This window comes from Sphaerodactylus townsendi, linkage group LG11, assembly GCF_021028975.2.
Source record: "Sphaerodactylus townsendi isolate TG3544 linkage group LG11, MPM_Stown_v2.3, whole genome shotgun sequence".
Classification (NCBI taxonomy): domain Eukaryota; kingdom Metazoa; phylum Chordata; class Lepidosauria; order Squamata; family Sphaerodactylidae; genus Sphaerodactylus; species Sphaerodactylus townsendi.
Genome location: NC_059435.1, coordinates 53,979,745 through 54,123,923, shown reverse-complemented (window position 1 = coordinate 54,123,923; position 144,179 = coordinate 53,979,745). Strand labels below are relative to the sequence as shown.

The following is a 144,179-nucleotide window of genomic DNA, read 5'->3' as shown; positions in this document are numbered from 1 at the left end:
ATACCAGTATTCTATGGTATTATGGGTCCTAGTAGTGTTTTGGGATTCAGATCCAGGTTTTTCTGGGATTCCAGAATTATTCCGATTCTATAGAGGGGAATTCTTTCAGGGAGCTAATGTCTAAAAATTCTGAATGTGAATAACCATTCCAGAATATCATAGTAATGATTTGAAACAGTAATTTCTATGTATGTTTTGGCTCAGGAATTCCAGAATGTGCACACCTATCAGCAATGTCTGATAGTTTAAATGGGTTTATAGGGAACTGGCTACAGTGAAGGAGGATAGGTCCACCAATGGCTACTACTAATGATGGCTAAGTAGAGCTTCCTTATTCTGAAGCTCTATAAACAAAGACTCCCCAGTCAATTCTCTTTGAAGCTGTGGGAACCTTGCCATGCATAATTGGCCAGTTAGTGGATCTGACTTGAAATATACTGAGTATGTGCTGAAAGCAGAAGATATTCAGACAAGGAAACTGCAAGTTTTATTTAGTGGTCAAGTCTGAAGGTGGAATAGTAATGAGACTTTCTACAGGTGACCATAAATACAAGGGAATATATCTTCTGGGTGTAGAAGAAGAATTCCTAAGGCCCCTTCTGCACATGCAGAATAATGCACTTTCAATCTGCTTTCACAATTGTTTAAAAGTGGATTTTGCTATTCTGCACAGTAAAATCCAGCTTCAAAGTGCACTGAAAGTGCATTGAAAGTGCATTATTCTGCATGTATGGAAGGGGCCTAAGTCAGTTAGAATGGGAATTATACAGTCAGGTGGATTCCCAGTCTGGCATAGAAGTGTTCTGCTATAGTTACCTCAGGAGGGAGATTCATATGAAGTGGGTAGCTAACATCGTTAAGCCTGTAGATGTACTGTATGAAAGAGTATTAGCCTGTTAGAACCCAAGGTCATCGTGAATCCATTAGCCAATAACATCTAACTGTACCATCTTAAAGTAAAAAACCTCTCACAATATCTAAACAACTTATAAAGCTTGAATTAAGTGCATGTGCCAAAACTGCTGTTTATATATAGTTAATGCCTGCCTGATTTCCGTCCACGGAAATTTCCCCTGATCTCATCTAGTTTGTTCAATAAATTTTACTTTTGTTCACTTAAGTTGCCTCAGTTCTCTAGTGCCTTGAAAAGGGGGATTTGCCATAAGGAAAAAAGGCTTCCGTCACCTTTCTGGAGTTCCTAAGGCTAAGCAGACAAGCATAAAACACCTCACACGCTACCATCCAAACAGCTTAGTCATAGAAAAGGCAGGAAAACCTACCCAATATAGTTAGAAGTCTGCCTGAGCCTGCCACAAATAGTTAGGAGGGTGAACGCTTGGTAACATCTGCTTATAACATGATGCTGAAAAAAAATAAGGATCTCTTTGAACATGGTGGTTCTGGAATCAGAAACAGACTCTGTTATTTGTATTGTCGAAGACTCTGTTATTGCTTCATTCTCCAATGGTTTGTCATAAATTGTAGACAAGTATTTAAATAACAATAACTCAGTGGGAATTAATAACATGGTGCCACAAAGGAAAGGCAATCCTTCTCAGGTAACAGAACTCAACATTATAATTCCATAACCAACTCTCACCTGCATTGGCTAAATATTTTATCTTTCCTACATAGAACCATTATCTTATATTCCTCAGCAAAACATAACCACAAGAAATTTGATACAACAGTGAGTGACAAGAATTGGAGGTAATTTCACTAACTCAGACAAGGCAGGACCAATAGGAAAAAACCCTCTAACCCCACCCTAGTGTTTATAACAATTCGGTGTTATGGCAATATACCTAGTCTGTTCTAAATGAAAATATGTTGAGGATTGTGGTTGTAAAACAAATAATCACTCTTGGCAGCATGACAACGATATGTGTTAGTTATTTCTTCAGGGTTCTTAACCGAGAAGCAGTTCTTTTTATAAGTTAATTTCAGAAGCTGATAGGTGGAAAAATCACTTCGTGGGCTGTGCCACTAGCAACAATACTGGGAATCTTTTTTTAAAATCTCTTTCTCAGTTGTGCCCATTTGGTCTCTTTTCCTGTACAAACCTGCCTGTCCATTAAGATCTGACAATGAGCTCCTTTTCTGTTAATCCCCACCCCACCCCCATTCTGGAGGTGAGAGATTACCAGAGAAAGGTCTTTTCTCTAGTTTGTGGAAGTTAGTCTTTGGCCTGTGGAATTCCTTCCCCCAACCATCTGTAAGAAACCCATGTTGTTGGTTCCAAGCCCAAATGTTTTTAAAGCTGATTTATGCATTTTGTAATATCAGTATCTGTGTGGCTGATGCTCTTTCTCTCCCACCCCTTTCTTTCTTTCTGTCCTGATTCTGAATCTAAATGAAATATTTTATCCCACTCAGATTTACTTTATCCTGTTAAGCTTTTATTTAGTTATTGCTTGTTGTCGATGTCGTTTTAATCAATTATTTGTTTTCATGGTTCTCATAGTCCTCTTCCTTGTTGTTAGCAGTCACAGAAGTTGAGACGGGATATGCATTTTTAAAAGTAATCTATAATGAATATTAGTTGAAGAAAGTAGAAGATGGCAAGATATGGAAATGGGCTGAAGGCAGGAGAACAGTCCAGCTATGATGGTGAAGAATAGGTTGACAGGGGGGAAAAAGTTGATTTTGCTTTCGGGATGGGAAAACTTATTGGATTATATCTGCAAAATGTTTATGTGCATAATGCCAGCATAACAGTGACTGGGACTATGCACCATTGGCATTGTGGCTGTGAACATTTTGGCCTCCATTTTGACAGGATCAGTCTCTACCTCTTGACCTGTGACCAAGAAACCTTCTCTCCTAAAATTAACTCATGGACTACTACACTACCACTACTACCACTTTTGCTTTGGGCGGACCATATTGCCACCCCACAATGCAGTGGAATTTGACATGGGATTGTGAACGCACCCCACCTACATCATATATCAGTTCTTTCATACCACTATAAGGCTAAAGCTACATCCCAGGAGTTTGAAGCATACAAAGTAGATTTAAGAAGAACTAAACATAACAGAAACTAAACACAACAGAAAGTCCCATAAATACTTCAGTGTTAACGGTGCACATTAGGTTGGCATTCATTCTTCTCCTAATCAGTGTCTCTCCCTTTCATTAGTACTAACAGGATAATAGGAGTCATGCATCTTCATTAGGACGCAGACCCCTGCAACCACAGCATTATTAGCATGAGACTCCTGCCTCAGCAGTTCTGCAGACAAAGCCACTTTGGGGGGCTCCTAAAATGAATTTCGGCTGCAACCTTGGCTACTGAAAGCCAGTAACTGAAGTACACAAAACTGGGAGCAGGGAAGCTGTGAGCCACTCAGCTGCTAACACCTGTCTTTGATCAAGCTCATCACTTTCATTTTTAACACTTCAGGTCTATCAATCTGCGATGCCTGCACTGAGACAAGCCCTGGCTTGCCCGCATTGCTACCTCTCAACCATTGCTACCTCTCTGGGTTGCATGTACTATATGACTACAGAAGAATGGCCTATTCACAGCACTGCTTATAACCAGCAGAAGAGACAGCCACTGCTTTCCTGTCACCTTATTCTAATTTCGGTGGCATTCAAATATTCTGCTTTCCATGGCTCCGGTGGATGACACAGGACAGTATACAAGGAGGCTAGGGACTGTCTGAGTATCCTTGCTCCCAAGTATTAACCAGGGATGACCCTGGTTAGCTTCTGAAATCAGGCTAACCTGGGGTATCCAAATCAGGACCCAGGAGGTGGGAAATCTGGGTTCAGATCTCCCCACACTGGCATGAATCTTGGCTCAAGCCAGAGACGTAGCTCTAAGGGGAAGGGGGTGCAATGCACCGGGCGCGCACCCCTGTGGGGGTGTGGTGAGGGCATTCTGGGGGCATTCCGGGGACGTGGCAGAGGCGTTCTGGGGCGAAACGGGTGCGGAGGACGCACTGGTGCACCGGGCGCTTTTCCCCCTTGCTATGCCTTTGGCTCAAGCACTCACACACTCAGTCTAACTTATGCCACAGGGTGCTTTGAGGATAAAATGAGGAGAGGTGAACCATGGGTACTGCTTTGAGCTTCTTATAGGACATATTATGGGATACAAATGTACCAGACATCAGGATTGGGACTTTAGCTTATCATATAGATTTCTAAAACGTACTGCCACCTTTTCAGGCAATCAAATTGTCTAAATGATGTGTGTCTATATGTGGGGGAGGGGGGGCATTTTGTTCTTTCTATGTCTTCCTGGAGAGATGTATGAAGGGAATGGGTTTCATCTGATGTTTGCTGTTTCATTGCATTCTGGGCCTCAGCATGCCAGTGGTATTTCTAATAAACCTGACCAAGCAGGACACATTATGTGAACAGGTTATAAATCATAGCTCACTCGGAAAACCTGTCAAAAGCAAAGCTTACAAGAAGGAAAGAACTGAAATGAATCTCCCTCTCTCTCTCTCTCTCAAACACACACACACACACACACATACAGATTCGCTCACTCACTCATACACACACATCATATCATGGTATTGAATTCCCTTGATTGTTTCCAAGATTTCGCATGTCTCAACTTGCTGATAACAATAAAAATCATGCCCATAGGTTTGTTTGAGAGACAAATATCCACCCCCATTTGACATCCAGGTGTCTGTTGTTCCACCCCTTGCTTGGGAATACCATGGCTTTTCTTTCAAGCTTTACAAAGTATGGTCACTCGTCTCTACTTTCCTGCTGCTTTTTTCATTCAAGTAGCTAAGAATGGCAGCATCTGAAGCACTGCACCGCTCCCCTTACTTGCTGCCGTACAATGGCCAGAGTAACCTGGGACACATGATGCTGTGTATTTTTTTAAACAGTTATGTGCCAAAAAGCCACAAATTGTGATGAACACAGAGAAAAGTCAGTGAGACAGGAGCCAGAAGACAGATGGGTTCTTAGAGCCAAAAAACAAGGTGCAATGGGAAAAAATGTAAATAAATAACAAAGCACTCAAGAATTCTTCCCAGCTGACTGATGCTGATGGAGATAACAGTAAGGAAGTGATGCCAAAATGTGAAACGGACCCTTTCTGCACAAATCTTTTAAAACATTTTGAGGCAGGATATAAAGCATTTCATCCATGAAGTTCCGCATTGTTTTACCCTCAAATGTTTTATTTCCAGTCTCAAAACGTTTTAAATGAATCTCCTTTTAAAATGATTCTCTGGTTGACACGTTTTCAAAACACCTTCAGTTGCTGCGCAATTTATTTACTACATTTCTCCATGCTTCTCTGCTTCCCTGAACTTCCTTCTTGGTGTCATTTTCTGAGCTCACTCAGCTCCCCTTTACCTGTTTATTTGCAGCATTTCTCTGTTTGTTCTTTTATTTGGGGGGGGGGGCAATCTTTGAAGCATTGAGTGTATGAGAAGAATAGAATACAGCATGAGGCTGTGAAGCACTGAAGTATCGATTCAACGCAGAACTAAAAAAAGGAAAAGGAAAACAAGTAATGGTGGCCAGGAATTGTTTCAAAGGGGTGTAGACATACATTATTGTATGGGGGTATGTTTGAAAATGTTTTAGAACATTTTACCAGATTTGTGCAGAAAGAGCCACAGTCTGGATAAACCATCCACTATACCTGGATACTAATCCCACTTTAGTTTGAACTTTGTTCAAACTCTGAATGGTAGGTTTACATATTCAAGAGATGACTCAAAGAATGAAGCAAGCTGGGGAAGAATCAGCACCCCTAGTTTTTTGGAACAATTTTCCAGAAATTGGCTTATTTATGAAGTAGAGGACATATTTGGTGAAATGTTGGTAAAACCATATGTTTTTTAAAATCCATAATTTGAATATTTTAGATCCAAATATTCTGTTTACCAAGTTGCATTCTCACACAGAGACCTAGGAAATCCTCTAGATGAAGACCAGCCTCTATTTACTCTCCTTTGTATCACAGAAAGAATTTTCACATAGTAGCTATCTTGCAGCAGATTCCTTCAGTACCATAAAGAATAATGCATTTATTCTGGTGTAAGCATGGCCTATACTAGCAATTCTACTATTATGGACATGATCTATAACCCATTTTTGATGCTACAAGACTGATTGATGAGGGTTATTATTATTAATATTATTTATTATTTTTATATGATGCCTTTTGCCTTGTATCCTTCAATTCTTGTAAGGGACCCATGATATCATATTTAAATGCAATTTATTTAGAGGCACGCTTCCATTAACCTCAACAGAAAGTGGACTGTTAGGAGAAATAGGTATCTGTGTGCATTCTGAAAAATGATGTAGTTATGATGGGACTGGGGCATGCTAAAATGCTTTTCTATGGTGGTTCACAAAGGAGGCCTGGCTCTCTTTATTGCTGGTTTGGTTGATGCAAACAGTCCATGGTTCATGCCCACCTCGGTTTGCAAATGCAGTTCCATGATCCATTTTAAAAGGTGAATGAAACAATCACAAGAATGTTAGCTTAAAAGCTGACTGGAACATCTTGTATTGCTTAATTATGGCCCCATGAAACTGAAAAGGTGATAGAACTTCAAACAATATTTCAGTATGAACTGATGCCAGTGCCAATTGCATTCCCAGAACTAAATGAGAAACTCAGAGCAGGAAAAAAATCAGTCATAGAAGTTACCTTGACAACACTATGTTTTGCCCTTCTTAAGTGACACTTGAAGGTACTTTATGTCTCGTAATCAATGGCTAAGCATGCACTAGGGGAACCCTCTGGCTGTAGCATTTTTGGTGATCTGGCTAACAATTATGTGAAATCTTTCACCTTGGGAACCATTTTAACAAGACTGATATTACATTGGACACATACAAGCCAGAATCTGTCAAAGAAGAAGCAGACCACAAATTATCAGAAGGTCTTAAACCTATTCAGAGATCTGTACAAGATGGAACTGTTCACCTTTAAGCAACTGATCAAATTTTTTGGCTTCTCACTGGTTTCCCTTATGGGCAACTGAAACTCCTGGCACATGAGAATAAGACTATCTTTCCAGAGGGATTCACAATGACGTCTTCCAGTCCCACTGTGGATACAAGTACATCAGTTGTCAATCGTGAGGAGACTGGCAAAAGAATTGTACCCCTGATGTTCTTGTGTTGCTAGAGAGTCATTTCAGCCCAATGACTTGGGAAAGGTTGCAGCTGAAATCAGGCAAATCAGCAAAGTCTAAGTATAGATCATGCATACCATCTGTGACATGATGCCCAATTCAATAGAAGCTCTGACTGGCATGATTTCATCCCATGCCATTTCAGCTTGCGATACATTCTCGCACATTGCTAGGAATGGCAATTTTAAAAAAACAGCTTGGAAAGCACTTTTTGATTGTCTTAAAAATGTAGGAAAAGGTGGTCTTTATGCAAACAAAACAAAACCTTGCAAGTCAGCAGAGGCATTTGTCTGAAAGATGTACTGTCTTCCTAATAGCATATGTTTGTGACCAGAACCATTATGTCCTACAAATGATGCACAAAAGTTCCACAAGGAGAGATCATTATCAGTCAATCGTGTGGAGGCAAGGAACTTCTAACGTGTCAAATCTATTTGTCCCAAAGAAAATGGGTTAGACAAAATGCCATTGAAAACTTGTTCCAAGATAACTATTTCCAGTACCTGATGGTTGTGTTGAACAAATGACTACAGGATGCAGATCAAAAGACAAAGAGAAGAGACAGTGATTAGAGTACCAAATGATGATCTGGGAGACCCGGGTTCAAATCCCCACTCCGCAATGAAGCTTGCTGGTCACTCTCTTTCAACCTAAACTATCTCGTCATGTTATTGTTAAGGATAAAATGGAGGAGAGGGAACATTACACAAGCCACCCTGAGCTCCTTAAAGAAAGGGCAGAATAAAAATGTGTTAAATAATTAAATAAACTATGCTCTGTTTCACATAAGGATCAGTCAGTTGACATGCAGCAGTTGAGAAAATTGTATGCTTCCGCATTAGAATGTAGTCCCGAATGAATGTGAGAATTATCATTCATTCTTTTGCACTGCCTTTGTCAAAACCATTATTTTGAGCGTTATTGAGCATGGTACTTTGGCACAAGAGCACTTATGCCAAAATGTATTTTCACTTTCAAATGGATTGGGGGTGGGGGGTGGGGTAGGACCAGGGCTAGGTAGAAGAAGAAGAAGAGTTGGACTTATATTCCCCCTTTCTCTCCTGTAGGAGACTCAAAGGGGCTAACAAACTCCTTTCCCTCCCCCCCCCCACAACAAACACCCTGTGAGGTAGGTGGGGCTGAGAGAGCTCCGTAGAGCTGTGACTAGCCCAAGGTCACCCAGCTGGTGTGTGTTGGAGTGTACAGGCTAATCTGAATTCCCCAGATAAGCCTACACAGCTCAAGCTGCAGAGCGGGGAATCAAACCCGCTTCCTCCAGATTAGAGTACACCTGCTCTTAACCACTGCGCCACTGCTGCTCCTAGATAGGCACTAAGGCCCAGGCAGATCATTCTACAACAAAGAAGATCTGGCATACTCTGTTCTATGGAAAAAGAATATACAATCTACTAATATCTTTCTGTGAAGCATAGTTGTTTGAAAGTAAAAATGCCATGCATCACAGCATGCAAATACAGAACTAATTGAAGTGCTTACATGAACACCTGCATTGTTATCTCCACCATTAGAATGATTTCAAGTTGTCAACGGTGTTTCAGTAGTGAAAATTTTTAAAGTATGAGGCAACAACTTGTGCCACTTGTTACTTTTACTTGAAAACAATTTGACAAGCTATGCAAAAGAATTTTATTACAATCCAGTCAGCAATAGATGTTACTGTCGCAAACTCAGTCCATTAGGAAGAAATATAACAATTTCAGATGCCATTTAGTTCCTCGTTATTGGTTGATGTTGTTTTCCATTTTACAGTAAAAGACTGACAAAAGTGAATTTGAAAAATAGCTTTTTAAAAGTAGTCACATTCAATATAAGCAGAGAAATTGGGTTACCAATTTTTTTACCCCTAAATTCCTCCGATGTTGTCCTTTAAGGAAATTGGTCAGCTCAGGCAGAGCCTCCTATAGTAAAAAATGACAAAACCGAAGATAATAAATAGCACTTTTTCAGGATAGTCCATTCAGATTAGTGAGAAAAAAGGGTTTAGTTGTTTGTCTCCCAAAATGTCTCCCATGTTGTTATTTTAGGGACTTTATCCCAGACTAGCAAACCCTGAAGTTCATTCAACTTGCTTCAGTTCTGAAATGAGTGACCACAGAAACAGACACATCTCTGGAGAAAGAAAATGGATGGTGCAAGAAATCTGTGAATGAAGTCAGAAGCTTAACTTTATAAAGTACAAGTTTCTGTATCAGAAAGTCCTGGTTTTGTCTCACTAGAATTATTAATATAGTAAGTACCATGTTTTCTTTCTGCTGTAAACATTTAGGTAACTTGTTTGTTCCACTTAATGCCCAAGAGGCATTTGGGCTGCTTCCGTATGGGGATGATTTATTGCCAAAGAAATGCAGAGGCATTTGCACTGGCAGCAAAGTATTAACCTAGGGGTATAATTCAAGTATCCCTTGGTATGCCCTTCTGCCTGGCAACCGCCTCCCTCCATAGACAGCAGCTACCATTTTTTTTAAAAAGCTGGCAAAACAAGCCAGCAGTGGTAGGATGAATGGTGAAAAGCCAGATATGATGGGAAACAGAGGGGAAACAATGGGTGGGAAGGTAAAACATCCACACTGTTCTTTCCACGTGGAGGACAAATCTACTTTGTTCAAATAACTTCCTTGCTGGCTTTCTTGGGATCTGTCATTCTCCTGTCTGTGCTAAAAGGTCAAGGTTCACTCCCATTCTCATTGTCCATCTGCACCACCAAAGGCTTAAAAAGGCTGGCCTAAACAGCAAGCAAGTCCCTACACTGTGTCCAGGTTCTTGTGGAAGAATGGACCTTCCCCTGAGAGTTAGAGGACCAACTGCTTCAAAGATCTGGCTGCGTACATCTGTGTTATAACCCCTTCTTTCCCTGTTTTAACCTCATAATTGTCCTTCCTCCTCTGACAGTCAGCTGGGCCCCATTTCTGTTACAGATCTCAAGCACAGTGATTCCTGCCACTTCCTGACCCCGGTCCCCCACTAGCTAAGCCCTGTCTCTCAATGCCTGATAGAAATGTTGCCTCTAGATTAGTTCTATTAAGATGCAAAGTATAAATATTTTACATGAGTAAAAACAGTCAGATTTGTTTTGGTATTTATTTCATGGCAATTGTTGGAGAAATAACTGTGTGAACAAATCTGTAGACACAAAGCCCTGAAATATCTGCGCAGGAAGTAATTAGCCGAGGGCAGAATTCCTGCCCAGATTCCCCGCACCAGTGTCACAGTCCATTTCCCCAATTGCCATGAGTAGTTTCCATTTCCAGAAATACACAATATACTCGGCTTCCCCGTCACCACTGCCCCCTCCCTTCCCCAGCATCATTCTCTTCAACCACAGCAAGTACAGACTTCCTCGGGCTTGGATAAGCAAACAGCGGAATGGCAGCAGCTTGGAGCCACAGATGAAGAAATCTTTGTACTATTTTCATCAGATTTTATACACACTTCACAGTCATCAGGGATTTTTTACGGCAGAGGGAAGGACAGGCTATGAAAGAATGAGATTCCTTAGATTACTCGATCCCTCCCCCCTGCTTTCTTTAGGTCAAATTTCCTTATCAGATGGCTGCAGACATTTAAAAGACCCCTTTCCTTAAAGATGCCAGGAGCCTCTGACAACTGAGCTGCTCATCTCCTAGCACCAAGATCTTGACAGGACGAAATCCTCTTCTAGTAAAATTTTCTGAACCTGCAAGACAGGGCAGTCCTAAACAGAATCCCACCTTTCTAAGTCCATTCGAGTTAATGGGTTTAAAAGTTGTAGTTTTCTTTAAGGTTGCACTGCAAGGCTTTTAATCTGGCCACCAAGATCATGCCCTTTTTAAAAAAAAAAAAGGGACAGAAAGAAGAACTCTTGTCAGGCGATGGCTAAGATTGCAATTGGCACTTCCCCAATAAAGCAAGCAGAGCGATTCATCAAGTTGCCCATACTGCCAATGAGCCATCATGAAAGCATTTCTGGTTGATGCATGCCCGAGAGTCGCAAAGCAGCTCCTCCATCAGTGGGCAGCTTTTTGAAAGCTCTGAATGCTTGCACAAATAAATAAATAAAGAGGCAACAGAGAAAGAGATGCTAATTATCTTGGGTAGAGGTCTTTGCCAGTTTTTTTTTAAATCACAGCATAAAAACGTAATTATTAAAATTAATGCAATTTACCATGTGTTCTACTTCTTGAAAAGCTATTTTTGGTCAGAGTTGCCATCTGTCCCATTCAGAACAATCAGCTTCGGAGTTTTTGCTCCCTGTTCTTCCTCCTACGATTCCCACGTGTAGGTCTGAAAAAGAAAACTCACGGAGTTTGTGGATCAGCACAAATCTTAACATTTTTTTAATTGAAACTGACGATTGAGAGAGAAGGAGGGAGAGAGTCATTGCGACTTCTCAGTGAAGACCAGATCCTTTCCTTTCCAAGGCATGGCGGAGATGACCGTGGCCTCAAAGGTCCTTCACACATTACTAAAGTTCCCATGGGGCACATATTAAAAATCTGTGCATTGTTCAGGGAGGGAAGTTTATCAGGGAGCCAGAAATGTCATCTAAGGCCCATCTAGACTAGGGCTGCCAGTCCCCACTGGCCACCATCAATGGGTGGGAGGTAGGGCTGCCAGTTGGGAAACTGCTGGAGATTTGGGGGAGGAGGCTGGCGAGAACAGGGATCTCAGTGGGATACAACGCCATAGAGGGCACCCTCCAAAGCAGCCCTTACTCCAGGGAAACTGGTATCTGTTAAAGCACAGGTGTCAAACTCACAGCCCTCCAGATGTTCATGAACTACAATTCCCATCAGCCCTTCCCAGTATAGCCAATTCTCATGTTGGGAGGGACTGGTGGGAATTGTAGTTCATGAACATCTGGAGGGCCGCGAGTTTGACACCCCTGTTAGAGTATTTGGAAAGGAGTGAGTATAAAGATTCAAGGAGAAGCGTTAACATATTGTTTGCATCTGTGCAAGATGAGAATGAACATATAATTTTGGATAGTGGTAGCAGTGGGCATTTATTTTCAAATGAAAGGTATTTTGTGGAAAAACACAGTTGACCCAATAACAATAAACGTTGGAAATGGGAGTCATATCATGTGTAATCAGAAGGGCACTGTTTCCCTCAGTACCTGTATAGCCAATGAAAAAGGAAGTTTATGTAACTGAGGTTTGTTTTTCAAATGAATTGAAGGCTAATGTACTGAGCTTGTCCTTGTTTGAGAAAAAGCAATGTAATATTAACATCTTTAAATGAATGTGTAAAGTTTCTCTGAACCAAAAGGTAATGCTAATGGCAAAGAGATGTAACGATGACCTTTACACTGTAATAGAGGACAATGAGGTCAATATGGAGAGTGGTAAGGATTGTAAATCTAAGTATGTGAATGTTGCAACAACTAACTCTACTGAACAAGCATGTTTGTGTATTTGGCATAAATGCCTTCGGCACAGGAATAAGCAATGTATAAGTGACATGGTGAACAAAAGATTGCTTAAAGGGATTAAGATATCAAAATGTGATGGGTGCCCAATGGAGTGTGAATCTTGCATTGTTGCAAAGGCTAAGAATGCTCCTTATCCAAAGGAAGCGGAAAGAAAGAGCAGTAAACCACTCCATAATGATATTTTAATTTCTGTCATTGTAAGCTGTCCTGAGCCCACAAGGAAAAGGGTGGCCAAAAAAAATTCAAAAGTAAATACATTAATACAACACCTTGCCACCACTGACAGGTAGCAACACAGATACAGATATTTAGGAAGGTCATGTTAGCCCAGAGTGGTAATTCCCAATGTTGTAAACAAACATTTGAAGTTTCCTTCAAGGAGAGAGATTTTCAGTGAGTCTTTGTTCAAGTTTCAGAGTTGGATCTAACTGTTAACTAGGCTAGCATGTACTTTTGCTACAAGGGGTAAAACGCCTGTTTCTGATCTGAGAAATGCTGACAGGGCTTCTTCGATAGCACTGGAATCCCCTCGACATGTATTGGACTCTGATGCTCAGTGGCTTGTAGATGAGGGCTGCCTAGCTGCTGCATGAATTAACGGCCCTTTCTGTATCTTGGAAAAGGATTCCCTGGGCTGACACACTCCCCATTTTGTTATTATTTTTGGTTTTACAAATGAATAATTCAAATGATAGCTATTTGCAAAGTAAATTACACCATTAGTGACTCAAGAATTAATAAGGAGGGAACAAAAGGAATAATATATTGAGAGTCTGATGGGGGGAGGGAAGAGAAATAAATCTCCTGGCAATTTGCCACCCTTAGGATTTTAATTTTGAGTCCTCCACTCCCAGCTTTCCATCCTTACTGCACATCCATCAAACCCTTGATGAATACAAAGGACAACAGAACCTCACACCCTGTGTCAGGAGGAACCAAGAGTTACAAGAATCATCTAGCAGGCTGGAAAAAGTTGGAAAAGGGATGATAGGATACAGGAGCCTGTCTTTCCAGGTCAGCATCCATGCTTCACTGCCTTGGCATTCCAATCACCCTTTTAAAGAAGAAGAAGAAGAAGAAGAAGAAGAAGAAGAAGAAGAAGAAGAAGAAGAAGAAGAAGAGGAGGAGGAGGAGGAGGAGGAGGAGGAGGAGGAGTTTGGATTTATATCCCCCCTTTCTCTCCTGTAGGAGACTCAAAGGGGCTTACAATCTCCTTGCCCTTCTCCCCTCACAACAAACACCCTGTGAGGTGGGTGGGGCTGAGAGAGCTCCGAGGAACTGTGACTAGCCCAAGGTCACCCAGCTGGCGTGTGTGGGAGTGTACAGGCTAATCTGAATTCCCCAGATAACCCTCCACAACTCAAGCGGCAGAGCTGGGAATCAAACCCGGTTCCTCCAGATCAGAGTGCACCTGCTCTTAGCCACTGCGCCAGATACACAGGTATCTAAATCCCCATTTCAGGGGGCCTCATCATGACAGACTGTGATAAGTAGCAAAGCACTGTGTTCCCCAGTTTATTCAAACATTTCCAGTTGTCTCATTTCAGCATCTCATGAGGAGCATTCGTCTTCAGGTTTCTTGACATTTACTGTTTTACTTTTTGAAGGGCTCGTTTTCTTTTCACCGGTAGCAATATGTTGATACTTGAACACCCAGCATAAACTTCAGGTGGAACTTTGCATAAAGAGACTGTTTGCCCTCAACTGCTGGGTAATACTAATCCATTTGGCTTCTATTGTGACATCATCAAAAATGAATATCCTGTTAATATGAAAACCATCACATTTTGCTTTTTCTCTTTGCATATGAGGAGACTCATATATTCTAATTAATACTAGAGAGACTGCTTGTTTTTAAATCCCCCCCCCCCCCCAATGACGAGTGTTTTGTTCCTCTGTTCTGGTAGTCTTTGATGCATTGTGAAACTTTAAAATTAAATCGGCAGCTCCTTATATCAGTGGCAGAGAGACAACATAGTGTAATGGTCAGACGGCCAGACAAAGATCTGGAAAACTCAGATTCAAATCCCTCCTCTGCCACAGAAGTTCACTGGGTGACCCTGGGCCAGTCACTTTCTCTCCATCTAACTCATAGGTGTCAAACTCGTGGCCCTCCAGATGTTATGGACTACAGCTCCCATCATCCCCTGCCAGCATCATGCTGGCATGGGATGATGGGAACTGTAGTCCATAACATCTGGAGGGCCACGAGTTTGACATCTGTGGTCTAACTTATTCCACAAGACTATGTTGTGAGGATAAAATGGAGAACAATGTTGTAAGCGGCGTTGGCAAGAACAGCAGGATACAAATATTTAAATAAATATAGTCCAATTAAATCTGCAATACATCCTGCATTCCATTCTAAGAATCAACTATCTGCAGGCATTCCAACTGTGTCCTTAATTATCTTTTTCTCTCCCTCCTTCCTTTTCTTTGTACTGAATGCTGAGCTTGATGGAGAGTTGGAAAGCTTATTTACTATTTAGAGATATTTTCTATAAAAAAATGCAGTATGCTTCTAGAGCTTTTGTGGGGATAGCTTCATATCAATCTTCTCAGGTTTCAGATAAAGCACGACAAAAAAAACTACAGGTGTCAACAATGTGAGATCATCACAGCAGAGGCGTAACTCCAAAGGGACAGGGGGTGACGCACCGGGCGCGCACCCCTGTGGGGGCGTGGCGTTGCATTCCGGGGGTGTTCCAGGGTGGGATGGGGCAGAAGACGCACCAGAGCACCGGGCACTTTCCCCCCTTGCTACGCCTCTGCATCACAGTCAAAAGTTAGTCTAGTTGCTAGCCTCCAGGTGGGGCCTAGAGATTGCCCAGAATTACAGCTTGTTTTTGAGACCATAGAGATCCACTGCACTGGAGAAAATGGTTCCTTTGAGGGTGGACTCTATTGGATAACTCCTTGCAGAGCTTCCTCCACTTCCCCAAATCCTGCTCTCTCTAGGCTGCACTCCCAAATCTTCAGGAATTTCTCAAAATTGGCAACCCTGGACTGAAAAGAAAATAGCTGATAATGAGATGCACACTCTAAATAGTAAATTCTGGATCCAAACAGAAATCAAAATGTGCTTAAATGTTTTTATATGGGTGTGATCTTTTTTAAAATAAATAAATAAAAGAACATTGGAACATTACACTGGTCCTATAACAACTGCATTGGCTGTCGATCGAGTACTGGATCATATTCAAAGTGCTGGTACTGACCTTTAAGACTGTGAGCGATCTTTGACCTGCATACGTGTGGGACCACCTCTCCCTGTATTGCCCCATCAGATCCCTCTGCTTGTCAGAGGGAAACCTGCTGGAGATCTCTGGCCCAAAGGATGTCCGGCTGACTTCCACGAGGGACAAGGCTTTTTCAGCTTCCTAGTGAGATCTGGACCCTGTGGGACTTGAGTGGTTTCCACAGGGCCTGCAAGACGGAGTTTTTCCGCCAGGCATTCCCATCTAGCCAGCCTGCCTGACCTGCTATCATTGTTGGCCTTCCATGGGCGCTGTATGGGGGTGAGTTTGCACCATCTATAGTTTTCTTTTACTGTTTATTGATTGATTATTGTTTTGATTATATTATGAAGTTTGCTGCCCTGAGCCTGTTGGGGAGGGTGGGATATAAATGTGAATATAAAATTTTTAAAAATATTAGTGACTTTTGGATGGAAATAGTAAGGAAAAGAAAAATCTATATAAAGCTGGTCTATTTTTGTTTGTAATTAACTAATATACTGTAGTTGCCATGTGTTCTGATTCCTTTACAGGGCAAATCCTAGATTATTTATATGTTGTTTAGACAATAATTTTACATTTTTCAACTTGGACCATTAAATAGGCCTTTAATTTCAGATTTTAAAAGGTATATTAATAAATAATGTTATACCCTCTGTAATTCATTGATCAAAGCCAGAACTCAAAGGTCTGGAATACAAATGGTTTTCTTGTTTCAGAAAATCTTTCTCTATAACCTAATAAGTCACATTGGATTGGCCACTTTCCCATCAAAGCTGGGGGAAAAAAACAGATCAGGTGCAAATACTTCCTATCAAGCCCTGATTTAGTAAGGAACATTCCTTGAATAACACCTGCCAGTAGTTGGAAATATTTTAGACAGGTTTTTACTATTTTACACATAGGAGTGCTTTACTGAGGTTAATTCACATATGTGCACTGTCACATTGCCTTATGGAAGACATAGTTCCTCCCCCATATCCTTTAATTATCTGAACCAGCAATCTATGATCCTGGGGGAGAACCAATTTCACCTACTGTGCAAAGGCAAAAGCTCCTACAAGGCAAGAAAATGGACTGAACCGTCACAGCTCCTCGGCGATTGCAATGCTGGTTTGACTCTGAAAGTGGCAAGCTGAACAGATACATGGCTCAGCTTCCAAGCACTTCAGCTCCCCACCCACCCCTCCCGCCCCCTGAAAGCACCCGTAGCCACTCCCTGGCACCCTTTTCCTACTTCCTACTCTTCTTCTTGCCCACGTGGGCTCTGGAGATCTTAACTCACAACTGATCTTCAGACCACTGAAACCACTTCCTTTGGAAAAAATGGCTGTTTTGGAGGGTGGACTATATGGTTTGGTTTTTCTTGGGCCCATTGTTGGCCAAACCTGGAGTTCATTTCTCATATTTTTGTTAAAAAAAATTACTCCAAAAGGTCTCAAGCCTCCAGGTGGGGCTTGGAGATCTGAAAATACAACATCTCCAAACCACTGAAAACAGATCCCCTGAAGAAAATGGCTGTTTCGGAAGGTGGACTGGATGCCTTGGTTTTCTTTGGGCACAATGTTGGGCAAAGCTACAGTGACTTGTTTTTTTAAACACCAACAGCTTGACAACCACCAGGTGTGGCATGGAGATCTGACCTTACAACTGATCTCCCGACCAGAGAAACCAGCTCACCCTGGAGAAAATGACTGCTTATGAGGGTGGACTGTCTGACATTATACCCTCCAAAAAACTTTCCTCTCCAGAAACCTGTTATGGCTTACTTCTGCTCAGGCAAATTGTTGGGCAAAGATGGAGTTATTTCTTCATTTACAAACAAACAAAAAACTGTCCCTCAACAGCTTGCCAGAAATCCTAAAGCATTCACTACTGATTTAAACTGCTCCTGCCTCCCTGCTGCTCCTGCCACTGACAGCTGTCTGGAGCCCATTGGACTGTTCAGCACAATGGGCTTTACAGCTAGTCCCCATCTATTAAGCCTCTGCTAAAGGGACGGGACAGCATTCTCCTGATAGCTAGCAACCCTAGGTGATTCATATCTCATTAGTTGGTAAGTACTCACTGTGTTTACTTAAGTCTTTTACTGTTTGCAGAGTTTATGCCAAATGTTTGCCAAAATTAATATATTTTGTCAATTCCACATGGCTCAGTCTTTAATTCAAATTGCGTCATATCCATAGGACAGCGGTAAAAGTCCTAATTGAATATCAAAAAAAGAAACTGGATTTTTCTTTCATTGAATAAATTGCAGTGAGCTAACAGCTGCCCAAGAACAACACAGAAAACATGGGAATATTGGTCTCTTTTCACTGTTACTATGAACATCTTCACTATTTGTTCCTGTGGTCCTCCAAATGTTCAAATATTTCAGGGAGCACAGCATAGTGTAGATGCTCAGTGTTAGATCTCAGTGTTAGATCTACATCTCTAGGTGTAGCCATGATATGAATCATAAAATAGCAATACAAATGTTTACTTCATTTAGGCCCTGCATTTCTCTCCAATGGGGACCCAAAGCTGCTTCCATCAGCCTCCTCTCTTCCATTTTACCCTCCCCACAACCCAGTGATGTAGGTTAAGCTGAGAGTGCGTGACCAACTCATAGTCACCCAGCAAGCTTCCAAGACAGAGTGGGGTTTCGACCCTCGGCTTCCCAGATCCTCGTGTGATATTTTAACCACTCTACCATGCTTGCTCAAAAGCATACAGTCATGAATGCCATGAGATACTACCTTCATTTACTCCAGCATGCTGTAGTGGTTAAGAGCATTGGACTCTAATCTGGTGAATTGGGCTTCTTTCCCTGCTCCTCCACACCAAGCCTGTTGGATGAACTTGGGTGAGTCACAGTTCTCTCCAAATTCTCCCAGTCCCACCTACCTCACAAGGTGTCTGTTGTGGGGAGGAGAAGGGATTGTGATTGTAAGCCACCTGGAGACTCCATAAAGGTAGAAAAAAGCAGGGTATAAAAACCAGCTCTTCTTCTATATTGGATCATAGAGCAAATGGCTATTTTCCACAAAAGTATCAGTAAGCGAGATGTGTGCAGTTTTGTCATCCCTTGCTGCTATGAGAGTTTCTACTGATTAGATTGTCCGGAGTACAGCTTCTGGGAACATTAGTACAGTTCTCTTTTTCTCCTATTGAGTCCACTAGAAGAAGGGGAAAGAGTGAAATTCAACAATACTGGATTCCACTCACAGCTTTTCTGTCTGAAGAAACATAAGCCAAACAGTCGTCCTCAAATGACTTGTTCTGAAGTCTGGCTGGTAAGGGCTGCATCCTCAGTACCTTAATTCCTTATTTACAAAGACTGCAGATGGGGATACAGCAGTGGCGTAGCTACCATGGGGATAAATGCCCCGGGCTCCCCCCGCAAAATCGTCCCCCACACTGCTGCCTGAGAGGCAAGCCTCGGCCTACCCCTCAGGCAGCAGGCGACCCAGTGTCCACTGGGGTCCCATGCTAGGTAGTAGGTTTTCAGAAGGGCTGAGATGACTGCTATTTCTCTTTCTCTTCTTGGATAGGCTTTTTTACACAGTCTCTTACTTGGATAGGCTTTTTCATACATCATGCTAAACAAGCATTCTCTTTTTCTGTGGATGTAATGTAAGACCGGGTGGTTCCATATTAACATTATTCTCAAGAGGGAAGTGATCACACAAGAAACTCAAATACATTTTTAGTACCACATATAAAATGTCCTCACAATTAATAAAAGGGAGATGAGTTCTTTCATTAAAAAAAACTGCCCCCAAAGTTGCATGTTTAAGATTTAGATGTGTCAGGGGTTTTTAGCACATAAACAAATGCTAGGGGTATGCAGTTATAGCCTGTTATTTCTACATGCTGAACAGTAACCCTGTTACACCATTCAAACATCGCTAGAAGCTGCATTCAAGACCTGAGTGATTAGCTTAAAGCAAATATGAAACAGGTTCCTGTCCCCTTTGCTTACCTATCTCTTGGCCTCCCTTCTCAGTTCTCAACCTGTACCACAAAGTTGTTTCTATTTCTAGAAAAGGTGGCTGGTACTATTCCTGACTGGGGGTGGGGGGGTGGGGGGGGGATATACTGTCCCTTCCCTCCCAAAAGTTGCAAGGGACTACAAACATTTTTGTTCTGTGAGCAGCTGCAGCGCTAGTGAACATTCAATGCGGTCACATTCACTGAGTCAGTTTCATTACAAAATAGACAGTGGTAATTACTTAGGTAGATGACTAGCTCCTAGGGAGGGAAGGTAGCATCGTATAGCCCAGTCTTGTCAAATCTCAGAAGCTGATCAGGGTCCGTACTTCAGTGGGAGACTGCCAAGGAAAAATCTGCAGAGGATGGCAATGGCAAACCACTTCTGTTTCTCAGCTTGCATTGAAAGTCCCTTGCTGGGCCACCATAACTGACTTGATTGCTCTTGCATACATATGTAACCAGCACCTAAAACCATTAGAATGCAAAGTAAAACACTGGGAAGGAATAACATACTTGTGAATTTCAGGTAGGAAAGAAAGAAATAAGAATGTGCAAAGGAATTATTTTTAGCAATAGGTTAAAAAGACAAAATTAAAAGAAGTGAAATAAGTAGATGGCAGAGAAGAACCATAAATAAGTAAAATGGATGGGAAATCAAGAAAGAAACAGGCTTCAACAAAGGACTAACTGGATCAGGACTGATATACTCTTCCATATAAATATGTTAGTTTGGTCAGTTGAAGTGCAGCCGTGGACAAAACTGTACACTTCTGCATCAGAATATAGTTCAAACTAATATGGTCAATTCCGCACAGCATAATAATACCAGGTGACATTTGGTATTTTAGAATCTGGGCCTGTTTTATCCCGGTTTTTCCCTTTGCATGGGCGCCTGTTTTCTGGGAAGGAAAAAATCCAGTTTCTTTCTGCCTTTTCACACGAACACACTTTTTTTGTTTACAATGCAAAAGCCCAGGCACAAAGATCCCATTTTTTCCTGCCTTCTGATTGGCTGTTCCATCACCACAGTCCCCCCTCCACCTGTTCCCACCCTCTGCTATGAGAAAGCTTCTGATTGGTGGAGAATATACAGCAACCCCAGGAGCCCAAGCAGGACCTCTCCCTCCCATTTCTACAGCGTGAGGGGGAAAGTTTAGCGCTTTGAAACCACAACACATGCAAACATGAAGAATGCAACCCCCCCCCCCACTTTGTGATATACAAAATAAAATCTGTCCAAAAAGGGAGCAAAGTTATATGTCCCATCCACATTCAAAGGTGTGCATCTGCTCTGAGCACCCAGAACATAAAAAGAAAAGGAAGCAGGGCCATTGCTCATAATGGCCCTGTTTATTGTGAACCCATTGCCGTACACACTTGGGTGAAATGGCACTAGCCACTGCCATGGGCAGAAGATAGGATTGGGGAACGTTTCAGAAAGAGCAGGTTTCTGCACCAGCTGGTGGCTTAGCAGAAATGAAACTGACATGACAGAGAGCAGGGAGAACAGGAGGCAGAGCAGGAAAAATAAACCAGTTGGGTGCCCCCGGTGTTTCCACAAAAGTGGGTTCAACGATGGATTTTTGAAAAAGATCCACATTTTCACAGTTTTTGAAAAAACCAGGATGAGGGGAATATTGCAGGACAATCCCACTTTAGGAATGGGACCCATGGGATGGGATCTTGCCCAAACCGGGATGTTTTCCTTTGTCATCTCAGAATATTTGTATCGTGCAGAATCAACCTATGAGAATTATCATTCATTTTTACGCACTGTCAAAACCTTTACTTTGTGCATTATTGAACATGGTCTTTGATACACGAGCCTTTATGCCAAAATGTATTTTTAAACAAAAATGGTGAAAGCAAGGCTAGGTAGGCACTAGGACCCAGATGGATCATCCTACAACCAAGAAGTTCTGGAGAGCTTTGTTCTGTGGTGGAGGAATATACTATCTACTAACATCTTTATGTGGAGCACAGTATAGTTAGTAGAATGAGAAGGTTGTTTATTGAAAAGTTTAAAAATACTCTTAAAACTCCACAGTTTTTCTCTTGATTTTCTCTTGATCACTTTACAACATGATGTGCAAAGAAACTCTGGTTACAAATGTACTTTTGAATACTGATTTTGATGTGTCCAATGTTGAAAAGACAAAGGTCTTAGAAAGCTGAATCACATTAGAAAACCCCTGGACTGATGCATTGTGTAAAATATTAATTCATGTAGACTTCTGTAAAAGGGTAGGAAGGAAGCCAAGAAGGGACATATCAAAGTGGAAGAGGTCATTATAGAGCCAGGATCAGAGAAGGAAAGATTGCTAGGAGGGTATGATTATAGGGATGAGACAACTTCAAAGGGGCTCTGAATTTAATGGAAATGTTCCCTTAACATTTAAAGAACAATTTTATAGATGATTTTGTGGTTGTATTTACTCTGTGGGGAAAGAGTGGCAAAATGACTTGTGGTGTTTTGGTGCTGGTATTTGTGATTGGTTTATATTCTATCAAAGAGGCAAGAACTAAAACAATGCTGCTCTTCTACATCATGTGTACCCATCGATAGATGGTAATAAATTACTGTGTCTTTGCCTCCATTTGATTAAGGAACCTGAGTATTCCCTTGCATGGGACAGTTGTTGACATACTGGGTGTGAAGCAGTTTACTCCATACCAAGCTGCTCTCTAACATTCCTATTAACCCAGGACTCTCCAGATAATATCCCAGAATGCAACTGTCATCCTCCCAGGTCCAAAAAGGGGTATACATTTCATTACGTTGAACTGCTTCTTGATGGCTAGCTTCTGCTTAGCTAGACAACTACTGAGTTCTAATGGCTAAAGAGTTGAGATTACCAACAAGTAAAAGCAAAATTCAGACAAAGCCTATAAGCGTTTTTGAAATGTTTCCTTTAATTCATTATAATAGCAGAACTGTAGGGGAGCTATTGATCTCAAAAGCTCTATACGGAAACCAGAGTGCATACTAATGTGTATTAAACCTGCAGCTGCTGTACTCTGGAATTGCGTGTGCCACATTTTCCTCAGATGCCTCAGCTATTAGATTAGGTAGGTTTGCCACAGAAACCAGCTGGGCCCAACACTGGCTGGAAAGTGACTTGAAAGTTTGAAATTAAAGAAGATAAAAGTATTGTTATGTGGTCCATGAACCTATGGGAAGCCAATATGGTATAACAGTAAGAGTTTGGACTAAGATATGGGAGACCTAGGCTCCTTCTGCACATGCAGAATTAAGAACATAAGAACATAAGAACAAGCCAGCTGGATCAGACCAAAGTCCATCTAGTCCAGCTCTCTGCTACTCGCAGTGGCCCACCAGGTGCCTTTGGGAGCTCACATGTAGGATGTGAACGCAATGGCCTTCTGCGGCTGTTGCTCCCAATCACCTGGTCTGTTAAGGCATTTGCAATCTCAGATCAAGGAGAATCAAGATTGGTAGCCATAAATCGACTTCATAAATCTGTCCAAGCCCCTTTTAAAGCTATCCAGGTTAGTGGCCAGCACCACCTCCTGTGGCAGCATATTCCAAACACCAATCACACGTTGCGTGAAGAAGTGTTTCCTTTTATTATTTCTAATTCTTCCCCCAGTATTTTCAATGAATGCCCCCTGGTTCTAGTATTGTGAGAAAGAGAGAAAAATTTCTTTCTGTCAACATTTTCTACCCCATGCATAATTTTGTAGACTTCAATCATATTCCCCCCTCAGCCGCCTCCTCTTCAAACTAAAGAGTCCCAAACGCTGCAGCCTCTCCTCATAGGGAAGGTGCTCCAGTCCCTCAATCATCCTTGTTGCCCTTCTCTGCACTTTTTCTATCTCCTCAATATCCTTTTTGAGAATCACGGCAACCAGAGACTGGACCCACCCAGTATTACTCCAAGTGTGGGTCGCACCCACTGGCTTTTATATAAGGGCATGACAATCTTTGCAGTTTTATTATCAATTCCTTTTCTAATGATCCCCAGCATAGAGTTTGCCTTTTTTACAGCTGCCATGCATTGAGTTGACATTCCCATGGAACTATCAACTAAGACGCCTAAATCCCTTTCCTGGTCTGTGACTGATAGCACTGACTCCTGTAGCGTGTAGGTGAAGTTTGGATTTTTTTGCCCCTATGTGCATCACTTTACATTTAGCTACATTGAACTGCATTTGCCATTTCTGAGCCCACTCACCTAATTTATCAAGGTCCGCTTGGAGCTCTTCGCAATCCTTTGTGGTTCTCCCCAGCCTACATAATTTGGTATCATCTGCAAACTTGGCCGCCATGCTACCCACCCCTACTTCCAGGTCATTTATGAATAGGTTAAAGAGCACTGGTCCCAAAACGGATCCTTGGGGGACACCACTCCCGACATCTCTCCATTGTGAGAACTTCCCATTTACACCCACTCTTTGTTTCCTGTTTCTCAACCAGTTTTTAATCCATAGGAGGACTTCCCCTCTTATTCCTTCATTGCTGAGTTTTCTCAACAGTCTCTGGTGAGGAACTTTGTCAAAAGCCTTTTGGAAATCCAAGTAGACAATGTCTACCAGTTCACCCCTGTCCACATGCCTGTTTACACCCTCATGTGCATGTGTTGTGCATGGCTGAGGTCTTGCTTTTCTACATGTTTTATAATTTTATCTTTAATGATAGATTCTACTAATTTACCAGGAACAGATGTCAAACTGACTGGCCTGTAATTTCCCGGGTCCCCCCTAGATCCTTTCTTAAAGATTGATGTGACACTGGCCATCTTCCAGTCTTCAGGAATAGAGCCTGATTTCAGGGATAAGTTGCATATTAAAGTGAGAAGATCAGCAATTTCATGCTTGAGCTCTTTAAGAACTCTTGGGTGAATGCAATCTGGGCCAGGGGATTTGGTAACATTTAGTTTATCAATGGCTGCCAGAACTTCTTTCTTGTCTACCACTATCTTCGTTAGTTCCTCGGATTCGCCTCCTAAGAAGCTTGGTTCAGGTGCAGGAATGTTCCTCACCTCCTCTTGGGTGAAGACAGATGCAAAGAATTCATTCAGCTTCTCTGCAATCTCCCTGCCATCTTTTAGCACACCCTTTGTTCCTTCATCATCTAACTTGGGCTCTACCGCTTCCCTTGCTGGCTTCCCTGCTTTTGATGTACTTGAAGAACTGTTTGTTGCTGGTCTTGATGTTGTTACGCCGAGCCATGCTGTTCCCTCATAATCCTTTTTTGCCTCCCTTTACAGCTAACTTGCTTCTCTTTTGTCACCATTTGTGTTTCCTCTCATATTCTTCATCAGTCAAACTAGACTTCCATTTTCTAAGAGACATTTCTTTTTCTTTTTTTTCTGATAATTTCCTCAACCTCTCTTGTTAACCCTGGTGGCTTTTTTTTTTTGGACTGGGTGCTGCCTTTTCTAACCTGTGGAACACATTTCCAGCTGAGCTTTTATTACTGTGTTTTTTTTTAAATAACCTCCAAGCATCCCTGGACAGTTTTGACTCTCTTGAGGATTTTCCTTTCAGCTTCCTGCGCACTATCCCCTCATCTTTGAGAAATTTCTACCCTTTCTGAAGGCTTAGATGTAACTACATTGAAGTAGTTGCCACTTGTTCTGCAGATGCTAGAGATACTGAATCTGACAACATTGTGGTCGCTGTTCCCTATCGGCTCAACAACACTGACTTCCTGCACCAGGTCCTGGGTCCCACATAGAATTAGATCTAGGATCACCTCTCCCCTGGTTGGTTCCACAACCATCTGCTCTAAGCCACAGTCATTTAGCATATCCAGGAATGCTCTCTCCTTACTATGACCTGAACATGCATTTCTCCAGTTTATATGGGGATAGTTAAAATCACCCATTACCACTACATTTTTGTTTTTGTTGGCCTCTCTAATTTTTTTTTCCATCTCAGAATCCTCTTGTGCACTTTGGTCTGGGGGACGATAATATATTCCTAATATTAAACTGTCCTTCACACCTGGTATTGATATCCACAGTGATTCTGTAGGGGAACCAGCTCCCCTTGCATTGTCTATTTTATGTGATACTATGCTCTCTTTTATGTAAAGGGCAACTCCACCCCCAATGCGCCCTGTCCTATCCTTCCTATAGAGCCTGTAGCCTGGTATAACAGCATCCCACTGGTTCTCCTCATTCCACCATGTCATTCCACCATGTCTCAATTAATTTTCAATCTACTTTGCAGCTGGATTTTACTGTGCGGAACAGCAAAATCTACTTGCAAACAATTGTGAAAGTGGATTGAAAGTGCATTATTCTGCATGTGCGGAAGGGGCCTTAGTTTCAATACTCTACCAAGAAATGTCATGGTAGCCTTTGGCAAGTCACCCTTTTTCAGCCTACCTCACGGGGCTTCAAGTGAAGGTAACACAGTGAAAGGAGAACTACGCATGCCACAGTGACTTTCTCAGGGGAAGGGTGTAATCAAAATATATTTGATCAATATGTACATGGACTGCAGAAAATGGAATGCATGTACATAAAAGGAAATTGTATTTGAGTCTCCTACTGTTCCCTTTGAAGAAGTCAGTATAGGATAAACAAGCCACACTACCTCCAATTCCTTTCATGGGATGCCATGGGAGCTTAAGCCAAGGGAACCTGCCACTGGATTGTGTCTTGGTAAGATATCTTTATTAAAGGTTGAACTCTGACAAAAATCAGGGAGGGGAGGGGGGTATTTACAAGTGCCAGAAGCTGAGACTTTTTATCAGCAGCTCGCTGAACAGATAAGGAGTTGGGCTGGCCCATCTCAGTGGCACAGTCTGGACGCACTCTTTGCTTTTGATTCTCTCCGGGAAAAACGAACAGAGACACTGACATTTCTGCTTAAAAGGAAGAATCAATGGATCTTTGTTTCCCCTGCCGTCTGCCTCTTTGACCTTATTGTGTTGCAGAATAGAAAAGAATGAAAAGGGAGTGTGGGGAGAGAATAAATAAAGGATTCATGCTCCTCAGACCCCAGACATGATTGCAGCATTTTGATCAACACTCATTGGGATTGCTGTTATTGAGACTGTAGCCTGATTCGCTGCATTTGCTCATTTCAGATTCTCGCTCTGCTGTAATAAGTCACACTCTTTCCAGCCATCATCCCTGTATTGACAGGCAAATGTCACCTGCGTTTGATTGACATCCAATTGCTCCTGAATGCAGAAGTATGATTTTGGAATCAATTCTGCCTATTTTGTTTAATGCAGCCTTGTTCTACCTAGTATTGCAAAGAAGCAGCTGATGCTTAAGATCAGCTTCGGAGATCTCTGATAATAGAATGTTTATGTTACGGAAGCTGGGTGGCTCACTCACCGTGGGAAAAAAAATTTCCACCCCCAACTAAATATGTGGGGGCAGGGCAGAGGAGGCAATGTAGGGAAAAAGAAATCAGTAAAACAGTCATTATCCCTGCTTGGGAAAATGCACTCACTCTTGACACAGAAACTTCATCCCTGTCCTTAACTTGCACCCTCTTACAGAAAAGATCTGGGGGTTATGGTGATTCTTCATCTACATTTAAATAGATTTTAAATGTATGTACTTTTAAATATATATATATTGAATATCTCTATTTTTAAATATATATTTTAATATATAATTAAAAGTTGATCACTTTTGCAAAGGAAAAAGAGAATCAGGAAAGAGAGAGATCCCCCCCCCCCCCCCAATGATCTGTCTTTGGAAGACGCAGAACAATTAAAACTGGGGAGAAAGCAAAAAAGAAATCGTGGAATAAATTTTTTGTTCACATTGTTTCCATTGGGTTGTCAGGTGAATTATAACACACTGCCCTTGTATTAAAAGTGATATTTCTCATGACAGACAGAGGCCGCTGGGGGAACCATTAAACAAGAAGTGGGAGTGACCTTTACATTCTGGATCAGTGATCTGAAGGTTATCCTAAAAGTGCTAAGTAGATCCCTAACCCTTCTTGATCCGCTCTGGCAAGAGAGCTGTCATCACTCAGGGCTCAACAAGGGAATTGCTCATGATTCCAGGGCTCTGCCAGGAGAAAAAGCGCGAGGGGGGGAGGGAGAAAGAGGGGAGGAAAACATTTCCCCACACTTGTCAGCGAGATGCCAAACTCTCCGCGAGTGGGATGAGCCGAGCAGATGCCGGGATGAGATGCCAAGGCGGCTCCCCTTTTCCCTGCGCTTTTGGGTGCTTATAAAGGAGCCCGGTGTCTCCGCCTGCCTTCTCTTCTCCTGGCAGGTGGCCGTGCGCGCTCCTCGCCGGTGCAGCTCCAGCCAGACCAGAGCGCTCTTTGGTGGCTCCTCAGCCCTCCCGGCAGGCCAGCGGAAGAGCAGCCCCGGCAGCAGAGCCAGCCTGGTGCCAGCAGGAATTTCCCAGGGATCTCCCTCCGCTTCCAGCTGCCCTGGGAGAGTTTGGTGTCGCTGCAGAAAAGAGATGAATGAGTGAGTGAAAGAAGAGAAGGGGGGTCAAGGCTGCTAGGGGGGAGAACCCGCGGGCAAGCAGCGAGAGGGGCCATCGGGAGGAGCAGAAGGCCAGTTGATTCGAGCTGGCACCGGCGGGGGAAAAAAGTCGATCGCCAGCAGCAGCATAAAAGTGCGAGCGGTTCCTCGGCGGGGGAGCAGCTGCGGCAGCCACAGGTGCCCCGGCCAGCCAGGGCGGCCAAGCCGTGGAGCGCAGCCAGGCGAGGCTGTCGGGGCTTTGGGATCTGGCGAAGGACACTTACCCCGACGCCGCGCCTCCCCGCCGGCGGGAGGTCGAGGGCGAGAAGCCCCCAGGGACGCGGGGAGGCTGCCCCGCGGCGTTTTCGGCTCCAGGAGGTGCCCGTCCGGCCATCAAGATTTTGTCCAAAAGCAGGCAAGAGGATCGCCCTGCGCTGAGCCGCCTGGTGGGCAGCAGGCGCCGGCTGATCGCGGCCGGCGCGCTGGGCGTGGTGATGGTGCTGCTGCTGGTCATCCTGATCCCGGTGCTGGTCAGCTCGGCCGGCACGTCGGCGCACTACGAGATGCTGGGCACCTGCCGCATGGTGTGCGACCCCTACGGCGGCACCAAGGCGCCCAGCACGGCCGCCACGCCGGACCGCGGACTCATGCAGTCCCTGCCCACCTTCATCCAGGGCCCCAAGGGCGAGTCCGGACGGCCGGGGAAGGCCGGGCCGAGGGGGGCCCCGGGGGAGCCCGGCCCGCCGGGGCCCGTCGGCCCGCCGGGAGACAAGGGCGAGCCCGGCCGCCAGGGCCTGCCGGGCCCGCCCGGGGCGCCGGGGCTCAACGCGGCCGGGGCCATCAGCGCCGCCACGTACAGCACCGTGCCCAAGATAGCCTTCTACGCCGGCCTCAAGCGGCAGCACGAGGGCTACGAGGTGCTCAAGTTCGACGACGTGGTCACCAACCTGGGCAACCACTACGACCCCACGACGGGCAAGTTCACTTGCTCCATCCCGGGCATCTACTTCTTCACCTACCACGTGCTCATGCGCGGCGGCGACGGCACCAGCATGTGGGCCGATCTCTGCAAGAACAACCAGGTGGGCGACTGGGCGCCCCACGGAGCGGGCGGGGGAGGGGGTGGGGAGTGACCTGACCTGGCACAGCTTAGTGGGACCTTTGCATTCTGGCGTGGCGGGCGGGAATCCAACAGGGAGGCTTTCCGCTTCTTGCGTGCTTCTTGCGCCAGGAATAAAAAGCGGCACCTGTTGAATCTGTCGGTAACGCAGCTAGAAAAAAGCGGCCAGCAGCTCAGCTGCAAAAATGTTTGCAAAGGAATGAAACAGAACTTAGGAAAGTAGAAAACGATTAGTAGAAAGCGGGGGAAGAGAGGATGCGGGGAAGTGGAGAGTTTCTGGTGCGTGGTTTCCTGTGTTTCAAGAGATTCCTGCACTGAGCCTTTTTGGGGGAAGGTTGAAAGCTGTGAGCATCAGTGGCTGGCGAGGCCTTCGCGCTTTGCACACAGTCCGGAACACTTTCCCTATTCGGCGGCTGAATGTGTAGGTGGGTGGAGGCGGTCGGCAGGAGGGTGGGGAGTTGCGACGATCCAGGAGTCTGGATCAGAAGGGAGTTTGGGAAGGCAGCCGCGAGTCGAGAGTCAGATTAAGATCTGACTTCGGAGTAAACCCATCCGCTGCAGTCGAGCTTCTTTGGTATGTAGTTCCCTCGACAGTAGATTCCTCCTGTTCCAGTTAGTTGCTGCTCCTTGTCATGTGCTGAAGAGCCAGGGGAAATACCCTCCCCCCCCCCAACCCTTTAAGGCCCCCGTGCATGAACTGATGGCTTTATTCCTCAGCATTGTGTTGTGCTTGGCTGAGGGCCTAACCGGGTTTTTTGCACACAGCCCCCTACCCCGCAACATCCAGGCAAGGGGGTGAGTGAAGCGGCGGGGCGAAGAGGCGGCAGAGTTCGGATGTGCACTGGAGAAGCTTCCCGACGGAGCTTTGAAAGTGTGTGTTTGGGCGGGGGCACTCAATAATGGCGGAGTATGAAGGACGCAGGATTCATTTAAGAGTTAGACCAGAGACCCGAGGAGGTCCTCACTGGGTCTGGCTTTATTGCACATGCAGAATAATGCACTTTAATCCATTTGCAAACAATTGTGAAAGTGGATTGAAAGTGCATTATTCTGCATGTGCGGAATGGATCATTAATGAGGCAGCAGGAGCGGGTAAATTGCTAATCCATGCATCGCCGGCACAGGAGAATTCTGGCCTTCCCAGAGGTCAGGGGGCCATTGTGGAAGAACTGGACCCCGTTGGTGGTCTCTATGAGGGAAACACAGGGCCCCTTCCGCCCATGCAAAATAATCTACTTTCAAAATTGTTTGCAAGTGGCTATTCTGCACAGTTAAACCCAGCTTCAAAGTGCACTGAAAGTATTATTCTGCATGGGGTCTAGGCTCCAAGGACCCCGAGCAGAGACACCACCCGAGACCCCTGGCTGACATCCTTGAGAGGCTCCAGCCCAGGTTTTCAACCTGCAGCACTTCTCAGGCGCCTTCCAAGCAAGAGGCGATACTAACTTCATGGGGGGCCTTTCCACCCTCGCCCCTCCCGGTAGTCCCAGGAAGGCGGTCTTTGGGGCTGACCTCGGTGACTCGGGCGAGGAAGCCTCTTAGCTGCCCCATTGGAAAAGGCAAGGCGAGGGCGGACGAGTGCTTACCCTCCCCCTTTAAAGACAGCTTTACTATGGCACTTTTGGGGTGCACAAAGCGAAACTGCGCGGGCGACTCGGCGGCGCGTGGAGGCTCTTCGTGTGCAGCCGGATCCGGAAAGCTAATAGAAAGCGTGGGTTTTCGCTCAGCTGGGGCTCGATGGAGAGAGGGGAAAGGAAAGGAGAGTGTAGTAGGTTAAAGAAGAGCGGTTTATAAACTGAAGGCTTTTCACGCACACATAATTTCCTGGGAAGTAAGTTCCATTTCAAGCATGAGAAAACTTTGTTTGAGATCAACGTCCCTTCTGAACATGCAGGATAATTCACTTTCAATCCACTTTCACAGTCGTTTGCAAGTGGATTTTGCTATTCCACACAGTAAAATCCAGCTGCGAAGTGCATTGAAAGTGCATTATTCTGCATGTGCTCAAGGGGCCTGAGTGCTAAAATAGGATCCATGTAGGCAGCCATCCTTGCAAAATCCCTCAGGGAAGACCTGGTGTGGCTTTCCTACTATCAAAACATCCTCTGTGTTGGGATGAAAGGCAAAGGGAGAATGTTTGCTTCAGCCCACTAAAAAAACCTAAAAATTAACTCTTAGAGTGGGATGTTAGAATAACCAGCATGTAAAGGAAATGGCAGGTGAAAACTTATTTGGGACTGAAGGTCCTCTTAGAGATGCTGTATAGGAAGGAAAATGATTGATGGGAATAGTTGCCAGGAATCTGAGTGCAACCCATGTACATAGTTACACCAGTGCAATAAAGCAGTCATAAAGGACTCTAGAGGAAGTGCCACAGTGGTCAGAGGGGATTACTCCAAAGTAGCTGGGTGCAGAGTCATAACCCAAATTTGATGCAAACCTTACATTGCAAACATATGCAGAGTTACTCCAGTCTAAGCCAGTTGAAATCTGTGGAGCTGGACTAGACCAAATGTATGATAGTTAATGGTGCGTGAAGTTTTGTCGGGAGGTGGGAGTGGGTGGAGGAACTACCCACCATGGTATTATTACGCAGGAGGTTAGTATACTGCTGGTGGGGGGGGGGGGAGTATTGTTTGCCTTTGTTTTCCTTTCAAATAGTTGGCAAAAGCAAAATCAGGCAAATTTGCTCTGTGATTCATCAATTCCTTCCACCCCCATCCCAATCTTTGCTAGGCCAAACATCAGAGATCATGAGAGTCTGTAGTGTGAAAGTCACAGGAACCATCCATTTTAATTAGGCTAAGTGGTGCTGCAATTGCCTGCTTACAGTGGCTCTTAAGTAGCCCCCAGAGATCTGGCCCTTGTAAATTAGTATCTTCATATGGTATACTTAGCACGTGAATATAATTGCTTGAACTGATTATTATCTGAGTAAGTAAGATGGATAAATGCAAGAAAAAGTAGCTGGGAGTTTGTGCCTACGGTGGCTTGCCTGCTACAGTGTCCTGTAAAATGTTTATGAATGAAGTACAAAGAAAATTAGTCACATTCATAATCCGTCATAAAATTTAATTCCACAAACATGACAGCAAACATTTAATTTACTCAAATGGCCACCACAGCTGCTACACAACAAATTTGTAATGCTTACAAAGAATTACAGAAGAATTACAGATTTTATATTCATTAATAAGCATTTATCTCATGCTAATATGCATGCTGGGCCCTGTACTGAGCAATAAATTACATTCTGCCCGGAGTGCTTGTTGGTTACTGTTTTCATGTTCTGAGATTCCTGAAAATCTTAGGCCGCACTGAATTGTTACTCTTTGTAAAGTTAAATAGTAGAATGAGCATGGCTTGCTATATACTGGAGAAGAGTCAACAAAGCTGAAACATTGGATTTCGTTTCCAGTTCTATTTGAGATTGTGAGTATCCTCACACACACACATACCCAGCAAGGTGGAATAATGAAAAAGAAATTGCTGAACATTGTTACTGGGAACACCAGTGTACTGTAACCAGATGAGAGTCTTTCTGATCCCTCCATTGTGTGTTGCAGGCAGGAACACAGATGGAAGCATCAAAGGCTGGTAAATTAATCTAATGTGCCACTTAACCTTTTGTTTATGGTTTCTCACAAGTACTGTAAAAATTAAATTACAGGGACATCAGTAGCAATTAATCAAATTAGCAAAAGCCTACCATAAATAGCACCTCTAAAGACAGACCACACTGGTTCAACAGTAAACAGCAACAGAACAGGCCAAGTCTCACATACTTCAGTTCACAGTGCAACTTTGTAATGTTGCCTATTAGAAAGCATTATTTCCCTTTAACACTTGATGGAAAGAAAAATAACACAACACAGCACATGGCATATCTTTATGAGCATAAATATTAAAATAAGGCTGGAGACAGCCTAAGTACATAATCCCAGACATTTATAAATTGGTTAATTTAGACACTACATAAACAGAGAAGACAAATATTGATTGTGCAGGGCTGAATTCAGATTATATTTATGCAGCCATAAGAAATCCTTAAGCCATCTTTTTATATTAGGCAGCAGTTTTAATGAATTGGATGTATTAGACTGCAATTTGATCTTGACAACTAATGAACTGTGAGAGCAGTTTTCTATACAAAACAAGGATTTTCATTTGGAAACAGAGCACACAGAAGCAGACCTGTATTGTAGGAAAGCATTACCCTGCTACCCCTGTATTTCATTCAACAGCAATGTATATTCAATATCTCAAGGACTCCCATGTAACACATTGCCTTCCTTAATAGTTAGACAGCTTAAATATAGAAGTGCTGAGGCCATAACATAATTGGTTTGCTTGCAGTTTTAATGTCCCTGTATGCCTTTATAACCTAGTGAGGTGTGCAATCATGAAACGTATGCAATGTACACTGCATTAATTGTTTAATTTTGAGATTCCTTTAACACATGTTTAGCAAGAGGCTTGGGGTTCCTCTGAGACTGTCCTCACAGGCTTTAAAAAGAAATTGCCATAGCTGCCACCACCCACAAAAGAAGCAGGAACCATTAAGGTAGCCTACCGTGAATGGGATTGAGGTGAATGCATTTGCAAGGCATTGTAGCTGTACACAAAATGACTGCAATCTGCAAAGTATTTTTAGGAGCTCAATCGATAAATCATTTTTTTAGCGCAGACAGCGTCCATTTCTGTGGAGTGTATGTCTGCTCTCTGTATACAGTGTTTGTTTATAATGATATATGAAGCACATTTAATGCCAGAGTCAATAGAGTCCACATCATTTTGTAATAGGAAAAAACCTCAATCTATCAACTGTGATATAAATTCAAAAAGTAGCAATTAAATGCAGTATTAATAGAACCTGAGTAATAATTTAAGCAGATTTAGTAAAACATATGTATCAGTCTACTCCTGCAACCAGTTCTGTAATAACTGCAATAAAGCCAAGTACATCTTTTCCTTTACTGTTTCCAACCTCAACAATGAACTCAAATCAGGTTAGATTTTTTAGGGGTGAATAATGCTGGGTGATCCATGACACTAGCTGGTTATTAATCCTTGGAAAGTTTGCTGTAATTTGATAAATAGTGCTTAAAGAGTGGTCAAGACAGCTCACTTCAGTAAACAATGTTTTTTTTGAAGCCATGACTACCTTGGATATTACTATACAACATGGCAGCTTAAATTAGGTATTTGTTAAGCAATTACAAATCTTTTAAGCCTTTCTGAACCTTCCTATATGATACAGAAGAACTGAGTTCCTCCTGCTTCTGTGATTTATAATATCCTGTGAGAGCTGGCATGGTGAATAGCCTTATCTGTTGTTAACATTTCTGTATTAATGTGGGATGAAAATTTAATTTGAAAACCTATCAGTTATGGTTTTGAAAGGCAGGCACGGAAATCTTTACTTTTTTTCAGTTCAAAAAGATAAAAAAAGAATCCGGCATATTGCATGCCAAGTCATGCATTATTCCTTAGTTCAGGTTAGCAAAACCTCTAAATCACTAACAGCTCTGTTGAACAGTGACGGAACAGAGACAGGCTACAAAGCAGATGATATGTTGTTGCACTAACATAAATCGTACACAAATAAAAACGGAATGTGTTTTACTAGTGGAAAGGAATCGTGTATAAATAACTAGGATCACATTCTATTCAATGACTATATGCATTTTTTTATTGGTGGACTGTTACTATTACAAACTTTTATTAATATTGTAATCATAATAAGTATTCTTTAAAATACAAACAGAACAATTAGTTAACTTTTAAGCAGGACTCAAGGCTGTCTGAATAATAATCAGAAAAGAGACATGAATTAATTTAATGAATGATTTTTATTAATAAGCCACACAAATGGGCAGCTCAATCTACTGCAGATACGGGGGGACTGAATGCTCACAGGAAGCAGCAGAGGACCACGCTGATGCACCCCCAGCAGTGGAGGGGGCAGAGGCACCAGTGCCCAACCGCCCCTCAGCTCCACAGTGGCAAAACCCAGAAGTCCAAGCTGCTGCAGAGCAACACAGGTTTCCCGAAGGTGGAACGGAATTTAGTTGGCTTCCACCTGGGGTTCAGGGCCATGAACACAGTGGCTTGGGGCTCAAGAGTTATGCCGCCTATTGAGCTCCACAGGTTTAGGGTTGCAAATGCTGTGGCCCAAGGCTCAAAATTATGCCACCTGAGCTCCATTAAGCCCCAAGGAGGGCTTAAGGGTGGTAAGGCATTTTTCTTCTTCTGACTCTCTGAGCCACTTGGAAGTCTTTTGGAGGCTACACAGCAGCACCACTGTCCCCAGGAACTGGATTGGGTTGTTAGTATATGATGGCAGTTGTTTGGGGGAGCTGTGTTGTTTCCATATGCATCAAAATTATACCAATCAGGATGCATTATTAATAGACTCAAAGACAAAGGCATCAAAGAATTGTTCTACATGCTCATTCCTTCTATGCATCCTGATTCTCTTGTAACAGGTCTGATTTTTACCTTGAACAATAGAACTCAGGTACAATGTTAGTTCACTTACCTGTATAAATCTGACCCTCATCTGGATAGTGGCTGTGTCCCAAAGTCCTATTTAATCTAACAAAGTGGGCTTGTAATATTGGGATATGGTTAGCTTCTTCCTGAATTGTTTCATTAATGTCTTATTACAAACTGCTTTTGAAACAGAGCAACCACAAGAAAGAATAATTTAAAGACCCTTTGAGTTGATGGAATCAGCTTCCTGGTTCTTTTTGCCATCTTGATTTAGAGCTAAGACACTGGTGTGGTATGGTAGCTAAAATGATGGACTTTGAGCATGTCCTCGTTTGAACTTCCATTCACCCTAGAAAGCTCCCAGGATACAGCTGAAAGACACATGATATAGAGCATTAGCTGAAACTGCAGGCCAAGGTCTGGTAGTATCTGCATAGCAGGATGTCTCTTCGAGTCCTATGATAGAACAATTTATGATACAAATACTATCAAAGAAATAAGGGCACTGCTTCTACCAAGTTACAGTATCTCAACCTAATATGTGAAGATAAAAAAAATAACATGTGGGCTACCCTGAGCTTCTTAGAAGGAAAAATGGGGGGTCACATTAAAAGGATTTTCCAAGGGATTAGGAAAAAGTTTGCTGTGGTGGGGTAATATAACCAGTCTAAATACATGGCTTGAATTTGCACCCACCTTCAAGTGTCTCTTGCCTTGAAAATCCGGTAGGGTCGTCATAAATTAGCTATGGCTTGATGGCAAACAAGAGTTAATCCAAAGCAGGTCTGCTTAGAAGTAGGTCACATATTATTCAAAGGGGCTTACTCCTAGGAAAGTGTCCTTATGATTGGGACTTTAGTCTGCTACGACATGTCAATGATTATGTCGGTGAAGAAGAAACTCAAAAACGTATGTCCCAAAGAGCACGTGAAGATGTTGCCCTCCCTTTCCCGTACCAAAGTGCTGTTATATGTTGAAGTGGTAAACCATGTTATTCTTTGTATGTCTGTTTCCCTTAGGTCCGAGCAAGCGCGATTGCTCAAGACGCGGACCAAAACTACGATTATGCCAGTAACAGCGTTGTTCTACACCTGGAGCCGGGAGATGAGGTCTACATAAAATTAGATGGAGGAAAAGCACATGGAGGAAACAACAACAAATACAGCACATTTTCTGGATTTATAATTTATGCTGACTGATTTAAAGAATCAAACACTAAATCACATTCTTCTGAGCATAAGTGATGGATTCATGTGGCAAAAGTCAACAAAACAAGAATCCCAGAGGATACTGGCTGTAGACACCTCATTAAAGGGGCAAAATGCTACCTGACTCACATCTGTGCAACCCAGAGAAAATGTTTAAAAAAATAAAGCAAGTTAAGCAGATGTGTGACCCACTGTCGCCAAAGCAAAATACTCCTTGTTGTTAGTGTCCATGTGAATGAAGTCCTATATAGATCCACAACTTTTATAAGAAAAAAAAAACCCTTAAGGCACTGAATTACTTCTCAAGCATATATGATACTTTTGGTGTGCTATGATCTTGCTGCTTTTATCCATCCATCAGCTTTGGTCCTTGTGACTTACCTGCTAACTATGATGCGTGTGGAGCCAGCTCATATTATGTGGTGAGGAATGATTTTACAATAAAAGGAAGATGTAACTGAATTTTGCTTAATCCCGCAAAGGAATTATTTGTGCATCCACCCCCTTCCTACCTAGAAATAGAAGCTTTCCTACTTCCAAGTGTTTAGCTGCAACTTCATTGTTTGTGGGTGCATGTCCAGGTTGTCAGGCGACTATAGTACAATTGTACCTAATCCTGTTTTCCCATGCCACCCGAGATTTCTTAGCCAGCTGCTCTTGTGTGCATGACGGCTGTCCCATTCATTTCAACAGAGGGAGACAATGCATGTGCAGATTCTTGTACCCAGGCAGAGTGGAAATGGATGGGCAGCCTGCACAAAGCAAGAGTTTGCCGTGCACACGGTGCTCTGAAGCTGTGTTTATCATGACAGGAAGTCAAGTGAGGGAAAAGCAAGAGACTGTTCAACTCAGTAAAAAAAATATATAACTTAGACTGAAAAACACTATATACTGACCTCAGCAATTCTACTTAACGCAGCTTGCTATTTTCATCTGGTATAAAATTTAATGTTTTATTATTATGAGCCATCTAGAGAAGCCTACAGAGTCATTACCACCCATCTGCCTCCATTAGTCTTTCTTTGATGACATTACCACTTGTCCCTGGCATCATTATTATTAGAAGGGTTCGGATTTATATCCTATCTTTCTCTACAAACTCCTTTTCCCTTCCTCTTCCATTAGAGTGTTTTCCCTCATCATGCCAGTGTCCCCCTACTGCAGTACTTGTCCCCACACCAGCGAATAAAAGCTGTTGGTTTTTGTGAAACAACACTTGGCAGAACTTGTCTTGCTGCCCACTTTCTTGATGGCAGTGGGGAAGCAACTTTCACCCACCCATCCCCTTGACCAAATTGCAGTCCGTTTGCCTTACACCATAAACTGGCAACTAAATCCATAGTTAGCCATTTTTTAGTTTTTTGGAACTCCTCTGTACACACATGCACAACTGTGGGGAGCTCCTTTCCTATAGTACTGTGGTACCTAAGGAAATACCAGAACTAAGGAAATAGAGAACTGATTCCCCAGGTTTTTCCCACTCTGTCAGCACTTTCCTGGTTTCAGCAGAGTATCACTCATAGAAGGAAACATACCAGTCAGCCCTCGCCTTAGTCATGGTGTTTGCACAGGCTGAAGCTGGATGAGTCCTTCAAGAGCTCACTTGCATGCATCTTGGTGTAAGAGCGCGCGCATGGGTGGGTGAGGGCTTTCATAATTGCATACTGATCAGTAAAGCATTTCTACATTCTAATAATCAAGGGCTGTGCCAGCATTTGTTTAGAACAGGGTTTGCTGATAAACTGGACTACTGTAACATCACAAAGCCAAGACCTTGTACCATTTCCACAACCTGCTATATGATTGTGTTTTTCATGTGCAGACTAATTTCCCATCCTCATCTCTGTAAAAGTCCTGCAAATTAGGCCAGCATTTCCTGTTTTACAGCTTGGGAATTGAGGATGATATCTGATGTACCTCCAAACCACCAGCAGAGTCCACAGTTGGGTTCTGCTTTCTCCAGCGCTGCCATTTCTAAGTCTAATACACCATTCATTACACTATTTACTCTTTTTCATGAAAAATATGTAAATATCCAGACAAGTTTAAAATCCTGTTTATTTTAATCATGCCAAGAGAGAGAGTTGTAAAGCAACTCATCTTGCATATACATTTCTAGTTAGTTTCTATTTTACTTAACATAAATGTTTAGATTTTATACACTAAAAAGCTTCAGTGAGACCATTACATAAAAAGTTATGAAAATATTCGGTGCTGAACTAATGGTACACAAGTAGTCTTTAGTTCAATGCAAAGAGGCCTTGCTAAACTGGGATGATGAAATATATGCATATTATTAAATGTAAAACAAATATGCAAAGGCTGTTTCCGCACGGCCGTGGAGGCGGAGGCCGTTCGCATGCAAGCATGCGGGCGGCCTCCGGAGAGGACGGCAGGCGGCTCCGCATGTCCCACATGTTCCCTGTCCCACTCACCTTGTCCCCGTCGTCGGCCTGCTGTCCGTCAAAGCCCCGCCCATGCTGCCCTCCAACCTCCAGCAGGCCGACGACGGGGACAAGGTGAGTGGGACGGGGAAGGGAAACAGCGTGTTCCCGGCGGTGCTGTTCGCACCGCGCCGCCGGGAACACGCTGTCGGGGGAAAAACAACCCTTTAAAGGGTTGTTTTTCAGGGCGGCCTGACGCCGCCCTGGGGAAGGGGGAGCGACGCCAGGTCGGCGCTGCTGCTTAGCAGCAGCACCGCCTGTGCGAATGGCTCCCTGGGGACGGCGTTTATCCCGTCCCCAGGGCGCCATTAACGGGCTGTGCGGAAATGGCCTGTTTATTCAAGCTTATTTTTCTTATCGAGAGGGGTTCAAACAGAAATTTGTTGGTTATATTTCCATAAATATACTTTGTCACAATGAATGCTATTATAAATAAGGTGCTTGTTTTAAAATTATTAAAAACAAACTGCAGAATTTATAGTAGCACTTTTAGGAGACTCTTAACTGTATTGAGAAATCCATCTCTGAAGAAGTTTCCTACTATAATAAGCTTGTTGCATCCATCTCCTGTGTGTTTTTACACTAAAGTAATTTCCACAGAAGCTTATGTTACCTGCTGATAAAGTTAGGAGCAACTTATTATGGTCTAGGGTGAAAATGGAGCGTTATTAATGTTTATTTAAAATGTTAAACCATAATGATAGCCAGACATCTAGTTTCTCCATTTATTAGATTTTACTATAAACAGAAAAAAACTAAATCTGTTTAAAAATCAGACTTTCCATTTCCTCAAATACCCAAATTAACATTATCTTCTTTCTTAATCCATTCTTGTTTTATAAAATTTGTCAGTCAGCTATTACACATAGAAAAATCCACTCAAACAACCATTGAAGTACATCATTCTTCTCTCCGCCTGCTTTCAAAATGTAATTCAGTTCCTAATGTTTTACCAGTCAATCTATTTTGTAGCAATTTTCATGTGATTCTGGCTAAATTACTCCCAGTTCTGGCATCAATTTACAATGATTATTTTTTGCTTAAATTCAGTGTAAGCATATGGTATCTTTGATAGAACACAAGTCCATTGTGTTTGATAGATTTGATACTTGGTATATATTGGTTGGTAGCGACACTCTTGAAGTTATTCTTGAAAGTGTCCAACAACATGTTTCAAGAATATGCTAGTCATATTACAGAGAGGTAGTGACTACCTGTGTCAAAAAGCTATCATTCAGAACAACTACTCTTGTCTTGTTGCAAACTGCTTTTGACATTCAGGAGATTTCAATTGCTGCTTGTGATGCTGTTGGAAAAGATGAAAAGGCCCCCAAGTAAACGTATGCAATTCCTTAAAAAATGCTCAAAGGTAGTCTAGTCATAGCTAGATATCCAGAACCCATAAAAATAATATAGGAACTTCATTGCAAAAGGATATGTAAAGCTGAATATGTTTGAAAGTATAATAAACCCTTGACATTAGATTGCCATTTTAACAGATATGACCTTTTCTTTAGCTAAGTCAGCATTTCTCCCTGTTTTGGTCCATAAGTCCACTGAAAAGAATAAAGTTTTTTTAAACTAATACCTTGGCAACCTGATTTGTAAATTATGGGCTGTGTTACACTAGCTCATTAAACTGTATTACTTATTTTGGTTTTTGGTATCTTCTCTTCACACTGATTTGTGTTACTATCTAGTTTTAGTCCTCTGATTCTATAAAAAGGTTTTTTAAAAATTAGGGCCATACTGATGTATAGGAGATTTGGTTTATTGAAGCCTATTATCTCTTTCAGAAATAGACATGGGTAAGCCTATTGAAATTGTCTGAAGCACTGTGACCACAAATTTCAGTCAGATGTAATGCTCACAAGTGCATTGTGGGCAATGGATATTAAAAGACCTTCAAATTATGTATTTTCCAGTCCATTCTTTATAATACCATTACAATATTTTTATTCATTAAATTTCCCCCTGTAGTGCTTTTACAGTACAATCAGAACATATTCCTGTGAGTAAGCCCTACTAAATAGACCTGAGTATGATTGCTCTCTTATTTTTCATTTGTCAACTTCCATTTCATACAGATTATTCAAGTATAGCTTTAAACACTGAATACTAAAAATATCTAGCTAATTAGCAATAATGGTAGTATTTCATAGCAAGCCCATTCAAATGAAGTCAGTAAATGCACTGTCACTTAAGTCCCTTCCACACACGCAGAATAATGCATTTTCAATTAGTGGCGTAGTGGTTAAGAGCAGGTGTACTCTAATCTGGAGAAACCAGATTTGATTCCCCACTCTGCCACCTGAACTGTGGAGGCTTATCTGGGGAATTCAGATTAGCCTGTGCACTCCCAACACACGCCAGCTGGGTGACCTTGGGCTAGTCACAGCTTCTTGGAGCTTTCTCAGCCCCACCTACCTCACAGGGTGTTTGTTGTGAGTGGGGAAGGAGTTTGTTTGTAAGGAGTTTGTAAGCCCCTTTGAGTCTCCTATAGGAGAGAAAGGGGGGATATAAATCCAACTCTTCTTCTTCTTCAATCCACTTTCACAATTATTTGCAAGTGGATTTTGCTATTCTGCACAATAAAATCCAGGTTGAAAGTGGATTGAAAGTACATTATTCTGCATGTGCAGAAGTGACCTAAGAGTTGCAATGCTGTGGACATGTACTTCAGCATAAGACCCTTAAGCTAATGGAATTTCTAAATAACCATGCATACAATTGGGCTGCGAGCTTCCTGAAGTAATGCAACTGATGCATATTTAAAAATGAAAGACTTTACATATTTAAGATCACTGTTTGGAAAACCTTTGTTTATATGTGTTTAATTCAGCTGCTCCCAGAGGGAGGGGTCCTTTCAATCTTCCTTCCTATGGTATCCCTTGGCACTCTAAAATCTGTCTCTTTTGAAGACCAGGGAACTGACTGGAATGGTATCTGGTATTTCTCAAGTAAAATTTCTTTGAAAATGAAAAGTTTTAGGGGAAGTTTAAAAAAAAAGAAAAGTCCCATTCATATCCTCAAGTGTTTTCCAGTGCAATCTTAAACAGAGTATGTTTAGGACTGTTCTGTTAGATATATACATAGGGCTTTCTGGATCATAGGCTCATTCCGCACATGCAGAATAATGCACTTTCAAACTGTTTTCACTGCTCTTTGAACCTGTGCGGAATGGCAAAATCCACTTGCAAACAGTTGTGAAAGTGGTTTGAAAACGCATTATTTTGCGTGTGCGGAAGGGGCCATAGAATCATAGAGTTGGAAAAGACTTCAAGGGATCCCAGCAAGGATTATGTGGAGTTCCAACATCATTGCATCCTGCAGCCACAACAGCCCTCATAAGTGCTACACCAATCTTGGCTCGCACAATGTGTTTGTGATGGCTAACAGAGTATCTGCAAGAAGAATGGTACACTCCTTCTATCTTGCTAGGCGACCTCTAACAAAAGTGTCTCATCCATCAGAGGAAAGCTGCAAACATGGTTAAGTAACATGGTAAGATACAAGCTGTAACAGTATATGAGGCAGAGCTAAATGACTTGTCTCTATTTGACAAACAGCTGCTATAGTTAAAAGTTGAATTAAACTAATACTTGAGTCTGCAATCAAAAGGTTGGGCTTGAAATTATATGGAAAGAATGCTAGCTGTACTGTAAAATGAAGTCTGACAAATTTATGGGAACTTGACTACTATTACTGGTTTTTCTGAAGAAGCAGGCCTTCACATTGCCATTTTTGCTGTGACAAATTTTACCTCAGAAACTTCACATGTAGCATACCCCTACTCATTTTCCCTACTTAAAGGTCAGCCACTGTTTGGGGTTCTCTATCAACAGTTTATCGATTTTATTTTGTGATATACCTCTAACTAACATTTTGGGAACTATGTTTTCAAGGATATGGGAATAGCCGTGACCTCCGTATTTCTTCAGTCTATTCTTTGTGTGAATGTCATGAGCAATGACAACTTTGTCTTCATAGCCTTCATCAATCAACATCCGAACTCTGCAAAATACAAATAATGAATATTTGTCAATGTCTAATTCATACTAATCTGATAGTAATGTAGTAATAATTTTTGAATATAGGTTTAAACAGTATTATTAATGAGGGGATGGGGTCTGCTACACTTAAAAGATTATATGTACAATCTGGTAAAAGAGACCTCCCCCTTCCCAAGTTTTTGTTTGCTTAAGCATCAGCTTTTGGCTGAGCAATTGTGATGTAATAATATTCATGAGCATTCTGTACAATCAAAAGAAAATAGCAGGTGACATAATATTTGCAAACAACTTGGCTTCTGAGAGGGAAGTAAACCACCACTTGAGCTGTGAAATTCCTAGACATAGCAGTAGCTCTGTGTAACTGACAATTGAAGGTCAAGCTATCCTGATCAGGCCTTCAGTGCAATGGTCTGAAGTGATCCTGTTCCCTTCCCCCCACTCCTTATCATGTGCCAAAATGGCTATCCCCCCCCCCCCAGCTGTTTCAGCACTTGAAAAGTCATGGGCAGGGGTGAGAGACACTAGTGCTATACTGTGGGCCTGATGAGGATCAGCCCCCACAGAATTTTTCAAATCACCTTAAAATAGCAGCCGCATCCTCGTGGCAGCCATAAGGACACTATCACATCTGGCTTGGTCCTATGTAGGATCGTTGTCTAACCCCGAGAGAAACTCAACAGTACCATCCAAAGCAGAGTTATATACCCTTCTATGTCCACTAAAGGCAGTTCTGCATAGGATGGTGCTATCAGAGTTTTTAAAAAATATTGAAAGTTGCAGTGTTATTTGTCATCTAAGCTCATCTACAGAACGGTCTGAAGAACCTTCTTCTAAGAAGTCCTGCAATGCTTATAGAAGATGCTTGGGCTCTAGCAGTTTACCTTTCACATGATCTCATCAAAAATAAGGTGGCACATAGGATAGCCAGCAGACCTAGATTTAAAAAAAACGTCCTGTCCCTTTAATTGATGTGGATCGGGGAGCTTAAGGTTTTCATGGCATGGAAATGAACAGTATTACCAGGTAAATAATATCTCATTATGCCCCTATAAAATGAACAGGACTTTTTTTCCTCCAGGCAACTGGCAACCTTTGTGTGTGTGTGTGTGTGTGTGTGTGTGTGTGTGTGTGTGTGTGTGTGTGTGTGTGTGTGTGTGTGTGTGTGTGTGTGTGTGTGTGTGTGTGTGTGTGTGTGTGTGTGTGTGTGTGTGTGTGTGTGTGTGTGTGTGTGTGTGTGTGAGAGAGATATATCAACTAAAGTCTAAGCAAGCAAGTACCACTGAACTTTTCTCCATGTAATTTATGTCAAACCCCCCCCCCCCCCACACACACACACACCATTATTGAACTACACCACTAACAAACTGATAAAGATATCTGGACAAAACTATGGGCTTGAGGAACACACTTATAGATGCATGTGCACATTCATATATTTACATATCTTTTTATTCAACATTATCAGACTTGAATGTGAGCAAGCCTGAAAAATATTTCCCCCCTCAAATATTTATACAAAGAGACAGGGGGTCAGTTTAATTTGTATGAGTTTATGTGGAACACAAGTCAAACATGAGCCTACTGAATTTTAAAAGCATCCTGCCATTGTCCTGTGTCCAGCCATTTAATGGCATTTCTAGCATAAATGCATACACAATTCTGGAAGAAAAGCAATATTATATTCCTGTAAGAATCCTCTACCACTTTTGTTCAGTCCCAGTTTAAAGGAGGAATTGCTGCAGCTAGGGAAGAGGAATGCTACACGGCACACCGAACAAAACTTGTTTCAGTCAAAAGCAGAAGCCATTACTTCTAATATCTTTCTACTTGCACAGCTCCAGTCACATCTCTTTTATCTGTCACAACACTGACTCCACGGTCCTAGAAATGGTTTCATGATGTGTTGTAACAGGAAAAGACAACAGGGAGAAGTCAGAACAGGACTGACACCTTTATTTACACCTATTTCAACTTCATGTCTAATGAAGACAGCAACAAGATACAAGGCAGATGTTATCACCACAGAACAGCCATGTCAAATTACTTCACTCTGAAACTGCCTTCATACAGATACAATTCAGAAGTGGGCTTGTGCAAATAGCTTGGTAACGATGGCTATGTGTCATTCGTTTCATACTACCATTTCCTTTTTTAAATGTGATGATTAGGGTTGCCAACTGGCTGGGGAAAAAAAAATCCCTTGTCCCTTTAATAGATGCTTAATAGGATATTATTTACCTCCATGCCATGAAAAGCTTCAGCTGCCCATTTCCCCTCATTGAGCCTCTATAAAATACACATAATGTTTTTCTCCAGGCCTCTTGGTTTATACACTATCCAAAAGTAAGCTGACTTGAAACATGTCCTCTTTTCCACTTAGTCCCTGCTTCATTTCACAGTTGTGAGAAGAAGGGTTGGGAAAGCACAGACCTTTATTGTATAAGATCTGGAGAAGTTTTTGGCCAGACATGGACAACAGAAAAGCATGCCCCCTTCCCTCAGCCCCTCCCTATGTTTGCACAGTTCCTGCGTTTTCATCATCATCAAACAGAATTGAAGATCAGAAATTCATTGGTAGTGGAAACTATCATGACATCATAGCTGACTTAGGGGTTTTCAAGGCCAGAGATTAACAGAGGTGGCTTGCCATTGCCTGCTTCCGTGTAGCAACCCTGGAATTCCTTGGTGGTCTCCCGTCCAAGGATTAACTTGGGGTGATCCCGCTTAATTTTAGAGATCTGGCTAACCCGGGTCATCAAAATCACGGCACACTGACCTCATCCACAGTTAATATTAATGATCATAACTACGATATGAAAATTGCAAATTCTCACTAAGAGGGAACCTAGTTAGTATTACAGAGCTAAACCAGATCTTACAGAGACACACTCTGTTTGTTATACTGTGGCTGTATTAACTATGTACAGGAGGAATGGGAGGAGAAACTGAAGGAGCAGCAAGGACAGGCAGGACAGTGGTGCTAAACCTAGCCACCTTGAGCAGGTCTGGAGAGACTGCATGCAAATCTTCTAAATAAATCAATCCAGCATCCATTCTTTTCCTTCTGAAACTGCTTCTCCTCAACTATTTTTCCCCCAACAAGGACCACTCCTTTGAGTCACACCAGAAAACAAATGGGAAAAGATGCCAGGCAGGAAAGTACACATATGCACGCACTATTCATAGAAAACTTGACAGGATGCGTGCACAGGTCATGCTGGTATAATGTCTACTTCAGACAAGGATTTTATACACACACACACACACACACACAATTCTCAGTAAAATTCTTGAAGCAATGAAAGCCACTGGGAAAAGGGGAGGGGAAATTCTCATGCAATGCCAGAGGAACGTTCTCTTTTTCTCAATAAGATCTGGTATACTCATGGCTAAATCTACACCGGATCTTTGTAACAAAACAGCAAGACTCAGAACTACGAAAAAGACAGCTAGAAACAGGTCTCATGCAATGGTGGTTAGGATTGCAGCCTAAGAGTCAAGGTCAGTTTGTTGTACTTTTAAAATGTAGCTGTGAAACAGGGTTGCTAGCTCCAGTATGCATTTCAGTGACTACCTATTTACAACGTACCTTAAAATCCTCTCATTATCACTTGGCATATCAATATCTGGATTCATCTGGTAGAGAATGAATTCTGTTCCAAAAAGATCATACTCTAAGTAGCATCCAAGTTTTGCAAACTCCAACAGCTTCTTCTCATCAAATATAGTCCTGCAGAAATCACAATATACATATGCATAGTGTAAACATGCTTACCGATTGAAGTATTTAGTTTCATTTAACAACAGCCTTCCAATTTAGCAAAGGTTGGTTTGGAAGTCACTTAATCTTCGGTGTTCAGACAATGCTGTATTTATAAACACTGCACTTCCCTGCACATTTGGTTTATCATTAAACTGAATGTCTATAGTTCACATTTCTTGCTGTAATCTTTTTCAGGTACAATCTGAATTCAGTGAGTGAGGAGCTCATAAATACTCCATTATTTTAAATAAATATTTCCTGAACGTCTCTTGTCTCCCTATATTGTAGTTCTGCTCTATTTCCACATTTTCATTCTGGCTATCATAGTGAGTAAATGTTTAATAACATCCATATGCACTTTATTTACCAATATTCCTCAGTACTCAGTTCAAAGTGCTGGGTCTTACCTTTAAAGCCCTTCACAGCTTGGGGCCACATACCCGAAGGATTGGTTTTCCCCATATTTGCCAACTCCATGTATCACAGCTATTTCTTCACAAGTCAGTAAGAACTGCTATTTTAGAAGCTTATTCTGTATTACTCACAGCCCCTCCTAACTAAATGCCATCTGAAATGCTGCTCCAGGGAGTTAGGAAACCCCCAAAGAGCAGTAACTGGGGGAAGGGGATTTAGGGGTGCAGCAGAAGGGGTAAACTGAAAATGTTGTGCTCTGTGGGCAGAAATTTGCATATTACCCCTGAGAAATGCATGGAGCTTGACACCAAGCTGCAATTTTGCTGAATCAGTGTTGGGATATAAATGTTCCCATTAGTTTTTTCAAAGGAAAACTGATTCAGGGAAACACTGAAAGTGAGAGTGGTCTGTAACGTGATGCAAACAATGAGCTTCACATGAGAACATTTACTTCACCACAGCACAAATATGTACTTAGGGCAGGAAAACAGACCCACAAATCATTATGATTAATAATGACAGGTGTCTGAAACAGGCTTGGAGTGTTGTGAAGAACACTGACTTCCGCCATCACCAAGAGATTGGGGGGAGCATTTTACTACCCCAAGATACACTGGAATTTGGCGTGGCATACTGACTATACCCCTAGTGTAATTTGTCGATGTTTCTTCACACTTATCTTAATAAAGTTTTTGAAAATATGTATGTAAGAAGAGCTTCAGAAATGCTACACTTCCAGCAACCACCATCATTTAGGATGCTTAATAGTAAAATCATGTGTAGGAATACACCAAATAGTGGCTTCCAGTTATACTGGACATTGGGCTATGCCTATGGTAAAAAGTAAAGGTTCCACAGTACTACAAAACAGATAAAAGGCTTAACAATCAAGTAGTGTGAAAAATAAGGTATGCATATTTAATTAAGATAAAACTCCATATTTCCAAATATATTGCTAATGAATAGAGTAGCTACAAAGACCTCAGTTTACTGATCTGCTCCAGAATCTTTCCAGGTATTGAGGTCAGGCTGACTAGGCAGTAATTGTTTGGGTCCTATTTTTTTTTCTCCTCCAGGACTTCTTCTGTTCAGGAATTCTCAAAGATGATTCTGAGATTACTTCTGTCAGTTCTTTTAATACCCTGGGATATAGTTCTACAGGCCCTGGAGATTTGAATTCATTTAAAGTAGCCAGGTATTCCTGTCCTGCCTCTTTATTTATTCTGTACTGAATTTCCCCTACTGCATCTTCTGTTCTATTTCCATATTCTTTATTCACGTTTGTTCATTCCTTGATCTATGATTGTTGTAATCTCATGGAAACCCTACCAGCGCCTCTTGGCCAAGAGCTCAGAAAAAGTGTCTTCACCCAAGGGAAAAAAAATCCCCTGAATACATTCAATAATAAATTAAGCAAATACATTTACTCTGCTTAATAATAGCATTGTGCACCCCCATTAATGTCCCCTTTTGATTACTATTGGTAGGGCTGACTCCATGCCGTTGCCACCTAAGGCTCCTTCTTCCTGTGTCAGCCTACACGTTTCAAGACAGGTTGCAGGTCCACTATGAAGCTCACCTGGGCCCCTGGCAACAGCACAAATTAGGAGGTAATAACTCTGCTGCCTGTCTTGGACTTGGATGGAATGTATCTGACAGGTGATTCCTTCACCTGTCCTTGGCTAATCTGGCATTGCATGCAGCCGGTTAGGTCAACTAAACATTCTGTGAAAGGGTGGTCAAATGGCATGAAAATATTCACCCTGAAAAATTTTGTAGTTTCACTGTATGATCCTAAATCTGACTGGTGGACCTGCATAGCCAGACCAAAGCAAAGAGGGCTTCCTACCTGCTCAAGACATGGTTGTATAAGCAAACATGACTGGGTGCATGGCTTTATAACATTATAGGGACCCTGATTGGTAAGCATTACCTAAAGAAAAAGTCTGTTTCAAAATACTGTAGATAAGAGAACAAGTGTCTACAAGCAGACCTCAAAATAGCAAAAAAGACAATTAAAGCAGGTTTTGTGATACTTGACACTCCGCTGACCTCTCACTTTCTGCCTCACAAAATTGTGGGTGCAATGCAATCCTGATCTGAAATAACAATTCTCACCCAACTATATTTTGGTGCTCCTTCCACTTCATGCAACAAAAGTCATTAGAACTAGTTTAATTGCATCATAAGTCTGTTACCATGGAAATGACTGATGTCACAAATTCAATATTATGACTTAACAGCAGGATCAAGTAGAAAGAACAGATGGGACGAGTGAGAGAAAACTCTTGTTCAAACACAACTGTCACCAGCAGGAGTCTCGTTATTGCCAACTGTAATTAATAAAAGCCTTATTTTAAATATTCTTCACAGTTTACAGACTCTTTATCAAGTGGCCTTTCAAATGATTTTGCAAGAGGGTGTCTTCCAGTGACTGCTTTGACACAGTTCAAGTTATTACCAAAAGCACTACTGTAAAACAGACATGAATACTGCAGCGCTGTGTTGTTTCCAGTGACTTAGATCATAGAGGCAGGACCACAAGAGCTCATCTACATATAGAGAAGGTAAAGAAATATATTTAAATCAGGCTTATTAATAACTACCAGGATGGTCACTAGTGGCAACCAAGAATCACTTGCAAACAGCCAGGCAGGGAAGCGTTTGCAATCTGGAAGACAGCTGGGAGTTTCTTTTAGGCTGCCAGTGCCACAAATGATTAGCATAAGTAGGACTGGGAAGGAACGTTTGCAGCATTTGTAAATTTATTTGCAAAGATGTTTTAAGTTATACCTTAAGTTATATCTGGGGGCTTTTGAACATGCATACAGTTAAACTGCTTTGAAGTAAAGAATTTATGAGTATGATCTTCAGTGACAATCCTTGTGTAAAGACAATGTTGCAACCACAAAAATTCAACCGATAGCAGCCGTATGACCACAAATAGCTTCCAGCCTTCAGCAGTTAATATTGCTAATCAATACTTGGGTATCTGCCAACTAATCAGCCAAACAAGGTCACAAATGCCTGCCTTGGACAAACAGGCCATATTTCTCAACTGAGAGGATGGGAAGATTCATTGTCTATTTTATTTTTTTGCACAGGAAATCATGTTATTCTTTGTGGTAGTAAAAAGAAATCCATTTAATGCAATGTCGCGTTTTTTAAAAAAACTTGTAGTGTGTTGTTTAGCTACAATATGTTTAGTTTTGTTTAGCTGCAGAATTTGAAGACTCTATTATGGAGAAGTAAGATCTAGCCTTTTCCTACATCACAGATTAGCTCTTTTCCTTGAGCTGGTTGAAGACATTTTTTCAGCAGATATGCCTGTGCAACATTATAGAATTGTCAGCTCTGGACTGGAAAACACCTGGAGATTTTGGGGGGTGGAGCCTGGTGAGGGCAAAGTATCATGCCATAAAGACCAACCTTGAAAGCAGTCATTTCCTTCAGGGGAGCTAATCTTGGTTGTCTGGGGACCAATTGTAACAGCAGATCTCCAGAAGCTACCTAAAAGGTAGCAATCATAGCAACATACCTATTCCATGTCTGTTCGAAGGCCAGTCCCGCACAAGCCTCGCAAGCGGGGGGTGCCCCGGCATACTTGACACCAGTGCACACCCCCCCCCCGGGGCCGTTCACGCTGTCCCTGCAAACGGTCCCAGTGCCCCAGCAGCCCGTGGGGTAGCATTCACACGGGCCCATCAGCAAGAACACCTCTTAATTTGTCTCCTGGCCACCGTCACACTGGAGAGGCCAGGGGACACAGGGCCAGAGGCTTGTCCCATGGCCTCTCTAGTCCTCCCCCACAAAGGCTTTTTTACCACCTCCACACCGGTCTTTATGCCCTGTGCGGAACAGGCCCAAGCGTAGCACTGGCTGCCTGAACTTGCTTTTAGAGGCTAGATAAGCTTGCTTTTATATGTAGGAATGGCCCAGCTGATGTGAAATCCCTACCAATTCTACAATAGTATTCCAGTGGTAAGATTCTGCAATGATGTCAGCCTTGATTATTCCACAGCTCTGTGAATGCTTACTTAAAGGTATGCCTTAGTGAACTCAGCAGGACTTGCTTTCAAATAAACTCATAGGCTTGGCCTGCTAGTGACTGTATCGTGAACATCCTGGTGCAAAGATTGCCCCACTTATCCAGTGTCTCATCTAATGCAGAGTTATTTTTGTCCCTAAAGAACAAGGGCATATTACTTTACATAGCATACGAAAACTAATATTTAGAAAGGCTTGAGGAGAAATGATGAAGTTCCAGTAGAAGCTCTCATATGAAACTTTATATTACATTTCTCATATCCAACAGGTGTATGCTAGGACAGCGGCAAGGGTGGTAGTGGTGTAAAAATTTCTTACTGGCAAAGGGCCTATATACAGGCAAAGCTCACTCATTCTACAAATGTGCAGTGTGACCTCTGGGGGGGAAATAGGATCACAATTCTGTGACTGCTGGCAACCCAGCAGGCTACAGATGAAATGGCACAGAGGGAGAAGGCTTTAGGAGTCAGAGGTGAAAAGCAAGTCTCATTGTGCATCTATCTGTGCAGGCGTAGGGCGAGGAAGCAGTAATGGGGCTGTACCAAAACTTGGAAGAAGTAGCACAAGAGAAAAAAAGACCTGAAAAGCATACTAGGTTTAGAATGCATCTTCACAAGATCTGAGAAAATCCTGCTCGCAAGTCTTGCACCACAATGAAGTTTTCTAGCCCTGAGCTGTTCCCTGACATTACAGGATACTGTCAATGTAAAGAAAAAAAGCATGATTATTTTCTAGTTGCTTAAGAAGGAACTCAGGAGTCTTCGAACAAACAATGCGATACATCTGCCATTCAAGTTGGCATACTGGTCTCTTTGCTTTCTGAACTTCATTGGGATTAAACAAGTCATTAGTTCATCAGGTCATCATAAATCAGAAGCTACTTGAGGACACTTAACACAGAAACATTCTTCAGTGCCACTCCATTGATTTCAGGATCTCTACGTGACTTAACCTAAGTAGGATGTAAGAGATGCAGTATTTCTAGAACTGCCACAGTTTTAACATTAAAGTCCCTAAAACTGAAACAGTTTTATGTTAATGACAACTGAAAATGGTGGGATAGTGTGTAACATGTTTCTTGGAATCTTTAATGTCTAAAGAGGCAGTAAAACTTTTTTTTGGAGAGAGACCCAATAACTGCAGAGTAGACAATTTACCTATCCATGTGAGACATGACAATTTTGGAGACATCTGCCCCAGCTTCCTGCATAATCCGAATGATCTGAAAAGGAGAATCACTATGCCTGCCAGGGTGGATTATAACAGGGCAGCCGAGCTGTGACTGGGCGTGTGCAGTGGCTTGAAGTACTTTGTTTTCACTCTCTGTCAGAGGCCAAGAGCATCCAATTTCTCCTATTACGCCACACTTGATGTTGGTTCCATCCGCTCCATTGATAACTTCATTAACAATAACCTCTGTCAGCTGGGGAAAATGAATGTTCTTTTAGTAACGTCTCTTTTCATATAGCACAGTATCAACAGCTTAACAGAATCAATTTCAAACATGAAGAGAAAAGATGAACAAGAGGGCTATTTTCTCATGTCTCCCACCAGTCCAAAAATGCTCTTATTTTCTAAACAAAAAGTAGAGGTATTAAGCTTAATACTACCCCAAACACACATGAAACGGGCTATTCATAAAGCATCCCCCATATCAGGGGAAGCAACAGATGACAAAGATCTGATAAAAGAATCGTATGCCATTTAGAATTGGACTAATATAGGATTGATGGGTGGTTAAACTCAAGTGTTTATATATGATATGCTTTGTGGTCATATCCAAAATATAACTCTAGTTCAATAATGCTAGCCTTATAATATAGCCAGGTAACTGCTTTAAGCAATATCAGTACTCATTGTAGCTTTTTGATGGTGGTAACTCTTTCCCAGGCAGAAAGCTGCACAAAAGTCAGAGAAAAAAAATCTAGAAATCCACCTTAGCTGGCAGATCATTAGCTGGTATAAGCACATTGTCCCATTCAAGCAGTTACGCTGCTGGATGAAATATCTCCAACTGAATAATTATATATTTTGTAAATGGAAAATCACCTACCCGTGTTTCCCCGAATATAAGACAGTGTCTTATATTAATTTTTGCTCCCAAAGATGCGCTATGTCTTATTTTCAGGGGATGTTTTATTTTTCTGTGTTCTGTTCGTCGGGCATGCTTCCAAACAAAAACTTTGCTATGTCTTACTTTCGGGGATGCCTTGTATTTCGCACGTCAGCAAAACCTCTACTATGTCTTATTTTAGGGGATGTCTTATATTCGGGGAAACAGGGTATATATGTTTATCCATGAATGGAAAAACTGTGCTCATTTGGAAATCTGTCTTTCCTCCACAGTGTAACGGTGTTGACATAAATTATCATTATTACAACTGATAGATATCAGAATGCTAAAGGATAGTGTTTTACAAGTTCCAGAAACCTGAATTATCAGGCCAACCTAATGCTATTCAAGTCAATGGGCTTGGAGGGGTATAACTCTGCTTATGATTATATCATGTGCTTGGAGTTTTTCTATAGAAAAACTATTTTTTTAACTGGAAAATCAATTGTTTTCATCTAAATCAAGGGTATACAGTACTGAGCAATTGAAACAGAAAGCATTTCTTACATAGGAGGCACTTCCACATGAACAGAAAGCATGAAAGCAACACACAGATCAACACTCACGTCATTCACACAACATCTGAGGCCAGACAGACACTTCACAGGAATATAATAAACTCTAATAGCTTTTTCTTTGTTAGCCATGGCAGTATATATGATTCATTTGTATTATTGTTATCCATTTGGGGAGGGGTAGAAGGAAATATGTAGCATATATTACACATGCTCTTCATTCCCAATTTTGAGACTTTTTCTAATCATGTTAAAGCTGGTTTAGACAGTTTAGTTTAATCAGAGTTTAGCCAAAGAAGTGCCTAGTTTTCAGTATATTCTAGTACGTACCTGTTCCACTGACTTTGCTCTTGTCTCAGCAGAATGAGTGGCGTCTACATAAAAACCAGCTCCAGCAACAACATGAACTCTGGTTTCTTCTGAAAGCTGCTTTAGGGTCTTCATGTCCCGTTTGATCCCCGTGGTTGTGTTTTCCACTATCGTCCCACCACCTACAGCCTTATAGTGCAATAGCTCCTCCCTCACCGCATCAGTCTCTTGACACAGGAGAAGATTCTCTTTGTGGCTATAAGGATTCTGTTTAAGCCAAAACAAGTTCTTCATCTCAATGGGCCGATCTGACAATGCTTCCTGCCCTGATGGAGGTGGGTAGTAACAGCAACTGTAGTTCATCGTCAAGTGTTCGTGGGTCATGGTGTAACCAAGTTGGCTAGGGTCTATAAGGCCCAGCACAGTCTGAACTTTGCCCTTCAATGAAGGCATTTTCCCCCCTTCTTATCTTTATTCTTAAAAGGTGAATGCTGGGGAAGAAAAGTAAACAGAAGGCATTAAATATTCCATACCACTTTCACTGTACACGCTTGAGAGAAGACTAGCACAGACTAACAAGGATATTTTGGAGGTAAATACCGTGTTTCCCCGAAAATAAGACAGTGTCTTATATTAATTTTTGCTCCCAAAGATGCGCTATGTCTTATTTTCAGGGGATGTCTTATTTTTCCGCTCCATAGCTGCATGCTCTGGTCAACGGGCATGCTTCCAAACAAAAACTTTGCTACGTCTTACTTTCGGGGGATGCTTTATATTTAGCACTTCAGCAAAACCTCCACGACGTCTTATTTTCAGGGGATGTCTTATTTTCGGGGAAACAGGGTAACAATCTGTTGGCAAATCAGTCCCTTTGCCAAATCTGTGCAATGAAGCTAAGAAGATTTGGACAACACTACATCATCTAATCCACACCGAGGGGTTATTATTGTTATTATTCTACAAAATTTATATCCAGCTTTTCTGGCCTTACAAGGATGGCCAGGGGGGATAAAGATTTAAAACATACATGATAAAATTACATTATAAAACCTTTAAAATCAACTCCCTTCCAAACATATAATTTACACAATTTTTTTAAAAAAGTCAAAATATATACAAAGCAGTTAAAATACATACAAAACCTTTCAAAAACTTGGTTAGGAAGGAGGGATCATTGAGGGAATGGCGAATAAAGACTGTAACAGAAGGGGACACATCAATCTCCCAGGGAAGAAAGTTCTAGACCTTTGGTGCCATAACCGAGAAGGCCCTTTCTAGAGCTGCTACCCATCTAATCTCAGAAAGCAGAGGTACCTGAAGCAAGGCCTCCAAAGATGACTGTAATGGTCAGTCTTAGGAGGGTATAACACAAAACCCATGTCCTCATTGAAGGAAAAGAACATACAAGTGGATAACTACATACAATGGCCTCAATTGCCTTAGGCCGTTTCCACACGGCGGCGGAAACGGCTGGGTTGGCGCTTCTCGCGCCGACCCGAAGACGCTGGGACCGTCCACACGGACGGTCCCGGGAAGAGGCGGGCAGCCGGCGCCGCGGAGCGCCGGCGCCCGCACGACCTGGCTTGTCCCTGGGCCTCCGGCGTGTCGCCGAGGCCTGGGGACACGCCCCTGGCCCTTCGCCCTGCTCGAGCAGGGCAGGGGCGTGTCCCCTGGAACCTCAATGCGCGAGGCGCGGAGACAAGGTGAGATTTCGGAGTCGAATCGAGGTCGGCCCGTGAAAGGCCGCTGCCGTTCGCTCAGCAGCGGCTTCACGGCGGCGTATTCCGAAAAGAACGCTTCTTAGCGTTCTCGGAATACGCCGGCTGCGGGGCAGCCGAGGCGCAGAAGCGGCGAAGCGGCGAGCTGCACTGCAGCTTCGCCAGCCTCGGTCGCGAGAATGGCAGCCTGGAGACGGCGTTTTTACCGTCTCCAGGCCGTCATTTTCCGTCCATGAGGAAACGGCCTATGTCTATAGATAGGGTTCTCAACGCATACCTCTAGACTTGTTTTTGTCATGAATAGTCCCAAGCCCATACATGATTACAGAATATTTTGGAGCTAACATTAGAAAAGGAACAAGAACAGCTGCTAATAAACCTAGGGTAGGTTGAACATTCCTTTTACGTCCATACTTATTTTGTGAGCTGCTCCTGCGGTATAAATGGGATGGGGAGAATATTAAGTCTTACAGTCTTTGGAGCACACATGGCATCTGACAATGATACTGAAAAGATACGGGTGAAGCATTTGGAACTCTCCATTGCTTAGGCACAAATGAGCTTTCACTGGATAATCAAAGAAAGGGAAAGTCCTTAAAAGATTCAGTAAGGCCACAGTAGCAGTAGGACTGACTGGAGATGGAACCTCAAGTGAGACTGACCCAAAAAAGCAAAGGGAAGAAATACATGAAGGAACTGTTATGCTAGGCAGGTTGAGAACCCAAAGAGGATTTCTGGAATGTTAGCAAGATCCAGTGTACAAAGATAACCAAGGGATACTGAAGAAATCCCCATAAAATTGCCAATCTCCAGATAGAGATCTCCTCAGATTACAACTGATCTCCAGGAGCCAGAGATCAGTTCACCAGGAGAAAATGGCTGCTTTGGAAGGGGGACTCAATGGCATTATATCCCACAGAAGTCCCTCACCCTCCAAAGGCTCCACCCTAAGGTATTCACAACCCAGAGCTGTAAACCCTAATTTAGCAAGAAAATGTGGGAGGCTCTGCCTTTTTCTGCCACACAGGAGACTCTCCCAGGGCAGATGCCCCACAACTATGTATGCAAATCAGTCTTGGAAGCACAATAAATGACAGAAAATAATGCAAATATCTGACTATGCATATATCGCTAACTTCCTCAGTGCAAGAATTTGGATCTCTTTTCCCGAGAAAAGCAACAAATGACAAAATTAATAATGAATATTATATAAAATATTATTATAGATTGCAATTCTAATCAAATAGGGACAAATACCTTCTTGTTCATTATACACAGTGATCTTGAATGCAGTACTCCATCAGCTATGCAATAAAATGATCCAACACCCTCTCTCAGTAAGCCAGAGTTGTTCTGAGCTTGGGCCTGGCAAAGCTGCCTATATCCTCAGGACGCTCCTGCTTCCACAATATGGGTGAATCAAGTTATAGATTCCCTATTGTTATCTTGCATCTGTAACTTCTTTTCAGACCTGGAATACCCCATGATATTTTAAACTGCACATGCTGTGAATTCTTTTCTTAATCTAGTTCTGACGTAAAGATTTTGTGACTCCTTTTAGGTTCAAACTCTGGCAGATATTAGAGTTTTAACAAAAATCCAAAGTGCTTATTGTCTCCCCTTCCAGCTAGCAAGTATGAACTATGTATGTGTCAGAGGGACAAGTGTACATTTTCCCTCAGAAAATGTTCAGAAGGTAGGCAGGCCACCATGCAGACTAGGGTAAGATGGTGGAATTCAGGCCCTCTATGATAGATAATATGCACAACTATTACAAGTTGTGCATATCACAGTTACAAGTAAGCAACTCTCTAAATGTCTACAATATCCTGTAATAGAAACACCTGTTTCTCCTCATCCAAAATCTTTTTTGTTTAAATTGAACCTAAGGAAAACGTCTGTGAAACTAGAAAACTTGTAGGTTCCTTTCAGACATCATGTGAAACAATATAGCTATGGTTAGAATACCGGTATGGTTAGAATAACTGTCGGGAAATACATATAACCAGTGGTGAGATTAAAATAATTTAACAACTGGTCGTTTACAGGCACCATTTTAACAACTGGTTCTGCCAAAGTGGTGTGAACCTGCTGAATCCCACCATTGCATATAACACTACTTTTTTTTTTTTGTGGCATCAAGTCACAGCAGACTTCAGAGGGGTTTCAAGGCAAGAGATGTTTGAAAGTGGTTTGCCATCGCCTGCCTCCACATTACAACCTTAGAGGCTGCCTATCCAAATGCTACCAGAGGTCAACCCTGCTTAGCTTTTGAAATCTAACAAGATCAGTCTAGCCTGGGGCTATCCAGGATAGAACACAGCTCTCCTGTGGTTAAAGTACATCCAGTCAGAATCTGGTTGATTTATTAACCATAGCTACTCTTAAATATGCTTTTTTTATGAGATGTATGAATGCAGACATCCAGGGTTAATCCTGGCTTGTTGCTTAGCAACACCTTTCCATGCCTCTTGCTACAGACAGAAGACAATGGAACCAATGTATTCCAAGGCAAACCACGATTTGAGTGATCGTCTGCTAGTTGAATCCTGATTTCACAAATAATCTAGTTAAAATAAGCCATCATTTTGTGTGATGTCTGCACTGTATCTTGTCTTAAAGGAGGTATTGTAACACTACTCCCACTATATTGTCTCCAATGGATCTGTATGGCTACCTGCATTGTATAGGACAAAAAGGAACAAATTAATAGCTCAAGGTGGGAACTAAAAAAATTCTTTAGAAGATCCTTGGTTAAAGCAAATTGCGAAACATGGGAGGATCTGGAAGAGCTAAATAAATTCTCAATCTTGAACCTTTTTCCCTTTCGTTTTCTCCTGTCTACATAGTACAATAAAGTATCTAATCATTTAAGGAACGAACCTCAGAACTGAAAGGAAATGACTTTCTATCACCTAATAACAAGTTGAATTATGTATTATAACTTTAGCATGGAAGCCCCCCGCCACCATAGGTCACTGGAAGCCAAATTACATTGCATGACTTTAAGATGGAATGCCCTCCCCTGCCCCCCCCTCCATATTTTTCATTCATCTGGTCATACTATCTGATTTATCTGGTGTTGATTCTATAAATTGTCTAGCCTAAAATTAAACTCCACCTTTGGTAATATAAGGACTGTGGCTGTTCATTCTGTTTATGGGCTCTGTTTTCCAAAGAGACTCATGAGTTTAAATTAATGGTACGGACAGAGTCTAATAACTGCTGGCCTCTTAACCAGAAAGAACAGTGATTGGTCCTTAATCCAATATACCTTGGTATAGAGTCCTACAGTCCTTTGCAATGAGTACGGTTAATTTAGTCAGCCAACAGTACATCACAGTGATGGCGAACCTATGGCATGGGTGCCAGAGGTGGCACTCAGAACCCTTTCTGTGGGCACACGTGCACAGAGTTCATCATGTGGGGGGGCGGAAAATCACCCCCCCATACTCACATCTAGGCTAGCCTGGGCACGATTCTTTACCTGGGAGTAAGCTCGGTTGCTGGCAATGGAGCTTGCTTCTGAGTAAACCATCCTAGGGTCGTGATTCACCCATTTGAAGCGTTACACGGTTGCTTCACCAAGCTTACTCCTGAGTACTGTGCACCTCGGAGCCAACCATTTTTTCTAAACTAAAACCTTAGTATTCAGGTTAAATTGCCGTGTTGGCACTTTGCGATAAATGAGTGGGTTTTGGGCTGCAATTTGGGCACTTGGTCTCAAAAAGGTTTGCCATCACTGGTATATCACAATACCCCATTAAGACTTTAATGAACTATGGACAGGGCTTCTTCAAATGTTTACTCTTCCACTGCTTTTTGAGCATCAAGACTGAAGAAAAGTTTTGCAAAACATTTTTATAGCTTCTTCTCTTATTTTCAGTTGGTCTGAATAAAAGTATTGGTAGCATACCATTGCTTTTTGGATTTTTTTCTTATTTTTATACACCAAATTGTGTGTACTAGAACATAATTTGGAAGGTAAATAGTCAAGCAAAACAATTTGCCATTGTTCAGGCTCTTCCATCAACTTTCATTCTGTGTGTGTGTGCGCGCGCGCGTGTGTGTGTGTGGCTGTATAAAATAAAAAGTTGACAGTACCTTTTTGAAGGTAGGAGATTAGCATCCCCCCTTAGGGGTAACTATTTGTTTTAAAAAACAAACATAATCCTTGAAGTAGAAATGCACCTATATTCTTGTTAATAATTATCCTTATATGTCTTACACAATGCAGTCTTCGGCAGTGTTTTACCTTTCAAACCCTTTAACTTCAACAGACTTTGAAGTGTGCAACTCTACTTTCAGGATTGCTATTCATATTTGTTCCTCACCTATAGCCTAATTAAAAGGTGTTTTTTGTGTAACTTGTAAAAATGCTCTTATTTGCAAGAGCAGCTTTCTTAGGAAATAATGGCAAATGGTTTGGTCTCGTATTTCATCTACTGTTAATTGGGCCAGTTCCTGTCTAATTAATAACCGGTTCGGTCTAATCCCCAAGCACATCACTAGGTCAATGAAGATATGCATCCGTACAATTTAAATAAAATTTATTTTGTGATTTGATACAGAAAGTTTATGTTTAAAATATTAGAGCGGGAAGCTCCTCTCAGTCTTTTTAACAACTAAGGCTATGGTGTCCATAGGCTTGAGGTCAGCTTTTGCAAGGACTAGATCCCTACCATTTACAATTAACTCAGACTCTCATATTTAAGTTTACTTTTCATATTAACACTAAACATAGCTGACTGCCTAGTTCAAGTCAGATCTGCCTGATGGTAGAAGCAAAGGCTTGAGGACATGTAGTTATAAGCTCCAGTCAGCCAAAATCATCAGTTATGAAACAAAATACATGTTTAATGATGTCCAGAGGACAGGACTAACTGGAGCATACATTATTGATTAAACAAAAACCCTCCCTGTCTGCCTTTTAGCGCATAATACCATAAACATTGGTTTGTTACTGGTAAAAGCCCTCAAAGCAGATTTTTCAGAGTTTCCCTTTCCCTCTATTAATGCAACAGATAAGGTGGAGTCAGGAGGGCAACGCGCCAGAGGTCCATTTCTTCCAGAGGCACATTTTTTCAGGGCTGAAGAGTGTAACAAAACATCAAACTGGCACCCTTTCATAGTGCTGGAGGATGACCTACCCAAAACATGCTATTATAAAAATAAAGCGTCCCGCAGAGAAGCAAGTGGGGTCTGTGTCATTGAGCCATCAATGACTGACTGATGTGCTTTGTGAAATCTAAAAGAGACAGAAAGCTTCACAGATGTCACATTTACATCTTTTGTAGAACAGGGCACGAAAATCCAACGTTAAAAAAAATTGATTTGCTATGGAATGAAAAAGGCAACTTTAGATGGATGCAGCTGACCTCTTCTAAAGAAAAACCTAATTGGAGGGTAGAACCATAATGGGATTGTAGTATGCAGGTCAAAGCAACGACTTGTTTATTGAAAGCAAATGTAATCTTCATTTTGCTGGAACAGGTTCCTAGTTTATTAACACTGGTCAAGTCACCAAACAGAGCTATACAATTGCAAAGATTTCTGAAGGGATTTCTCTAGTGCAAATCATTAAAGGCAAATGCAAGCACAGTTCCTTTTGATTAAATTCAGGTTGTCTGACCCAGCTATTAATTGACCACTTTTGATGAAAGCTGGTGCTCTGTTAGAGCAGCCCACAGTTCTGGGAAAGGTACAGTGATTTGACTCATGTGTGTAGTCAAGGCAGAGAGGGAGAGGGAGACAACAACAAGCTAATGCAACTGTATGAAATGGCAGGCTTTTCTCATTTAAAAGAGGTGTTCTCATATTTAAACAAAACCCACTGGATCACTAGTGATGTTAAACCCCATGCATTTTCAAATTAAATTCTTCCACATGGCTTCCTTCCAGCTCCACACAGGCTAGTAAAACAACACTACAAAAATGTTTTAAGTATGTGTTTTTTTTAAAGCCCTTTAATTGCTCATTCTAAGAACACTTTTTATCTTGGCATACAATGTTATACATGCATTAAAAGGAAATAATTCACGAAATCAGCTGTTTTAGCTTGACATTCAAGACTAATTTTTTTATCAACTCCTTTCTGGCAAAGTTAAATTAATCTCATTATCAAGTAATCTTGTCTGTAACGACCTGGGTTGGGTGCATGAGCATGTTTCTGCAAAAATATCTACTTACAGTCTGCAGATTCTGTCTGCTGAACAGTCCACTATGGCGTGTGCGCACCAAGCACTAATTTTTTGTATGGCATGGAAATGTGACATTCAGAACTTCCCAGATCTTTTGCAGTGAAGAACTAAAAGTTGAACATTTGCACTGATATAGATGCTATTGCCTTGACTTGTTCTTTTCCAGATATTAGGCCGGTACCACAGAACCCAAAAGGGTAATACCTCTGACCGGTACAAAGATTCTAGGTTTTGGGGGTGCTGCGAAGTTTCCTTTAAATACCATCAGGGGGTTCCATATAATATGAGGGAGGGTTGACCTCTATCAAATGCATCCACTTCTTAGGTCATGATGAACTGTGCAATCCTAAGCAAAGCTACATCCTTCTAAACTTGAGTGTTGATTCAATTAGGATTGAGCCATAGGATTGAGCCAGCGTGATGTAGTGGTTAACAGCAGGTGCACTCTAATCTGGAGGAACCAGGTTTGATTCCCATTCTGCCACTTGAGCTATGGAGGCTTATCTGGTGAACCAGGTTAGCTTGTGCACTCCAACACATGCCAGCAGGGTGACCTTGGGCTAGCCACAGTTCTTTGGAGCTCTCTCAGCCCCACCTATCTCACAGGGTGTTTGTTGTGGAGGGGAAGAGAAAGGAGATTGTAAGAACCTTTGAGTCTCCTTACAGGAGAGAAAGGGGGGATATAAATCCAAACTCTTCTTCTTCTTCATAAGTATAAAGATGCTGCCTTTCCTTTTCACCAATGCTAGTGATCTGCTCATTCACCTTTCCTCATTTTCTTTTACCATAGGATGGGAATAGCATGCAGCAACTGTGAAAAAAGAATTATGTAGGATTGCCAAGGCCCCAGCCAAAGTTAGCTTGGGCCCTTCCATGCTGTTTGTAAGAGTTTTTTCTCATGCTTTTGGCCTGATAAAGAAAGTTATCAAATCACGAATATTATCTGCCTTTTGGAATGTATGTGTCTGAGTGAAACCACTCTCCTTTCCTCCCCCGATTTTTTCCCACCCTTTCTTTCCTGGTACCTCTATATTTCCTTCAATATATTTGAAACCTTGCTTTGGAAAATATCTGGTTGCTGGTAGCCTATTAGAGGTACTTCGAGCTTGCTTGCCCCCTATCCAGGTAATAACCCCTAAATCACATGTTCGGCTTCCCTAATTGAGGGTTCCTCCAGGCAGAGTGCAGTCTTTCCAGCTAGCCAAACTATGGAAGCAGAAATAGCAGCCCCCCTCCCCCCCCCCAAATAATTGAATTTAATTCCCTCAAACTCATTCTGGATGAGTGTCCCAAACCCAAGTTAGAGAGAACACATGTGGTAACAAGCAACAGAATCCATGAGGTAACAGATGGTCCGCAAATTAATTTAACATAAGTAATATACACTATTGAAACCAACATGAGCCACAAAGAGAAAGTGGGTATGCATCTTATGTTTTACATTCATAAAGGTTTATGTTCTGTATTCACACAGATAAGTGAATCCAATGGACAAAACTTTTGCAGAACTGTCCTTCCAAAAACAACAGCAACACAAGCATCATTTTACTTAATAAATCCGTGCTGGCAGAACAGTTTGGATATCAGACCCTGAGTCACTAATAATGCATTCCTAAGTTATCTGTATATTTTGCTTTCTATGGCAACCTCTTATTGCCACACTATAATAATCACATACACAGCCTGTGTGTGCTTGCATTGCAATCATTTTGACTTGGTAAGCATATTTTAATGCTATTAGCACAGACTTTCTATAGAAATGCATTAAAACACAATTTGTTGTCAATGCAACCCAGAATTATAACAATGCTAGATCCCAACTGCTATGACCCTCAAGTCTGCAACTCAACACTGTCTCAATAGCTGTTTTATTACATTTTAGAAAAATATTATCCTGTCTTGCCTTTTTAAAAAGATGTGTTACCCTCAATTTCGCATCAAGTACTTTCAGAGTTTTATTTATATAGTTATATAAAAACGAGACACTCCAAGTGTTGTATCTTGGTTAAGTATATTTATTCTTGTGAATAGTGGTAAATACTAATGATTAATAGCATCCCCCCCCCCCCCAACACACTGGAACCATCTGTAGATATTTCACACAGAAAAAAAAATATTTTTAAAGAACGATGTGAGAAACGTACTGCACATATTAAAAGTGGTACTGTGGGAAACCACTTTTAATCTTAAAATAATGTCCTCCGTGTGTGTGTATAAAGTGCACCAAGTCACAGTTATCATATGGCAAACCAGCAGGGTTTTTAAGGCAAGAGACTAACAGAGATGGTTTGCCATTACTTTCCTCTGCATAGCAATTCTGGTATTCCTTGGTGTCTCCCACCCAAGTACTAGCCAGGAACAACCCTGCTTAGCTTCTGAAATCTGACAAAATCTGGCTAGTCTGTCCCATCCAGATCATGGCAAGGTCCCCCCTAGATTTTATTTTAAGAAGAAGAAGAAGAGTTTGGATTTATATCCCCCCTTTCTCTCCTGTAGGAGACTCAAAGGGGCTTACAATCGCCTTGCCCTTCCCCCCTCACAACAAACACCCTGTGAAGTGGGTGGGGCTGAGAGAGCTCCAAAAAGCTGTGACTAGCCCAAGGTCACCCAGCTGCCATGTGTGGGAGTGCACAGGCTAATCTGAATTCCCCAGATATGCTTCCACAGCTCAAGTGGCAGAGCGGGAATCAAACCTGGTTCCTCCAGATTAGAATGTACCTTCTCTTAACCACTATGCCACTGCTGCTCTAGGAGACTTGTAGAAATATTAATGTTGAGAGGCAGCTGTAACATTCTTACCACACTAGACCAGATTTTTCAGCAATTGCATAGTAACTGAACACATGATACCACGTTACATTTGTTAATACATTATTTCAAACTAGGGGTGAGTGGAGTAGTGACTGAGTATGCAAGAAAACAAAAAACAAAATTATTCAGGATGCTGAAAACCAAGGCTGACTTTAAAGAGCGCCAGGAAGATCTCCAAAAATTCAGTCAGTGGGCAATAACATGGCGGATGATGTTCATTGTAGGTAAGTACAAGCTGATGAACGCTGGAACAAACAATCCCAACTTAAAGTATAGAATAATGGGGTCTGAACTTGCTGAGACTGAGAGGGAAAGGATCTTGGGGTTGTAGTAGATGGCTCAATGAAAGTGTCAGCCCAGTATGCTGCTGCAATGAAAAAAGCAAACCTTATGAAAGGAATTATTAGGAAAGGGATTGAAAAATGAAATAGCTGATATTATTATGCTCTTGTATAGATCTATGATGTGGCCTCATTTGGAATATTGTGTGCAGTTCTCAGAAAGGACACCACAGAGCTACAAAAAGCACAGAACAGTGTAACCAAAATGATTAGGGAGTTGAAACACCTTTCCTATGCTAAAAGGTTGAAGAGTCTGGGACTTTTCAGTTTAGAAAAGAGATGATTAAAGAAAAATAAGCACAGGTGGAGAGAGTTGACAAAGAAAACATTTTCTTCCTTCCCAGTGGTGTACCGTGCATAAATGGCGCCTAGAGGCATGACCGCCTCCCTGCTCCCCCCGGCTCTCCGTGCCCCCCCTTACAGGAATCAGAAGGGAGGGCAGGGCTCAAGGGAATGCTAGAATGGGCCTGCAGGGAGGTGCTGCCTCCAGATAGGTGCTGCCACCCGCCATGGAGCACCCGCCCCCCTCCCTGCATCCCTGCAGGCCGGTTCCTGCTCTCCCAAGGCTTGCAGGGATCCCGGGAGGGGACGCCACAGCAGGCAGCTCAGGAGCACACCATTTCACCATAGATGGGAGCCCCCCCACATGATGAAACAGAATGCGCACTGGGACATGGGATACCTCATGTCCCCATAAGTTGTATGCCACTGTCTCTTCCCCAAAATACTAGAACTCGAGGACATCCAGTGAAGCTGATGGGAAGCAGACACAGGAAGGACAAAAGGAAAGACCACTTTACAGTAAGTGGTTAAAATGTAGACTTTGCTGCTAAAGGGTGTGGTGATGGCCACAGGTATAGATAGCTTAAAAGGGGGGTTGGATAGATTGATTAAGGGTAGGTCTAGCAGTGACTACTAGCCATGGCAACTAGAGGGAATCTCCATGTTCACGGGCAGTCAACCTCTGAATCCCAGTACTAGGGACAACATCAGGAGAAGGCGTCAACTACTATGCCCTGTTGTTGGACCCGCAGAGGAACTGGATGTCCACTGTGTGAGACAGGATGCTGGACTAAATGAACCACCGGTCTGATTCAGCAAGGCTCTTCTTAGGTTCTTACTGAAATAGACCATTGATACATCAAAGTATGAGTAGACAACATACTGCAGCAGTTCTCCAGAGTTTCAGATCAAGGACTTTCGCATCACCTACTACCTGATTCTTAATTGCATACAGCAGGGATTCAACAAGGGGTCTTCTGCATGGCAAGCACTCCTCTACTAAGCCATGGTCACTCATCAGTGGGAAATGAGACCCAGCACGCATTTGTATTTGACTTTGTATTGTCCTTTGTACTGGAAACTGGGCTCAAACAAGTTCTTTCTTGGCAGCTGTGCTAACACCATTCTTAACACTATCTACAAGCAACGCAGTTTAAATAACAGTAGGCGCCATGTATTTAAGAAATAAAGTTCCTAAAATGTTAGCCAGGTTTCACTGGGTGGGGAGAATTTTCATAAGTAACCTTTATAAACTGTTAGTAACTTTCATTTAACTTCATTATGAGGACTTTCTCAGTTCTCATGAAACATATAATTTAACCCCATTACCCTTTTCAACACAGCTCTTATCCACAATCTCTGGTAGACTGGGGCAGCAACCCTACACTTTCCTGGGAATATGCTCCACTGAATAAAGAAGTTACTTTTGAGTATATCCACTTAGACTTGCTCTCTTTGTAACTTTCTTGGGCAGCAACCCTACAAACACCTTCCTAGGAGTACACTCAACTGAATAAAGAAGTTACTTTGAGTATACCCACTTAGACTTGCTCTCTTTGTAACTTTCTCTACTTTTCCCCTTATTCTAGTAGAGAGAAGTACTCTTGTTAAGCATTACATTAGTCACTAATTATATGTTAGTTCTGGTCACCTTTGCAAAATATAATTAAACATTTGAATGCCACCGTTGCCATCTCCAATTATAACAAAAGGAGTGATTGCGACATGGTGACATTATGGAGCACATTATGCCTGTTAAACCTCTTAATCCAAGAAAAGCGTTAATAATGATAGCTGACATTTATATAGTGTTTAATATAACAATCCCAAAATACACAACAGGGAAAATTCAAAAGCACATATTACAGGGGTCACTTCACCCATCTACTTTACAAGTGAAACACAGCAACTTTAAGACAGATAGTACGGCAGGTGAAGAAAGAAAATGAAACAGAGCATGAGTTTGTGAGAAGTTGCGGGAGAGACTTTGAGTGACCAAGTACAGTAGTTTACTGTTAATTTCTACAAACAGTAACCTACCGGTAAATCCTTTTAGGTAGTAAATGCTTGGGACAGAGATCTGCCTTCTGCTTATATTCTTTGCTAAACACACAGATGGTGCTAAATAAATAGCAATATTTGCCAAAAAAAAAAGCAAGTTTTCAAAACACTGCATGCCTTGACCATGGTGATTTAAGGTACTGCAAGCTTTTCCAGGAACAGAAACATCTATTCAACTGCTAGAATCCTTTCTGGAAGTAAACAAAAACTGTCTAAGGCCCTTTCTGCACGGGATAACACCTGTAAGGAACCCAGGTTAGGAAGGAACTTCGCACGGATCCTGCTCTTAACGCGGATTTGCTCCGCATTTCCATCCCTCCCACCAAGATTCAAATTATGTGCAATTCTTTTGTTTTAAAGTGCCTCGCAATGCGGCCCAGCAAATGGCTGCACTTGTGAGGCACATTCGAACAAGAGAATCTTTAAAAACCCTTCCCCGCTCCCATCTGTGGAACCATGGAGGGGAAACAGGCCGTATCAAGGCCCAGGGGGTCAGTCCTGCCTGCCTACGAAGAAAAAAAAGGCATGCAGGGAAGAAAAAGAAATGAAAAAATGCACCTTCATGTGAAGGTGCACGCCCGGGCCAATGCACTAGGACAGCCATCTGTGCAAAGGGGCCAGGGCGAGGGCAGGTTCATGTAACCCACCTTTCTCCCGTTTTTTTTGGCCCATGTGGAAAGGGCCTAAGATGAGTGACACCTATAATATCTTTGATACTGATTATATTACTAATGTTCGAAACTCCAAATCATGCATAGCATGTTTTAATCCAAAGTCATCTTTCTTCAGCTAAACCCAGTGGTGGGATCCAAAAATAACAGGTTCCGATGGTGGTGGGATTCAAACGGTGGCGCTGCTGCACACACGCACCTCCAGTCCCTATTGGGCAGGGAGGTTGCTTTAGTAACCCCTTCTCGGCACTCAGAAAAAATCAGTAACCACTTCTAGAGAAGTGGTGAGAGCTGGTTGGATCCCACCTCTGGCTAAACCTATTGATAACCACCTAGAGCAAGTAAAATGCCACATCCAAGAGGTCCAATGTTGCCTTTGTTATGAACACCTCAGGTCCTTTACTAACAAAATGTTTTTTAAAACGACTCCCATGGAGAAACACAAGGAAAATATTACAATCATCTACATGGGTTTTCAATTCCAATGTACCACTTTTTAAAACATTAACTTAGGCAGATCATTTTTAAAATGCTCCTAAGGACAAACACATTATATATGGATCAGCTCTTAATCTTACCTCATATTTATTTTATATGCCTATTTTTCTATAGATGTTTACATGGCAATGGCAGGTGCCATAGCCCAGTCGCACCTGTTTTACAATGTTATCTGCAAGGTCAGAAGTCAGTCATAGACTCATGGCTGTACCTTTTCCATTAATCTACATCTCTGACTTTCATGGTGCTTGAAACTGAAGGAGTACAAGCTAGAATAGAAGCATTTGGTCCTGACGCATAACCTGTGGTTGACATATGGATATGTACTTACCAAATCATTAATAATGGCAAGCAGCTTTGCTCATAGTGCTGTAATTCATCTCCTGCTGACTCAGGGATGGACCATAATTCTGCTTCCAAATCTTGCATTCTGTGACAATGCTGCTTATCATACAACATCACTGTGTTCCAGGACAGAGAGGCAGTTACCTAGGCCAGTGCTGGTGCTACAGCTAATGATATCTATAGTTTGTCAACTCCCATCTATTTTGCTGTACTGAGAGAAATGCATCTGTCTTCTAGGAGTCTGCACTAGTTCGTGACTATTCAGCTGTTATATACAACAGGTCCTCTCACACTGGTTAACATGCTGCTGGCTATCCTACTGCAAACTGCATCCACAAACACAAGTATTGCCACAATCACCTGCATTGTGGGAGCAGAAGTAAAAAAGGGAAAGCAAGGAAACTAAATGTACTATTAAATCACAAGACAAACTTGCCCAGATTTGCATCTCAAAGGAAAAAGACAGTGCCCAAGGTAGCCTACTACCAACCTTCACTTATAATATGAGAAGGTGTGACTGGCCCAAAGTCACCCAGTTGGCTCAAATGGCAGACTGGAGATTCTAACCTGGGTCTCCCATACCTTAGTCCAACACTCTAACCATTACACATTACGCCATATTGTTGAAGGCTTTCACGGCCGGAATTACTGGGGTGTTGTGTGGTTTCCGGGCTGTATGGCTGTGCTCTAGTAGCATTTTCTCCTGATGTTTCGCCCGCATCTGTGGCTGGCATCTTCAGAGGATCCTCTGAAGATGCCAGCCACAGATGCGGGCGAAACGTCAGGAGAAAATGCTACTAGAACACAGCCATTCAGCCCGGAAACCACACAACACCCCACTACGCCATACTAGCTCCCAAGTACCTTATTTTAAAGCATGAAAGAAAGGGGTGGTTAATTCCTGGATTCAGAGCAGGCATTTTCATAGACTTGTACAGCAGTCTCTACTTTAGAATCCCAAGAGATTACATGGTGTGACCAAAACTGGGATCATTTAACATCATTTTCAAAACAAAAAAGGGAGATATAAACTAGTCAAATTATTAGGATTGCACTCCCACCTGAATATAGACCCTGCTTAGCTTCTGATTATCTGAAATTGGGCTACGCCATGCCACCTTCTCTCCCCCATGATTACTTGCAGAGTGTGGTAAATTACCACTGAGCAAAAAGATTTCTGTATTCACCCACTATATGTTAACCATAAGTGTGTTAGTGCACCCTCACACACACTTACTTATGTCAAATTGTGAGGCACACAAGGCAAGGTGCTCCCCCACCCCCATGTGACATTCTTTAAACGGTGTTGCAGTTCTTATACTAGCGTGGATGCTAAGCACAACACAGAAGCTTTGCACCAATAACAGTCCAGCTCAAACAAGATGCTGTTTGAGTGCCAAGTCCCATGAGTGATTTCTTTTGCCTAACCATCATCCCAGTTAAACCAAGGATTAACACCCTCATCAAGCCTTAAACAAAAGATTTAAATAAAATTTTACATCGCGTGTGTTTTGTTGCTTATAGTGAAGTTCTGACTGCAGGTACTGAAAAGTACACCTGCAGGTACTAGTGAAGTTCTGACTGCAGGTTCTATAAAGTACTTCTGTGCCACAATTCAAATTCTCATCGGATAAGACGATAAAAATAATACAGAACTCGGGTGGAACTGATTCCATAACCAATTCCTGAAAGCCGACCTTTGTCAAGCAACAAAAACTGATCAAGAACATTACTGGCTCTTGAGGCCATTGCAAGTGTTCCCCTACAATGGAAGACCATAAGCCTTATCGCTTCCTCCGTCGAAACTGGAAGACAAGCCGCACAGTTAAAGGGGGAGGAGGTAAGGGGGCCGCTCCAGCTTGCCTGGGAAAGGGAGGGCGCATTCCTTCCCGCGCTCTCTCCTCGCAAACGGAGCAAAACGGGCAGGACTGCAGCCCAAAGCAAAACAATCTTCGCGCCTCTTGTGGGTCATTGCCCCGAGCCGCCCATGATTGCTACCACGTCCTCCCCTCGTGCTTCCTCGCCCTGGGGCGCGCTCACCCTTCAGTGGGGACTCCCAGAGTGGCCGCCGCTGCTCGTTTTCTTCCTGGCTCTTGCAAACTGGCCTTTGCACCAGAAGGGTCAGGAATAGCACCCTTCCTGGATTAGGTTAATCCCGCCTCCGGCGTGGGCCGAGCCCATGGGCGGGACCCCGCCCTGGAAGGTGGGGGAAAAGCAAAGAGAGCGGGAGGCGGCGCCCGGTGAAATCTTAATGTTTTCTCCTAGCGAAGACGCTTCCAGTTGTGAGCTGTCTGTTGGGAAGCCATCTGAGGAAAGAGAGGCAAAAGGGCAGCCTCTGAATATCCTCAGCTGATCTGGAGACTGAAGCTTGGGCCCCTTTTGCACATGCAGAATAATGCACTTTTAATGCACTTTGCAGCTGGATTTTACTGTGCGGAATAGCAACATCCACTTGCAAACAGTTGTGAAAGTGGATTGAAAGTGCATTATTCTACATGTGCGGAAGGGGACTGAAATTCAGAGTATTTAAGGTTTCAGAAAGGCCTCGTTTGGAAAGGTAAAGCCTTATTCCAAGTTAGAACATTACAGTCTGACAGAAGATGGCTACTTTTCACTCTTCCGTAGAGCGTAATTGGAAGTTTCTGGTTTTTCTAGAATCTAATATAGGGGTGAGAATGCTATCAAAAATAATGGCTGTATTTTCTTGGTATCGATAGTGTGAGAGATTCCGTATGGACTATTTTCCTTTCTGAGCAGTCACATATCTCTTCACCTGACAACGAATCCCTCGCCTCAAGCCCCTTTGACCTGATTGTTGCACATTCTGACAGTGTTTGTTCCTGGTTTTAGAGTCCTAGACTTGATAACTAGAAATATCAGCCTCCCTTTAATTACTTCTGTGCTGCAGCCCAAACTGTTCCCATCATTGTTACACGTGGAGGAGCCTTTAGCAGATTTTGTGACCTCCAGAAAGCATCTGCTCTTTTTCAAATAAAGAACAAATACTCTTGTGGCTCTTACACTCACAGACCCATATGCCCAAATTTCAAGGGCCTAATAAGTAGCTTTCTTTAGCACCTTCAGATCTTATGACATTACATCAGTAATTATCAGAGGGCAAACAGGGAACTGGCAAGGAATTGCATAGATCACTTTGTTTTTCTTGTTCCCCCTTCCCCACATTATTTACTCTTTCTTTGGGCAGCCCCATGTGCCCCCCTCCTTCCTTCTGTCCTTTGCACTCACTAACCAACTTTGCTTTCATCTGCCCCCCTCCCAGTCTTCAGCTTTTCGGATTATTTATTAACTAGCATTAAAGCTCATTGCGCAAAAAAAAAAAATACAACAGGCTATAGAAAACTAATCCTCCCAGGGCAAGAAATGTAGACGGAGCATATCTACAGGAAATGGTGCCCGACATATACACTGAAATTGTGCTCCCACCAAACATCCCAGCTTCACCAAGGAGGGCCGCAGGGTGCTCTGAAGATGGGGAGAGTTAGAAGCTCTCAAAGGGCTGGTTCATTCATGCCAAGTCAACTGTTCTATCAACACACAATGCATTTTCAACTGTCCTTAGAAACAAAATCATGTTACAAAAACATATTTGAGCTTGCATGGGGAAGGGTGGCATACAAATGAATGCATAATTTTAAAAAATGTATACAGCAAGCAGTTCGTAGCAGCAGCAGTTTGTTCAGTTGCAGACAAGACTTTTCCAGAAACTATGTACATAGAAGTCACCACTGGCTATGTTCATAGCCTCTTTTCCATATTAGCATCATACTTGACATGATGGGGTAACTAACTAACTGGTCCTCCACCTGCACTCTGTAGTTGTACTGTACAGCCACTGATATATCATGTAGGCATGAAAATCCCCTGGCATGACTTCAGGACAATGCACATTTTTAGAGCCATCTCCGTGTAATTTTTATTGGCATTTGCTTCATAAAATGTCTTGTGTAAAGATTAAGATCAAAATACAAAAGGATCTGGAAATTGATCCTAATCTTTAAACAAGTTTTATGGGAAAGCAAAAGCTTCCCAGTGTTAGCCATAAATTCAGCTCCAAATACTAAATTAATCTTTTAAAAAACCCTGGCCTTTTGACACACCTATTTCCTAAACCTGTTAAATATTCATTTGATATATTTTCCCAAAGGCACAGCTATCCTCTCCAAGGAAAGTTGCCATCAGAAATCCTTTCAGAAATCAAATATAGATGGTGACATTTAACTTAAGCAATTAATCATTATTAATTGCTTAGGTATTCACAGGAACAATAATAATTAGCTGATCTGAATGTAAAGCATCCTTTCACTGAAAGAGAATGAACTACTGCAGTGAACAGCCAGCTTGGATTGATGACGAAGCAAAGTGAACCTTCTGGTATATAAAACAGTGGATTCTGCACAGGGCAAATGGGTGTAGACAGAAAAACACATAGATTTAGTGGGGGACTTTGAACACGTCCCATCCCCAAAATGAGTTTGTCCCGTTTTATTTTCCTCAACCCAGGATTTTCGAAAATTGTTAAACCAGAAATTCTTTTGCAAAATCCTGGGTTGGAACTCCTCCTGTGAGAATGGCCAGGAAGTAGGCAATTTTTTCCCTCCCTCACACAGTGTCATCCACAGTCAAAGAGAATCCACCTGCCTCAGCAATACATTCATAATTGCCCTGGCATTGCAGGGAGGTCGTTTTTTCTTTTTTTTTCTTTTGCATGTTTTTTTTAACAAGCCAGCTGGATCAGACCAGAGTCCATCTAGTCCAGCTCTCTGCTACTCGCAGTGGCCCACCAGGTGCCTTTCGGAGCTCACGTGCAGGATGTGAAAGCAATGGCCTTCTGCGGCTGTTGCTCCCAAACACCTGGACTGTTAAGGCATTTGCAATCTCAGATCAAAGAGGATCAAGATTGGTAGCCATAAATCGACTTCTCCTCCATAAATCTGTCCAAGCCCCTTTTAAAGCTATCCAGGTTAGCGGCCATCACCCCCTCCTGTGGCAGCATATTCCAAACACCAATCACACGTTGCGTGAAGAAGTGTTTCCTTTTATTAGTCCTAATTCTTCCCCCCAGCATTTTCAATGTATGCCCCCTGGTTCTAGTATTGTGAGAAAGAGAGAAAATTTTCTCTCTGTCAACATTTTCTACCCCATGCATAATTTTATAGACTTCAATCATATCCCCCCTCAGACGTCTCCTCTCCAAACTAAAGAGTCCCAAACGCTGCAGCCTCTCCTCATAAGGAAGGTGCTCTAGTCCCTCAATCATCCTCGTTGCCCTTCTCTGCACTTTTTCTATCTCTTCGATATCCTTTTTGAGATGTGGCGACCAGAACTGAACACAGTACTCCAAGTGCAGTCGCACCACGGCTTTATATAAGGGCATGACAATCTTTGCAGTTTTATTCTCAATTCCTTTCCTAATTATCCCCAGCATAGAGTTTGCCTTTTTCACAGCTGCCATGCATTGAGTTGACATTCCCATGGAACTATCAACTAAGACGCCCAAATCCCTTTCCTGGTCTGTGACTGATAGCACTGACCCCTGTAGCGTGTACTTGAAGTCTGGATTTTTTGCCCCTATGTGCATCACTTTACATTTTGCTACATTGAACTGCATTTGCCATTTCTTAGCCCACTCACCTAATTTATCAAGGTTCGCTTGGAGCTCTTCGCAATCCTTTGCGGTTCTCACCACACTACATAATTTGGTATCATCTGCAAACTTGACCACCACGCTACCCACCCCTACTTCCAGGTCATTTATGAATAGGTTAAAGAGCACTGGTCCCAAAATGGATCCTTGGGGGACACCACTCCTTACATCTCTCCATTGTGAGAATTTCCCATTTACACCCACTCTTTGCTTCCTGTTTCTCAACCAGTTTTTAATCCATAGGAGGACTTCCCCTCTTATTCCTTGATTGCTGAGTTTTCTCAATAGTCTCTGGTGAGGAACTTTGTCAAAAGCCTTTTGGAAATCCAAGTAGACAATGCCCACTGGTTCCCCCTTATCCACATGCCTGTTTACACCCTCAAAGAACTCTAGTAAGTTTGTAAGACAGGATTTGCCTCTGCAAAAGCCATGCTGACTCTTTCTCAGCAGGTCTTGCTTTTCTACATGTTTTATAATTTTATCTTTAATGATAGATTCTACTAATTTGCCAGGAACCGATGTCAAACTGACTGGCCTGTAATTTCCCGGGTCCCCCCTAAATCCTTTCTTAAAAATTGGTGTGACATTGGCCATCTTCCAGTCTTCAGGGATGGAGCCTGATTTCAGGGATAAGTTGCATATTAAAGTGAGAATATGTTGGATATGCGTAACTACACAGGTGCACACGATCGTATTGTGGGATGATCAGAATGGCTGCAGGGGTTCTTTTCTGTATGCCTGCACAGCTACGCAAGTATAGCAGGAAATTAAAGAGAAGCACCTCTGTGTGAAGAAACAAAAGCAACCCATATTTTTTTCATGGGTTCCAATCACCACCTGCACAACACACATGTGAATGGGGAAAAGGAAACAGGTTCCTTTATAACCACTGCAAGCCATTGTACTCTTGCTGTGTGGAATCCACCAATGAGGTGGGGCGCCTCATAGACACATTTTTATTCTAGTGCAAGTTTTGGTTGACCAGGGCCCTCTTTGTCAGTTGCATGAGATGAGTTCTCATTGGGCAGACTTACAAACATGAGGTTATGAAGAAGGAAGTTGCAAAGAAAAAGCCAAGAGATTTTAAAAAGCATGGGGTCTGACTGTATTAGTCAAATCTACATATAATAAAGTATAGAGACCATCTGCAATAGCAACAATAGGTGATCTGACACAACTTGTTTTGTGATGCTGAGCAACATCTGTAGTAGCTGATTGATTGATTGATTGATTGATTGATTGATTGATTGATTGATTGATTGATTGATTGATTGATTTACTTACTACGTAGTCCACTTTTCTCACTGAGACTCAAGCCATGTCTTTGGGAAAAGATGTCAAACGAATACTTAACAGAAGTAAAAACAATGCAGTAAGAACATTACACATGCATCTAACAATTACTCTGTTGTAATAAAAATTAGAAAGTATTGCACTAAAAACACAGTATGATATAGACAGTAAAGAATCCAAGGCCCAGGAGATACTATCAGATTTCTTGACTCTTTTTAATTCAGCAGGGCCATCCTGGAGTTTTCAGGATATATTTACGGGTTGTCCCAGGTGAAGCATATTGCAGTAATTCCACTTCACTAACAAGGCATTCTGGGAGACTAAAATGTCCATTCACATTCAAGACCCAAACAATTGTACAATTTGCTGTACAAGGATACTTCTGGCATTGGGGAGGAAAACACCAAGACCAAACAGTTCAATCTAGGGCAGAATAAGTTCTTCACCCAATAATCTCTCCTGTCTTCTATATTATTTAGCCCAATAGGTAGGGATACCAACTCTAAATTGGGAAATTCTGTACCAGTTTTCTCTTTTCCTCCTGGTCTATTCTGAGAAGATACCGGCTTTGTTCTGAATTCAGTCTTCTGCCAAGCAATTCAGTGAAAAAAGCCCATGGAGATTAAGAACGGAAAATAGGATGCACAGATAAGAATGACTGCCAGTAAGAATAAAAGTTGTAGACAAAAATATAAGTTGTCTTTTAATTTAAAAAATATTATTTTTGGAAGAAACATATAGTTGATTTTGCACTATAATCCTCAGTTATCTCTGTTAGCTCAAGCCCATAAATTTCAGTGGAGCTGCAACCTGTGCATGAATGACCACTGCATTAAAAGTAAATGTTTCTGTGAAATGATAAATTTGTCTTGTGTATCATCAATTTATATTTTGATTCCTACTTGCTATTTACTGTAAAGGCAAATCAATGTAATGGCAATAAAGTTGGTGCTTGCTTCTGTTATACTTGACCCATGGAAAATCATGTTTTTGTACTATGTGTTTAATCTGGGGAGGACCCCTATAGTGCAGAGTGGTAAATTGTAGTACTGCAGTCAAAACTTTGCTCATGATCTGAGTTTGATCCCGACAGAAGTTGATTTTAGGTAACCGGGCCAAAGTTAATTCTGTCTTCCATCCTTCCAAGTTCGGTAAAATGAGTACCCAGTTTGATGGAGATAAAGTATAGGTGACTAGGGAAGGCAATGACAAACCACCCTATAAACAAAGTCTGCTTTATAAACATTGTGATGTGATATCACCCTATGTGTCAGTAATTATCTGGTGCTTGCACAGGGGACTACCTTTGCCTTTTTATCTACTCTGTGTTCGCATACAGGGCTTTTGGGCACTGGGCTTTTACTGCAACTCAGCTTTTTAACAGCATTGTTTCTTCTTCTCTCTCACAGGTCATTTCTGCACGGGTTATCTGCCCTGACTTCAATGCTTTTGGGAAACATTCACCCCACGTGCCACTTTCCCATATTATTGTGGTACATTTGTGCATCTCTGGGGACTGCCCTGGCATTTCTGTGGTCTTTTTCAAACCTGCTTCACTATGAAGTATTGGTACAGATCACATGAAACCCTGAATTGCCTCCACATGGGTGAGGAAATTTGGATTTTCTAGTCCACAGGGCAGCCATTTTCCCTGACCCTGTCCCCACGGGTGTGTTCAGATTTGTGTGTTGGGGCATCTTTTATACTGTCATGGAGACTTTGAGATGACCTGGTGCAAAAAATGTTGTTTGGTCGTGGTGGGGGAGGGTGGCTGCAAATCTCAGATTTGGTCCCGGGCTCCATTTTCCCTAGCTATGCCCCTGCTCTTTCCCCTTCCCTTGCAGAGAAAAAACATATCTTTGCAAGATACTTTTTAAAAAACTGGGAATTCAGAGAAACTGCTACACTTATCATTACAACAGTGTATCAATATTAATGTAATAATATTTTAATGCTGATTCTTTTTTAAAAAAACTGCAAAAGACCTGGTGTCCACAGGAAAGGGGTGGCCACTTCCAGGGATCTGGAGCAGGAAAACTACAGGGAAATCTGCCATATGAAAGCCCAATTGCTACTGTGCTTTATCTGTGACTGCAGTAGTAATGGGGAAACCACCATGTTTTAAAGACACCAGAGTATCATTCCGCAGTTGTTATTCTCCCAGTTTTTTCAAGTATTTTTTTCAGATGTCCTTTGCTGTAATCTGAAAAAAAATCCTGGAAAACTGGTAAAATGGAGCTGCAACAAAGACTTTGTTTGATGAAAAGACTATAGAATTGGAAATGATGATATAGTATGCAGAAATGGTCTTTCTAACTCCCAGTTTCCACATTAGGTAGTTGACACTGTTTGGACCCACTATTATTTGAGAAAGTCAATGAGAATATGGATACAGGTAATGGGAAAGTGACAGTGTATGACTTTTGATAAAGGCAAAAGAATCCTTGGATCAGCAAGTGATGTAAAGCAGGAAGTTTGGAGAGGAAAAAGATTAGGAGGTAAAAAGATCACAGCCTAATAGCATTGTCCACAAATAGTATTGTCCACAATAGTATTGTCTACAAGTAAGAAAGACTACAGTGTATTCATTTTCTTGCGTTCACTTTGGCCCCTTCCACACATGCAGAATAATGCACTTTCAATCCACTTTCAATGCACTTTACAGTTGGATTTTACTGCGCGGAATAGCAAAATCCACCTGCAAACAATTGTGAAAGTGGATTGAAAGTGCATTATTCTGCATGTGCAGAAGGTGCCATAGAATATTTTTTGAATGTTTAACTTTTAATATTGTGTGAAATTTTGATCCGTTTTTGCGAAGGTTCTGGGACAAAAAACAGAATGATCCAATAACATGGGCCTTTTGCTCTTGTTTGGTCACTTCAGATTAAGCATCCATTACCACCAGGTCAGATTCATAATTGTGCACACATTTTCCCTGCTTCTGAATTCACAACACAAGAGATGAGAGAATCCCAGTGGTTTCCAAAAGCAGGGAAAATGCAACTTTTCCCCTGCCTGTGCAGGGAAAGTGGAAGAGATGCCCATGCATTACTCTCTGTTTGAGCTTTCTCGTTCCTCCCCACCTTCCGTCACCAAAGTTACACCTTTTCACATCGATTTGAAGAGTTTTTTTTTTTAAAAAAATGTATGAAGTCTAGGGGTTTATCAGTGCAGCAAATGGCCATGCCAGTAAAGTAACACTGGAAAAAGTCAACAAATAATCAAACAAACGAAAAGATGGCAGGGAATGGAAGCAGGGAAGCAGCGGATGGGCAATAGTTTCACCAGTTCCATCTTTACATTGCACAGTGATTTGAAGGGCTTTAAAAACAAAACAAAACAGTGACAATGAAGATTGACTACTGGAACAATGGATCCTCTTTTGTCCAACAAATTAATGCTAGATCAAAGATGGGAAACCAAAAAAGGCACCAAAGAGTGGGTTGGAAGCAAGCAAGCAAGGCAGCAGTGGTCAGGCAAAACAACAGATCAGATTGGCTTGGTTTGGACCACTTTGCAGCAGGGTAATCAAAATGTCCAAAAAAGAAGCTTTGTGGTATGATTAGTTCTCTGTTTCCATTTACGAAGAGAGAAGAGTGAGCATTTGATGATCCTGTTTATTTCACAATGGAGATGTGTACACGTTTTACAAAGTGTCCATTACAGACAATTATTGTGGACAGAATACTGTGCCAGATAGCCCTACGATGTGAAACAGTACAGCAGTTCATTTGTTCATCTCAGTGTTACATGCAATTGCTACAGTGGTGTGTTAAACACTGACCTGCCACTGGTCATACTGTAGCTGTTTGGTAGATAAATAGAGATAAGTCTCTAGGGCTGTTAATCTGACACTTTTCATGAAAACTAAATTCACACCATAAAGAAGCAAGAAGGGCAAAGAAAGAGACCCAGCTTCGTTTAGTGAAATGATGTTGAGTTGAACAGAGCAGTTATATACTAATAAAACCAGGGAAGCAGCTCTATTTTCAGAGCTGGTGAAAAGATGTTGTCAGAGGCACGCTAAACAAAACTAATTTATTCTGGTAGTGTTTGCAGTATGTAAGTGCAGGTGGACAAAGTCATTCCAAAAGGAACCCCATTTAAATTTAGTGGCACGCTTGCAAAGAGATTTGCATAATTTGAAAACAATGGTAGTGGCACAACTTTTGCAGATAACAGAAGAGATAAGATATATATGTATATGTCTGTGGCACTAGTATCAAAATAATAAAATCCTCCCTACATGTGTGCAATAATTGCCATTTTGTGTCAGTTGCATCCTTAATGGACCGAGTACAAGCACTATTACGTGGTGGTTCTGCTTGTTAGATCAATAAAATTAGAAGAGACAAGCACCACTTTAAGGCAGTTGGTACAATTTACCTTGACATAATAGGGCCTTTCTGTGGGAGTATAGGTAGGACTACACGAATCTCTCATTGTATTCCCATTTGTTTGGTTAGATAGGCCTGCTCTTTTTCATATTGTGGTTTATATAAGTTTTAACTCTGCAGGAGCACATCACACTCCTTTACACCATGTTATCCTGGACATCATTTTATTTAAATGCTTCCAGACTGTTCTCTTATTTCCAGTAGTCGCTATGATCCAGTGTTTTATAAGCTTTGCATTTTTGCTGTTATAAAATCTTGCTTTTCGGGATCTATATGCTCACATGACATCTGCAACTGTTTGCAGATATTCTCACGGTGCTTTATATTCACAGATTAACTGTGATCCTTTTTCTTCAAAAATAAATGGATATGTTAGAGGCAGTCTCCAAGTCCAAGCAATGATTTTGCAGCTCAGATGTGTGCGTGTGTTTTAACTTGCTTAATAAAATGTGATATTACATACTGATGAAATAACATGTTGAACAATGGCCCTTTCTGCACAAACTTTTTAAAATATTTTGAGGCAGAATATACATTTCCTCTATGGAATTCTGCATTATTTTGTCCCCAAAAAGTTTTATTTGCAGCCCAAAAACTTTTAAATGAATCCCCTTTTAAAATGATTCTCTGGTTGAACTGTTTTCAAAAGGTCTTCAGTTGCTGTGTGATCTATTTATTGTGTTTCCCGCCCTTCTCTGTATCCCTGAACTTCCTTCTTGGTGCCATTTTCTGAGTTCACTAAGTTCCCTGTTATTTTTGCAGAATTCCTCTCTTTAAAAAAAAACATGGGGGCAATCTTTAGAGGATTGAGTATACACGGAGTATAGCATGCAGCACAAAACTGTGAAACATTGATACATCAATTCAATGCCGAACTGAAAAAGGAGCAGGGGATCAATTAATGGCAGCCAAGAATCATTTTGAGGGGGTGAGTGCAAACATACATTGCTGTATGAGGAAGTGGGGACTGAAAACATTTTAGAAACATTTTATGGGATTTGTCCGGAAAGGACCACTACAATATCAGCTAGAATATTTAAAATGTTGGGCAGAATCCCCAAATGTTCCTCTTGTGCTGGCCTGTCACTCCTCTCTTCCTTCCCTTTACTATCATATGTAGTAAATTTCCACTAAATCCCACTAATCCAGGTGTTGATAGAATACTTAACCACTACTACTTCCCTTTGACTACCTCTAGCGCTGTTCAAATGAATAACCACTCCTAGGCTATTTCTGCACGGCCAAATAACAGCGCCCTAGGGACGGAAAAAACACTGTCCCTGGGGTGCTGTTCCTTGCTCTCCCCCCAAGCAGTGCGAAGATGCCACTTTCAAACCTTGCTCCCTGAACGAGGTTTTTGAAAAGCGGCGTCTTCCCGCCAGTGCGGTGCGAATCGCACCGGCATGAGGGCACCGCTTTTGGCTCCCCGTCCACTCACCTCTCCTGTCCAGTGCAGCTCTGCAGGGCTGGAGGGACATGCCTACGCTGCCTTCCGACACCAGGGAGAGGTGAGTGAGCTGGATGAACTGGGGGTGGCTCCATGCAGAGCCGCCTCTCTGGTTCATTACATCTTCAGGGCCGCTCGCACGATACTGTGCAAACAGCCTCTGAGCCTCCACCAGCACAATTCATGCCAATGGAGGGGTGTTTCTGCTGCCGTGCAGAAACCACCCTTGTTTAGCTGTTCATTAGCTAACTATTAATATGGCTACAACTGTTAGGGTTTATGTTTCAAGGAATAGGTGGACACCATTAAAAATAGAGGATACAAATATTGGCTTGTATTTATCTTAAGGCTGTCTCTTTCTAAACCAAAACAAATCCCAGAGATTGTAGCCATATTAGCCTCCAAAATTACCTGTTTTCCAGTTTGCTAGAATTAAGAATCCTGTTTTTATTAGGGGTAGTTTTCTGTTTGGCATCCCGCATAGCCTCTGTTTTTAAACTTTATTGTGTATCTCTGACCATTTTTTTAAAAAAGGAAAAAAGTTGGCTTTTATACTCGCTTTTCTCTACATAAGGAGTCTTGAAGTGGGTTGAAATCACCTTCCCTCCCTTCTTTCCTTCCTCCCTCCCTCCAGGAGTCAATCTGCCAATTACTCGCCTCTAGTATTCCAGGGGTCAGAGGGCAGTGTGGGCGGGTCCCTGCAGCCCTCCAGGGCAATGCTGGACATGACAGTGAGTGGAGGTGATGGGGGAAGCAGCATCTTCCCAGTGGTGTGGTTCGCACCACGCCGATAGGAAGGTGCTGCTTTGCAAAAACCTTGCTTGTTTTGTGAGGTTAAAAGCAGCGGCTTCACGCCGCTTTTGGGCGGCCAGGACAGTGCCGCTGTGATGCAGCAGCGCCTCCTGTGTGAACAGCAGCCCAGGGACAGCATTTTTGCCATCCCTGGGCCGCTGTATATTGTCCGTGCAGAAAGGGCCTCAGTGCTGCAGATTTGGGTCCGCCACTCTTAACCATTACACCACACTGGAACTTAGCGTACCCCAGGAAAGGTGTTTGTGGGCAATATGGCTTCAACAGGCACCACTGCCCTAACTCATATATCATATATGAAAACTTCAGTCTGTGAAATATATATCCAGAGTTGTGTTTAATCATGCTATATACCCCTCTCCACCCAGCAAACTTGCTGCGCTGGTAAATTTTTTACTTTGCCTGTCTCTCTGGGTCAGGTTAGATAAGTACAAAGTACAATATTGTACTAGTGTGAATCCATACTGCAATCATTAAGATTAAATTGAGCATAGTCTTAAGGTACCAACTTGAGGTTTGAGTTTCAGTTGATTTAACATTAACTAGAGCTGCAATCCAATATTTACTTACCTGGGAATAAGCCCCACTGAAAACATTAAGACTAGTATCAGTTTTCTAGACCTTTTATGCATAGGATTGGGCTGTAATTTCAGAACCATTTGTTCCACTTTGAACAATATAATATATTGGCTACAGATAACTGCTAAAATATGTGCATAGGGTTGCCAATTCTAGGTTGGGAAATTTGTGGAGATTTGGGCTACAGCTTAGGGAGAGCAGGAGGGGAAGGGCCTCTGTCTACCATCAAAACCATCCCACATATCAAGGAAAACTTAGTTCCACAGTTCGGAGGTTGGTAACCCTATGAACATAAAACCTTTTAATTACATGTTTCAAAAGTTCTACATGTCCAGGTCCAGCCTCTCCGGATGTCCCTCAAAACCCCTGCCTTATCTCCAAGTGACTCCTAGCCAAGCTGGAGGCTTCCAAGGTGAAAAAATAAACATTCATAAAACCAATTAAAATTAATAAAAAGTCATTTAAAAATCATAAAACCTATTTAAAAATTATACTACTAGAAGGAGGAAACCATCTCTTCAATCCAAGGTCAGGGAAAATAGGTACATCCTTACTAGTCTCTAAATGCATATTAAAAAGATGCTTGATGCATCTTGGGGGAGATTGTTCCTCAGTCTCAGGGCCACCACTGAAAAAGCCCTATCTCAGGTTTCTACCTTTTTTACCTCTGAATGTGGTGGTATCACCAGAAGGGCTTCATCTGCTGATCTTAGGGAATGGGCAGGTTGATGGTGGAAGGGATTCCTTTATTTACATGGAGCTCAAGTCTTTTAGGGCTTTATAATTTAAAGATAGCACCTTGAATTGGGCTCAATAGCGAACTGGCAGCCAGTGCAGTCCTTCTAAGACCAGCATGACACGCATCTGGCCAGCAGTATCCGTTAGCAGTCTTGCTGCTGCGTTCTGCACTAGCTGCAGCTTCTGAACCATCTTCAAGGGCAGCCCCATGCAAAGCACATTATAATAGTCCAACCTGGATTACTGTCGCCAGAACATGGATTACTGTAGCCAGAACATGGATTACTGTAGCCAGATTGTCTCTTTCCAGAAAGGGCCACATCTGGTGAACTAGCAGGAGCTGGGAATAGGGACTCCTGGCCACCACCTCCACCTGAGCTTCAAGTGTCATAGCAGAATCCAGGAGCACTCCCAGATTTTGTACCTGTCCCTTCCAGGGCAATACAGCCCCATCATGTACAGGATATCTTTCCATTTCATGAACCCAAGACCCACTGACATAAAGTACCTGTTTTGTCTGGATTCACCCTCAATTTATTGGTTTTCATTCAGTCCCTTGCTGCCTCCAAACACTGGTCAAGGACATCAACTGCCTCTCCTGATTCAAATGGCACAGAGAAATAGAGCTGAGTGTCATCAGTATATTGATGATACCTTACTCCAAATTTCCAGATAACTTCCAGATAACTTCCACCAACAACTTCATATACATGTTAAAAAGCATGGGGGGAAAATATCGACCCCTGAGGGACCCCACGAGAGAGTACCCACAATGTCAAACAAGAGTCTTCCATGACTACTTTCTAGTGCTAGTCTTGGAAGCAGGAGCAAAATCATCGTAAAGCAATGCCCCCATTTCCCAAGCTCCATTGCTTTTCCAGGAGGATACCATGGTCAATAATAACAGAAGCCACCAGGAGATCCAGGAGGACAAACAGGGTCATATTGCCCCTATATTTTTCCCTGAAAAGGTCATCATGCAGGGCAACCAAGGCAGTTTCAGTTCCATGACTGGGCCTGAATCCAGTCTGAAATGGGTCTAGACAATCAGCTTCTTCCAAGCATGCCTGCAGTTGAATGGCCACAACCCTCCCTTGTATCTTGTCTAAAAAAGGTATGTTAGCTACTGGGTGATAGTTGTTCAGATCTTCAAGATCTAAAGAAGATCTCTTAAGAAGCCTCCTTAACAATCAGTGGAACCATTACCTCACTCAAGGATGTATTCACTATCCCCTGTATCCAATCAATCATACCCAGGTGAGTAGCTTTTATAAGCCAAGAGGGTCAAGGATCTAAAAGGCATGTTGCTGGCCAGACCCCAGCAAGCAACTTGTCCACATCATCAAGCCTCATTAATTGAAACTGATCCAAAATAACTAGACCAGACAGTTCTCTGGATGCCTCCTCTAGACCATTCTCAGTTGTGGCATCTAATTCCCTGCGGATCTGAGTGACTTTATCCTTAAAGTGTCTTGCAAAGTTGTCACAGCAGACATTATCTGGTCAGTGCCCTTGTCTCCTCAGGCTTGATCTTGCAAGGCTGTTCACTATATGAAAAAGTTCTGCTGGATGACTGCTTCAGGATGTAATGATGACAGAGAAAAAAACTTTGAGATGTTTAACTTTGAGACATTTCTCACACACCTACACAAAACTGTTATTTTCATATATGAAAAAAGTACAAAGTTTGTACAGCTATCATCTTTGAAAAACACAAGAACCATCACCTTGAGTGCAGAAAGAAAAGAACAAAGAATCCTGGTGAGCAGCCCAACGTCCATGTATTTTCTCTCATCTGAACTGGTTCCTTTCAGTGGCGTAGCACCTAGGGGACGTGGGCATCTTGCACCAGGTGCATGCCGGTATGGGGGGCATGGTGGTGGCATTCTGGGGTGTGGCAGGGGCATGGCAGGGCATGACAGCGGCACAGGGCACACACATGCCCTGGGCGCAGTTCCCCCTCACTACAGCTCTGGTTCCTCCCATTCCTGACCTCCTTCAACTGACTCTAAAGGCTACTTTAAAGAAGCCATCTTACCTGAAGTATAGGACAGTGACGGCATAGCAGCTTGCCACATATTCTGATTTAAGAGAGCAGTCTCAGAAAAGCTGGCAAGAGAATATATTTAAGCCATTCATTACGTTGTGACAAAGTATAGAATGCAGCTACTGAAAAGTGTGTTCATACTTTGTTATATTTTGTTATGCATTGCCTGTTTTCAATAAAGATTTTATTTTTGAGTAAATACATACAAGGTAGTCAATTATCAAATCTTTTCTGCAAATCTTACTGATCTCAAACCTGCACCCCTTTACAGATCTTTTTCATGCATACTTGGACAAGTCTCTAAACATATGATGCTTCCAGCTAAGTTGGGCTTCTGGGCTCATTTCCCTGATTGTTTAAGGCTTTGAGTTTTCCCTTCATACTGTATATCTTTACACCAGAAGTCACTCACTGGAGTATACCAGTCAGGCTTGCCAAATCCAGTTAAGAAAGTACTGGAGATTGGGGGGTTGGAGCCTGAGGAGGGCAGAGTTTGGTGAGGGGAGGGACTACAGTGCAGTATAATTCCATAGACTCCACACTTCAAAGCAGCGGGTCTCTTTTCCTTGTTCTCCAGGGCCTGTTTTTCCAGGTGCTCTTAACTCCGCCCATCAACTCACTTTGAAAGGCACATAGTCACAAAATTGCTGGCTCTGTTAAACCCCTTTACATTACTGTTATATCAATATTGCTGTTATTGCAGTGATTTTGATATTGTAGCCCTTTTCCAAAACTAATCCCCCACCCAAATGAAAGAGGCAAAGCAATTCCCTAGACTACACACTGGTGAAGAAGAGGATTATGTCCTAGAATTGATATTCTCTCCCACCCACACACACACACTTCCTGTTGCTGCTGCTGCCAGTGGATGAGAGGGAGACTTGTTATTTCAGTATTCCTGTAGCACATCTATCAATTCAAACCAAATAGTACATATATCATTATTTTGATAGATCTAATGGTACAAATGCTTGAAGTTGCAATAAAGTTTTTAAAAGCCCTCCCAATTATCGGGGAAGGTGAAAATAGAGCAGAGGAGGTAGGGTAGAGCAAAAAGCCTGAAGCAAAGAATAACACAGGGCCATTGGTTCCATCTTCCATGTGAAGCAGGGGGAAAGGTCACTCTTTGCCCACTCTCACGAACAGCAAAGATTATTGGATTTGCCACTCAGTGAGTGTGAGAGGGAGGAAAATGTGTCCATAATAGAAGCTCTGCCCCAAAGAGGATCTCCCTTCAGTGTAGGGCAGAGCACCAGTGTATAATCAGCCTTTGTCTGCCTGGATACCTATGCTACTGGTTTGTTCCTTTTAAACCAACTTGTAAATAATTTTCCTTAGTTGTTTATATATTAATCCAGCCTCAGTGATCTTGATAATCTCCCTGTGCACCACAAAACTTACCTTACAGCAGAGAACTCAAAGCCTGTAAACTCACTACCTGTAGAAAACCTGGAAAAATTAAGAAAAAGGTTTGTAGTTCAAAATGAACCTACATCCTGATAATCATAGGAGGCTGTGTGTGTCCTCCTCAGTAGGAAAAAAAAGGCCTTTTCACAGATACAGTTCAGTAACTCCTTCCCAGTAGGCAAAACATATTCTGTTTTCATACAGTTTTGTACAAATTATATCAGTGAGCTGAATGAACATCATTTCCCCTGCCTTTTCAGTAATTCATTTCCCAAAAAGTGGTGCATATATTCAAGCAACATATAGTGGCTTTGGAGGAATTTATGTCAGACTGAGGAACAGTCTGCCCTGAGGTTAAAGGAAAGCAGGTGTGGCTGCACTACCAAACCATTAACTCATCTTGGCTATGTGTAGCTGTAGTAAGTATTGATTATGCGGTGCTCATGTTGCCATAGTTTCAGTACAAGAGTTATCCCCACAAGGAATTGGAGTATGTGGCTAATACCTATGCAAATGTAAATGTATGAATCAGTGACACAGGCAAATTGCTTGCCTAGGAACTCTGCACTCCGGTCTGCTCGGCTGTGTGGTTCTGAAGAAAGCAAACCACACAAACATTCTAAACAGATAAATATACACATTATGTTCTTGTAGGTATCTGAACTGGACAGCCTGTATAATGATGTAATTTATATGTAGCGTCATTGAGGTCCATGATTCTTCACAGCTCAAAAAAGGTCCATGCCGCAAGGAGCTTACAGTTGAAATTTCAATAAGGATTGAGGCAATACAGAAAAGGAGAAGCAATGGGAATGCTGAGAGGGGTGTTCTTTGACTTTGCTTTGTTAACAATGAAACCAATGTTTTGGCTTTTTTTTTTTTTTGAGGAAGGCTTTTAAGGAAAGGAAAAGAATGAGGAAGCATCTCAGAGGTGTTTAGGGAAGAAATTCCAAACACAAGTATCTGAGAAATTATAGCTTTTAAAAAACTGAGCCCCATATGTATATCATATGTGTATGAATATACATTCTCTTCACTACAATAACAACTTTGTCCCTGTCTTCAAAAGTGTGGTGGATTCTTTTGATGTTTGGTAGGAATACCTTCCCTGTGGAGGGCTGTTTTTCTCAATCCTACATTTCTCTCTCATTTTTATAGCTCTTCTGATTTCTACTTGTGCAAAACTCTATTAGATAGTCATAAAAACCCCACTCAAAACACATACACTGAAATACAAATACAGTAATAATGTTAATGAGCCGTTATTGAGCAATTTTGCATGACAATATTCTGCTAGCAATTTAACAAAACTTCCATGCTGCCTATGAAATGGGTCCTTATCTTCAAGTTAAAACATAATTAATCAGTTACTAGGGTAACTAGAATAATTGGAGTATCCAAAAGGCCTAGTCAGCAGGAGCAAAAATTAACTGGTTTCCTCATACTCCAGACAGGTTTGGGATCAAATGAAAGAAAAAGAATATTAGGCCTGCTAGTGGTGAATACACTTTCAACCAGTAATTAATGACAGCCATCCAAGCTCTAGTCTCCACTTTCAGTAGCCCAGCTTCCTGTCAAAATACCTCATCAGCAGTTCATTTGGAGGCATTAAACAGAGACCTAAGGAAGCTTGTTTGTATTCTCTCTAATGTCACGTAATTGTTATAGGGACCCAGCTGGGCACCATAAGTAAGCTGTGTGAGAAATTTAGCCAGAAATAATGTAAGGGCAGCTGGAATAAAGCCTCCACCCTTTAGTTCAATAAAATCTTAATATGGCCGCTTCTTTGAGCAGTCTGCTTCTTTGAGCAGAGTCAAGTGCCGATTGAATATGAGCAGTCTGCCTTCGATTGTGTTGGAAGACTACACCAAAATATTTGAAGAATTTCACTTGTTCAATGTTATGCCTGTCAATATATCAAGCGTAATTTTAAAATCTGTTATTAAAATACATTATTTTTGTTTTAGCATAATTGATAGGTGTTCCTCCTGTCAATGTAGGGTTAGGGCGTCTAAGGCTCATTTCAGTTCGATCTTGGTCTATGAAAAGATTACCGTATCATCGGCATGCATAACTTTTGGTCGCTTTTTACCTGCTAACTTTGTGGCATGGATATCTCGATTCTGTAGCTGTTTAATAAGGGAATCCATGTAAATACTAAATTAAAAAGGAGCCAGTACATCTTTCTGTGTGTGAACTGGACGTGACAAGTGTCCCTCTCGGCTAATTCTTACATGAATCTTGCATTTTCATGAAGTTTAACAATTAAAAATAACAGACACTTGTCAATACAAGTGCCACCAAGTTTTGCCCATAAATGGCCCTTGGATATTATGTCAAAGGCAGTTTTAAGGTCAACAAAGGCTGCAAAAAGTGAGCCATTAGAACAGCACACATATTTATCAATTTTTTATTTATTTATCAAATATTTATCGAATATTTATCAAAGTGCAATATTAGGCAGTAATCCATAGTTGAACTGCTGTGCCTAAAACTGGCCTGTTTGTCTTCTAGAAGGCCTTCATGGTTTAACCAACTGCATAAATTTAAGGCAAATATCTGTAGCAGGTTTATTGGTCTATAATTTGACTGCATCCGGTCTGCAATCCCTCTTAAAAATGGAGAGTATAATGGTGAGGAATTCCAATATTTAGCAATTTGAGCTGTACGGTTGATATAAATCTAAATTGGGGCTCACCAGTCCACATTCAATTTTAACAAAATTCAGGGAAATAAAATCACTGCCCTGAGTTTTCCCACTCTTTAGTTGTAATACGTTGAGTAACTTCATTGGGTGTTACTCCAGGGGGACGTTGAGGAGTTGAGAGGAGCAGAATGTCTGGTTGAGTGTTCTTGTGCTGCTCACCATACAGGGAAGAGAAGTGTAATTCCCAGGTGTCAGTAGTAATTGAACTGACCATGTGATCATAGGCAGGTAAAAGTAGTCTCCAAAACTTCTCCGAATCTTTAGTCTTGACCGGCCTAATGAGTGTCTTCCAGTTTTCATGGACTGTAGCTTTCTTTTTACTCTTTAACAGGGCTTTAACTTTCTTGCACTCTGTTTTTGTGGCTGGGGAAGGACTTCAATGGGGTATAATGCCATACAGTGCACCTTCCAAAGTGGCCATTTTCTCCAGATGAACTGATCTCGGTTGCATGGAGATCAGATGTAATGGTGGGAGATCTCTAGCCACCAGCTGGAGGTTGGCAGCCCGATCACTATTGGATATTTGGATTGGATCCAGCCAACTTTTCTGCAGGCAAAAAGGGAAGGAAAGATCCTCTTTGACAAACCCAAACAGTTAGCTATAATAAGAACCATGCGACCTGCCTATACGAAAACGATGTGGGATCAGGTGAGTGGGTAATGTGTGAAATGAGAATGTGGGTGAGAATGAGTGAAGAATCTGGCTGGATCCAATCCCTCTGCTATCCACCACTAACTGCAGCTGGAGCCCTGACTTCTTCTCTTTGTCGTTGTTTCTCTACTTTTCTTTCTCCTTCTGATATGAAACTGTCAGTCCTCTCTGGCAAACAGCCTCTAGAGCCCAGCTGGGCTCCAAGTCCAGGATTAAGTCTAGATGAATGAGAAACACCTTTTGAGTGAAGAATATTTGCCAAGGGAAGGCCTGGGGTGGATCCTTTTTTGCAGACTGTGGCTTTGAATGTCCTCCCCATAGGGATGCCTGCTCCAGGTTATGAAATATCTGGAGCTTTGGGGGATGGAACCTGAAGAGGGCAGGGTTTGGTGAGGGGAAGGGAAGGGAAGGGAAGGGAGGGACTTCAGTTGACTATAATGCCATAGAACTGACTTTCCAAAGTGGCCATTTTCTCCAGGGCAACTGATTTTTGTCTCCTGGAGATCAGTTGAAATAGGGGAAGATCGCCAGCCACCACTTGGAGGTATCCCTATCTTCACATTGTGTTAGCAAACGTGGGTTTGACCTGAGAAACATAGCTATGTGTACTAAGAAGACTTCAGGAAGGAAAAGAACTTCCAGTGTTATATTGCCCCTGGAAAGCGCTGTTCCAGAAAAAGGCTGGTTAGGTAACTGTGTCACCAGTCTTCAAGCCTTGGTGGTTGTTTTTTTCTCCATTCATTTTATAGGCCCAACCTGTCAATATCACCGCCTTTCTGTTCCTGAGCAAGAGGCACTCAAGAAGGCTATAACTGACTAGATTCCTTTCTTTTTCTCCCTTTCTTCAGCAAGCATTTATTACAAGCTTGATAGAAAACGGGAGAAGAAACCTTCTGATCGCTCACATTGTTTTAATGGCTCAATTAAGTTTTGTCAGAGGTCAGATGGAACAGAAATCTTGATTTAATTACAAAATCCAGGCTACAATGTATTGCCATTGGCTATCTGAAAACCTGGCTATCCCAGGCCCATTCCGCATAGGCCAAGAAACACGGGTGTAGGACCCTATATTACCCATTTGGGAGGGGGGACTTCGCACAAAGTCCTGCCCCCAAAATGAGTCTGTCCCATTTTATTTTCCCCAACCTGTGTTTTTTGAAAATTGCTAAACAAGCGATCCTTTTGAAAAATCCCAAGCTTGGAGCCACTTTTGAGCGAATGGCCAGGCAGGAGGCACCCTTTGACCCCATCCTCCACGGTCAGGGAGAAGCCGCCCACCATTGCCTGGTCCTTTCAGGGAGGCTTCTTTTCTAAAAATTCTGTGGCTAGCAGCTGTGCAGCTACACAGGTGCAGCCGGTCATATTGTGGGACATCAGCATGGCTGTGGGGGTTCATTTGTGCATGCCTGCATAGCTGTACATGTGTGGCAAGTAATTTAAAAAAGAGAGAGAAACATCTCCATGTAAAGGCATAACAGCAACGTGAATTGTTTCCATGGGCTTCAATTGTTGCCTGCACGGAATGCATGTGAACAAGGAAACAGGAAAACGGGTTCCTTTATCACGACTGCAACAGACTGGGTCTGTTCATAGAATGGGTTCCATCCAATCCATCCAGCTACAAATTTGGAGCAATCACATTATCTTTTCCCAGCATGAGCGTGGGCTGAAAAAAGGCCACAAAACTACTGAACTTGTAATCAGATTCAGTAGTTCTGGTCACTGTAAATTATTTACTATCAGCTGCCTGCTTTATAGGCTCGATGGTGTTAAGAATTCTATTACTGAGCGTTAGAGCATCTCCCCCACTGGAGATGCAAGGAAGCAAGAGGAGCAGTTGACTGACAGCATGCTAAACAAATAGACAAGTGAAGCAACTGCACAATTAAGTCTAGTCCTTTGCAACGGAGGGACCTGCTTATGTCTGATGGACAATGCAAATGAATACTAATCTTTCATGATTGAGATGACAACTTGATCGGTGAAACCATGCCACTCTAAAAGTGACTTCAGATTTGTCTGTCTGCCAGGGCAACCTGAAGTCTTACAGTCTTACAGAACATAAGTACTGTGTTCAGGCTTGATCCAAAAAAGGATCAAACACAGATATTATTACTTCTGTATGATATTGTGGTTGGTCCTGACAAAAGGGTTACGCTATCTACCATGCTGTGAAATATCCTTGCCCCCTAGTTTATAGTTCATACTCCAGCCATATGAAACAACCATTGTCACAGCCTAAAGGTACGTTCTGTGCGCTCAAAGACCTTGTTTCTTTATGCGCTGGTATTTGTGTATTTCTGACAGCAAGTGCAAACTCTGTTTTGCAAAGCTGCTTTTTCTTGGGCAACAGCTTTGGGGGCTCTCTGCTTTGAACATCACATTCCAGGACAGAATTGACAGTCACCAAAAAGGCGGACAAAATAGTTGCCTGTCTGACATCCAGCTTGGAGCTAAACGGGCTTTGGTCTGCCTTTAATTTGAACAGTATAGGCTGTCGTTTCCTTGTTTCCCGGCAGCCATCCCCACTGCGCAATGAAATGTCACTCAATACGTGCCATTTATTGTACTCGTTTGCACTGTCAGCCCCAGCATTTGCACACACAAATGGCCATTTCTCCACATGAATCATATAGCTGGCTGACTGATCTGGGCCTTTGCTTTTACCCATGCAAGACAGAAGGGGGAAATGAAATGAATCATTTGAGAGCTTGCGTTGCTGTGATTCTGCCACCTTCCTTCCATTCTGGTTCTTGCTAAAAGCACTCCCGTGCTATAGCTGCTACGTACATGCCAATAAACTTGTGATGGAACAATAGAATATTTTTGCTGCAGGATTTTCATAGGCACAGGAAAATGCAGAGAAGTCAAAGTATGGTTTTAGACAGTGGTGGGATCCAAAAATTTTAGTAACAGGTTCCCATGGTGGTGGGATTCAAACTGTGGCGTAGCGCCAATGGGGCTGGGCGGGGCACGACGGGGGGTGAGTGGCCAGGCATTCCTGGGTGGGGCTGTGGCAAAGGACGCAGCCACTGCGCTGGTCCTTGGGCAGGAAACGAATGCACGCAGGCGCAGGCTGCCACGCATGCCGGTGCACCTCCTGCTAGACTGCTTCAAGTTCTGCGCGCTACTGCTGAGAGGAGGGGCGTAACTAAGGCAAAAATCACGTGGCAAAATCACCAATTAGTAACCCCCTCTCGGCACACACAAATAATTCGTAACCTACTCTCGGGAACCTGTGAGAACTTGCTGGATCCCACCTCTGGTTTTAGATCTGAACAAATGTTAATGTTTGGTGAGGCTTATTTATTTATTCAGAAATTGTATGTGCCATCTCTCCAGAGACCTTCTTGAGGCAGTTTACAACTATTAAAAGACCGCCATTAAAAACAAAACGATTAAAATGCATTCATTAAAAAGCAGGCTATCACAATTAAAACAAGCCTCCCGTACTCTCCCACAGCTGTTCCATCACTTTGTAGAGAAAGCCAAATACACTTCTCAGATATTCTGTCCACATTTACTGGGAACCTGGTGACTGCACATTTCGAGAGTATGACCTACCTGTGATGCTCCCAATGTGAGTTGTCACCATGTTGTCTGACCAGGGGCAACGTGTGTGTTTTGCATACGCATAGGCCTTCGGTATGTGCAAACCAGAACACTGCAAAATCAGTTCATCCCCAAAACTGTATCATATGCACAATGCACTAGTGTCTTCCCTGTGCAGACAACATGCACATAGTGCAATTTGGGAGGAGCTTCCTTTATGTCCTGGGTTCCGGATGTGTGTGAAAATAATGTCTGAAAAGGGCTAAGGTCTGAAAATGTGAGCCTGCCACTAGAGCAGTGATGGCGAACCTTTTGGAGACCGAGTGCCCAAACTGCAACCCAAAACCACTTATTTATTGCAAAGTGCCAACACGGCAATTTAACCTGAATACTGGGGTTTTAATTTAGGGAAAACCTGGTTGGCGGCTCTCGAGGCGTCGCGTTACATCAGGGAGTAAGCTTGGCGGTAGTCAATGGCTTTGCTTTGAAGCAACCGTGCATCTCTTCCAACGGGTGAATCACGACCCTAGGAGGGTTTACTCAGAAGCAAGCCCCATTGCCAGCAACCAAGCTTACTCCCAGGTAAAAGATTGCGCTTTTGTTCTTTGCATGAAAATCAGTGGGGTTTACAGCGCTTAACAGGGTTACCTACACTGCTTCCCCAAAACTTGGTCTTAGGTTTAATGCTGATAATCGAGCCCAGCAGCCCAGGCCAGCCTAGATGTGGGGGGGGGGGCACTCTGTTTGCGCGTGCCCACAGCGAGGGCTCTGAGTGCCACCTCTGGCACCCGTGCCATAGGTTCGCCACCACTGCACTAGAGTTTGTTGATGCTGAGAACAAACCTTGTTCCTTTTCAGTTTATGAACTTCCTTCTTCATCCTACTGCCTGCAAAAAAACCAAATCCCCATATAATTGAAGTCTTTCTGGCTAAAAGATAATTGATCTAACTTAAATATGTTGGGATGTCTAAATGACTTCAACAATTGGGTTTTGTTTCTCTAGCAACTGAGATTCTAAGTTTAATCTTGGTTTAGAATTCTTTTCACTGAGAAATCAGCTATAGTGCCCACACTCCCGTCACAACACAACTAATTGTCACAACAAACTGACTTTACAATGAAGACTTCTTCCAATACAACGTCTTCAATCATATTTCAATGCCCAAGAAGGGAGGAGAAAGAGAGGGAGGAAGGGTGCAAACAATAAACCAGATTTGGACTTGGCATAAATAAACTATGGTTTGGTCATGTCATTTGAATCGAACCTAGGATGGAATAACTCCAGATATTGATGCACTAGAAAAAGTATAATAGACTTTTAAAACATTATGCTCCTCATTTGAATTTGATTGTTTAATACCACAGTGGGCTTAAGAAATACCTTCGAAATCATTTGGGCTTACTTGTGAGTAAACATTAGGTTATGAGGTAATATCCTATGGAGTTTCTGAAAATATGATTTTCTACACATGGGTTAGAGCAGGGCACAGGAGATGGCTTACTAGATTGACCAAAAGAGTTAAGAAATATCTGGGGATTATATCTGATGATGGATGACAGGATGACAACCAGGTTATTCATACAGTGATGAGAAGTTGGATAGTCAGCTGGAATCCCATCACAATAGTTCTCTTTTCTGCCTGCCAAATGACAGATATTGAGAACACTTCTTGCACAGACACAAGGTAGGACAACCTTTAATAGGAGCACAGGAGTTATTTACCTCCTTTATATTTTAGACCACATGTGGTTGTTTCTCAGAAAACTTGTATTTCTGATCAGTTCTCTGGATCTGTCTACTGAAAGGCTATTGTCAGAAACAAGAAAACGATCACTTGCCACAACACAGCTGACTGAAGAAAAAGCCATAGTTCCATCCTCTCTTTTTTTAGTTTGGGAACTGCTTTAATTTTATATGAGCATAACAGGAAATCATATTTATTACAGGAAACCCTCTGTTCTTCTTATTTGTTTTTCCATTTCCATTTTTTGGTGGGTTCAGTAATTGACTTGAGGTATTTTTTTTCATCGCTGTAGCTCTTCCTTTTAGTTAGATTTTGTTAACCACAACTACAGCAAGAAAATTAATTAATGTGCAGTTACAGTTGCCATCTGGGGACTTTTGAATTAGATCCATAATTAGGCTAAATTAATGCATCATGTGTTTAAGAAATTATGCAACACCAAATGAATTAATAATGATTAGAAGGCTTTATGATGCGTTAACTGTCAGTTAAGAATTATTTCCTCTAGCATAAAAAAAAACCCTGGTATATAAGCAGTGCAAGAAGAGAATGAAGGAGGTGTTCTATGAATACTGGAATTAATGTGTGACAATATGTAAGAGGATCGGACAATTCCAGCACCTAATTGTGATATTTCTGCATGTTTGGGTTCACTGAATTTCATGCTAAGCTTATTAGAGTTGTGTAAGGGATGGTCTCTCCACTCAGAACTGATTTTATGAACTTCCCAGGAGAGGCAATCTGACTGTTAGCCCATGTCCAGACTGTCATGCAGGTCTATCCGTCATCCTCTGACCTTTTTGAGAAGAAATTATTTTTCTCTCTTGATTGCCTTTGGAGCAATCCTCCCCCCCGTCCCCAATTTGCCCTGTGGGCATAAGACAGCAACCCTTGTGGAGAGTGGAAGGGAACAACTAACGAGTACAGAGAGGGGTTGTTTTTTTTAATAAATATATTTAATATTTAACCACGGAGATCCCTTGTATCAAGGATTGCCAAAGAAGGAGGCGGGGCCTCCCATGAGAGGTATGGTATTGCCTGGATATTTTGTTTCCTTGTCTGAAGTATGGAGTAGACACTTCCATATGCAATGTACTCTTGTTTTCCTGTGGGGGAGGTGTTTTTGATTGAAATTGTTCTCCCATCCTCTGAACTTGTCTTGCACAGTGAAAGAGAGGTGAGTAAACTCCCTTTCACTGTTGGCACACATGGATCTTTGTATTGATCCAATACTCCATTTGTCTTGTCTTCTGAGGGTACTTTGGAAGTGGTGCTGACCGGAAGAAACATGGGGTTGACACAAACCATTACTCTGAGTCTGTGTTGAGATGTGCAACACCACATGACAGTGATAGACATTCTCCAGAGTTGGTGATGCCCTGGAAGTGACCCCCATGTGCTCCTCAGCTAGAAGATGCACTTAGCATTACTGAATCTGTCTAGCTTGGCAGGTTTATCTATCCACTCTGACTTTATACTGATAGTCACCTGAACGTGGTGACTTGAGGTCCCTACGTTCTCAGGCTCTCACCTGTGTTCTGCAGGGCACAAGGAAGCCATATGATGCTATCAGAAAACTTGTCAGATAATGAATTAGGCAGTGGCAAGAGGTCCACTTTCCGAACTACTAGCCAAAGGTTCCTGTGCACTAAGAATGTTTGCCATGTGTGCTCTGGCACAGACTGCATTGTGGCTCCATGATGTATCAGCTGTCCCTGGGCAACTTTTTGTGTTCTTTGTAAAATCCAGCATAGGATTCAAATCAAGACTCCACAAATGACATGTCCCCAGACTATGAGCTTTGCTAAAGATGAACATATGAGCCTGCCTTCTACCGAATCAGACCACTGGTCCATCATGGCCAGTAATATTTACCCAGACTGGTCGCAGCTCTCCAGGGTCTCAGGCTCAGGTCTTTTACATCACCTCCTGCTGGATCTTTTAAAGGGACATGCTGGGAATTGAACTTTGGACTTTCTGCATGGCAAGTAGATGCTCTACCACTGAGCCATGGTCTTAGATAGCACTGCAAAGGCCCTGACAGATAGGGAAGTTGCCCCATGTGATCTTCATTGAACGCCTCCAGTTTGCTGCTTGGTTCAATCTGGTAACTCTTTGTGGACTCAGGAGGTCTTCCAACGCTACCTTGTGGCCCAAGAGTGGGGTTTGGGGCCTTCCAGAGTGTCTAGAAATTCTGCCCCAGCCTTTTTGTTCTGGCCCTTCACTGTTCCTACCCTCAGCATTAAATCGTCTGTCAGGGAGGATTTTTCTTCAAGTTCTTTTTCCTTTAGAACATGAAGAGAAGGCCTTTTTTGGTAGTCTTCACCTCTACCATGATTGTTTCTCTTTCTAGTCCAGCATGTAGATAAGGGAACTACTGAAGTAGTGCCTGTTTGCACTCGCAGGGCTATCTAGATTGGAGAAGCTGTCCCCCAAGAGTCCAGGAGACACTATACATAATCTGCATAGCCCTGCCTACACAACGGGGGGAGGGGGGTGCAACATAACCAGCCTGAATGACTGAAGCCCCACTGAAAGAGAACAGTTTGCTCTCTTCTCCTCTGACTTACACAGAGAAAACCTTTCAACAGAAAATGGACTGGAGGAGTATATAAAAGGGATGCATGCTGAAAAGTTCACTACTGAGCATACTATACTATTACAATTCAAGAAATATTGCAAGCTATAAAAGAACTGAAAAAAGAAAAAGCGCCAAACTCACATGGAGTTACAGCGATGTATTATAAATGCTTGGAGGAGAATTTAATGTTACCTCTGCAAAAAGTCATGAACGAACTGAATAAAGAGACAACATAGTCATAACCATGGCAAGAGGCTCATATACCATTGATCCACAAAGAAGGTAATGATCCATCACTACCACAATATTATAGACCCATCTCGCTATTAAATATGGACTATAAACTGCCGTGGGTTGCATTTGTACATATCTTTCAAAATATTTTAATCTCACCCTATCTGCATAACCTGAGGGCGGCACACATTGTCCTTCCCCCAATTTAATTCTCACAACACTGTGAGGTAGCCAGTTTGGGCAGAAAAAGAATTGGCCCAATTGCTTTGTGATCCAAATGGTGATTTGAACCTAGATCTGTCCAGTCAAAACGGAGCACTCTTAACTACTTTATCACATTGCCTCTCAATTAGTCACTCAATAGTAACTAAGGCTACCAATCAGAGGTGTAGCAAGAGGGAAAGCGCCCGGTGCACCAGTGCGTCCTCTGCCCCCGCCCCACCCCGGAATACCCCGTCTTGCCCGGAACACCCCGCCACACCACCGCCACACCCCCACAGGGGTACACACCCAGTACGTTGCGCCCCCCTTTCCCTTGGAGCTACGCCTCTGCTACCAATATTTTTCAAGGAAAAAAATCCTGTTCCTTTCTTAGAGGCTGAACTTGAAAATTATGCAGTTTCCCCCAACTTGGAAATAAAATGACGGGAACAGCTTTAGCTACTTAAGTATTTTGAGCTAAGCTTCTGTTAAAAATGCTAGGGCTTGATGAGGGGAAAAATTGTAAGTCTCAGTTAAATCAATAGGATATATAACTTTATATCCTTGTATTGAATTCCAGCCTTAGCCCATGTGCTTAATCTCATTATGTATTGAAAATTTTGGTATATCTCCTCCCTCTATAAGTGCTCAAGGCACTTTATAGTATAGTAAAATCATTCATAAAACTCCACCAATCCCATGAGCATATCATCAACAATGGTTGATTGTTAGGAAAGGAAAAATATGCTTTTAGAATAACAGATACTTATCAATTGGACAATTAAACCCCGAGTGACTTTATGGGAAAGGAGGCAGATGATGATTGATGGAGCTGGGAAACAAAACTGAATCCTAGACCCATTCTACTATTTTGCTACACTGTAGGGGGATGGGGATGATTAATTATTACTTGGTCCTCCTCAATGCCTTAAAACTCCTCTGGTCCAAATTTTGAAGCAGTTCTTCAAAGGTCGATTAGGAGGGATGTTTGGAACCTGCCCCACCCCCAAAATCTGATTGGCCCACGAAAGAAATTTCCAGGCTAACTAACAGTGTATCAATATGTTAGCCTGGGCAGCAGCTCTGTTTCTTTAGGGGATGCAGCACAGATCATATCAGTTGCTGTCAATACTTCAGAACTGAGGGAACAATAATCAATTGGTTCTATCTTGGAGCCATTCCTAGGAAAGGGAATTATGGGTTGTAGATAAAGGTTAACTGAAAAAAAATGCTAAGCATTCTGCCTAAACTCCATCTGTGTATAATGCAGAGTTACTGATGCTCTTTTATACCCACAATCTTGGAGATGGTTACTGAAGACGGCTTGGAAGAATCCCACTCATGTTTTGCCAAATGTTGCTCTGCTACAGCAACTGGAGTGGTCCAGTGCTGAGGTACTGCTCTGGAAAATATATACACAGACAATGGGAGGAAAGAGAGGTGGGGAAATCCCCAAAGCCTCTTTCTCACTCACACACAAAACACACACACACACACACACACACACACACACACACACACACACACACACACACACACACACACACACACAGAGAGAGAGAGAGAGAGAGAGAGAGAGAGAGATTTCTGATTTGCAAAAGGGCCAGAATCAAAAATAATAAGATACATTTTCTTGCTGGTAGAATCCTCGACAGGGAGGATAAAGAGATCTTTGTTCTCTGGAGGGTTAGAAAGGAGCTTTTAGATGATATAGACCCCTTGGGTTTGGCCCAATTCACCATGCAGGTCTGACCCCCAAGATGCAGTGTACAGTGAGGAAACCAAAGAATACTTGGAGCCAAATGGTTCTGTGATTGTCATAATCAAATGTATCAGCAGAAATATTTTGGGGGGAAGGGCAGGATCACTCAGAGATGATTAGTTTGAAGTGTGTACATGTCAGAGTACATTTAAAACCAATAAATTTAGAAGTTTTAGGTATGGGGCTAATCAACCCTTGTTTGCCCCCTGAGGACAATCATAAGCCCAATGTGGCAAGTTATAACTAGAGCAGCATCAGTATGTATCAAATATCATATCCAACAGGGCTCTTATGTTCCAAGCAGAGCCAGACAGAACAATGAAGGGACCAGTCGATTGATTGATCGCAAACTAGCTGAAAGTTTAAAAAATGCCCATGCTCAGTTCCCAAAGATGTTTGGTCATCTTCATGGTACCCCAGTTATATTTTGTTTTATTCTCTTATTTTCAGTGTTTTTAGTGTTGGCCCTCAGAGCTCCCCCACCCCTGCTTCTCAGGGCAAATGGCCAGTTACCTCCTTCTTCCTCTTAGCTGTTATTTTGATTCACTCCTCTGTATTTCCTATTTAGAGCTTTTCAGGAAACAAATAGTGTAACATCCCCCAAACCTTCCTGTTCATCCTGTTTGCCTCTGCACGCCCTCCAAGAGTAACATGCAAAAACAACTGACTTATGTGCCAAGGAATTCTGACTCTTCCAAGCTGGGCCAGCAGGATGGGTTTATTCTCATTCATATTTCTGTCAAACAAGTGCTGGCAATCATAAAGGTGATTTTTCCTCATGGCAAGAAGCATCATTTCATACAAACATGCATCCAAAATAGCAGTGCCCAAACGTGATCCTACATAACAAATTTGCTGATGAATATATCAACAGAATTTGCAGCATCAAAATGGAATTTATGTTTTACTTTGTCGGCAAAGGTTATGTTTCTATGAAGTTTCCACCTACTTTCCTCTTTGTAGTCTCTGTGCCTTAGAAGCTGAATTATCACTGAAATTTAATAGGACATTTTTATCATTACTATATCTCTATGGTGAGGAAGGAAAACCGTGTTTGATATTAAACCTGAGAAATATAAGGCTGCAGGAAACAGAAAATCTGACTCACAGAGATATGCTGAGGTTCCCCCCAGAGAGCTAGACACTGCCTTGACAATAGTTTTATTCTTTGATGTCCTGAAGGTCCATCAAAATTCAGGCCATGATTAAACCTTTTTCAACAAAAAGAACTAAGCAGAATTGTAACTTCATCTGCCATGTGCTGGACCATCTTTGTTTTAGAATGCTCCGCTGGGGTTCTAGTGCCTTCCTAACAGAACTAGGTAGGTACTGGAACCCAAGTGGGGCATTCTAAAACAAAGATGGTCCAGCATGTAGCAGATGAAATTACAACTCTGCTTAGTTCTTTTTGTTGAAAATGATATAACAATCCAGGTTTGCAGGAGAGTAGCTTGCTTTCCAGGACTATTCAGGAATCTGTGTTACAATGAAGAATTCTCTGGAAAACCAATTGGCATCTCTTCACCTTTGTTAATCATACTTCTCACTTTGATAATTTATTCAGAGACCCAGAAAGGGCCATCACCCCCGCCCCGGTCCCCAACAGTCCTTTGCTGAACCAGGTCAAATTGGTATTCTGGGTAGGTAACCTAACCACCTTAGGCTGCCATTTTCCAGGCTTCCCCATACATTTGAACATGCCCATATATGGAGTTGATTCTTCCCACTCACCTAAACTTCAAACCATCCAATAAGAATTCAGTGTTTCAATCCAGAATCCAATCCCATAATAGCAGAGATACTGTCCCTTTCTCAATGTGGCTATCTCTCAGCCCCATACCTTTGTAGCTGGTTCCTGGATCCTGCCTGTAACCCTAGCCTCACAGTTGATCTAAATATCTGAGTATGATCATGGCTACAAACTGAACTACAACAAAGGCTAGGCGTGCACAAAAAAAATTGGGAGTGTTAGAAACTTGGCTGTTGGTTGCTGTGAGTTCTCTCTCAAAAGCCAAAGCCAGGCCACTATGAGTTCTCTCTCAAAAGCCAAAGCAGCACCAGATAATGTCCTTTCAGATAAGGTCCTTTCAGATAGGGTATTTCAGATTTTTTTTTCATCTGCAAAAGGCGGCAATTTGAAGGAAGCAAAAAAGCAAATCCTGAATCATACAGAATTTGGAGGGCATGATTTGGGCTGCATCGCCAACACTGCCACCTCCCTGCTCCACATGGAGAGCTGTGTGCTGTGCTCCTCTGTACCTGCTGCCTCCCAGGTTCATATAGAGCTCACAGACAGCAGGATTTTTTTTATTTGGGTTCAATTTTTTGAAAAAAACCCAAAAGCTAATATGAGGATTTACTTTGCGGGGGGGGGTGTATGTCAAAAATTTTGGGGACTATTAAACGCTAGCCCCAAACATACTGGAAAAAAAATCAGTACACAACCCTAGCTTAAAGGTTGGCAATGCTGTTTGGATGCCAGGCAACTCCTACAAATGACTGCTGAAAGAGCATTTGTTTCTGAAAGCTAGAGGTGCTGTTTCACTTATTTTAGGGGAGGGTTTAACCCCCAATTTATTGTTTTTGGGATTTCACATATTTTTCGCAAACTTGGGGCTTTTTCCAGGTATGTAGAAAATCTTATCTGTATATAGTTCCAATCTCTGGATTTAAGTATCCGCAAATTTGGCCATGGTAAGAATTGGATATATTTATATAAGTAGGATCCCACAAAACTCATGCAGGGGAATCCCATCCCCCCTTATCCACTTTTTAGCGCCTGAGGCAGCCACAGGTATTCATGTTAGCCAGACCCAGGGTAGCCCCAGCTGTGACAGACACCCCCGGAGCAGCCCCAGGCATCTGCTATGGTAATGGGACAGCCCTGGAGCCACTTCCAGCATCTGCAGCCACAGTGTCTTGGCTCCTGGCATCTTCTGCCACCTCAGTTTGGCCTGGTCCAGCAGCCAATGCACCTGTGGCAAAGGCAGCCACCACCATTTCAACAGAAAGAGCATTGTCTGAGCATGTGTAGACAATGCTTTTGTAAAAAAATTAAGAGAATTTAAATCCATGGTGGGGTTTTTTCATATTTTTCTTCAAACTTGGGGAATACCCTACGTTTGCAGAAGAATCTGTTTAGCATTGTTGTGGTCCTGATCCACACATTTATGTATCTGCAGATCAGGAACATACATCACTAGATGTAGATATACAGATCAGAATTAGAAGTACAGAAAATAAATATAAACATTCCTTCGCTGATCTTCTGAAACTTTTCCTCCCCCTAAAATTATAGAACTGGTGGTCCAAGACCAACTGTGAGGGATGTTCAGGAAACTGTTAAAGTCATTTGCACAATGAATCTAGAGAACAGCAATGAGAATTATCCAGTTTGATTATTAAAAAGGGATTAAAGTCATGTAATCCATCTAAACAATTGATCCATCTTAGCTCAGAAAGGACAAACTTATTAATGCAAGATACCTTCAGAATACCTGGAGCTACACATATGTATGTTGAGCAGTCCCTGATAAACGTTACTTGGGAACGAAGGAATCGTCAAACTGGAGTTGGCGTGTCTAATGCAGTTGACTCTGTTACACAATTGTCTGCTCTTGAGACTGTTACAGAATTGTCTGTTCATGTGAATGGCAGTTTTACAATCTATATATATAAAAAGCTAACCGTGCGTTTGTGGGTAACAGGTCAGCTCCCAAACGGCTGGACCGAATGCTTTGAAACTTGCACACGCTGTCCCTCATGCCTCCAGCCAGGTTTACACCACCTTCCAGGACCACTCCTGTGCCACGCAAACCCCAATTTTTCCCCCAACCTGCTGCTCATGCCCACCACTCACCATCAAAGCCTCCTCCAGCCAGTGCGCAACGACTCACCGGCACCCTCCCCCTCCCACCCCCAACTCCTACTGTGCATGCACACCATCTACAAGCACATCTGCCACACCCTCCGCGCTTCATTTTGAGCAAGCGGGAGGGAAGGGGATAGCCCCAGCCTTTCCCAGCAAAGGAGGGAAGAAGGCCCATACCTGCCAGCCTACCAGTAATTGGGGTGCTGCAGCGGCATCGTGGCCGGCCTGGGCCCTGCACAGCCCCCACCCACAACAAAACAGCAGCTGGCCCCACCCCCCTCCCACCCCGCCCTTCACACCTAACAACCTGCACGCTGGGACCACCCCAGCCCTCCACACTCCTCCTGGATCTGGGCCCAGTGGATGCGTGGCTGCCTGGCCAGGGGGGTGGCCGGCCTTTCAAAGGACCCCCTTCATGGCCACCCTCTGACTTCCTGCGCATCCCCGCCCTGCGTGCTCCTGTGGTTTAAAAATAGCATCCTTGGAGAGAAAGGGAGGGTGGCTCGGCTCCCGGGGTGGGGTGGGGGTGTGGGTTTCATCTGTGCACAACCCTTCCCCGTCCTGTCCTCCTGGGGGCTGGGACTGAGAATTTGTCCCTTTGTCCTGGGCGTTTCTTTTAATGCCATGTGTCCTGCTGTTCACCTGCTCTGTCAATGCAAGAAGAGGTGAGAAGTGCTACTGGTAGCAAAATGGATCCTTTGTTGCTGGACAGCCCATGTGGTGCCGGGGTTAAAACTGTCAGATTAAAAAATCCACGTTCGAATCCTGCTCAAGCCCCGGAGACTTCCTGGTTGATCTTGCGGCCCCTTGCAGCCTAACCTGCTAGCCCATAGGTTTGTGGTGAGGGTTAAATGAAGGAAACAGTGTAAGCTGCTTGGGCCCCATTGAGGATCTGGTCAGGGATGGTTCTTCTGGAGTGGAGGAAAATTGCCATGAGCAGAGAAATTGTCCTGAGGAGGCAAATTGCCACAGCAACGCGTGGCCAGGTCCTCTAGTGATAGATAGACAGGCAGGCAGGCAGGCAGGCAGGCAGGCAGGTAGGTAGGTAGGTAGGTAGGTAGGATTGGAATTTAATATGTATAGACATAGAAATACATAGAGATATATGCTTTATTATAGATATTTGTAAGAAATAAGGAAAATATTAATAAGTGCCCGGACTAACAAATATGTGGGGTGCCAAATTCCATTAGGACCACTCCCATTGGTCTGCTGTTTCAATGGTACTTATGTTCTTAGAGTGATGCAGATGGCACCAGCAGATGCTGGATTTCATGGCATTCCAAGTATTTATTGGACAAGTCACAGAATAATTTTCCAGAGCATGTTCTTTCTTATTATCTTTTTGTTTCAAACGTGGGTTTGGAAATCAGCATGTTTAATTTGTTTTGGCTATATTAGTAGGGGTTTTTTTCCCTATTGTTGTATAATTGTCTTGTTTGTCTTTAATCTTTGTTGACTGTTTTGTTGATTATTTTGATTGAAACAGGGTATAAGCTTTTTCGAATTCATGTTAAAAGGCAGTTCCAATAAATGTTACACTGTAGTTGGTGTTTGCAGTTTAACCTGATGTATTGATGTACCTGCCTCACTGATTCATCTCTCCCCACCAACCAACGTTCTGTTTTTATACTCAGGGACTATTTCAGTAAAAGAAAAGGTATGTCTTTATTTATTTATGTAACATATATTTTGCTTTTCTGTTCAAGAGCACCCAAGGAGATTCCCAATAATTTAAGTCCTTTAAAATTCAAAACACAAGGAGTGATGGATTCAAAGTACAGGAAAAGAGATTTCACCTAAACATTAGGAAGAACTTCCTGATGGTAAGGACTTTCCGACAGTGGAATACACTGCCTCAAAGACTGGTGTCTCCTTCTTTGGAGGTTTTTAAACAGAGGTTGGGTGGTCATCTGTCAAGGGTGCTTTGATTGTGTATTCCTGTAGGAGACTCAAAGGGGCTGACAATCTCCTTGCCCTTCCCCCCTCACAACAAACACGCTGTGAGGTGGATGGGGCTGAGAGAGCTCCAAAAAGCTGTGACTAGCCCAAGGTCACCCAGCTGGCGTGTGTGGAGCGCACAGGCTAATATGAATTCCTCAGATAAGCCTCCACAGCTCAAGCAGCAGAGCAGGAAATCAAACCCGTAGAATGCACCTGCTCTTAACAACTATGCCACTGCTGCTCCAAGGGTGTTTCTTCAGTCCCAAGCCATTTAGGATTTGTAAATTAGAAAACCACACACCTACATGCATATATCATGTTTACATTGAATAATCCTAATGAGCACAATCCACTGAGAAGTTCTTGTGCCCAAATGTAATGGCATTTCTCCATGTACTTACACAGATCCTGTTCATTTCGGTGACACTGTTCTGGGAAAGCTTCTCTCTAGAATCTGTCAATACTGATCTCCTCTTCATATTACTCAATTAATAGCCAAATGAAACTCTAACATAGTTGATAAAGAAACATGTTTCCTACAGACTGCAAAGTAACTTGTTTCCCAATTCTACCAGCCCATGAAATTCACTCACAGCTTGTGTGGGCTTCTGTCTCATTCAGTAGTTTTTATAGGTTATTATAAAATTTGATAAGTCTCTATGTTATATAGACCAGGATGTATAGCATCTAACAGATAAATAAGCCATCCAAACCAATGTTTGCATTGGCTATTTGGTTTTGTCTAATACTGGCCTCACACACAGAAGCTGTCCCGGGAGATGAATGTGCCAGGATAAGTTATCTGAGGCTCATAAAATCTTTTTTAGAAGATTGAAATAAAGTCAGTGCTTGCAGAAGACAAATCAATTGTGACATTTCTGAATAGAGTGCGATGCATTTAATTAGTGCAAGACATACTGGCAAATGCTGAATTACCCAATAAATCACTGGATGCTGGAACCCATACAGAGCCACGAATCAGCTGTCTTGTGAAATGTACAGCAAGTGCTATTAGGGGGGATCTGACCATTTCGCCCCATTTTCTGCTAAATTTATTTCATTTTGACATTTGCACACCAGGTCTGTAAAATTATTTCAAAGCATCAAGCATGGAAACTTCTCCAGATCTAATCGCGGCTGGGAAGTAGAAAGAATCATGGGGGGAAAACAACAATCTTCTTTTATTTTAAGATTTCAGATCCGCAATTTAGTTTGCCCTTGTTTCAGGTGGACTCTTGGGCTCTTGGCTGGCATCCTAAGACAAGGACAATTTATGGACTTGCAAGCTTAATAGGTGTGTTTCCAAGAGTAAGATTGAATGAAAACATTGGTTCTTAGGATAGCAGCTGATATTAGCCTTGACCCTGAAAGTTTTTGTGTGGTCTGTTTTATACCAAGCAGAAGTTTGTTGCTGTGCTTAGGGAGATATGCAAGAAAAGGGTTAGGTCGAAGTTCCCTGTGCAAAAATGCATGCAGCAGTTCTCATGCACCTTGCTCTTTGTACTGCCTTGTCATCAGGAATTACTCAGAAATAGATATATCTAAATAGGAGGATTAAATGCCATCTGTAATATGACTCTAAGTATTCACCTACTCCAAGAGTATTTGCATCCAAGAGATATCCTATACCTTTGACAGTTGTGAAGAACTGAGAATTTTAGCATGTTTCACACATGAACATATGAATGAGAACCTTCCTATGGTCTCACCAGGTGCATGATCCTTTCACATCAGTGAATAAAACTGAACCAGGCATGCAAAGGATGTACTCCACCACTGAGCTAGGGTGCAGCTTCTCATGTGGTGGTCACAAGCTTCATCGGGTAATGCTCTCCATCTTACTAAGGAATGTTTTCAAATTGTGAACTGTATCACTACAACTACCACACAGATGGCAGGTGCCATTTAATATCTCACAGGTATGGTATGTTATGTTTACTCATTCTATTTTTCGTCTCTCAGCAGTAGCAGCATTGGAAATCCTGGGAGAGAGATCAAGAGAGGATCTTACCCTTGCAAACTAACTGGGTCTGTTTAATGTCTGGTTTGACTCCAATAGTGTTACTTGGTATCAACCCAACCGCACCATCTGTTACATTAATAACTTTAATAATGTTAATAATATAAAAGATGCTTTTACATGCAACCTTGTTACATCCCACTTGAAACATTCTGCACTTTGGTCCAAATCTATCTCAATCAAAAATACTATGAACCTGAAAAATGAGAGAAAAATCTCATCAGTCCTATCTTGTTTGAAGCATATCCGTGATTCCTGTGCATTTGGGAAACATTTTTGTGGTTAAACTTGAAAATTTATGGATTTTTTTAAAAAACTCATCTTTTTGGACCCCCCCCCACCCCCGAATATACATTTTATTCAGATGTAAATGAATGGCTGTCCAATTAAACACTAATAATAAATAAACACTGTCTTTCCTACTATCCAATTTTACAATTCTTTTAATTCCAAATGGAAGCAAAAATAATCTCAAGATGCTGTTCAGTTTTCCTCTGTTTTACTAAAATAATTGTAAAATTGACATCAGTTTGGATTAGTGAAGGCATCCATATATATTTATTCACATGTCCTAACCACCCATTCACACAGAGACGGCAGAATGAAAACTGAGGGAGCATTCAAAGAGTGCTAAACTTGATACCCCTTTCTCTTGCCCTATCTTGTTTGAAGCATTTTACTTCCATCCTGCAATGGTAAATTCACTTTGCCAGTGTGCTCAGAAAGGGAAACACAGAAAGCAGGAAACCTGGTACATAGGTCCCTCACAGCAGCTGATGTAATGAAGACATCTGAGAGCAATCAGATCCTGAATGAGTCATTTTCCACCACACAGAGAGATGATCTGAACATTTGTCATCACTGATCTCTCTCACAGATCCTAAGTCTTAAGCACATGTTGTTTTGCTTTTTATTGTTACTTGGGGGGTATTAAAGCTCTATCCCCCACATCTGCAGGCCAGAGGAGTTGCCTATCACTGGATGGGAGCAATGCCATGACCTCTGCCTCTATTCCACTTGGTCTCCGCCTGCTGTAGGTGGTCTTCTTATCACTGTTGGCAGAAGACAATGTCACTGAAGTCTAGCCTTCCCCTTTACCCTGCTGCTGCCAAACAGGCAGTGTTATAACCTAGAATTAAATGGCTCACGCTAAAAAAAAACCCCTCATGTTTATATACAATGCAGACAAACCAGGGAGAAAGAATATTGATTTTCAACAAGGGGAAATACTATGCTCAGAAATGCCAATCATGAAGATCCCATTTGGCAGGAAAATCAGCTAACTGCTCTGGCGAGATGCCATTCCCATGAGGCACATATCAGCTGAGTCAGGTTCCCCTTGCTATCCCTTCCATCTCTCATTATCCAGAGAAGTGAAATCGGACTGCAAGCTTAGGTGTAGTTTAGATGTTTTATCACCATCAGATCTGTGGAAGTTGTGTATAGTTTTAGCTTTTAAATTTATAGGTTTTATTATATGTATTGTGTGAATTTATTATGCATATACTTTTGTTGGAAATTGCCCCGAACCCAAAAGGGGAGGGGTGGCATAGAAATTTAATTAATTAATTAATTAATTAAACTATTTGATTGGAAATAATTCTATTCAGATTCAGAGCACTGGCTATATTTACAAATGGGCATTGTGGATTGTAATTAGCAAACTTCCGATGGAGTATCCTTGCCTCTCAGACACTGCTTTCCATGTGACTGGGTGTACCCACAAATACATACACAAATGCCCTAGTTTTAGTTCAGCCCTTCAAGTACTTGTTTAAAAACATCATCCTCAAGAACTTTGATAGGCCTAAACCAGATTAAACCAAGACTAGAGGGGTAGTTGAGTTTGCCTGTTGCTGCAGTTTCTGCAAAGTGTGGATCCATCCACCACACGTGAAGAAGTCGGACTTAGCACATGAAATATTATGCTGGAATAAAATGTTGTGAGTGTTTAAGGTACCATAAAGTTCCTGCTTACTTCCAGGTTGTTCTCCATGTATGAGTGAGTGCAGATCTTCATAGATATCTTTCCTATCATAGCCAAACGGTTCAGGAGATGTTGATTTTTATCTCATTCTGCTCTCATCATTAATCCAGTGAAGAAGCTTGTGCAAAGGCAGAATGACTTCCTTAAAAACCCATAGTTGCCCTTCTGAGAACCTGCAGACCTTTCCAGGTATTGTCCCTTTCCTGGATAAATTACAACAGCATCACTATTCCACCCACGTAATGCTGCACCAGCAATCTCTACCCTCTAAAACAACACTATTCCCAGTACTCTGAATTCAGTTGCAGGAAGTGCGTGACCATCAATTTTTATTGCGGAGATGGTGGCTGTGTGAGTCTCATGGACAGCAACAGGATTGCTTGCGTGGCCTCCTCCTCAGGCGTGTTACAAGTTCTTACCCATCTACACATCCCATCTGACTGGCTTGCCAATTTTCAATTTCTTTCCATCTGTACTGAAGGAGTCTGATGCTCTTCCAAGGAACCATGGGGTTCCTTGGCAGCACAGGAAGAATTCTTAAAGTAAAAGAACGGTAATGTCAGAGAAGCTTGCTTGAAATTTAGCTCACCCACCACTACCAACGTGGAGCCTCAGGAGAGTATCGGGTGTGATCCGGGTCACGGTCATGGTTCAAATGGATCAACAGTGCAGCTTGACAGGGCTGGTTTCTCAAGCTTTGGATGCTCTGCAATTTTACTTGGTCAGTCATTTATTGTGGAGAAAGCTCCTTAGTGGCGGAAAAGCTGCATGAAGCAGAAGTTCATTTCAGCTCTTTGAGACATGGGCCCCTTCCGCACACACAAAATAATGCGTTTTCAAACCACTTTCACAACTGTTTGCAAGTGGATTTTGCTATTCTGCACAGCTTCAAAGAGCACTGAAAGCTTTGAAAGTGCATTATTCTGCATGTGCGGAATGAGCCATGGGGATAACTGCTAAAAAGCACATGACGGATTGCAGTTAGGGCAAAGATTACAATTTTGCGTTAAAAACAATCCTTCTGTTTGAAGCTGACCTACTGAATCAGACCACTGGTACATCAAGGTCCGTACGACCTACTCAGACTGGCAGTGCACCTCCAGGGTCTTATCTACTACCTTATCTTTTTAACTGCAAATGGTGGGGATTGAACCTAGGACCTTCTGTATGATAAGCAGCTGCTCTACCACTGAGCCATAGTCCCTCCCCTGTCTGTATATGTGCTGGTCCTCAGACAGATCTCTGTTTATCTACTACTAATGCTGCTTCATTGGCGTATTTGGGATAGTGGGTCTACTAGGGGAATCTGCAGACACAATTTCGAACAGAACTGAGACCCTTTTGTCTACAAAGCAAGCCTCGATACCCTAGGTGGGGCTTTTTGTCTAAGATGCTCCAGACTGTGCTGACACGCTTCTGGGCCTCTTGTTGTTCATAGCTACTACAGGATGAGGAGGATGCATATACCTTTTGTCACTTCCCAGCTCTATACCACAACATAAACATTTATTCACTTAGAACATTTATGCATTGCCTCATTTTTAAAAAAAGAAAAGAAAATTCGAAAAAAGAAAAGAAAATTAAATGCAAAGGTTTCCTTGGGATTGACAGGAGGGGGGTTATTATTGTGACATCTCATGCACTAGCCAATCAGAGCAATGCATCACTATTTTTGCTGCAAACAGGCTGGAATTAGATTTCCCCACTGCCAATTTGGACAGAAAAGTGTCTGGGTGTACTGTATGGCAGTGGGTACAATGCAGAGAGTGTGCTTCCACAGCAGCTCAGCAATCTGCTCAGCTTTAGAAATTCTCAGCTTTAGAAAGCAAGCCAGCCTACAGCTTGCATACCAGTTCCAGGCCTTAAAACTGTCTTTTTTCCTATGCATTCCTGAATAGCTGATTTGACATCTCCATCTCCCAAATCTCTTGGCATTCATTCCATAAAAATATTTGAATACAAAAGTATTTTTGTGCTTTTGTGTGGGGGTTTATTAGAACAAACAATTGCAGTTATTTCGTGCATCTGTTTTGTGTGGAAAACATTCTCACTTTCTAGGAATAATTCCTAATTGTTTAAGGTGTTGAGAGCTTTATAATCTGCAGTAGTGGGTATTGCACTAGTATTCCATTTCAGTAGGCATCATATTATTGGTACCCTGTAATATTTTGTATTACAGTTCAGGTTTGATGCACTGACGACACACATTCCTGATCTGTAAGAAGGCTGTGAAATGTAAAATACATATAATTGGTATTCTAGGTACTGATAAGTTACATGTTCACATCATTTTAAACTACCAGGATGTAACCTTTATTATTATTTTTATTATTATTATTGTAGATTTCACAGCTGCCAGATCTTTAGCTGGTTGCTGGCCTTCATTGCAATTCGAGCCTCACCCAGAGGCCTAGAAAGTTGTAATGTATCGGCGTAGTATTCGTGCGGATCCCAGCAGGGCTGCCTTTTGAATTTGACCAATGTTAATTTTGTCAATTCGAAGATGTTTCAAGTGCTGCCCTAGTGTTTTTGGGATGGCGCCCAGCGTGCCGATTACCACTGGGATGACCTCAGCTGGTTTGTGCCATAGATGCTGAAGCTCGATTTTCAAATCGTGGTATCTAGTGACCTTCTTGTGTTCTTTTTCAATGATCCTGCTATCACTGGGGACTGCTATGTCGATGATGCTCACTTTCTTGTCCTTGATCACGGTGATGTCTGGTGTATTGTGTTTCAACACTTTGTCCGTTTGAATTTGAAAGTCCCTTCTCATTTTCCATTACTTTCTCTGGACAATGTTCCCACCAGTTCTTAGCTGTTCTTATGTTGTAATTCTTGCATAAATTCCAATGGATCATCTTGGCCACTGAGTTGTGTCTCTGTTTGTACTCAGTCTGGGCAATCTTTGTGCAGCAGCTGAGGACATGATCTATAGTTTCATCAGCTTCTTTGCACAATCTGCATTTTGCATCATCCGAGGATATTATTATTATTATTATTATTATTATTATTATTATTATTATTATTATTATTATTATTATTATTGTCGTCGTCGTCGTCGTCATCATCATTAGTAGTAGTAGTAGCAGCAGCAGCAGCAGCAGCAGCAGTAGTAGTAGTAGTAGTAGTAATCCCTGCCTTTCTTCCCAATGGGGACTCAAAATGGTTTATATAATTCTCATCTCCTCCATTTTATTCTCCTAACAGCCTTGTGATATAGATTTAAGCTGCATAGTTCTGACTGGCCCAAGGTCACCTAGCAACCTTCCATGGTAGAGAGGGGATTTGAACCTGGATCTCCCATATTCTCATGTGACATTTAAACCACCTTACCATGCTTGCTCAAAGCTTACAGACATGGATGTCATAAAATAACGCCTTCATTTACTCCAGTGTAGTGTAGAGATTCAGAGAGGCGGACTCTAATCTGGAGAACCTAGATTGACACTCTAACCGCCGAAGAAATCTGGAAGGCAGTCATGGAAAGCTTCATGGCATTGAAAACACCTAAGCCATGGCTCAGTCAAAGAGTATTTATTTGGCATGCAGTGAGGACATATTTGAAAAGAGGTCTTGAAAAGGTAAGTCATATTTTGTTGGACTTTGTGCCATCAGATTTAGTCATAGCAACTCAAAATGCCAAAGATTAACATGTATTCCTTTCGCTTACATTTCTTCCCGGAGTATTTAGAAAGATCTTGGGCTTAGCAGCACTTCTTCATGTACCCAATATTGGGTATCTGGTTTGTTATCTCCCCCACTGTATCCCTATTCTTTCTGCTTTCAGCACCAACTCTCCTTTCACTCAGCTGCCTTCTGCTAGAATCCTCATCTTCTCACAGGACCGCTGTTTCACCCCACGGAAATGGGGTGACCCTGTAGGAATGGAAATCTCATGTCTGCATAGTTGTTTGCAAGCCTTTTTCAGAGTCTCAATCTTAAATCTGACAATTTATTGCAGCCAGAACTTCAAAATACAATTTCTTCCCTTATAATTTCAAGCGCAGGTTGACATTTGAGAGTTTATATATGTTTTGGCAGAGAGGAGAACATGTTAACAGGCTGATGGCATTTTAATTATTTTATTGAGCTGGCAGTGGTTCAGCTTGCTTGCTGAAATTTCTAAATGCAGGTTGGACTTAGATTTTACTTTGCAAACTGGGCCCAAGAGGCTGACTAATTAGAATCATGACTCAAAGCTATGAGTGGGGTACTTACTGATTCAGCTCATGAAAAGACCAGGACAATCAAAAGCAAACATCCATCTCCCTTTTCATCTGGGGTTCGGAAGGTTAAGTACTATTTGTTTCAGATCCCTGGCACTCATTCTGTCTTGGTCGCGTAGCAGGCGACACAATTAACATTCTAAGGCCATTCTATTTTAGAATGTAATATATTATGTGAAAGAACGTGTTTCCTGTAACCTAATTATAATACACATCGCAAATCATTACCAGGTACCTTTTGGTGATTAGGATTTAATTTAATTCTTAAAATATCGTACTGGGAGTAAATGGGAAGGCGGGTCCTAAATCTCACTATTTACTAAGATTTGGGTGAGGGGGGGAGACCAGTCTGGTTGAGGTAAGTGTATTGTTTTGGAAATCCAATTTTGTTTCATGATTTAAGCATCTATCATTGTCAATTAACTTACAGGGTTGTCATTTGTGATCAGAATATGCATGAGACTGCGGGTGGACAGGATCTCATCTGTAACATTCACATGTATTCAATTAAAATTATTTACGAGTCCACTGCTGCTACATATCATTTCATACTGTGATACTGCTGCACTACAGTAATCATTCACAATGGGACTATTCTCTGTGGATAAGACAATCTAGGCTGTTTCCACTCAGGGAATTTTCCCTAGGTGGCACACAACATGCTCTCCCTTTATTTAGGAACTTAATGCCGTGCTGTTCTGAGCCCAGGCTCCCAGGGTTTCCCCTTTTAAACTAGAGTGAAGAAAGCCTTATTCGCTTCAACTTAAATCGGATACTGTTCACTGGCTCCAGGCAGAGCCTCTCTGTGAAAGTTCAAGCCTGCAACCAATCTAGAGGAGGGCAGATGCTTGGTTTTGGAACAGCATGGCTGTGAGCCACAGCTAAGTGTTGGGGGAGGGTGTTTTAGGGTTGACAACCTAATAGTGGGGCTTGGACATCACCTAGTATTACAACTCCAGACAACACACATCAGTTTCTTTGGGGGAAATGCCTGCTTTGGAGGGTGGACTCCATGGCATTATTATCCAACAAGCTCCCACCCTTCCACAACTGTCACTTTCTCTAAGCTCCAAGCTCCTGCCCTCCTAAACGCTAGGGGGTTGGCTGCTCTGTCAATGTCCCAGCAAAAACGTTGCCAAGTTGGTGCTTCTAAACGGAAAAGCAGGGGCCTGGGGAGGGCAGTGCCAACAGTGAGTGGCATGGGAGGATATGTGTGAATGCATGCCCTGTGCACCTTTAGTCGTGCTCATTGCTGCTTGTACAGTGAGGCTCCTTTTCCTACCCATGTGAAAATAACTGCAGTGGGGCAGTGGATGTCGGGGGGGGGGGGGGAGTGAGCAACCCTAAGGGAAAGAGAATAAAAAGAAGGAAGAGAAAGGGAGGAAAAGAGAGAAAGGAGGAAGAGAGAAAGTGAGAAGAGAGAAAGGGGGAAGAGCAAGCTTTGACAGCAGCAGCAGGGAGGAAAAGTCACCCCCTGCCCCCCTCCCCCACCTCTACCACTGTCACCTCCCGCCTCAACTTGCTGTGTGGTTGCTGGGGTGGTGATTCCAAGCAGTGGATTCCGAATGGGGAAATCCACAGGAGCTTGAGGATTCTCCCACCCAGAATCTGGCACTTCAGTGAGATTTCAGTGAGGAAGGGCTGTGGAAGCAGAGTCAGGCAGGGGGGCACTGAGGGGAAAACTAATGGGGGGCATAGAAGGCGGAGGTGTCAGGCAGAGCAATGCTCCTCCAGTTCCTCGTTCCTTGGGAGAGACAGAAGGGGCAGGTGGCCAAAGGCATCCACCACATCATCTGTGGAAGTAGCGCTCAGGGTTTCTACCCCTCCACCCCTCCACCCCCCAATGATGCCTATGACAGGCCAACAACAATGCAATAGCCAACCATGTGTAACCACCTATGGGAAACCAGGTTTTTTCCCCCTGAGTAACATTAAGAAATAGTTTGTACATTGATCTGTGCCAAGAGATTCATTTCGAAGAGCTAGAAATATTCACACCCTCCTACGCTCAAAAAAGTTTGTAGTTACAAATTCAATTGGATATGTAAAAACTGACTGAATATCACTGCAGTTTCTTCCCCACTAGTTCACTGTTTCAAACACGTTTTCCAGCAAAGCCCCTCATCATTTCAGCTTAAAATTCATGCCTGTGCTTGTGCTTGAGGGTTGTAGAATACTTTGCTGTCTTACAGCTCTGTAAGCTGGTTTATGGCTTCACTTTACCTATCATAGGCAACACGGAGCAGATTCAACTTTTACTTTAAACATTTATTGATTGATTTATTATTACATTTTTATACCGCCCTCCCCCGGAGGGCTCATATATATATTTAAGACTCTAAACACATGATACAAATAATATGGGCCTTCTAACAAAAAAGGGAAATTCAAGGTCCTTCGTCTTATTTGTCATAATAAAGAGAGTCACTACCTTACCCCATATGTCCCGAGTCGCATTACCCCATATGTCCCGAGTCGACCTCTCCGTTCGGCAGAGGTGAATTTACTGGTGGTCCCTTGTCCCTCCATGATGTGGCTGGCCTCTACCCAGGCCAGGGCTTTTACGGCCCTGGCCCCTGCCTGGTGGAATGCTCTTCCTCCATCTGTTAGGGCCCTGCAGGACCTCGGGAAGTTCCGCAGGGCCTGTAAAACTGAGCTGTTCCACCGGGCCTTTGGTGAGGCTGGCCGCTGAGTCCGCCCTTCTTTGTTGCTCTTTACAGCTCCATATGTCATCTGCTGACTGAATATCGGTCAGTCCCCTCCCGGGGGGGGTTAATGCCGGACATCATCTACTTATTTTAATTGTGGAAGATTACTGCTGCTAGTATTTTAATGTTTAATTTATTTATTGTTTTAATTGAAACTATTTGATGTATTTAAGTGTTTGATTGTTTTGTGAACCGCCCTGAGCCCTTCGGGAGTAGGGCGGTCTATTAAATTGAATAAATAAAATAAAATAAAAAATAATAATATCACAATGTCACAACACTGGGCATTTTCCTGTTTCCCTGCAGACAGTGAGATGGAATAAAGAAAAACACCTGACGTTGTGGCCTTACAAGAGACTAGTGATATTCATTACATTAACAGAGTATGAACATTTTACAATGGGATACTATTTTTAGTGTCTTTTGTGACTTGCAGTTCGGCCTCAAGTGGGTGGTGTTCTTCATAAGTATACATAATTGGGAAAGAGTTGAGACCCAATTGTGTGTAAAACAACAGCAACAACAACTGTACTGTTGTATGTATGAATCATTCCAAAAGCAAGGTATAGCAGTTCTCAGAAGAGATACCTGAGTCTCTGCGTTTCCATCATGCCTCTAATAGGTCAGTTTTAACATTAGTTTCCACATTTTTTAACCTCTCTTCCCTATTGCCATTATAATAAAGACTTGGTTTATTCGTCTGTTACTTATTAATGACGGGAATATCAACTGGGCACAGTGTCAATTTTTCCGCAACATTTGAAATTGTTAGAATGTCTCCCATGAAGATGTTACTTTTGATTTTTGAAATGGAAGCTGTTAGTAAACAGTGGCCATATTACGTCTCAAGAGGCCTATGCTATTGCCATGGAGAATCTGCCTATTATACAGAGATAGCAGATGTCAGTTGGGTCATGACAAAAGAAGAGAATATGCCACTGGCACTTTCTAATACCTTCTTACAATTATGACAATTTTGTGACAATTTCTTATATGGATTCTAGAATAATAATAATAATAATAATAATAATAATAATAATAATAATAAGAAGAAGAAGAAGAAGAAGAAGAAGAAGAAGAAGAAGAGTTTGAATTTATATCCCCCTTTCTCTCCTGTAGGAGACTTAAAGGAGCTTACAATCTCCTTGCCCTCCCCCCCTCACAACAAACACCCTGTGAGGTAGGTGGGGCTGAGAGAGCTCCGAGAAGCTGTGACTAGCCCAAAGTCACCCAGCTGGTGTGTGTGGGAGTGCACAGGCTAATCTGAATTCCCCAGATAAGCCTCCAAAGCTCAGGCGGCAGAGTGGAGAATCAAACCCGGTTCCTCCAGATTAGATACACGAGCTCTTAACCTCCTACGCCACTGCTGCTCCTTCTAAACAATACTGTAAACCTATGTGGAACATTGTATACAGAGTTCCTCATTTGAGGATGTTTATGTAAAGGCCTTTATGACTAGGACAAGAGGAATTTTGAAACAAAGGTGAATAATGGAAAACTTTAGGTCCTCCACATCACTATATTTGCACTAGCTCAGAGGCACTTACACTGATGTTTGGCATGGAAGTGACACTTAGTCACCAAAGAAGTCACGGTGCCAGGAGCTTGTGCCACAGGGGGTGTTGCCAGTGGTGGGAGTCAAATAATTTAACAACCGGTTCTGGTAGTGGGATTCAAATAATTTAACAACTGGTTGTTTACAGCACCATTTTAACAATCGGTTCTGCCGAAGTGGTGCGAACCTGCTGAAACTGGGTGTTACCAAGGCTGGAGCTGTTTTTAGTTGGTTTGCTTTTGGTCCAGGAATGAATGCCCTATATACCAGGGCAGACTTGCGCTAGCAAAAAAGTAGGTGCAACCTATTGCGCTGCATAGGGAAATTTCACAGAGGTCAGGAAAGCCTCATTTTTTAATTGCTGCTTATAGCGCAGCAAGCCTCCTAGGAGGCAGCATGGCTACACCCATCTCTCCCCACCCCACCCCCAGAATTGCACTGCCTGATCCTTCCTTTCCTCCAAGGAGTCCAGGATGGCATAAATGGCCATCCAGGCCTCCGTTTTATGGGGAGTCCATCTCCATCTCCAAGCTGCTAGAGTTCTTCGTGAAGAGAATGGTTTCAGTGGGAGGACATTCAAAAATACGTCCCTGTCACCTGCCATATGAAGTGGTACAGTCTGGAAATGTACCAGCTCAGACTTCTATTCCATTCTGTGTTGATTATCTCTTAGCTATTCTGAGAGTTTTCTTCTCTTCTTTCAGAAACACGGCATTTTCTGACTTTGAAAAAGGGCGGTGGGGAGGGGGGGTAAAAATTGACAAACAGATGAACTGTTAATGTTACCGGATGACAAACTGAAAGTTAAGCTTGCAGTATGAATATGGGAAGTGATTACTAACTGAAATGGCACAAGTTTTTTCGTGTGTGAAATGATGCCAAAATGAGTGGGTGACAACGGAGGTTCAAACGCCTGTAGAAATTATTAATGTTAATATTACTTTGTGTTAATTACCAGGAATTTGATCTCATGTTCTGCATTTAATCATAACCCATTAATTGATTTTTTCCCACTCCAAACACATTTGGCAGGGGGATATGGATGTGCTTCAGCATGTATTAAATGTTCGTGTGTATGAATCATAGATATTTCTTAACTGTTTTCCCCCACTCTACAAAGCATTTATGCCATCTCCAGCTCTAAGGAGTATGACCAGCTCCAAAACAAAAAAAAATGACTCTGCAATCACAAAACAAGCCAATACATTTAAGCCCCATTCCATTTATGGAGAAGAATGGAAACACCTTAATTCCAACACATGTAGGAGAATGCACTTCTTTTGAAACAAACAAACAAATAAATAAATAAAGTAAGGGTGTGCATGAGCTGAAGCAGACTTCTTGCAAGCAGAGTCCCAGGGGGATAAACTATGTATACAAATAGTGTCCATATGTGCCATTTCTATCACAATTCAGCCGTGCAACAAAACTCCCATCAGTGACAAACTCCCTACCCTTCTCCCCTATGATCTGATGTCATTGGAGGCATAGCAAGGGGTAAAGCACCCGGTGCACTGGTGCATCCTCCGTCCCGCCATGCCGCGCCCATGGAACGCCCCTGCCATGCCTCTGCCACGCCCTCGCCACATCCCCACAGGTGCGTGTGCACCCGGTGCATCGTGCCCCCACCCCACCCCGTTGGAGCTAAGCCTCTGGGTGTCACACAGAGAGTTTGGTTCTGGCAGTTAACTCAACAGGAGTGGTCAGACATTTAATCCAGGTACAATCCAGTAACAAATACATCACCTGAAGCTGTTATCCAGCCCAGTGTACACAGCACATATGGAAGGATTTCCATAGGGCTAACAGAACTCAGTTTTTTACTCCCACCCCAGGATGGGCGAGCCAGATTCAGTCCCCTCTAGCATGCAGTCAACTTCAACAAGAATATGGCCTCCAGGCAAATTTAGCTTGCTCAATTCCCTTGACTTGCATGCAAGGTGAGCTCCTGATTGGATTGCCTTGATAGATGTTGCCCAGTTATGCACCTGCGCAGTAGCTACTTGCTTTATATGGCAGAATCATTGTGGTCTGGAGTTGGTTTTTGTCCCAATAAAAATAGATTTTCTCAACTGATGACTGAGACACATATTCCTCCCTCATCATGGTGATCTGGGTGACATTTGATGGTGGTGGTGGTCTTTGCATTCTTGTTCCTTGTAATTTTTCCACATATCTGTGGAATCTCTGCCATATACAAAACCCTCTACCTTGCTCTGTTTCACTGCTTTCCTGACAGACATGACCATGCAGTTTGCTTACAGAGGGATTTTAAAAAATTGTCCTTTGAGGAGATATGTCCCAAAACTGGAAGCTCCATTTGTGGTTTAATATGTGCATATGTGTGATGATGAACAGCAAAAGAAAAGCACAGCGTGATGAGGAAAATAATATTAATATGAAAACAAATTCTGACTACCCTGTGAACAGAAAAGCCAGATTTGCTGAACACATCCTGTGCTTGATGGAGGACACAATAGTAAAATCACTGGCACACTTTGCGTTGGACAGATTTGTTTATAATGAGAAGAAAATGAAGACCATGTCATGTGAGTTGTGCTAAGACTTTTATTGGCTTAAATCCTTCATTTCTAGCCCTTTAAAACCAAAACCTATTTTTTTTCTTGCAGGGTGGCCAAAAACCTATAGAACCGTCTATTCTTTTAAACCACAGCAATTTTCATTCATGCCAAAGAGAGTGGGCCACTAGCAGCATGAAGATTCATTGTTATAAATGTGTGTTAAATCATTTCAGTCTGCTTTCCTTTCTGTCCTCGGAAGGCAACAGCTCAAAATCATGACCTTCTGCTTTGACCAAGGGATTCTTGTACATGATAGTCAGAAACGCATAGTCGTACTTTAAGAAAGGTGATTTCAGTAATCTTAGGAAACTACTGGGGGTGCTCCCATTGTTAAGAATACTAAAATAGAAAGAAGTGCATGACTGATGGGAGTTTCTTAAAAGTGAGATCTTGAAGGCACAATTTCAAACAGTTCCAGTGAGGAGGAAAAATGGGAGGTGTCTAAGGAAACCAGAATGGATGTCTAAAGAAGTTTCAACTGAGCTAAGATTTAAAAGGGACATGAACAAGAAATGGAAAATAGGGAAAATCAAACAAATAGCCAGGATGTGTGGGGAGAAAGTCAGAAATGCTAACAGGCTTGTTAGAGACGTTAAAAACAATTTTTGGGTTATATCTGTAGCAAAATGATGGGAAGGATATGACAGGGTCATTGTATTAGGAGTGGCTATTAGGTGTGGCTTAGGAAGCTTGATATGTTCAGGAGAAGAGAAGGTTAAGAGGTGACATGATAGCCATGTTTAAATAGGCGGAGGGATGTCATTTTAAAGACGAAGCAAGCTTGCTTTCTGCAGCTTCAGAGACTAGTACAAGGAGTAATGGGTTCAAGGTACAGGAAAAGAGACTTCACCTAAACATTAAAAAGAACTTGCTGATAGTAAGAGCTGTTCAACAGTAGAATGCACTGCCTCGGAGGGTGGTAGAGGTTTTTAAACAGAGACTGGATGGCCATTTGTCAGGAGTCATTTAATTGTGTCTTCCTGAATTGGATTGGATGGCCCTTGTAGTCTCCTCAAACTCTATGATTCCATGACGTGCTAATTAATTAAAGACCCCCACATTCCATCTCCTGGAAAGAGTATTGGATATGCAATATGGGGTGTTTCAGAACAGGCTATTTGCTCCAGATTTGATGCTGGTGGGAAGTGTTATTTTTTCTTTCTTTCCCACAGCCTTGGGGTATATAAATGCTGTCAAGCCTTTATTTAGAGGATCCCCCACCCTCTAACCTCAATGCCCACCCCCATTCTGGGTGGCAGTGGGAAGGGATTAAACAAACCTGATACTGACTGCAGCATCACATCACTTCCATTAAAAAAACATATATTTTTTTACTGGAAGTGATGCAACACCACACTCAGCACTGTGGCCTCCACATATCACCGCCCACTGCCCTACTGTCAGTTACTATGCACCGCCTGGCAACTCTATGGTGCATTTGCATGCTCTCAAGTTGTGTTAAAGATCACTGCAGCCCCTTGGTGGCTGATGAGCCGTGGAAAATTTCAGATGTTCCTGGTCCCATCCACATAGCAGCCATTTCCCCTACAATAGCCATTTCCTTTTCTTGATGCAGAGGATTAAATAAAAAAACAGAAATTTAATAGCATTATATCAATGTATTATTATACCAAAATCTGCATCTCTGAATTTCCAGCTTTTATTTAAAAATATTTCTAGTCCCTTTTTGCGGAGTTAGATGAAAGGAAAACATATTTCTGCAACAAAATGACTAAAGACTTACCTTTTTTTAAAAAAAAGCTAGCAACTCAGAGAACCTGATGCATATTTTACTATACTAGTATATCCATACAACACTATTAAATTGCCAAATGAAAAAGAGCTACCAGGAAAACCTGATGCGTGGAAGCCCTGTTGCCTCTGTACTGTGTTAGAAGCTGCAACATTAACTGGGAAACAACACAAACTTGTTCCTGTTTTAAAAATATCATAGACTCAGCATTAACAATTCAAATGTGGCATACCATTGGCCCTTGTATTAGACATGACCCGTTTAGAGAGAAGGACAGAGAAGGGTGAATCTCTTTGTTCTCCCCAATTTCTCAGCTAATTGGGAAAATTGATCTCCTGGATCACCTTGTGGCATTGGAAATTGGGGGCAATTTCATTCCATTTTCAAAGGGAGACTCCAGAAGACAGCTGCAGAATCCCCCTTTCCTCTGTTCTCTCTGTCTAATTATACATATTTAGTGCTCTAGCTGATCCCCTTTAACCCTCCATTCCTGCAAGTTTCATTGTTGACTTTATTGCTACAGGTTTTATGATAAAATTAGTTAAGTCACTAATTTTATTTCTTATTTTCTGGAAGTTGTTTACGTTGCTTAATTATTAGTATTGGAGACTTGGCTACTGTCATTCATGCCCTCAGGGGGTGGGGCGGTATACAAATGTGATTATGAATAAATAAATAAATAAATAAATGCCCGAGGGACCTCTAGACCACTGTAATGCACTCTTTCAAGAAGACAGTATGAACACGTTGCAACCATATTAGTTTCAAGGGTAAGCAAATAACAACACATGATATTTGTTCTGCAACAATCACACTGACTACCAATATGCTTCCAGGCACAAACACTGATGGGTTTAGACTATCAAGGTCTAAGCAATCTTGATCCATTGTACCTCATGGAGAAACTCCTTGGAAATCTGTGGTAAGTGGAGGAGGTTCAGTTTCAGGCACTATGTAATGTACATAATTCCAGATGGGAACTGACATTATTCTGCTGGTACTTTAAAAACTAGCAAGATGCATTCCACAACAAACGTGGTTAGTTTTTAAGGTTCCACTGGATTCCCATTTCAAGTCAAGGTAGCAATGGCCTCTACTAGATGCAGAATTTTCTCAACAGCTGCCCCTGAGATTTGTAACTCCCTTGCCTCATGCATACTGGCTGGCATTTTGTAGACTGGTGAGGACTTGCTTAGTCATTATGTCAGTGATTCTTGCTACAGCTGTCTCTGTAGTACAATAGGATTTGAGTCTTTCTATTGTACAGGAGATTGAGGTAATAATGAGGTGACAGAGCCCTGAGGTGGCAGAATGCAAGTAGTATATTCCAGCTATGAATGTATGGAAAGCTCATGCAAATGATCATAAATCCTATTTTTTCAAGCCCCTATATTGTGTACCAATTTTCTATTGGAGAGTTTTTAATGGAGGGAGCATTACAAAATAGAGCTATGAATCTTCATCTACAGTCTGAAGTGGTCCCATCCATTCTGCCATATCAGCATTTTTCCACTTCATTCCCACTTTCTACTTGTGTGAACCATGCCTGAGACAACAGCTCACCAAGACACCTAGGGAGTTTCCTAGAGAGGTAAGATTTGAACTTCCTGGTTTATAGTTTAGTTTCTCAATAACTAGTTAATTAGTCAACATAAAAGAATGGCTGTAAATCGGTTAGATTTCAGCATCTTGCAGATCTCAAGATGGTGCTTTCCGACAGCATTTTAATGCGTAATTTGGAAACAGCAACACCATTTTAGTTCATGCACAATACTAATGCAATGTCCTTGTAGCCCCCAAGAAATATGTATATTTATTCTAGTGCACAGGTCAACCTGGCTTTATGCGCAGACATGGTTGAGTCCAAGTTTCAAGTGTGCACAGCAATGCTATGCAACAGATTATAATGTTCACACATGCTTATCAATATGGATAGGGCATTTTCTCTCATTTTGCTTGGGCGAGAATTCATCTAAGCAAACCCATGGTTGACTTAAGAATAATACAGACTGCAAGATATAAAACAAACCACCAAGATACAATGTTCAGCTTCTAACCAAAGTATTTGGAAAGTAAAGGGAAGATAACAACAGATAGGGTCACTGTTCGCTGGGCTGGCTAGGAAATGTTTGGGTGAGCCATCCTGCATGATTGAGAAATACATTCACTGTGGTAGGGTAGATCTTTCAGTTACCAGTGTTTGTGATGGCAATAATTTTAAACATGTGCTTTTACCATTATATTTGCTGCCAATAATAGAAAATAGTGTACATTTGAAAAATCAAAGATGGAATAGGGAAAGTAATACAGGAAATTTTACACGATGTGCTTACATTGATCTTCGTACCACTGTTCACGAAATCCATTGAACCTGCTCAGCATGATTTTTCAGGGAGAGAATGGGTCCTATTGGCAGCTAGTTGTTGGTTTTGGAAACAATTTTTCCACCTTCGGTTCTCTATCTGAGAAATGGGTACAATTATCGCTAACCTTCTTCAAAGAGGGTTGTGAGGCAAAAGTGGTGAGTGATCCAATCTACTGGGAAATCAATCTGCCTTGTTCCCATCAGAACCTGAAGTGAAGTTTTTGGAAAGGAGGTAGAGTTCATCTTGGAGGAGGGATGAAGATATCTTAGATATTTGTCAGGTATAAATGACTAGGCACAGTTTCTGGAAAAGTTTCCTCTCTTTCAGAGGGGAGTACAATATGGCGAACTCACTGTTATTGTATTGACAGCACAATCCTATGAATGTGCATTTGAAAGTAAGTCCGACTCTGGTTGACTTCTAGGTAAATGTGAATTGGGTTACAGCCCTAAAGTAATTGTATGACTACCCTGGGGACTGGGCTGCCAAGTTCCAGTTGGGAAATTTCTGGGGGTTTGGGAGGGGGGTGCCTGGAAAGGAAAAGGTTTGAGGATTGGAAGGGCCTCAGCGAGGTATAATGAAATAGTGTTCATCGTCTGAAACAGCCATTAGATCTCTGTCATATTGGGATACTGGGAGATCTCCAGGAGGCTGGAAACCCTACCTGGGCATAGAAAATGCCCTCAGGACTTTGGACGGAAGCACATACACTTCTTAGGCAGCATGCTATTCTTATAGCATGAAGTAAAGTATGCCCTAAAGTCCAATAGCAGGAGTACAATTTGGTCCTGAATGAAGGAGTAGCAGGTACAATTCTTCACCGATCTGTAGCTGCTCCATCTATAATTGACTGCAAATAGCCTTTGCCTATATAACATATATCAAAAGAAACATAGTAATTACACTATGTGTTAATATTTCAGAGCTAGAATTACTATGGATACAATGCTGCACGTTCAGCAGTGGTCTTCCCCTAGCATGGTTGCTCGTTTTGAGTTTATTATAATGGACATTTATGCCTCCCGATCCTGTGGCATCAGAAAACAGCAGGGGTTCAAGGCAGACTAAAAGTATATAGAAATGAAAGCATATAAATACCTTCTGGTCTGCATTTCCACAATACGGCAAAGCTTCATGAAAATTCACATCTATTTGAATTGGGGCCCGCTATCATTGAAGTGTCATTTATAGCTGTGAGCATTCATTATATCTTTGAGGCAAGACACTTCTTTGCAATTAATGACTTGTTTTCCCTTGATGTGTCAATGTAGCATGTGATCTGCTTCCTATTAAATAATTAAGCATTTCCTTATCCCATCGAATAATTGTGGCCTGAAGTCCTTTTCATAGTAAATATGGTTTTCGGTCTTTGGCATTACAGCTTTAGGACATTATGATTTGAACATAAGAGGTCAGTGGAGAAATGAAAGAAATGATGTCACCGGATGTTTAAGTTCTCTTGCTGAGGCATCTTGTACAATCTTTGGGAAAGAAAGCCATCCTGATCAAACATAGTCAAAATGGCTTCGTGAGCATTTGTTCTCATGCCCAAGTGGGATGGGGGTGGGGAGAAAAATCTCACTGCATTAGCAGCCTCCCCCATCTATTGGAAGATGTCAAGGACTGCCCTTATACCAAGCCAATGTCAAAATAGGTACAATGAGTCTGTAACTCATTATTTATTATTTATTTATTTATTAGATTTTTATACCGCCCTATCTCACTCAGGGAGCAAGGTTCGGAGAAGAGGAGGGTGAGTGTTTATTCTTGGGCTTCTTCAAAAACTGCACATTTTTCCATGCTAAAAAAGCCTTTTGGACTACTCTATCTCTGAAGTTTCTGCCCACAGTTCTCTCTTTCAACCATGGGGCACAAATTGGAGATTTTAAAAAATCACTCAAGTCTGGTCCAATGGTTCTTTTCAGGGATAATGATAATATATTCTGAGAAAAGTCACAGTCTGAAAGCTAAAGAATGATTATTTGGGATGTTCCAGCATACTGATCCTTTGAGGAGTCCTGATAACACTGGTTGAATCCCCACTACCGTCTTAGCCAGGTTTCAGAACACAAACTAACCAGGTTTGAGGGACAACCTCCCCATTGCTTGCGTGGTAGATTCCGTTTCTGGCGCTCGTTCTCCCCGTTAATCCACGTTCCGGCAGGACCTGGTTGCAAGTGGCATAGACCCCATTAACACGGTTCAGAGCTGATCTGAGGAGAGGGATGAGGGTTGAAACCCTGACTCATTTCCCGCCCTGGAGTGTGACGTGGAATTCAGGCAACCAATCAGTGCTGCGATGCGTGCGCAGCCTTTCCTTGGTTTCGTTTCCGCTTTTGCGATTAGCCAGCAGAAGGGGACACAAACGTTAAACAGTCAAACACGTAACTTTAAATTATTAATGGTTTACACAGGTAACAATTAACTGTTTGCACAGTTAAACGTTAAACTTTTACACGCTGGGTTTTTTTGATCACGCCCCTACAATGTACATTTCCACAGTGGGGAAAGGTCCCGCCCCATCAAGGCACGCCAGCCAATCAGGGGAAACCGGCGAAGTGAGCTTGCCTGGTAGTGGGGATTGCTAAGAGTTCTGCAACCGGGTGCGTCTGCTGTGTGCTCGTTGCGGTGGGGAGGGAGAAACTCCAATGAAGAGGACACGGTTTCACAACAAACAGGTTTGGATCTGCATGCAAATTTCAAGTGGGGATTCGACCACTGTCATTCAGGATGATCCAAATCAAGTTTGATGGCAATATACTCTTAATGGGATCTGATGTCCAAAAGTAATGCTTCATGTTTCTCTGTGGAAAGACCAGCCCCTCAGTTCTGCAGTACCACAAAATTAAACAATTATTTAGGGTCAAACAAGGAAAAATGGCAAGACTTCCATTTTTGGAGCTCCCAACCATGTTATTTCTTTGTAAATATCAGCCACGCAGAGGTCTAATTTGGACCTAGTGCAGAAAAGGTTAAAACCATCCCACTGTGCTGGCACAATCGAGCCCTTTCTAAATGCTGAAGAAATGAGTCCTGTAGCACTTTAAAGACTGACAAGATGTCCAGGGTATAAGCTTGCAAAACTCAAACCTGCCTTCAAGAGATACAAGCGCTAAAGATTTTTATTCTTGTAAGAGGAATGCGCAGAGAGTATCCTACTTTTGCATCACTGGAACATAAATTACATCTTTCTCTTAATCTCCCCTGCTTAATCCAAGCAATTTGTAATGAAAATTTTTACCTTTTTTAAAAAGGGGAAAAAAGCATGAACAGCTGCAACACTTTTCTCCCTGCCCATTCGTCACTCTCTGAAGTTGATTAAAAGGAATGATTCCAAAACGACAGCCAAAATTCTATGTATTTCTCACTGCTGCTTTGAACATCTGCACAAGTACTTCTTCCAATCATTGGGCTGCATTTTTGTTTAAAAATTATAAATAGGAAGCATGTGTAATCAAAACAGAAATTTCGTACTTGGGTTGCCAGCAGGTCAGTGGTCCTAGCTCCCTATCAAAGGTGTCATTCACGGCTTTGAGGGAAGAGTTAGTATAAATTGCTTATTTATTTATTTGCCTCATTTGTACCCCACTTTTTCTCCCCATTTGCAAAGAAGGTTAGGCTGAGAATGTGACTGGCCCAAGGTTCCATCGAACAGTGGGGATTCAAACCTGCCAAGTTTCCATAGAAAAGTGGAGATTCGAACCTGGGAAGGTTCCAGGAAAGAATGGGGATTCGAACCTGCCAAACGCCCATGGAAGAGTGGGGATTCAAATTTGCCAAGGTTCCATAGAAAATTGGGATTCAAACTTGCCAACACTCCATGGAAGAATGGGGATTCGAACCTGCCAAACATCCATGGAAGAGTGGGGATTCAAATCTGCCAAGTTTCCACAGAAAAGTGGGATTCAAACCTGCCAAAGTTCCATGGAAGAATGGGGATTCGAACCCGCCAAACGTCCATGGAAGAGTGGGGATTCAAATCTGCCAAGGTTCCATAGAAAATTGGGATTCGAACTTGCCAACGTTCCATGGAAGAATGGGGATTCGAACCTGCCAAACGTCCATGGAAGAGTGGGGATTCAAATCTGCCAAGTTTCCACAGAAAAGTGGGATTCAAACCTGTCAAAGTTCCATGGAAGAATGGGGATTCGAACCCGTCAAACTTCCATGGAAGAGTGGGGATTCAAATCTGACAAGGTTCCATAGAAAAGTGGGATTCGCACCTGTCAAGGTTCCATGGAAGTGTGGGGATTTGAACCTGGGCCTTCAGGATCCTAATTTGACCCTCTAACCATTATATCACACTGGCTCTTCTGTTATAATATAATACAATACAATATAATACAATATAATACAATATTTTGAAACCATTATTGTAAGCATATCTCTTGAAATGGTTTCTTCAGAGAACTCTTAAATACTCAGACTAACAATGTCACCAGGGATTAGATTTAAAAGCAGTGACATGACAATCTGAGTTGTCTGCTGTGGACCTCATTCCTTTGCTTGTTTCATTCAGAACTGGGCACTCTGGTTAAGAACAGCTGCTTAGTCTCCCTCTGCATTGCTGCCTGATATCCTTTAACTGAAGATGCTGGGATTAAACCGAGAAGACATCCTACTTACAAAGCAGACACCCTTCTACTGATCTTGGGGCTTTCCTTCTTCATGCAACATATTGCTTGAGGGGAGGCTGCCTTTGCATACATTCTCTTCCCACTGATTACAAATTGTCTTGTCATTTGCCTTGTTTCTAGAAAAGGAAGAGAAAAGGTTGCTATTAGAATAATCTGAAGGCTCTTGAGAAATAGTGGGAAGCAGGGAAATAAACAATTTGAAAATTTACTGACACACGCACAATAGGATTTTATAAATTGTCAGGGGCTTGAGTGTGGCAATTTCCCCATCTTCCTGCTGGTTTCTCATTCTAGCTGATCAGCTATTGTCAACACTGTCTCGTAGAGCAAGCATTGTCCTTATCAGGTCAGCTTGGGAGTTTTCTTCTTCTTCTAATTGATTTCCTTTTGGTAGATTTACAAAGCTGTACTTTCTTGCAACCAAATATGCAGAAATCCCTACCTTATCCATGAGCCACCCACTTTACACTTATAGTGACTTAGGGCCTCACATGAGACAAAGAGGACAATTTGGAATAGGCTGTTGCAATTAGTTTGACTCTTGTAAACAGTAGGATCTCTTGGGGGTCAAAATCATCAGGAAAAAGTATGGAGTGCATCACAACATCAGTTCTGGCCAAAAAAATGGAAGTGATGTCACAAACACTCTGTGATGTTCCAGGAATTTTCAAATATCTATGGTAAAGACCATAGAGATTTGGGGAAATCCTAGATCATCATGGGATGGCTGTAACATCAAGTCACAGTTGATTTATGGCAACCCTATATAGTTTGCAAGGCAGGAGACAGTAGGAAGTGGTTTGCCATTGCTGGTCTCTGCAATTGGCTGGGGGAGTTTTGAGAGAACTATGGCAGGCCCAAGGTCACCCAGCAGGCTTCATGAGAAGGAGCAGGGAATCAAACCCAGTTCTCCGGACTAGATTTGGATCAACTGCAAGTCATCTCCAAATCTTCCCCATAGCATTCTGTAAACTCTCAAATGCTTCATCAAGCTAATTTCCCATCTCTTCTTTGACTCCCAACTGCTGCCAACATTTGTGCTCCTGGAACATGTTCAGACTTTACCTAGGTGGCTGTTTCTGTGGTTCTCCTGTCTTTGATCTTTTGGCTAATTTAGAAAACAATGTCTTTTATGAATATTTAATAGCTGCATTTTTGTTTAAACACTTTCTACAAAGCATTGTCATGTAACCATTGACAACCAGGGTTTTAGCTGCCCTGTCAAGCTTGAAGATGTAAGCTCAGCAAGATTGGTAAACAATGTTCAGGGATGACACTGCCTCCCATCACTCAGCTGTCTTCCCCATTCCCCTCCCTTGCCTGGACAATTATCCAGGGACTGCAGGATGCCCCACAACTGGCAACCTCACCCCTGGCCTTACCAGCAAACACAGGAACCTCCTGGAAGCCAGAAGCCAGGAGAAGCTGCAGGGAACTAGCTGGATTACCTGGGCAGCAGACGCAGACCTTAGCTGGTTGTGGTGGGTTTTCTGGGCTGTGTGGCCGTGGTCTGGTAGATCTTGTTCCTAACGTTTTGCCTGCATCTGTGGCTGGCATCTTCAGAGGTGTATCACAGAGAGAAGTCTGTTACACACCATGTCTAGTGAGAAGGGCAGTTTCCACAAAGTATAAAACGCATAACTGAAAAAAATCACAATAGAAAACAGCAACATCATAAAAACAACCCTGTAGTCATAAATTATAAACAAATTGCCAATACCTTATGCCACAACACTAAAAACTAAACCTAACAAATATAAAATAAATCCAAAGATAGCTGCATAGAAAGATTAAAACAGACCTAAAGTCTAAAATTTTAATTGAAAACATCCTGATGGGGAAACTCAAAATAACCAATCTGTATAGACCAGTGGTTCTCAACCTTCCTAATGCCACGACCCTTTAATATAGTTCCTCATGTTGTGGTGACCCCCAACCCTAACATTTATCCATTTTACAGATGGAGAACACTGATGCAGAGGGTCTTAGGCGACCCCTGTGAAAGGGTCGTTCGACCCCCAAAGGGGTTGCGACCCCTAGGTTGAGAACCACTGGTATAGACCAGTTTAAAAAGAAAGAAGGAAGAAAGCTTTGGCTTGGAGTTGGAAAATTAACTGGTTAGTGCATGATGCTGAAAATGTTTCAGGCTGTTCATTTCTTTAGCATATTGGAACATGGGAATTCTGGGTGGATGGAACTTCTCGGCCTATCTCTAGGCAGGGTTGCCAGGTCCCTCCTGGAGACCAGAAGCAAATATTGGGAGGTGGGTATTGGGGTATCAGTGTCTGCACATTATAACATCGCTTCTGGCACAATGCAGAAGTGCTGGCATCAAACTGGGGGTTCGCTCTACTACTTGCCCCCAAACCCTGTGATTTCCACGGAGTTTTCGGGAAAGTGACAGAGCATCCCCAAAGTGCAATGCTGGCTCTTCTGTATCATGCTGGAAGTGACATCATCACAATGGATGCTGATTGTTCCCCCAGCTCTCAGCCAGCCTGCTTCCTCTTGTTGAACAGCTGTGTTGATAGGCAGAGGCCAAAATCATGGAGAGATTGCCACCTTTAATGGGCATCTGGGAACCTTATTTCTAGGCCAAAACCCAGGTTCATAAAAAACATAAGATGTGGCTGCTAGATCAAACCAGTGGTCTATCTCATCCCACTTCCTGTTCACTCAGTAGCTGACCAGATGTCCTGGAGTGCCAGCAAATAGGGCATAGAGGCAAATCCTTCCCCTGATGCAACCTACTAGCACTGGTGCTCAGAAGTTTAGTACATCTGAATGTAGAGGTTCTCTTGAGTCACAATGGACAGCAGATGTATCTTCAGTGTTAATTCATCTATATTGTTCATTTGCCAACCTGCCATTTTTTAATAATAAATAATAGTCTTACTGCTTATTATGGAGCCAGTCTATTATTATTTTACATGAGTTTTTCTTTATGATACCTCCCACCCAAGTCAGCTTTGCTCTCTTGCAGCCACACTGCACTGATTTTATAGCTTGGCTCACCATGTTGCTCCTTGGAAGATGCATCTCCCTTTATCTGGTATGTTAACTTGGTTTGTTTATGGCCATGATGAAGACATTACCCCGTGAATCTGACTGGTCTGTGGCTGCCAGGCTCAAACTACAAATAGACGCAAACATTAAAGATGGAGCAAAGATGAGTCCTGTTTTTTACAGTGTCTCTGGAGCAGCTGCTGCTCTGGAAAAAGCCAATCCATCACTAAAGGCTTCCAAGTGAATCAACTGCCTTGCAAAAAGTTGGTAAATCCATCACTCGGTGCTTCTGAGTGGCAGAACGTCTTTGCCCAGCAGAAGAAGAAAAAGCTGCTCTTTTGTTTGGCTACACAGATTGATTGATGTGTGCCCCACTTCTCCTCACACACTAGGGACTCAAAGTTGCTTACATATAAAACATACATGAAACACAAAATGCAATTTAGTCCAAAATATATCAGCTGACAGACACTAACAGTACACTCGTCAACAGTCAGTGACTTATAAAGTCATTCCAAGCTGGTGCTAGTTCTGGCAGTATGGTTCACACTGGGCCACAGGCAATATGTCCTTTGGCTCTTTCACTTTGGCTTGCATCAAAAACTTGTGCCTCTGGCAAGCCAAGGTTTGAAGTATTTGTATTAAGAGGAGAGGGAAATCCTCAGTGACATGTCTTGTCTAGCTAACTCGGACATTCCCGATGCTTTCTTCCTCTTACTTATGTAATTTATACCCCACCTTTCTATCTTTACAAGACCCACCAAGTCAGCTAACAATCCTATTATATTCCTGCTCTACCCCATGATTGTTAACCAGTAGGGTTCGATCTTATCCTCCATCAAGGAGGTTTTGGCTATGGTGTGACTAATTTGCAGATGCTAGCTCGCTCTACCTTTCTTTTCCACCTAATTCCAAGGTTGCTGTTGATCATAGAATTGGTCCTGGTAGGGGTGGGGAAGATGGCGCAGCCTGCACAGAGACTGCGCTGTCCCCCGAACACCTTAACATCCCTCCGACCTTCCAGCGCATCAGCTCTGCCCTGCGCGACAGCTCTGGACAGTTCACACGACAGCGGTCGGAAGCTGCTGTTTCCGAAAAACCTCACTCAGGGAGCAAGGTTCGGAAACAGCAGCTTCGCTCTGCTCGGGCGTTGCGAGGCCACCGCTGCTGCGATGCAGTGGTGGCGGCTGTGCAACCCCTCCCCAGGGACGCTGTTTTTAGCGTCCCTGGGACGCTGTATTCCGCCCATGTGGAAACAGCCCTAGAGTTGGAAGTGACCCCAAAGGCCATCAAGCCCAACCTCCTGCAATAGAGGAACACATAATCAAACCACAGCTGAGAGATGGCCATCCAGCCTCTGTTTTAAAATTTTTAAAGAAGGAGACTCCACCACACTCTGAGGTAGTGCATTCCACTGTCGAATAGCCCTTACTGTCAGGAAGTTTATTTAGGTGGAATCTCTTTTCCTTCACCTTGAACTCATTACTCCTGGTCCCAGTCTCCAGAGCAACAGAAAACAAGCTTGCTCCCTCACCAACATGACATCCCTTCAAATATCTAAACATGGCTATCATGTCACCTCTTCACCTTCTCTTCACCAAACTAAACATACCCAGCTCCCTAAGTCTCTCCTCGTAGGGCATGGATTCCAGACCTTTTACCATTTTTGGTGTTCTGAACTTGTGATATTCTTAACTTGTGCCTGTAGTCAGTAATGGGCTGGATAAAGGAGAACATATGAAAGGTGAACTTCAAAAGTATAGGGAAGGATTGAATGCAGCAGGCACCTGAGTAGGAAATGAGGCAACTCTCCCGTGTAAGAGACGCTGGTGGAATGTTCCTAATAAAACGTGAGTTGCAGGCTAACCTGGTATCTATGTCCTTCTTGGGGGCCATGGGAAGTCAGCCCCTTCTCAGTCTCTTGCACAAACCTACTCTTCTCTATCCATGGCCAGTGCCTAAAAAGAACTCAGGGAATACAGGCATCTGAAGCAGAGCCTCTAAGGATGATTGTAGTGGGTGGATGGGTTCAAAATAAGTTAATTTGCTAGTCAGCTACCAACATAAATAGTTGTTGGAAGCAGATTTTTTTTAAAGATAGTCTATTATTTGCCTTTGTGTTTGCCTTTAATCATAAGTTAAACACAATCTTTTTTCCACCCAGAATACAAAATACAGCAGTGATGAGCAACGTCTGGAATAGTGAAGAATTAATTAAACGGAATACTTCCACAAATTTGAAAAACACTTTATTGTTCTTCATGTCCATGATTTCACTTATTGCACACATTTGACAAATGGTCTTTAAATATAAACTGCTTGAATTCAAAAGCCTTTTAAGAATGAAGTACTTAAGTTTTTAAACAAAAATAATTATAGTTTGTCAAGTGCCAATGAATTCAAACAAGACTCCTACAACAAGATCTGTATAAACCAAGAGATTTAAACATGTGTTTCTTGAACAACTCCCAATTCCAATTCTGCGCTGCAAACTACTTTTGAAATGAACAGGACTTTAAGAAGCAATTTGCGCTATCCTAAGCAGTCACACACCCGTGCCCCATGCCATTTGAATGGATCATGTGGAGAGTGCATCCGGCTGTCCGCACCCTCCCTCACCACAATGCAGGCTGCTGGGTTGGGGTAGCCGGGGTACACCAATTCAGGCCACTGGATCCAGGCACGCTGACAGTAAGGAGAGGAGGGAGTCTTCACTGTTCAACTGCCACAGGGAGCCAGCTTCATGAGGCCTGGGTATCAAGAGGCCTTGATGGCTGCAGACATGGCTGTTGATACAGCTCTAGAGGTGCCTACCCCATTCACATGCCAGGGTCCAAGGGGGCCTGTTGAGATCTTGCAAGTGTCTGTCACAGCCCATAAAAGGGTTAACTGTTTGTCTGTAAACAAATTGATGAAGTCACTGTTTATGACCTGGTCTGTTGATTAGCTATTGGTCAGTCAGATAGCCATGGCTTATATATTAGTGAGCACGTACATTTGAAGTTATAAAGTTAATTCTGTTTCTTTGAGCAGACACGACACCATCACCACCACAACCATGAGCACAAGACAGCAGATAGGTACCAAGATGTAACCAAATGTACACTAATGTAGATATGTAACAGGAAAGAAAGGATTCTGTTACGGCCTTAACAGGGGTAGGGGTTTTATTAAAGGGATTCTCCACCAGCTGCTAAACATATAACAGCACACATAGGATTTTAAAAGTAGCAAAGGGGAATGAGCTCTCACGTTGGCAGCGAGAGGGGCCGAGAGGAGATCTTTTAGACTGTGTAATACAGAGAAGGAATTCTAGCAATGGATATTCCACAGAGAAATGCAAGAGTCCAAATTGAATTTAAATGCTTTATATAAATTTGTTTAAAAATACACACACACAGTAAGACACAAGGGCACATACATTCAAGTTCCTGAGATATAGAAAGGTGTTAAAAATATAGATTGGAGATAGAGAGGGAGGGGTTTTTGGGGGGTAATACGTTACCTAAATTCTGCTGAAGAAGATCTTGTAGAAGGCAAGGATTTCAAATGACCAGCATCTGAATCCAGGCGAAGGGCGATGTGTGTCTCAAACTGAAAGCCAGACCAAGGGAGGGTACAGGCTAGTAAGAACACATGTGTTGGGGTGAACTGACCTTTTATACTCTTTTTGCCCAGGAAGAGAGTGGGGAACAAGTGAGGTTTGCAAAGTTTCCTTTTTTTCCTAGAATTCTCTGGAATTTCCCATGCTGGAGGCTTGCTGGGTGAGAGCTAATTAGCGTGACTCTTCTATTGTTCACCACACCTTGGGACAATGGGAGTCAATTGGTCCTAAGATTAAGTCAGGAAGCACAAGAATGGCTTTATGCAAAGTAACTCTGATTTTAGGCTGAGACATTAGACCCGGGGAAAGGTGGGTGCTTTAGGAAAATTCATAACAATGGGGAAGAGGAGATGCAAAACAGCAACCCTTTGTTTGCTAACTTGGTTTTCAGAAGAGATGAGGGAAATGCAGAATCTGATACTGAGAGGTGGCTTTCCATATTCTTTGTCTTTAACAGTTTCTGTTCAAGGTGTGGTAATCAAGCATTCTCGTGACTCAAATGAGACCTCCAGGTTATGCTGGAGTAACTCATCCATTGATTAGATTTTGTAAAGCAGACCTGTGACCTTTGGACATGCTGCTACCTACACCCATAGGAGTGCTTTTGGCAACTGGCTTTTGCCAATATGATTTTAAAGCAGAAATATATATAAATAATATTCTGGGGGTCCTTTGGGTCGTTACAATTCCTTATTTCATCTCCATGTAACCCTGCCTTATAGTTAGTAAACTCATTTGTAAGTAACTTAGAATATGTCTCTTCTGTTCTACTCTGCTATACACACACTCCCCTTTTCGGCCTCCCACATAGTACCAAGCTGCGAGCACCAGGCAAAGAAGGAAAAGTGGGGGTGGGGGGGGTGGGGGGGGGCGAGCAGGCTCTGATTTCCATGGGATTAGATGGATGAACTCTGCCTGGGTTGCACTGTAAGAGCCCTAGCATGGTAATGCATTTTCTCAGGTTCTTTATAGTGTGGATGAGAAGGGAAGGGATCCAAATGATCCCTGATAAATAGAGTTTGAGAAGGTCTTGGATGAAGGTGCGGGCAGGAAGTTTTGTGGTTGTGTATAGGTATATGTAAGGTATAAGATATAAGGGAAGCTGAGAATATACTCAGGAAAACAGACTGCTCTTTCATTAATGAGAAACACTGCTGCTTTGAATGGTGCAAAGAGTGTCAAAAAATGAAAAATAACATAAGGTGTTACTAACCAAAGGTAAAAATATGTTTCAACTGATGGCAGGTTATTCAGCTTACTCTTTTTAAAAAGATGTAGATTGTTCAGGCAGTAAGGACTATTCATGAAATGTAACAGATTGTTTCAAGGAGCTTCGAACTGAGTAGGGGTGCCTTACTAATGAAGCAAATAGCGTGTTACTAAAAGAAGGCAGTTGCTTTTACATAAGCCATATGTATTACAAGTCAGTCTACAGTGTAACATTTAAAAATGTTAAAAATTTCTGTTTAGGAAGTAACTCAAAGCAACAGAAAATAACAAGAGTCCCAATGGATCATACCAAAGGTTTATCTATATAGTTTATTTATTTATTTATTTCTCATATTTAATATGCCGCCCCATCCCCTAGGGGCTCTGGGCGGTGTACAAATCAGGAACAACAAATCAACAAGCCCACAATAAAACAATAAATAACAGTTAAAATCATTTAACTGTTTAGCATCCTGTTTCTAACAGCAACTTGCTGCAACAGATCTGCACATGACTGCACCATTTGTTTGTCCATCACCTTCCCCATAAGAAAGGAGTTCAGGTGCAGGTAACTGCTCAACTGTCTGTTATGATAGGAAGGGGGAAATGGTGTCTTTCCTTGCTGAAACTGAAGACAAGTGAAAAGATGTCCAGCCAAATGTCCAGACTTCCAACAGTGGCAAGCCGCTGGAGGCAAAGCCAGGGTGAAAGCTGACTAACATTGGCTCCGCCCCCAGCCACACTTCTGGAATGCCCCCACTATGCTGTGGGGCTGGCAGCAGTGCAGGGGCACTTTCCATCACTCTGTGCTGTGCGCAGCCATGCCACAGGGCCGCAGAAGCTGCCCACCAGCAGCTTTGGCTGTCTGCTGGGTAAATGCCCTGCAAGGGTGGGGGGGAGAGGCAAATTACTTGCATAGGCTGACACCACCATCACAAGTCCCTTCAGGCCCCCCACTATGGATTGGGCTTCTAGTCTGCCAGGACGATCCAATGTGGAACAGGCTTATTCCAATGGAATGCTCCAAGGTTCCAGATCCCAGGGGCTCTAGGTGGCACTCTTGAGCCTTGGTATGTTTCTGTCACACATTCTTTTGTCAGTTCAGATGAAGGCCTTTTCTGCACACAGCAATTACCCCATATTATAGATGGTTTCAATCTCAGAAGCTTGGAATTGTTTCCACGATTTTTGTCTGCACGTCCCCCTTTGCAGTATTGATTTTCTTCAGTTTGGTCAATTTCATCGTGTCTGCAATTTGTTCAGTGGGAGTCATCACATCAGTTTTGATAGGGGGAATGAGCACACTGGACATGCCTTACTTTACCCTAATTTTTTATTTTTGTTTTCACAGGCACTTTAGTGATGATTTCACTTAACACATTATCACTCATTTTTTAATTAGATTTGACTTTTAATTTATATACCGCCTCCCCCGAAGGGCTCAGAGTGGTGTACAACATAGTAAATAACAACAGCATATCAATACAATAGGCATAAACAACATCAATTACAACAAATCCTGACACTGGTCCAACATCTCAGGTTAACAACTAACACATATCAGCATAATAGCATCGCAACAATTTGTAAAAGTATAATAGCATCTTACATTTCACAGCATAATAATAACATAACATCAAATAACACAACATTCTAACAACTACGAAAAATATGAACACCTAACCATTTCGACAACTAACAAGCCTCAGAATTAATTAACCTGATAGCCAAGACAACAAAAGATGGCAACTTCCCTATGTTCCATAACCGGGATGGCCTAGCACTACAAAACCCTATCCAAACTATCAGGAAACTATGATGAAGACTAATTCTTGTTGCCCCTTCAAGGAGACCAACCAACTAAGCTAGCTCTATGACCTCCCACAAAAACCCAATAATCAACTCAATTGCTTAAAGAGCAACGACTAATGTGTTCATGTGACATCACTCAGTCTGTCCTGATTGGCCACTGTGGCTGTGGTTCTCTTTTTGAGCAAGTGTTCCCATTCTTCAAGATGGTTCAACTCTTACATCTCACACCAGATCTTAGGTACCAGATCCTAGGCACTGCAAAGGATTTAGTCCAAGGTCACCAAAGGGAAATTAGTGCCTACAAAATAGCAAAATGGTAGTGTGCAGTGTCTAGTCACACACTCTCAGCCTAACTGACATCACAGCATCATGGTGAGGAGGAAAGAACATACGTTATGAGGAATTTTAGGTCCACGTTGGGGAGAAAGCCATGGGGTGCTGTAGGGAGGAAGCGCTTTGTTGTGTTAGATGATGGGAATATTTGCCAACTCCAAAATGCTCTCTTAACTGATATTTGTCAGCTGTCTTTCTGCAAGATTTGATTAACTGTCATTGGTTACTCTTTGGGGAAGGCAGAACCTACACTGTCTTTTACAGCCACGTAACCAGCAACCAATAGTCCCGCTAACCATTCCCTACCTCTCCGCGGAAGTTTCCTACAACTGAGCTTGCCATCTGTGAGAGCTCTCCCTGTTGGGCAGCCTCCTAATCTGTGCAGCTGTGCAGCTTACAATGAACATGGTCAGCAACACAGGTCTAGGCCTCCTTTTGCTGCTGATAAATCCTCCACAGGCCAGCTGATCAGCACCAGGAGAGGCAAGGGCCCCAGAATGGGGAATCCATATGCCTTTAGGTGAGGCCTCACAAACTAGTTTTTGTTTCCCTCTGAAGGTGAAGTTTTCTGGAGGGCTTTCTGATTGGGAATCAGAAAGAGAAAGTTCTGAGAGAACGGAGAGAGTTCTGAGAGAACTGTGACTACTAGCCCAAGATCATCCAGCAGGCTTCATGTGTAGAGCAGGGAATCAAACCAAGTTCACCAGATTAGAGTCTGCCACTCTTAACAACTACACCATGCTGGCTCTCAGAGGGATAAAAATGAGTCAGAGGGATAAAATTGCTGTGATGTTGCACTGCATAGGATATAAGGCATTGGAAATATCTGCCTGATATCTACACAGACCTTGCAAAGAAGACACTAGCAGAAGCTCTTGCTGCATTCTAAAACTGTTGTGAGCCCAGATTCAGTTTTGGCAAGTTCCTTATGATGAGACAGCAGGCATAGACTTTCGTTAGAATGCTTAGGGAGAAATCTCAGCACTGTGAATTTGGGGCTTCCACAGATTTTATGTTAAGAAACAAGATTTTTTTTTCCAGCATTTCAGATTTCAAAGTCAAGGAATAGCTCCTGGAAAATCCCAATTTAACTCTGACTCAAGCAGTTAATATGTTTAGACCAAAGGCTCTTATCACGGTTCAAGCATCTGCAATGGCTGGAACCCAGTTCAGTGTAGGAAAGAACAAGCCAGATACTCATACAAAAAAAAAAAACCTAGGGCATTCCTCTTCAGCAGAAGGCTTTGCAACTGCAAAAAGTGATTCTTGCAAGAGATGTAGATGCGTCCCCAGGGTCTGGCAATCCCCAGCTTTTGGAGAAACTTCCTATTGATTGATTGATTGATTGATTGATTGATTGATTGATTGATTGATTGATTGATTGATTGATTGATTGATTGGATTTTATAGGCCGTCTCACCCTCGAAGGGGGTGTGTGCAGGGAGAAATAAATGTGCAGGGAGAAATTTTGCAGCACTGTGCAATGCCTAACATTTTTTTAGAGATATGAATGCTCTGTTCATAGGAGCATACCAGCAAGCTAAGCATGGAGACAGCCCAGATGATGCTTGATATAGTATGGTCACTGTTGTTGGTTTAGCAGTTCCGTTCAAGTTAGATACTGCAGGTTGATACAATCCCCCAGGACACTACAGAACACTTGCAACACAAATTAAGCAGAACAAGGACAGGTGTGATACTGGCTGCTTTTGGGGATACAAGAATCAAATCAAAAGGTGCCACCATAGCTCACTGCAAGAGTGGCCTGTCACATGCAGTCTCATATTCTGTGTTACAGCCATGGGGGATCCGTCATTATTATGAATAGGAGCATCAGTAATCAGGGAAAAAAGGGAGCCAAACTCATAAGTAGTCATGACTCTTCAAGGCCACAGTTATCAAAGGAACAGAAGGCATCTGGAGAGAAACTGTCCATCCCCTGACAAACACCAATCATAGGAGCCAGTAGGCAAAGAGTTCCTTGTTCAGGCACTGCTTCCACCAGAAAAAGGACTCAAGCAGGAGATGGATGCTCCACCTGGAAGCAGAAACAACTGATGTAATTAGGCAAACAAAGAGTGGCTGTGAGGTGAAGTTGCCTGCAAAATTCAAGGACTATGTTTGGGAACAGTGGTAAAGAGAGATCACCAACAGTGAGTCAAGTACTAATGACCTCTGACTCCCAGTTCTGAAGTGGCTGATATATTGATAAAATGACAGTGTTAGCTTGAAGAAGGGGGATGTGATGTGAATGTGTGTATATGTCTTTAAGTTTCTTTTCCCCCCCTCTAGGCCTGTATGGGGGGGGGGGGAGCCTCACTTATTTCTAATTATTTGTGTATAGGTTGTAGTTCCAAGTATGTGAAGTACATTGTTAAAGCAGCCAGTGCCATGTGCACTATCTGGACAGGTAAGCTTTACTCTATACACCAGTCCTCAGAGGATACTATAGAGCTTTTCTGTTTGATTCCACTTAGTGTCCCAAGATATTTTCAACATATATCTAGTGGTGACATGCAGAGGTATTCTACATCTTGAATGTCACCCTCATACTATTTATTTAAAAGCATAAATGAATTCCTTCGTCAGTTAACTTAATTATTCATCGTGATTTCAGATTGGTTTGCAACTCTGAAAACAAACATATTGGTTTTTTCCTCAACAAGTTGTCTAAGCACATTGCTTAATTCCCTATGGTAACAGCATGGAAAATGAAGGGGAGGGGGAATCTGAGGCAAATCTTGGAACTAAATTTTTGCTCTGGCCCTGAAGGATAGAATATATGCCTACAGATTTTACATTCTTTGGTATGATTCAGTTCGTAACAAATGCTTCAGCTTTACACTGACATTTATTATTCAGCAGCAAAGCCACCATACATAATTCTTTTGGAATCACTCTTTGATTCAGTAAAGGAAACTCTTGCATGAAGGAAACTGGCAGTTTGGCAGAAGGCTTATTAGGTCAATTGTCCACATGGCTTGGATAATGCCACAAAAGAAGTCTGTAACTAGTTGTATGACATTTCAAAATGTTGTACTTTAAGAAGGAGAATACAGAAGATTTCATTTAGCCATGAAGAATTCAAATAAGAGCCACAAGAAGTGCCTACCTGCTGACCAAGCCAGAATGGGCTTTCAGTCATGAACTGAAGAGCCTCCTTCGTATACTAAAATT

The 144,179-nt window shown here is 42.3% G+C and overlaps 2 protein-coding genes across 3 annotated transcripts; one reads left to right on the top strand and one right to left on the bottom strand.

Moving 5' to 3' along the window:
• Window positions 1-27,857: 27,857 nt before the first annotated feature.
• Window positions 27,858-37,485, top strand: C1QL3 (complement C1q like 3). Its single transcript, XM_048510818.1, has 2 exons — window positions 27,858-29,282; window positions 36,835-37,485. Exons 1-2 carry the CDS (start codon window positions 28,695-28,697, stop codon window positions 37,012-37,014), a joined length of 768 nt encoding a protein of 255 aa, XP_048366775.1. The 5' UTR covers window positions 27,858-28,694; the 3' UTR covers window positions 37,015-37,485.
• On the bottom strand, window positions 32,372-71,748 carry PTER (phosphotriesterase related). 2 transcript variants are annotated; one of them, XM_048510817.1, is made up of 6 exons: window positions 71,609-71,748; window positions 54,663-55,132; window positions 52,862-53,127; window positions 47,070-47,210; window positions 43,350-43,481; window positions 32,372-36,186 (listed from the first exon to the last, which is right to left on the bottom strand). In XM_048510817.1, the coding sequence occupies exons 2-6, from the start codon at window positions 55,092-55,094 to the stop codon at window positions 36,165-36,167; spliced, it is 993 nt and encodes a 330-aa protein (XP_048366774.1). In that variant the 5' UTR covers window positions 55,095-55,132; window positions 71,609-71,748; the 3' UTR covers window positions 32,372-36,164. The 2 variants fall into 2 exon arrangements, with proteins under 2 accessions (XP_048366774.1, XP_048366773.1); XM_048510816.1 differs by lacking the exon at window positions 32,372-36,186 and having other exon boundaries at window positions 41,999-43,481.
• Window positions 71,749-144,179: the final 72,431 nt, after the last annotated feature.

Coding starts and splice junctions, on each gene's coding strand:
- PTER (XM_048510816.1), bottom strand. CDS start 55,094: ATGCCTTCATTGAAGGGCAAAGTTCAGACTGTGCTGGGCCTTATAGAC. Junction 53,128..54,662: donor GAGCAAAGTCAGTGGAACAG/GTACGTACTAGA, acceptor CATTTTCCCCAG/CTGACAGAGGTTATTGTTAA. Junction 43,482..47,069: donor GATAATGAGAGGATTTTAAG/GTACGTTGTAAA, acceptor TGTATTTTGCAG/AGTTCGGATGTTGATTGATG.
- C1QL3 (XM_048510818.1), top strand. CDS start 28,695: ATGGTGCTGCTGCTGGTCATCCTGATCCCGGTGCTGGTCAGCTCGGCC. Junction 29,283..36,834: donor ATCTCTGCAAGAACAACCAG/GTGGGCGACTGG, acceptor TGTTTCCCTTAG/GTCCGAGCAAGCGCGATTGC.